The sequence below is a fragment of the Sinohyriopsis cumingii genome, unplaced genomic scaffold (assembly GCF_028554795.1).
Source record: "Sinohyriopsis cumingii isolate HCF-2022 unplaced genomic scaffold, ASM2855479v2 utg000663l, whole genome shotgun sequence".
Taxonomy (NCBI): Eukaryota; Metazoa; Mollusca; class Bivalvia; order Unionida; family Unionidae; genus Sinohyriopsis; species Sinohyriopsis cumingii.
In genome coordinates, this window is record NW_028315922.1 from 551108 (window position 1) to 695286 (window position 144179).

At 37.5% G+C, this 144179-nt stretch overlaps 3 protein-coding genes across 4 annotated transcripts; 2 read left to right on the forward strand and 1 right to left on the reverse strand.

Annotated features, from left to right (window-relative positions):
* The first annotated feature begins 8445 nt into the window (after nucleotides 1–8445).
* On the forward strand, nucleotides 8446–71319 carry LOC149773326 (1-acyl-sn-glycerol-3-phosphate acyltransferase delta-like). Of its 2 annotated transcripts, none has more exons than XM_089946446.1 (9): nucleotides 8446–8587; nucleotides 14106–14296; nucleotides 20534–20703; nucleotides 30919–31086; nucleotides 33764–33917; nucleotides 44290–44395; nucleotides 48557–48632; nucleotides 62901–63099; nucleotides 64831–71319. In XM_089946446.1, exons 2-9 carry the CDS (start codon nucleotides 14113–14115, stop codon nucleotides 64923–64925), a joined length of 1152 nt encoding a protein of 383 aa, XP_089802572.1. In that variant the 5' UTR covers nucleotides 8446–8587; nucleotides 14106–14112; the 3' UTR covers nucleotides 64926–71319. The 2 variants fall into 2 exon arrangements, with proteins under 2 accessions (XP_089802572.1, XP_089802573.1); XM_089946447.1 differs by having other exon boundaries at nucleotides 14106–14199.
* Nucleotides 71320–76939: 5620 nt separating this feature from the next.
* Nucleotides 76940–78345, forward strand: LOC149773327 (uncharacterized). The gene has a single exon (XM_089946439.1). It carries the CDS (start codon nucleotides 77163–77165, stop codon nucleotides 77985–77987), a length of 825 nt encoding a protein of 274 aa, XP_089802565.1. The 5' UTR covers nucleotides 76940–77162; the 3' UTR covers nucleotides 77988–78345.
* A 25377-nt stretch (nucleotides 78346–103722) lies between these two features.
* LOC149773328 (uncharacterized) lies at nucleotides 103723–122505 on the reverse strand. Its single transcript, XM_089946433.1, has 11 exons — nucleotides 122360–122505; nucleotides 119913–120085; nucleotides 119382–119568; nucleotides 118101–118238; nucleotides 116420–116663; nucleotides 114842–114987; nucleotides 111116–111475; nucleotides 109511–109609; nucleotides 108485–108502; nucleotides 105354–105466; nucleotides 103723–104066 (listed from the first exon to the last, which is right to left on the reverse strand). The coding sequence occupies exons 1-7, from the start codon at nucleotides 122433–122435 to the stop codon at nucleotides 111123–111125; spliced, it is 1317 nt and encodes a 438-aa protein (XP_089802559.1). The 5' UTR covers nucleotides 122436–122505; the 3' UTR covers nucleotides 103723–104066; nucleotides 105354–105466; nucleotides 108485–108502; nucleotides 109511–109609; nucleotides 111116–111122.
* Nucleotides 122506–144179: the final 21674 nt, after the last annotated feature.

Consider the following 144179-nt stretch of genomic DNA (forward strand, 5'->3'; position numbering starts at 1 on the left):
CCCACCCACCCCGCCCCCATTACCAAGCACAGAAAACACGGCATCTACTCAAATAACATCCAATAATACCCTATCTCCGAAACCATCAAAGAGTAAAAACAAATCTCAAGGAAATAGGCAGTAAAGGGGGTCAGATGACCCCAATAAACTCTAAAATAGGTTTAGAAACAGTGAGAGCATGGGTGCAGAAGAAACAGTTCTATGTGCTCAAGGTGGCTCCAAACCTACCACCAAACTAGACCATGATATATTACTTCACCGTCTCCAGCATGTATTTGGCATTCATGATACAACCTTACTGTGGTTCAAGTCCTACTTGGTCAACAGGACACAAATTTTATCTGCAAATGGAATACACTCCAGCCCAGTTGATCTATGTTGTGGTGTTCGACAGGGGTCTGTTCTTGGACCTGTTCTCTTCATTCTGTATACTCAGCCGCTCTCAAGTGTCATAGATCATCATCCAGTGTCTCACCAATTGTACGCTGGTGACACCCAAATATACATTATTCCCACTATGAAAACAAAATCATATGGGCAGCGTTCTTTTGCATACCAGGGCCCAGCAACGTGGAATGAATTGCCCACTGAACTTAGACACAAAGACACAGTGATCACATTCAAGAAGGCTCTCAAAGCTCACTTATTTCGACTGCAAGAACAAACTTAAAGACCTAATAATGTTTCCTACCTTAAATATTCTCAGCATGTTTTTAATGTTTTCTAATTTCATGGTGTTTGTTTTCTGTAATAATATCATTATATGTTGTTTTTTTTATCTTATAGGTATTGTCTAATGTTAAAAAGCGCTTAGAGCTTCTAAAGATTAGGCGCTATACAAAGTCATTATTATTATTATTATTATTATTATATCACCCCGGTACTTCATCCAGAGAACTAACCACACCGAAATTTTCTAACCTCTCTCCACAATCTTCACTTTAAACATATAATGAAGAACACAGTCATACAATGGAATTGTCGAGGACTTAAAATCAACTACAATGATATTCTTCTGCTTTTAAAAGAACATGATCCTGCAGTGATATGCCTTCAGGAAACATTCTTGAAAGATACGGATAACATCACATTTACAAACTGCTCTCCGTTTAACACCTACTTTCAAAATGTTAATAGGGCCTCAGAAGGTGTTTATGTTGTTGTGAACAATAGGGACCCTCATAGCATCATCCCTCTAAGCACAAATTTGCAAGCCATAATTGAGTCACTTTATATCGAGTGATTACCTTTTGTTCTATTTACATACCACCAAACACCAACCTACAACCGTATGAATTGGACAACCTTGTTCAACAACTGCCTGTGTCATCTGTTCTACTTGGAGATTTTAATGCGACAGGGACAAAAAGGTAGAAGATTTCATTTCTACACACGACTTGTGTCTATATAACACCAAATTACCGACATATTTACACCCAGGAACGGGTACATACACGTGTATCGATTTGACAATTTGTTCTCCTTCGCTACTTTTGGATTATAATTGGAAGGTCGCTGATGACTTTCACAGCAGTGATAACTTTTGATTCTCTTTTAAATACACCAACCTTATAATCGGAGAAGCGATTCCACAATTGAATTTAAAGAAGACCGACTGGGCCAAGTTTGAAACACTTTGTAAGCTAGGTTTAACTGGGATGCCGTTTATAAGAGACAATAACCTTTATAGGCATTTTACGTCTGTCCTAATCGAGATTGCAGAAGAATCCATTCCCAAGTCCTCACCAAACTGCAAAAGAACCCAAAAATCGTGTTTCAACAAAGAATATAAAAAGCCACTAGATAATACCGAGAAGCAGTGAACAATTCAGTAATCGTCTACCTCTCAAAATTTAACTAAGTACCACATTATTCGGGCCAAAGCTCCCAGCACGATTAAAGAACGTAAAAGAGCATACACGATCCGCAAAATAAATGGATAACGAAAACACAATCATCTCCGACATCTGAAACTCAACGACAAGAATTTTAATTCGAAACATTACATAATTAGTATGCTTGCTGATAGTTTCCCTAAATATTCCTCATCGTTTAATTATTCAGAAGCCTTCCGTAGATGAGTGGCCACATTATCCCCCTTTTTGATAGGACTCTCGGTCTACCTGTCTTTCATAAATTACAAAATTGTTTTTGATGATATATTTTCTCTGTAATTAATTATACATTAACGTATTAGCTGTTAACTATTCAATAAAGTTATTTATTGAGTTACCTGGACCCTAATTTTAAATTCAAAGGCTCATATATATCTCTCCCCTTTCATAGCATACACTAATTTGAATTTTCATAATAATATCTGACTAGTTTCACAAGCACTGCACGTCAGATTCTCTCTCACTCGCCTCTCTCTCTCTCTCTCTCTCTCTCTCTCTCTCTCTCTTATGTAAACATTTGCAATATTACAAACACTCGACATTTCAGTTAGATGTCATAATACCGACTTGGATATGGTGTCTTGTTTCCACATAGGCATCAGTTCAGGCAGACTTGCCATAAAGCAATCCAGACGGAAACAATTCCACGTCGCCCACGTTACAATATGATTAATCAAAATTGTTGGGTGCAGTTTTGGATTTAAAATATCCAAGGAAACATTTCGCTGCTAACTTGCATAACGAATGTCGTAACTACATGGCTTTACTTCTTTGTAAAGTCTTATTGCAGCTATTTCGACATATATGTTTGTACCATGTAACCTCAGTACAATGCGAAAATAGTACAAGTAATAAACATTTATACTATTCACATATCCTGCCATTTGTTTATACCCCCTACGGATTTTGATAGAAAAATTGCACAAAACGTAGTTATTTAATTTATTGATTTATAATTTCTAACTAAATTGTCGCCCATGGATCATAACACTATCGAATTATTTGCATTTAAAAGCTGGGAGCGACTGCAAGATCCTTCAAGATGACTTGATTAAACTAGCAGATTTGGACAAAATAAGGGGTATAGCCTTCCATCCATGGAAATGTAGCATCTTTAGAGTATACAGGAAGAAGTATCCAATCATCTCCAGCTATACGCTCAAGGGCATTCAATTCCATTCAGTCACGTAGAATCAAGCGAACAGTGCACGTCGTGATGGAACTCAACACCGCAACATAGAGCGTGGCGCCAAGATGGCTGCCCGCTATCGCATTTATTCCTGCACCAACCCTAAGGGCCATTAAGGCCCTTGGGAAAAAAACAAGTACCAACTGGAGTTTGAGAGCTGGAGCAAAAAGAATCACACTACTTTTAACCAGGGATAACAACACGGAGGGAGAGGACCTGAATATCGAGAAACCTGGAGACTATGGTTTAGTTCGGAATAATAGTAGCAGGAGACGTATGGAGAGGAGGAAAGCTGCACAAATAAGGAAAGGCAAACCACTCTAGTACGACCGCTAATAATTCTAGCAGTATTCCAAGAAACCCAGATCAGATACAGACTCCCCAAATGTTGATTAGAACAACAATAGCAACATCTACCCAGATCAGTAGTCAGCAGGGGAAGAAAAAACTGAAGGATGCAGTAACGCAGATGATCATCAACACAAAGGAAGCTATTAAAATGGCTGAGAAACCGCCACAGATTGTAGACGAAAAGCGCCCAGAAGAGCTTATGGTAAGTGCGGAAGGAGGGAAGGAAGAGGATAGAGACGTAGTTATGGTTGAGCAATGCGCTACGATTTGAGGTTGTCAAGAAACTCTAACTGACACCAAAAAGGCCAAGAACTTCATCAGTCCCATTAAGTATATGGCCTGGAGATCACTTCGACCAAAGAAGAAGCCCAACACTCAACAATGGTTATTTGCTCAACGTACACTATCGCACTATCCAAAAGTCTATGAGGAACACCCATTTACTACCCTTGTGAAGTATGCCAGGGCGATGTCAATCACTTGTGGGTACGAGGCATTTCCCATAGAAATATACGAAGAAACACATACTGCGGAAGATACCTGGGATTACGATAACCGCAGGGATATCTTCAGGCTGCTGACATAAAAAGCCCTTCTCAGGGCCACCAAATTGCCTCTTATTTTAAGGGAACCATTTTGGCTTGGTATCCATATTTGATAAAACCATGACACTGACCTGATCCTTTCATCCACCGCTTCAAAATTAAAATCTTTTTTACCTAATAGTGACTCAACTTTTTATATGTCGCTTTGACATATTAGTATTAGTAATTGTAGGGGGTTATATATGTACACTATGTACTAGCATTATTAGATTGATAGGAAATAGGACAATTTTCAAGACTTATTTTATTTGATCTAATTGCACAGGTGGCTAACACACTATTGGCATTTTTACAGTCGACTAGTATAACTGGACAAAACTTGATCACCTACGGGCTGACGTTTGAGGGCTCTGTGGCATTTGCGCTTGCTCCAGGGTTCCTTGCCTCTCCCGGACCTCCTGTATCTTGACGGATATGTGGAACCATTTCCACCCGCCACATCTAGGTGTCCCGATGTGACGTCATCGTAGCGACCAATCGTAATGGGCCTCACATACTGCTTTGGTCGACACCTGAAACAGTCGATAGCTGACTGAATGCCAACCCTTATACTATGAGCGTGTGATGGGTCCATTCTCACTCATGAAAGCCCTTCATTCAGATCGTTGTGGACTTAAAATCAAAGTCCTTCAACCTGATGGCTCAATTAAATAGTGTTCTTTGAACACATAAGTGCCTAGGGGATGAGACACTCATTCCTTCCGCCATGAGTACTTAAACAGCCAGCCGTTCTGGCAGAAAACCGTCGTACATGCCCCAGCTGGGTGAAAACGACGAAAATTCAAATAGTCAAGTCATACTCTCAAGGGGCACATGCTTAATACATAGTACGTCACAACACACCTAGGGGTGGAAATATCCAAGGATATGTCGTGGAAACATCGCATTGATAAAATGGATAAGAAAGGGAACAGTATCCTAGGATTTCTCCAACGCAAACTTCGAATGAGCAAATAAAGAGCGCATCATAATTTTTTCTCGTGAGACCAGGCCTCGAATACTGCTCTACCATCTGGAACTCCCATACACAAGCTGGAGATGGTACAACAAAGGCTGCTAGATATACTATGAATCAGCAGCGTCATCCCGATGTTGGACCACCTGCAACTGGAATCACCAGAATCCAGAAGGATCAAGGCTCAGTTGAGTACGCTACACTACTGAATGATTCTAGTTTACGATATATTTATATTTAGTGTCTCGCTAAGTCTATGTCCTTTATATAATACGATTTTGTACAATATGTTAATAAAACCCATATACAATTTTTTTGCAATGGTTATTAGCAATTTATGAAACACGTTAACAAATGCAGGCTCCAACAAAGGAGAATAGTTACCATTTGAATATTTTTGTATCTTAATGACTCTGTAAGATAAAAGAGCAAACGTTTCGCTTTAAATACAACAGCACAAATTATTTCAGATTCAGTGCATACACGCAATAATATCTTGCTATTGAATCTGTGTGTTGAGTTGTATCTGCTTTTTTTGTGCGATATAATTCTTAACAAGAATGATTTTAAGTCAGATGTGCTTCAAACATTCAGTATCAGTTATTGCAATCAATGATAACGAGTTGTCATTTGCAATATCCCATTATTAACTGTACGTATTTGTTTATGGGGGTTGTAAGACTAATGTAAACTAAAAGAGACTTTGCTGTATTATTTTCCTATAAGTTATTAATAAATTCCTTCTGATATCATCAGAGATATTGCTGAGTCAAAATCAGGATATATTCTCTGTAATTAAATTGATAAAGTGATCTTCTTGTTTTCAATTGTTGAGGTAGATTTCTTGTTCATAGTCCTATGGGGGCAAATAAATTATATGCTTGTAAAGATACATATTTCTATTGTAAACGGTTTGACCAGTAAAACAGATGTGTTACGAGTCTGTCTAAAATAGACCAAAATGATTTGGCTTGACAAATTATTTGATGACTATTGTCAGACCCACATTACACTTAAATAGATTTGGAATTAGTATCCTGAAAGTAAGATTTAAATCAGAACTTTACACGATAAATTACGTTTAATGATGTATTTCGTTTAAGACATGTAATTAGTTATCAGGTTAAAAGCTAAAGTATCTTTGGTAATATGTTCACAAGGCTTGTGTTGTCCTTTATTTATATTGCTTTTAAAGTCATAGAACGAAATGCACGGTACATATTGTTTATATTATTAGCTTTAATAACAATTTTACTTTCTGGACAAAGGAATATGATACAGAAAAGACACCAATTGTTATCATATATATATATATATATATATATATATATATATATATATATATATATATATATATATATATATATATATATATGATTAGAAGAGTTAGTCTAATCTATGTTGTTGGTGGCAAAAACAGGTTTCTGGATGCTTATAATAAATGCATTTTTCCAGTCGTTGTGACTGTATAAACTGACTTATTCAACTTCTGCTGTTCAAAATAAATGTTCATGTTCAAACAACAAGTTGTTGCATTTCATATAGTTAATACTCTTTTGTCTTATTAAACATTCCAAGAGTTTACAAACAAGGGATGTTAGACATCTAGGGCGATGATTCTCTAACTTCCTCAAATTTTCCTCTCTTGTAGATTGATGTTACTTTTTGGTTGCTTTATTCAATTCCATTGAATGATATTCCTATATTTCCTTTAAAATAAAATACCCAAATTATAGAATAATGTCATTTAAAATTAAGAAACCTAAACTATAGATAACTGTTCTTTTTTAATTAAAGTACAAAAACTGTAGAAAATTGTTATTTTAATTAAAATAACAAACCATATAATAATGTTATTTTAATTAAAACACTAAAGCTATCGAATAATGTTACTTTAAATTAAATTTAATAATCTTATTTTAAATGAAAATATCAAAACAATAGACTAATGCTATTTTAAATAAAAATTGTTTAGTTGTTTGTCAGGCTTAAATCCAGGATTCTGAAAATGGGTTTATGTAGACATTTTCAGGCTTTGAAACTAATATTTGTCCGTTAGTCAGAGACTAGTAGATTTCACTATTGACTAAAATTGCTATTAGTCTAATGGGACTAAGGAACATTTTTATTTTAAATTTAAATTCCAGAAAAAAGAGTGGGGACGGGCTGCTGCATTCTGAATCTGCAAGGATAGTGATTGTTTTTCTACTGATTATAGTTACATGTTATTTAAACTACATACATCTAATCATACTTTGATTGCTAAACTGTATATACCTCTAAACGTGATTTGACAAACTTATTAAAACTTAGAAAAAAACTTGCTCAAATTGGTTTAGTGACAAATAAAATAAAATACAAAATATAGACATTATTTTATTGATGGAATTTCAGTCCTATAACGGTCTTGAGTTTGAAACACTCATTAATGAAATTAGTCACTTCACTCTTTGGTGTGGAATTGAAAGCACAACGTTTCAAACACATATAAGTCCAGAAAATGCCGCGGATCATATCCTTTTCTCTGCACAGAAACTGATATCCAGGGTTCATCTATACTGATAAATATCGGTTTGATCATTTAAAGTTACTGAATGTTTTAATATCATTGTGTTTGCATAGGTTTACTATGGGAACTGAATTAGTACCGTGAGTCCTGTAAACAGACACTCGGTACTTATTGAACATGAATAACATAGTTGTAACTAAGACAAAGTACAACACAGCTGGGAATAACTGATTTGTTTTTGTGTTTTTTTTCTTCTTATTTTGTTTGTTTGTTTTTTGGGCGTGGTTTTTGTCTGTTTTTTTATTTTATTGCCAACACATTTTTTTTGTATCTTCGCCGTCTGGATTTTTTCCACCGATATCTGCTATTGAATGGTGCATGCGTAGCCTCATGTGATGATCATCATGGTATAACGGTAATAATTGAACAACCTCAGGTGGGAGGAGCTTAAGGTGTAGTGAACATTGTATTCAGAAATAAACAACAATACTAGCTGTAATTGGTGCATTATGTAAGAGTTGTACTTTCTGTTAGGCGTAAAAAAGGTTGTGCCTCTTGGCAACATGTGAGGTTATGTTAATTCATATCTAGATCATATTTTGTATTTTTAAAGATTTTTTTTACAATGTGGTACACGTATGAAACTGTGTCTGTTGTGACTCGATAAATCTTACACCTGTATAGTTCCGGCAGAGTTATCTCTCTTAAATGCAATGACGTACCTGGTTTTGTCCTTGTCAAATTGATAATCTAGCATTGTTCTCTATGACAGTGTGTGACATGCATGCTGAGGTAGGATAGAAAGTATATTTATTTCACAAAACATTAGCATTGAGGTATATGGAAAAACAATTGGTACCGTGATACGTTTAAAGAAGACAGGGTACCAGGCTCTTAAATTGATTTATAGGAGAGAACCAGACTGTACGAGAACCGGAAACGTTCTACAAACCGGTGTCATGGCACATAAAAAGCTGATAAAACTGCATGTAGACAGGAACTGAATCGTTGAGGTGGACTTTGAGCTGTGTTATTCGTAAATAAGGAAATTAGGATTATCCTTGATCAGAGCAGATTGGTTTGGTAAAGAGTTTAAATAATTTTCAATACATCATGCATCAAAGATGTGTTCTACGTGTGTGCGATCATAGATGAAGTTAACACTTGTTACTTAAGTTAAAATTGAAGAATAACCACAGGGGTTCGTTACAAAGAAAATTAGGAGTATGCGTTAGTTCTACAACGTACGACACATCCCCTATATTTTTGTTTTGGGCGTGATAGCTAAAACAAAAACAACGTGCAATGTCTTACATTGTAGGACAAGAATATCCGCAGTGAATCAGTGGGGGGTGGGGGTGGGATGGGTCTAACTTCTGCGTTAGCGTATTTATAGATAGAACACCATTCATAAAAAAATAATATTTGTATCGTGTAAATCTATGAAACCGCTAAGAAGAATGTCACAAATATAGTCCATGCAGCGAAATCAGCCCACTACACTACTAAGATCATAGAAAGTTCCAGCTGCAAAGAGCTCTTTGAGATTACTAACAAGTTAATGTCAAGGAACAAATCTACACCACTTCCAACTACCTTCTCTCCAGTCGACCTTCTGGACATGTTTGCAAATTTCTTCTGTGACAAAGTACAAACCATTAGAGATAAGCTTGACACCACAATTTCAGTTGACTTGTCGTCACCATACAATTGGGATACAGAATTTGAGTGGCAACCATTAGCAGCATATGAACCTGTCTCTATGGATTTCGTACATACAATCCTGATGAAGAGTGCACCAAAGTCATGTGAACTTGATCCAATTCCAACATCACTACTGCTTGAGTGCTTAGATCCCATCATTTTTCAAAACTGCCATTGTAAAGCCTCTGCTGAAGAAACCAACACTAGACCATAATGATTTAAAGAACTACCACCCAGTTTCTAATCTTGCATTCATATCAAAAATCTTAGAAAAGGTTGTTCTATCCCAACTTGAATCTCATCTAAATTCAGTCTTTTTAGCAATGTACAATCTGCATATCGCCCTTGCCACAGTGCTGATATTACTCTTCTAAAAGTAGTTAAAGACATTCTGTCTGCGTTGGATAGCAGAAAGTTTACAGTCCTCGCCCTCCTTGATTTGTCTGCAGCATTTGACACAATAGACCATAATATATTAATTCACCCTGTCCAGCATGTATTTGGCATTCATGATACAGCCTTACTGTGGTTCAAGTCCTACTTGGTCAACAGGACACAAATTGTATCTGCAAATGGAATACACTCCAGCCCAGTTAATCTATGTTGTGGTGTTCCACAGGGGTCTGTTCTTGGACCTGTTCTCTTCATTCTGTATACTCAGCCGCTCTCAAGTGTCATAGGTCATCATCCAGTGTCTCACCAGTTGTACGCTGATGACACCCAAATATACAAATCTAGCCACCCAACTGAAGTTGATGCTTCCATCCAAGGTGTAGAGAGGTGCATTTCTGATGTGAAATCATGGATGACTTGTAACAAGCTGCAGATGAATGATGATAAAACTGAGGCCATTCTGATCACAACACAAAGACTTTCTCATTCACATCCTTTACCTCAGACAATAAATATCAGCAACACCAACATTAAATTCACACAATCAATATGAAACCTAGGTGTTACTCTGGACATTTCTCTCGCATTTCACCAACATGTCATGAACATATGCAAGGCTGCATATCTTGAGCTGAGACGCATCAGCTCAGTTTGCAAATATCTTTCAGTTGATGCCACTAAAACACTTGTGTATTCATTAGTACTTTCAAGACTGCACTATTATAACTCAATTCTGTCTGGTTCATCTCAATATCTGCTTCAGAAACTTCATAAAGTTCAAAACACAGCTGCTCGGATCATACTTAGAGTACCACGATCAGAGCACACCTCCCAGCTGCTCTGTACCTACACTGGCTATCCATTCGATCCTGAATCAAAGACAAAATTTGTTCTCTGTGCTATGTTTCACTGTCGGACTCTAGTCCAACATACCAATCTGACCTCACCCATGTGTACACACCAGCAAGATACTTACGCTCCTCTTCTGACAATCATATACTCATTATTCCCACTATGAAAACAAAGTCATATGGACAGCATTCTTTTGCATACCAGGGCCCAGGAACATGGAATGAATTGCCAACTGAACTTAGACACAAAGACAGTAATCCTATTCAAGAGTGCTCTCAAAAATCACTTATTTTGACTGCAAGAACAAACTTAAAGACCTAATGATGTTTCCTACCTTGAATATTCTCAGCATGTTATTTTAATGTTTTTCTAATTTCATGGTGTTTGTTTTTTTAATCATATCATATGTTTTTTTATCTTATAGATGTTGTCTAATGTTGTAAAGCACTTAGAGCTTCTGAAGATTAGGTGCTTTACAAAGTCCTCATTATTATTATTATTATTATATTATTATTATTATTCTCATCCAACACCGCTCCGGTGGCCTAGTGGTTTGAGCGTCCACCTCGGATGCTGGAGGTCTTGGGTTCGATCCCTGGCCGAGTCATGCTGAAGACTTACAAAAATGGTACTAACAGCTGCCTCGCTTGGTGCTCAGCATTAAGAGGTTAGTGTTAGGACTAGTTGGCCTGGTGTCAGAATAATGTGACCGGGTGGGATATCATGCTACATGTCTGCGTCATGATGCCCCAGTGCTAGACATCACTATAAACTGCCACATTGCAGTGATATGACTGAAATGTTTTTAAAGTTACATTAAAAATCCAAATGACACACACACACACATGCACATTCTCATCGATGTTCATATTTAAGTATTTGTATCAAATTTAATAATTTGAAATTCATCAAACTGAAGTAAAACAAGGAATCTTTAGCGTTAGTTGTGAATAAATTGAGCTCAATAATAAATGTGCAGTTAAAGGTACATACAATGATTGTTAAAATCACAGAAAACAGTAGTTTTTGTTTATGCTAATGAATAATTTACTGATCTTAACATTATGGACCCTAACTAGCTGACAATGACAGAGTTAACATTGACCATTTACTAGAGACAGAAAACAAAAAGTATGGGCTGACAATATTAGTATGTAACTTTGACCATTAACTAGTCACAGGATAGAAAAACATATGGGCAGTGCAGAACAAGATGTTTGCCTAGGAAGTGTTCTTTTTATATGCAAAATGCACCAAATACTGCACTGCTTAACTAGTATTGAAGCACATGTTGTTATAAGGGTTCTCTTTGTTCATTGCTTGGGTAGAACATATCATATGATAGGGTAATCTGGCCAAGACTGACCTAAAACTAGGACAAACCAAACAGCGGAATTAACTGAATTGGATAATAAATAAATAAAATGGATGAGAAGTTAAAGACTCCTACTCTTTTAAAAATGATATTAGAAATAATGCCTCAATTACATAATGGAAAACTTCTTATATTACTGATTATATTAATCAGCAATTCTGATTTGGACCACAGGGGCATATATTTGTTACAGTTAATATTTTTTGTTATATACTTATTCATATAGGATAGTCATTAAAATAAAACTTACCTTCATATCCTTAAATTAAATGTTATTGTGGTAAATACCAAAACTATTTTGAATGTTGTTTATCAGGATGATTTCGGTGACAGTCCCATTCAAAAGATTGAATGTTCAGCTTGACCTAGATTGACAATGTAGAGTAGGATGTTTACCCTGCTATGTGCGATTGGGATTAGCAGCTTGTTGCCTCAGTACTCTATAGTTCTGTTCATAATGAGTCACCAAGACTAACTGAAAGTCACACTTCTAAGAATAGCTCATATGGTAGGCAGCTTATATTTACGCTGTTGAACCATTGTGTCTGATTACAGTATTTGTATTGTACTTAAATTAATGTTAACATAAACCATATTTTAACATTTATCACAGTTGCTCTTGTATTTTCCTAAATGTAAATTCAGTCCTGTTATTTCAGTTTTACGATGTTTTAAGCATACTTTCCAAAAGATAAGATATAAAAACAGTTTTTGTTTCCAGTTAATACTGTTTAGAATAAAACAAAATAAAAGGAAACTGAAAATAATCCATTTCAGCAATATGTAGCATGTGTGTTGCATACCATATTGTCTATGTACTGTTTTAATCCAAGAAGTGAATGCATGCTTTGTAGTTGTTATGGGGTTTTATCGCCATTTTTCAGTGCACAATAGGCTATGCATGGGGACCAGTATTAATGGTGGAGGAAGAAACACCGACCCACGAGAAGCTACTGGCAAGCTTTCTCACATACCCACAGTGGCAGAATCCTAGACTGGAACCCATGCAGGCAGAGGTGAGATGGCAATGATCCGTAACGGAGAGTGTTTTAGACCGGCATGCTTTGTAATTCCAATGAATAAACAATTCCACATACATAACTTAAAATAAGAAGTATGTATGTAGTCCTTTTGATACAGATTGTCACCTTATCTATCACACAACATAATGAACTTTATGTGGATCATTTCAAATTGAAAATTCTGTCAAATTTGTTAAGAAAGTCACATGCACAGTGCTCAAAGAAATGTTTGTTTTAGACACATTCACAGGGCTGGTGACTTAAATAAACTCACATGCTCTGTCTGAAATTCCACAAGCCCGGCCTCCAATTTCCACATGCCCAAAATTTCTCCTTTTAATTATTGTCGCACAATGTTGCAATACCTACATTTAAAATATAAATTCAATAGGGTTCAAAGGGGTTTGAAGGTAACACAAGTGCAGTTAGTGTTTATTGCTACATTGGCATGCTTATAAAAGTAAAACTCCATCAACCAAGAGTTATGAAATTTATTTTTGTTGGGCTTTGCTGATAGTTAATTGTTTCCTGCATTAATTACATCTGAACACTATTCCAGCAACTGAAATAATCACACTTTGCATTCTATATATGCAGTAAAATATGACATCAAAAAGAAACATTGCCACTGTTCATAAACTTGTCAAAAATATAATACACATGGCTTCAAGGCAATAATATGTAATAACTTTTGTTCTTATTCACTCATCTAGCATTTTTGATTTACCTATAATGTGTTTTTCCACATGTTGATCCTACCCATGTAGATTAGCACAATGGGCTTATAAATAAATGACTTAGACTGTTGAAACAACAACGCCAGAGATATTATAATGCATTCCATCTGTCTCTCTTCCTTTGTGTCCATTTTTGCATCCATATATTCATTGCCCTAACTTGTTGTAAACAACTGAATTTGAAATTCACTCAGCTTAATTGATCATGCAAGTTACACAGCACCAGATGTTTCTTCAGACTGTATTGACCATGGAGGACTACTAACAGATAATAATAAAAAGTGAAAAAAACTAACTTTTTGGTCAGTAATTAAATAGCATTGCTTATTTGTTTATTGCATTGCCTGAAACTTAAATTACAGTGATATTTTAAATATATAGTTTATTACAGGGAATATTTTAGAATACAGTTTGTTGATTCGAGAGAGTTCTAACTATATTTGTGTTACATTGTCAGAAATTTATCACCAGTCATACCTGCAAATTCCAGACTAGTCATATGTGTATTTTTATTTCAGGTAAACTATGGCAGGGAGCTTCATGCAACAGATAAAAGGGTTTGCCTTGATGCCCTTTCTCCTGTCCTATGTTTTCTTGACCAGTGGCCTTATAGTAAATTTCCTTCTCTTGTGTAACCTGATTATCAAGCTGTTTAATGTTGACCTATATAGGAAGATTAATTACTATCTGGTATCAAACATATGGTATCGTAAGTAGTACCTCATATTTTTGAGGCTTGTTTTAAATTTCTTTAGTTTTTTAAGTTTCTTTATTGGTCTCATATTCTGTGCTTGCCTATATCTGTGTGCCTGCCTACCTACCTACTACCCACCTGCCTACCAATACATCTATTAGTATTATCACTATATTGATTTACCAGGGGTGAAACAGTTCATTGATATATCAATGCATCGATACTTTACCTGTAACAATATACATGTCAATACAAGATATTGAGAATCAATACAAAACAATACTTGCCATATGAAAGTTTTTTAGTCCTCAGTGGTCATGAATAATTGTTATTAATTTGTCTTGTTATTGTTTAAATTTAGAACTCGTCTGAAACAGCATTTGCAGTCATGGGCCTTCAGTTTTATTAGTAAAAATTAAACAGACTATCAAGAATACTTGCTGTCTACAAATTAACACAAGAGTGACATGGTTTGTAATCCTCCACCATTTCCATGCTAATTACTTTGACCCAGCAGCATGTTCAGCATATAGGATACATTTCAGACATGTTCCACATGAATAATGAAATATTTTACTCATCAGTTAATAACCTCTTTTATGTGAGGTTTCTGCATTGAATTGCATCTTTTGTCAGTTTGAACGCTACACTACTTGTGTGTCACATGGCAAAATATTTACATTGAACTCTCATTGGTGGTTATTGCTTGATCCAGTCCAGGTTAAACAATAACCACCAATCAGAAATCAATGTAGCTTATTCCCTGCATGACAAAGAGGAAATATTAGCAAAGCAACACAGAAACTTCATGCAAAAGTCATAAATTGACATGTGAAGTACTTAAACAGAGATGCTGTTATGGCATGCGATTGCATGAATCACGTAAAATTTGAACAAATTCACACACTTTGAGAACATTGATCTGCTAGAACTCCTGCAAATTAGTTGAAAGTCCGGCATCGGTAAACTATACAATTTTATTTAACCGTTCTTGACGCAACATATTTGGTGGGGGGTAAGCAACTATTTACACATCTGGGTTCTTCAGGTATGATATGAATGGTTGTTAAATAAATTTGATAGGCACATTGTGCAAACTGTTAGAAATCATGTTTGTTATATGCTTGTCAACTTCTGAGTGTGAATGAGGATTTAGTTCAAGGAGCTTAATCATACTTAGTTAAAGAATTCATGAAACCAAGAGACTTTACAAAATCTACAGGACATTTAAGGAAATTGGCCATAGTTTGATGACTTCAACTGAAACACATGTGTTTATCATATTTACCATATATAATATGTTGGGACACAATAAATTAATGTTAAAAGTAATTTTTTGTGCACTGTATGTTCTGGGACACATTGATTTTTTTGAGTCGTAAGTTGTGGAACACCTTTTAAATCATTCGAAAATTACATGTCGGAAAATGCACTCCAACTGAAATTTTATTTAAAAAAATATAAAACTGTGTACTTGAGATAAAACTCTTTAATCCACTGCAGCAGCATCTCATCAACGCAACCCTTCTCCTGCACATGTACGAGCCATTCTTTCGGTACATGAATATTTTTTTAGCTTTCTCATACCGTGAAAAATTGTTAGAGGCAACACATCACCTGAAGCGGAAACTGCAAGGACAACAGTCTTTTTAATTCTTCAAATCTGCACTAGTCTTGCTAATTCTCACACTTTTGACCCCCATCTTATCGTCAGTCCATCCAGGAATGCGATCAAAGTACACTAGAGTTTTATCCATGTTAATGATCATTTTGTCAGCGAAATGATCTGCTTTTCTTAAGGTCTTCACAAATTCATCATGTGATTTTATTTTCTCCAAATCTTCTGGGTGATGCTGGGTCATCGATGTTCGCGCACGAAGCACTATATTGTGACACTTAAAAAACTGTTTCATTGTTTCACTTTATTTTCAAACTTTTTGTGAATAATGGTGAAAAATAACCAAAGTTAGCTTCCATATCTCTACCATCTTTGTATATTCAAAAATAAAAAGTAAGAAATTTGCACACTTAAAAGAATCCATAGTCGGCTTCCGAGGTCAGCATACTTTGCACTAAAATAACCTTTGTATTGATATCCTTTTTAAAAAAATTCTGACTTCTGAAAACAAATTCAGCTTCCGAGGTCGGTTTGCTTTGTAATAAAAATAAGCTTTGTCTTTGATGTCCTGTCGGTAAGTTCAGAGAAGAAGTTTAGTGCTGGCTGCCAGTTGTGTTTATTTACCACCAGGGCTTCTATGTGCTTGGCATCTGTAGTAATAATTAATACAATGGAGCATTGATGTCAGTGGGTAAATAGTAATGATACTTTTGTAACCCGTGCTGGCGAAAAGATTGTCACTTGCACTCGAGTGAATGTGTTTTCAAATAATGATTTTTATTTGCAGGATACTGTCATACAGTAGACCTGGAAATAGTTCAGTCTTGTCTATTTTGGTTGTACTCCATGTCAGAGATGGCACATCTTTGATTGCAAAGTAATAGCTATACTTGGCATGGGTATAGGTTAGAGATGCAATGCTGCCTAACTACTGGAAGAGTACATACACTGATTCTTCTTTGGTTCGAATATAGACATCATTTCACTTGCATCAAAACAACACATAATTTTAAATGTTAAGGATTTAAAGATATGGATATATGCATTTTTTGGAATATTTTGATTGAAAATATGTATGATGGAGGCTGTAAAAGTATGGTGCAAAATGTATGCTTTCAAATATTGTCCCGGATCACTGCCATCCCACCTCTGTCTGCGTGGGTTTCGAGTCTCAGGCTTGGCTATCGTGGGTGCGTGAGAAAGCCTGCCAGTAGCTTCTTGTGGGTTGGTGGTTCTTCCTCTACCAGTTATACTGGCTGCCATGTATAGCCTATCTTGTGCTGAAAATTGGTGTTAAACCCTACAACAACAGCAATAACAAACATTATCATTTACTGTTTCATTACTTTTTTGGACTAAAGCTTCATCTAAAAGAGACATTTAAAAATAGCATGGAACCAGTTTAGCCAAATGGTTTGAAAAAAAGGTTTGAAATTCTAAGAGAAACTTAGAAAAGCAAACTATACTTATTTCAGTTATATTTTTCGAGCAGTTTCCGAATCTCCTGGACTATGGAAATTCGATAGGTGGCACCCTGATTATTCTTGGAGATTTCAACTTTCACTTTGACGGTTCCGGAAACTCAAATACATCAAAACTCATAGATTCCATTAATGTTTTCAACCTCAAACAGTCAGTTAACCAACCCACCCATAAACATAGTCACATTTTAGACTGGATTCTTCATAGACCTGATGATAACATTCTACGGACCTCCCTGGTATCCCATGACTTTGCATCAGATCACCTCTGCATTATATGCCATCTTGATGTATCGGTCGCTAACCCTTCACCTTTATCTACTATTAAGAGAAACCTCCAAATGATAAATAGAACCAAACTAATGTACGACATCCAAGCTAACCTAACAACTTGCTTACCTCCTACTGCAGAACAACTCGATAACGGTCTGTGTTCATTACTTGACAAACATGCCCCAGCTACCAAGTGCAGAGTATCAATTCAGAAGTGTTCTCCATGGTATAGCAGTGTTAGGGACCAGCTTCACACTGCTGAAAGAGACCGCCGTAAAGCTGAGAGGCTCTGGCTTTTCACCAGACTCAATATTCATAAGCAAATCTATGAAGTTGCTAAGAAGAACGTCACAAATATAGTCCATGCAGCAAAATCAGCCCACTACACTACTAAGATCATGGAAAGTTCCAGCTTCAAAGAGCTCTTCGAGATTACTAACAAGCTAATGTCAAGGAACAAATCAACACCACTTCCAACTACCTTCTCTCCAATCGACCTTCTGGACATGTTTGCAGATTTCTTCCATGACAAAGTACAAACCATTAGAGATAAACTTGACATCACAATTTCAATTGACTCGTCGTCACCATACAGTTGGGATACAGAATTTGAGCGGCAACCATTAGCAGCATTTGAACCTGTCTCTATGGATTTCATACGTACAGTCGTGATGAAGAGTACACCAAAGTCATGTGAACTTGATCCAATTCCAACATCACTGCTGCTTGAGTGCTTAGATCCAGTATTGCCTTCACTAACTGATGTTATTAATACCTCTCTCTCATCTGGGGAATTCCCATCATTTTTCAAAACTGCCATTGTAAAGCCTCTGCTGAAGAAACCACCACTAGACCATAATGATTTAAAGAACTACTGCCCAGTTTCTAATCTCCCATTCATATAAAAAATCTTAGAAAAGGTTGTTCTATCCCAGCTTGTATCTCATCTAAATTCAAACAGTCTTTTTAGCAATGTACAATCTGCATATCGTCCTTGCCACAGTACTGAAACTACTCTTCTAAAAGTAGTTAATGACATTCTCTCTGCGTTGGATAGCGGAAAGATTACAGTCCTCACTGTCCTTGATTTTTCTGCAGTGTTTGACACAATAGACCATGATATATTCACCGTCTCCAGCATGTATTTAGCATTCATGATACAGCCTTACTGTGGTTCAAGTCCTACTTGGTCAACAGGACACAAATTGTATCTGCAAATGGAATACACTCCAGCCCAGTTGATCTATGTTGTGGTGTTCCACAGGGGTCTGTTCTTGGACCTGTTCTCTTCATTCTGTATACTCAGTCGCTGTCAAGTGTCATAGATCATCATCCAGTGTCTCACCAATTGTACACTGATGACACCCAAATATACAAATCTAGCCACCCAACTGAAGTTGATGCTACCATCCAAGGTGTAGAGAGGTGCATTTCTGATGTGAAATCATGGATGATATGTAACAAGCTGCAGATGAATGATGATAAAACTGAGGCCATTCTGATCACAACGCAAAGACTATCTCATTCACATCCTTTACCTCAAACAATAAATATCAGCAACACTAACATTAAATTCACCCAATCAGTATGAAACCTAGGTGTTACTCTGGACAGTACTCTCACATTGCACCAACATGTCACGAATATATGCAAGGCTGCATATCTTGAGCTGAGACGCATCAGCTCAGTTTGCAAATATCTTTCAGTTGATGCCACTAAAACACTAATACTTTCAAGACTGGACTATTGTAACTCAATTCTGTCTGGTTCATCTCAGTATCTACTCCAGAAACTTCAAAAAGTTCAAAACACAGCTGCTCGGATCATACTTAGAGTACCACAATCAGAGCACACCTCCCTGTTGCTCTATACCCTACACTGGCTATCCATTCGATCCAGAATCAAACACAAAATTTGTTCTCTGTGCTACGTTTCACTGTTGGACTCTAGTCCAACATACCTATCTGATCTCACCCATGTGTACACACCAGCAAGATACTTACGCTCCTCTTCTGACAATCGTATACTCATTATTCCCACTATGAAAACAAAGTCATAAGGACAGCGTTCTTTTGCATACCAGGGCCCAGCAACATGGAATGAATTGCCCACTAAACTTAGACACAAAGACACAGTGATCACATTCAAGAGGGCTCTCAAAACGCACTTATTTCAACTGCAAGAACAAACTTAAAGACCTAATAATGTTTCCTACCTGAAATATTCTCAGCATGTTTTTTATTTTTTAATGTTTTTCTAATTTCATGGTGTTTGTTTTTGTAATAATATTATTATGTTTTTTATCTTATAGGTGTTGTCTAATGTTGTAAAGCGCTTAGAGCTTCTAAAGATTAGGCGCCTTACAAAGTCTTCATTAATATTATTATTATTATTATTATATTGGGGCATTTATTTGGATCATGAAGTGTCATAATATAGGTATGATCATGGGATATCTATATCCATTTCATGTTTATTACTTGCCTATTGCAGTTATACATATTCCCATATATGAGATTTCACTCAGCACATTGTACTGATACATGATAAAATTAATGGAATTATATGTGCATTGTATAAACTTGATTTTAATATTAAATGATTTTGAGGTCTACTCATTTTCAGGTCCTTTATTTTTATATATATATAATCTCTTCCCCAAAAATGATAACTATGTTTTTTAAAAAAAATTTTTGATACTTTAAGAATTTTTTTGTAATGTATCAAAGATGGTTTTATGTGCATGCAAGCCATATATATACAAGTTTGTGTATAAATGGGGCATGTAATAAATCATCCATACATATATGTTGACTTTTACATGCAGTAGTTTGATGTATCTAGATTATATTGCACATAATATTTGTTTTCTTACTTCAGAGTTTACATTCGTTGCCCAATGGTGGTCTGGGTCCGACTGTATTTTATATATGGACCCCAATGACAGGCATCACGTTGGGCGAGAGCATTCCATGTACATATGCAACCACATCTATGAGATTGACTGGCTCATGGCATGGATACTAGCACAAAGATATGATGTAGCTGGGGTATGGAACAAAGGTGTTTTCATTCAGTGATTCTAAATCCAGGTCCCATTTTCAGTGTACTTATAAGTTGAGTCTTAACAACAAAATCAACAGATCCAGATCAGCTGACACATAATATAATGGCAGATCTCAGTATATGCAGTTTGTTAGGAGTAATCAGTAGAAAAAATACATAAACCCTGATCTGATGGCATATTATACAACAGTAGATCAGGATCTGTATTGTTTGCAGTTGGACTCAACTTATAAATAAGCATATGCAGTACATTCAAAATTTTCTTCATCAGATTGAGACTTGTAAAGATCTTTGCTATAGGTTGGTTCCGCTGGCCATTCAGTATGCATCCAGAACACGTGCGTTTGTTCCTCAGCCAAATCATATCAGAGACAAACAAAAATGGTTGTAAGAACTGCCTCACTTGGCGCTCATCATTAAGAGGTTAGTGTTAAGACTGGTAGGCCTGGTGTCAGGATAATGTGAATGGATGGGACATCATCCTTCATGTCTGCAGCATAATGCCCCAGTGCTAGAGATCACTATAAACTGCACACTGTAGACATCATATCAATACGATTGAATTTTTATAAAAGTTAGATTAAAAATTCAAATCAAACACACACACACACATGCATCCAGAATTTTATTTGATAGATGTGGAAATTAGAAGAAAACCTTATCACAAATGTAGAAGGTTGTATAGTTTTATTCTTGTCCATCCATCACACATTGGTTATGTTTTCTACTTAGGGGCCGTCCATTTAGTATGTATGCATGGAGGGGGAGGGGAATAACCCAAATGCTTACGCTTGCGTGGGAGGGGGTCTACTGATAATGTACATACACATAAGAAATGGGGTGGGGGTGAAACCTCGATACTAATTTGTCTAATACGTAACCATTTCGACTGGGTTCAGTTGGTGTTTGAATTTTAGCGGACACCAGACAAACTGTTTAATGTTATGCAGCTTATTTCTTTGATGCAGCTAGAAGTCAGCATCAGTGGACTATCGATTTTATTTAACATGTTAATCTTATTATAATCATTTATGGTTTCTGTGTGGATTAAATATAGGCCATTCTATAGGGGGTTTCATGGTTGAAACGGAGTTACTGATCGAAGTGCCTAAAATTACCTCCCTTAGCTCCAATGCGCATGCCCATAAAAGAATTTCAGTTCCAGATAGTTCACCGTTCTACACATGGTTAGCGAAACATAAAGTCAACAAAGGAAGGTATCTTAGCTGTCCTACATATCATTATGGTTAAACCAATGAATCAATTATATATGTCAAACATCTATTGTTCATACTAGGAAAATAATTATAGACATTAAATCAATTAATTAGATTCATTGTCCATACTTACATTATATCAGATAATTAAATATTTACTTTCCATACTTAAATGATATCAAATAATCAAATTAAATGCACTGTCCATACCTGATAATATAGATTCATTATCCATAATTTCAGATACATTTGTAGGAACATTTCACTCTGCTCTCCGATTTTAAACATTTATTGCACATTTTTAGTTATATAACTTTAACGAAAACAATCTCAACAATTTGCATTTTTCATATGTTGATATATCCTTCTTTCTCAGTTACTTTCGCAAGAATAATAGTTCGTTTATAACATGAGTTAAGAAAGTTATAACACAAGTTCGATAAGAAAATTATAACACGAATTTGATACTCAGCTGATTTGTAATGCTGAATATTTTAATCTAGAAAAGTCTTTTTTTTTAAAAATGGAACACAGTATTTTAATGTATTTAGAGGAACTTAACAAAGCAATAATTACATTAACTATCATAACGATAAATGAGTGTAATTAATGCAGACGGAATATTTATTCATATTTTGGTGTAAATATCGTACAATATTCAGATTAAATAACATGCCCAATGGCGTTTTTTTTATAAAAAAATTTTTGACTTTTGAAACATCAAATATCGGACGGTACATGCAGTAACTTTCAGTATGATTTTTTCTTTGCTTATGCTGGCGCGTAATAACTCTCAAATTTGCTGGGGTCTTTAGACAACATTTCTGATTGCTACCAGCAAATGTATCCAGAACAGCCTTTTTAAAATTAGTTTAATTCTGTTTCACTTTCCTTGCATCAAATATGTAAGTTTTAAAGATCCAATTATTTCACAGATTCCGTCATATTACTTTGGTTCGCCTTTAAAATCAATATTGATCCACGTGACCGGATGTAAAATTGCAAACAGTATGATTTAAAAAAGAGACTGCTTGTAAGAACATACTCTACAAGTCAATAATAAATGGATACCCACAAATATTCATATTTTTTGTCTTTCTCTATCGGTCACTCTTTCTAACTTAGCATCATTTTATACTCGTTTCTAACCAGAAGTATGTTTATGTAATATATGTATGCGAACACACATTCATTCAAGGATATACATACCCATGCACCAGATGAGACAGACATACATACAGACAGACAGGCAGATAGGTGAGAGCCACAAATGTCATATACATACATAGTGTGTCTGACATCGATATTTCTTCTTCAAATACGTTCCCTGATCACATTAACATTAGGGATATAAGCCTGCTACCTCTCGAATCCAGCCCTACTAAAAGACGAAAATTCGTCTTTTCGATCTATCTCATATAGACCAAAGGGCAATAACTCTTGCCCCTTACGTCCCCTTGCCACCGCCAGGTGTCACTAGTTTTTAAGTTTCGCTTGTACGGATAACACGTACATTATACCTCCAAACAATCCAAGCCATCTTAATCGTTAAATTGGACCATCCGAAGTTAAATTTGGATTCTTCTACAGGTTGTATACATTATTTTAACAATTTTTTTAAAAATTGAGTGACTTTGTCACCCTTACGGATTTCGTCTACTGAAGACCATGTTACACACGCTATCACTGAACTCGTGTTATCAATTAAGAGTTAACGTGACACTGACTAATTTCGCTTACTCCGTTAGTAACGGTTGTGGTATTAGCGAATTAATAACATGCTGAATTGCTAATTTGTGCTTTGTTTTCTTTTCTTGTGTCGTTTCAGTAGAAATGTCAACCAAATGCATGAAATGCAAAAAGTTCAAAGCAAAAGAAGACAACCATGACTCTTGTATGTACCAAGTGTACATCTATACCATGCAGCGTGTGTAATACTTGGACAGAGCAAACGTGGGCTGATGTAGTCCAGAAGGCAGCAAAAGGGAGGGATAGACAGAATAAGTCAAAGAAAGATAGCATTGATGTCCTCAGTATACATCCGAAGACAGCCTCCATTGCGAGCCTTGTGGGGGACGTTGGGGTCACCCCTCCACCTAAAGTTCGTCATTTGCAACCGTCAGCCACAGTAACATTAGCGGCAATGGAAGGAAATAATGTTGACAGGGTACAACAGTCCACCTTGGAACAGATGCGCCGTTTGGTCCAGGAAACGACGACGCAGCTTTTGACATCAGGCCAGATATTACCCTTATTTCCCTCGCACGCTTCCACAGCTTTTTCTGACGTTTTGGGAATGTTCCCCCAATTTTAGGCTGCCCAGTGGGCGTAATTCCCCCCGCATGTCCAAGCATGGCCTTCCAGCCTGTAAGTCAGGACGCATGGGGTTTTTACCGGATCCATCGGATCCATTTCATTATACAACCTCTACGTCACCGTCCGTCCAGCTGTCCCAGCATGGGGACTCTATTGCTAAAACGGTCCGACCAAATATGACTTACGGGGATTTTAGTGATAAATCCGTCCGTCAAGCTGTACCGCCAGCAACATACCAATACTATGGCGGAGATTTTAGTGAGAAATTTGTCCGTCCAGCCAGGCCATTGGAGCAGCCGGTACCGGTGATAGCAGGACCATCGCCAACATTCAGGCCGACCACAAGCCAGACAAACCAGCCGACAGGGCCGTCCGTCCATATGTTCACAGCTTGTCCACAAGGGAGAGTTAGTGACAGTGTTAAGGATGACGGAATCGCGTCATCTATGCCACCTGGTATGCTCTATCCAGAAATGCAAGCTATTCCAGAACACGACTCGGCACACAGTGGGGGTGACGAAACTCCTGCAAATCAGCCATACACAGATCCAACCATGGAACGGACTGAGTTTGGCTTCAAGGCAGCAGTGGAAGAAATTTATAGGGTGTTGGGAACTTCAGAATGCCCTCCACCTCCTACCGCCACCCAAGACTACAAAGTTAAGGCGTCTGTAGATCTTGACGGGGAGGAAGAGACGCCGTCCATCCGGCTCCTTCCCCAGTTGGCAAAAATTAAGGAGATCAGTGATCGTCTATCAGGATGAATAGGTGATCCGGGGAGTACTAAGGCATTCTTTTCAGAAAGCCAAGTACCAGCGACGTTCTCGGGTCGCTGGTACAAAACTCATTCACACGCCTTCAGTACGGATCTTCTGGCCCTGGACAAAAATATGGCAGCAGTTCACATGTCCACTCCACTGTGTTACAAAGTGGACAAAAATGTGTTCCATACCACATCAAAGCTAGTCCGGAACGTAGTCGCTACGTCTTCAATGTTAGACTTGGCTTCATTAGCCATTTTTCCGACTCGCAGAAAAATCCGACAATGACCACACTTGGGAAGCGACGGCCCAGATCGCTAGAGTTATTAACAGGGCAGCTCACCATTCCATGCTAATGCGTTGACTGCTTCTGCCAACTTAGACCTGATACGACGTGACACATGTCTGCAGTACACGTCGCTCAAGCCCCATCATACTCTGGCTTTACGGATGACTCCTTTTGGGTCGCCTTTACTCTTTGGAGGAAAAATTGAAGAAATTCAGAAGCAGGCAGCTCAGGAACTGCCCCTCCAACTCGCCGCCCAACCCTCGCAGGCGTTTAGAAAAAAATCAGCCCTGGCCACAGCAGAGGGATGATTGGCGGACCAGGGACAAGGGATCCTTACAACCAAATGTGCAGTATAGATCCCAACCCAATGCCAGGAGACAACAGTCTGATCAAGCTAGGAGGAAACCATACAGAGGTGGTAAGAAACAAAGTTTCTCCATCTTCAAACCTCCTAACTCTAAAAATTGACATACCCTTTCCACCACCCGCAGACAGCCTAAATGTGGGCGGCCGCCTCCTGCTATTTCAGGACCACTGGACCACCTTTTTTCCTCAGAATGATTGGGTGATCCAGGTCATTTCGGAGGGACTTCGGATTTCATTTATCCAACCCCCTCCCCTGTCCTCTTCTCCCGTCTTCACTGATGTACCGTCTGATCGGGAGAAGGATACCTTTCTACAACAGGAGATACGGTCGTCATAGAAAAACAGGTGGTGGAGATTGTGAGAAAAAAAACTGCAATCGCCGGGGTTTTATTCCAGGCTGTTTCTTATCCAGAAGGCAAAAGGCAAGTTGAGGCCGATCATTGACCTGAGTCTCCTCAACCAATACATGTTACCACCGAAATTCAAGATGGAAACGGTGAGATCAATCCGTCTTTCCATCCGGCGGGACGAGTATGCCGTCAGTCTAGATATGACTGACGCATATTTTCACGTCCCTATCCACCCCGCGTCACGGAAATTTCTCCGATTCGCTTACCGTGACGCGGTTTATCAGTCTTACCCTTTGGACTCAACATCAGCCCTTGGGCTTTTCCAAGGTTATGGATTGCGTCGTCACCCTGTTCCGCTCGACTTCATCTACAGGGATGGCAGTGTACTTGGACGACATCCTCCAGAAACACATGGTAAGTTCTATTCTGCTCAAAGGCGGAAACGATCTTTTAGCACTTTTAGATCATCTAGGCTTTCTCGTGAACTGGAAAAAGTCCGATCTCCGTCCATCCCAGCGTTTTGTCCATCTGGGTATGGAGTTTCTCACCGATCTGAATCTGGTACGGCATCCTCGTGCTCGCGTAATCCAGATCATCAAACTCATCAAGTCCATTTCCAACAGGATGTGGATTTCAGTGAGAGAATTCTTGCAACTCCTCGGATTATTCAATGTGGCGGCGGACTTGATCCCGCTTGGCCATCTTTTTATGAGTCTCTTACAAATGACGTTACTGGCACAATGGCGCCCCTTTTCAAGTCACCTCAATCAAACAATAATGATCACGCTCGAGATACGATCGTTCCTGCATCAGTGGCACAACCCCGGTTGGCTGTCCACGGGGATTCCTCTGGAGATGCCCCAAGTGGAGATAACTGTATGTACCGACGCCAGTACCTACGGATGGGGTGCCCACCTGTTGCCAGAATTCTCTACAGTCAGCGGCACGTGGGAGCCAGGGAGAGGCCTCTCCACATCAGCCTTTTAGAAATGAGGACTGTCATCAATGCCTTTCATTTCTGGAAGGATCAACTCTCAGGAAAAACTGTCCTCATTATGTCAGACAACTCTGTAGTGGTGACTTACCTCCTCAAACAAGGGGGCACCAAATCACCAGACCTGTGCATTCTGATCTGGCAGTTTCTATGTTGGTGCGACAACCTCCACATCAACGTACAAATCAGACACATTCCTGGCAGACTCAATGTCTTGGCCAACACTCTATCCAGGAAAGGTCAAGTCATTCACACGGAATGGTCACTCCATCAATCAGTCTTTCTTTGGATTTGCACACTTTGGGGGCGTCCGATGATCGATCTTTTTGTGACAAGGTGGAATCGCAAGTTGCCCACCTTCGTCTCTCCAGTTCCAGACCCAGAGGCTTGGGCCGTGGACGCTCTGTCAATCAGCTGGGAGGGGTTGTGGGCATTCGCCTACCCTCCCACGGTTTTGGTACCGAAAATAATCCAGAGGTTAAGGGGTCAGAACTGTTGGATGATTCTGATTGCCCCTCTCAAATCTTCTCAAACAACCGTGGTCACAGGTGTTCCACCCCAGCCCGGAACGTCTCCTTCATCACGCTTGGCTCTTGTCCGGGCAGTCTTGCGAGACAAACAATTTAAACCCTTGATTGTGGAGAGAATCTCAAGAGCAAGAAGGCCCACCACTCTGAAGGCTTACGAGGGAAAGTGGCGTGTTTTCAGGGACTGGTGCCATATCAATAACATCGTCCCTTTGAGGGTCTCAATCCCTCAACTGGCCGACTTTTTTCTCTGGCTTTTCGAGGAGAAACAGTTGGCCCCAATTACTATCAAAGGCTACCGCTCCATGATATCAGACACATTCCACCATCATGGTAGATGTGTTGTTGGGCATAACAAAGATCTATCAGATCTTTTAGACAATTTTGATTTCAATCGACCAAAATCCCTCACCCTGTTTCCAAAATAGAATCTGTCCTGGGTTTTAACATGGCTCAATTCAGACAAATTTGAACCTTTAGCCCACACTTCGTTAAAGCTACTATCATACAAAACATGTTTCTTGATAGCCTTAGCTTCAGCATGCAGGGTGAGCGAGTTACATGCCCTTTCCAGTGACCCGAACTTTCTTCAGTTCAGATCAGATGGTTTGGTGGTCCTCCTGATGCAACCAGGCTTTGTAGCCAAAAATAGGTTACCATCCATTGGCAATCAAAGAATCGTCATTCGCTTGCTCTCTTCCATAGATAAGTCAAGAGCAGCAGCCATGCAAGATCCTGTTCGTGCACTCAAGCACTATTTAAAATGCACAGAGGCGTGTCGGGACACACGTAAGCACCTCTTTCTTCCAGTCAAAGCTGGTAAACGGGATATCACCCCTCAAGCCCTTGCTTCATGGCTGAAGTGGGTTATACGCTCAGCGTACTCTGAGGTCTCACAAGATCAGAGTCGCCTCATGAAGATTACGGCTCATGAGATTAGAGCAATATCGGCGAGCCTGGCATTCAAACGCAATGTTTCGATCCGAGATATAATAGAAGCTGTTGGCTGGCATGCAGAGTCAACCTTCTCCAGTTTTTGTCTCTGAGATTTGGCTTTGCAGAGGCAAACCTTGAATCTGGTAGGTCCGGTGTCGGCAGCCCAGATGACCACCAGACCCATTTAAAACAATCAGCACAGCCTATCAGCTTCGCTGGATTCGCCAGTGAAATTTCATAGGTAAGAAGATTTCAATAACTATCTTCTTAACCCTATATAGGGGTTACATATCACGTGACCCTAGGCTGTGTTGCTGATGAAATTAGGAGAACGGGTTATCGTTCAACTGGGGAATCCAGCCATCATTCCCTAGAAGGTACCCGGGGTGGAGGTAGGATGCTCAGCATTCCCTCTTCCTATTACTTATTCTCCTAACGTTAATGTGATCAGGGAACGTATTTGAAGGAGAAAGCAAATTTTTAGTAAATTATGTTTCTCCGAGAATACTTACCCGATCACATTACTTAAAAACCCTGCCAACCACCCCGCTATGTGAGCATCCTTGTATAATATATATCGCTCAGCTTAAAAAACTAGTGACACCTGGCGGTGGCAAGGGGAGGTAAGGGGCAGGAGTTATTGCCCTTTGGTCTATATGAGATAGACCGAAAAGACGAATTTTTGTCTTTTAGTAGGGCTGGATTCGAGAGGTAGCAGGCTTATATCCCTAACGTTAATGTGATCGGGTAAGTATTCTCGGAGAAACACAATTTACTAAAAATTTGCTTTCTCCAAATTGTATACTCTAAAATTTCCAACCGTTCAAGGAAATGAAATTAAAATAATCATCAAGGAGATTCATACGTTTGCCTATCTGTTCAAGCATGGTTGACATTTGTGCATTTTGAAAAAACTCGAGTTATTTCATGAAAAATATAATGAACAGTAATAGAAAATCAGTAATAAAAGAACCTTAAGAAGTTATAATTTTTTTCTCATTGTTGTTCAACCTCCATTAACTGCTATGATTGAAGCTGTACAAAATAAACATATTTTCATTATTCTTCAAGTAAGATAAATTGCAAGAACATTTTACGCAGTGATACACTTTCACACAATCAAATAATACAAACTAAAGCATAAGGTAGTAATGGAAAGATAATGAAGTTCTGAAATGGGCAGATAATATTTATTTGAAAGCTGAGAGCAGTGCAAGTTAGGGAGAAAAAAAAAGGATGTAAACATAATTGATCAAATATTGATAGAATTTCTTTTTATGATAGTGAGATATCGATCCTGCTTGCATAATGTGAGCGGTCTGTCACATTGTCTTGATCTACATCTGCCATATTAACTGATTGAACTATCCGGAAGTGAGTTGCACCGATATGCGCTCTGGTGTTTTCAAGGGGAGATACTAACCGTGAAACCCTCAATAGAATTGGGGGGGGGGGATCAAGCATACATATGCAGGGGGTGTGTAAAAAAGTATACATGTGTACAGAGAGTGGGAGGGGTCAAGCTTTGCTAGATTTTTGCATGCATCCTAAATGGATGGCCCCTTATTTCATTTTTTCAGGGATTGTTGGGTCTCAAACCATAAAACTTGGCATGTAGATGCATCTTGGAGATCACAATGCCATATTATAATAGAACTGACCTAAATTTCAAATTTCAGTGACTGCATCAAAATTATGAATTTCTGTCAGTTTCTCATGCTTTATCTGTCATGTAGGCATGTCGCTTTTTGTCTGGATACATCTTGGTTAGTGCAACCCTGCCTTACAGAAATCAGGTCATTGTGACTGGTTAATTATTGTGCAAAGGTCAGTTTCTTGAGAATTATTAACTCTATGAAACTTTTGGTTGTTTTGCTTTGTAGCCGTTCCGGTCAGAGAGTGATATCCTCTTGTCTTTATCCACTGTCTGTCTGCCATCTGTCCATTAGCACAAGTTTGTTATCACTACTGCAGAGCTTTTGAGAAGTCACAAAACTTTAGATATCCATTTATCGCCTGATCAGCTTGTTAGTAATAGAAGTGATTGCCTCTCAGATTACAGTTGGCTGACGTATCAGTCATCTCCAAAACATTATTGCTACTCCTCCTTGTTTAGTTATATTGACATGAAGGTTGAACTGAAAAACTTTTATTGGTCCTAAATGAAAACGATGTTCTTGTAAAGCCTAGTGTGGCTGGGGACCATCTTGAAATTGAGTGGAGGGTTGTATCCATATGGGGTTTTCAGTAAAGGACAGTATGAGATTCAGTTGGTCCTAAATGAAAGTTATGCAGATCTGAATCCAATATGGCAGCAATAGTGGCCATGTTGAAAATCTTATTGCCACTCCTGAATGGACGATTGTTTAGTATAGAATTGCAGGGTGAGAATTGATTTGGACATTTGTTATCATGGTATATCATTTTGTCATTTTTCTTTCAGAATACTAAGGTATATGCAAAGAGTGTCCTGAAATTTGTCCCCATCTTAGGCTGGGCTTGGTATTTCTCAGAGACCATCTTCCTCAAGAGAAACTGGGAACAAGACAAAGAAATAATTAGTAAAAGCATAAATGATGTTAGCACTTATCCTGATGGATTCTGGGTAACGGTAAGATCAGTTTTGAATCCAAGGAAACTTGTCCATAGAGCACATTCATCTGATTACAAAAATGTGTCCTCTGTGGACAGGTGTCCTTTATATAAAGGTTATATCTGAATACAATTAAAATAATGGGTTCATATATGATTTTCTTTTTAAGAGCATGTGTAATTTGATTGGAGATTCCACTGCTTTTACCTTGCTTAACTACTGTAATTTTTAAATCTTTCATATTCTTATGAAACTGGCAAGATAACTAATTTTATGTAGATTATATTTATGAGGAACATTGTTATACTATACAGTCCTATTGACTTTTAGCAATTCACAGTAAAATTATGCTGCACTTACTCTGAATTTACGAAATTAAATTAGATCATGCTAAAATATGATGACTTACATTATGCAATGAAATGCAGACCTGCTAACCTTTACAATTTTGTTTCCATAACTATTATGAAAATACCCTTAAAATATGGACTTGCAACATAAAAGCAAAACTATGGAAAAATTGTTGTTGCCAAAAAATCAGGATAATTGGTTTGTCTGTGTTTGTTTTGAATCCAGGTTTCATATTAGAATTAGTGAAATTAGTTAGGAAACCAGACTAACTTTACAGCAGCACACGAGATGCTTTAAACTGCACCTATTTGTTTATGCGAAGCATCTGCATGAAGAAACTGTCTTGAAGTGTTAATAATCAACACAGAAGAATAAAACGTATAATTCAGGTTCTTTTGAATAAAAAGTGGAAAAGACACAATTACATTTATTGGACTTCACCTGCCAACTTTAGTGTCTCCTGGTGGGAGATATGATTGTGATCTTCATATGAAATGGAAAAAGAATTTCCAAGAACTATGTCAAGTTGAGATGCAACAACAAGCCATTGAGCTGCATAGGGTTTGGAACTAAAGTTTGTGCAACTGTACTAGTGGTAAATAAAGTCTGCACATACTTTACAAACCTTTCAGTTGAACATAATGTTTATCTTCACTGCATGTTTCAAATATTGAACTTTTAATTACATTTTCCATCTTTACAAATTACAGCAGTTTACGATATTTTGTTATACCTTACTGAAAACTGGTCAGTCTTACAGAAAAAATCAACTGCCTTACTGAGACAGACTTATCAGGGTTGGCAGTCTGTGAAATGATCTTAAAGTTTTAATAAAATGTTTTTCCAGTTAAATAAGTCATGACAAAAAGTTCTCATTGAATACCATCAAAGTTAAGAATTAACTTAGTTACTCAATGTACAGTCTATCCCCCAGGTGTGTAAAATTGAGGGTAAAAAAAAAACCTTGTTGTCAGAACTGGGGGTCAAATAAAAAATGGGGGGGTCAAAAATGTAGTGACAAATTTTCATCTCACCCATACTTTTTCAGCTTGAAATAAGATATTGCAACTTGCACAACATACACTCTCTCTCAATCCCTCTCTAATAATACAAATAAACCAACATGCACACTTAACAAACAAATGCATTTCCATTCAAAGAAATTTTTTTAGTTATTTTTCTTTTAGTTTAAAGTCATACTTTTAACAGTCTCCTTATATTTTTTATAGCAATATTATAGACCATTACATTACATATTGGCCAATACAAAAAGCCAAATAAATCTTTTTAGCCAAATGGCAGTTTATTTACTGCCCGTCGTAAAATGTCTACTATTATCGGTTTCATTGTACTTCATCCAAGAACATATTTATTCAAAAATCAAAAAGGCTAATGATTAATCTTCTTTCCAGTAAGTTACACTTGAACTTTAAGATCTTTCTTTTATTGTAGCAACTTATAAACCAACGAAATCTGCAATGACCCCCACACTTTGTTATCCAAATAATGCATTTGTCTCTGCAAGCTTACTGATTTCTTTGTTGTGAAAGAACGTCTTGTTTGATAATGCATTCTCCATATCTTGTGGTGAACAAGGGCAGATTTTTTAAAATTCTTAAACCCTGTCACGAAAGGATTATTCTCTTTTGCAGTCTTCACAATCACGCGATCAGAAGTCACACTGGTAATCCTAATGGATGTGCCGTATTCCAGTCAAGGGAATTATTTTCTCCATTTTTCATTAGAGTTAGATCCACAGTTACTCTTTTGTGTTCTGCTTCTTTCACTTTCTTCGCTAGTGATTCTTAGTCCACACCGTTTTAATCTGGTGATCACTTTCTAGTGCAACAACCATTGACGTTAAACATCTGGTCGACTTCTTGATGAGCTCGATGGAAATCGCATGAGAGCTCGTGAGATATGGGGAAGCTACTCTGTCATAATATTGCCTATGCTAGTCTGGTTCCCTGTTTCTTATGCTCCCTGTATTGCACTCCACTTTACAAATAGTGGAGTGCAACATAGTGAGCATGTGAAGCAGGGAACCAGACTATGCCATCCCTCATCCAAAGCATTGGATATTAAATAAATCATGATCGCATTATGTGAATCCTTTGTGTAAAAAAATATGAACGGCAACAAAATGTGTGCGTCAGTTTTCTCCAGCATGTGTCCCTGACTCAAAAGTGTGCGTAAAGGAAAACACTGAATATAACAGTTCTGAATGTCATTTGAAAACACTTTATATCACAGAATATTAGTTGATGCCTGGGGCTGAACCATACGAGTTGAGGGAGGCATGCTCAGAACTGATAATCAATAGACTTTAATTCTATTCTTTCAGTTGCTTTTATTCCCTGAGGGAACAAGAAGAACGCCAGAGAAGCACAAAAGGAGTCAAGAGATTGCTAGAGAGAAGGGTTATCCAATACTGAAACATCACCTTTTACCTCGCACCAAAGGATTTGCACTCTCTGTACAACATATGAAAGGCAAAAGTAGGTTAAATAATGCTTATGTTTCTAAATGTTTCATCTTAATCAGGGGAAAAAGTTTCCTCACAATTTTAATTAGGTTTTTCTTTGTGGAATACCCATTCATTTTTTTTTCTGTGACCATCCTACTTCACACTGCACTTGCTCTAGCTCATTTTACTTAAAATTAGCATTATGTTTCAGAATGGTACATTGCTTCTGTTGTTTTTATGGCATAATTATACCCCCATCATTATAATCATGGCAGTTGCTTTATTTTGCGAACTTAGGGTTTCTGTCTGTGATGTAGATCATCTCAAAGTTTAAATATTATTCTTCAGTTTCAGAGATGCCAGTCATTCCAGAATTTGCAGAATTGTTACAAATATTTATGGAATATTCTACCTTCTGAATGCCAGAAAATAAGAATGTATGACAAAATTGTGGACACGGGTTGGAAAAAAGTACTTCATTACCAGCGTGATTGACTTGTACATAGAATTTAGTTCCATTTTAGAAAAAGAAAAACAAGTATGTATTGAACAAGAAACCAGTTGATTAGGCAATTATGATTTTTTACCCTTCTTGAAGTTGAATTCCACTTTTCTTCTGGCCTGAATTCAATTTTCCTTAGTCTGAAGTTTATCAGTTTTTGTTTGTTTTGTTGTCTTCTATCAAAGAAAAGTTTTGGTGATCATTCCCTAGCATGATTTGAAGGGGTGGCAGTACTGATCCATGGGTCCATGTGGCCCAAGGATCCTAGCTGAAAGTTAATATTAAACTCTGACACCATCAAAACTACTCCTGGTGGCCCTTTTTATCATAATAATTTTTCACAAATTTGTTTCTTCATTCCAACATGTAAATTACTGGACAAAATAACAAACACCCATGTTTAAAATACAGTTGGAGAATTGTAAATTTTCGATGTCACATCTATCTAATAGTGTTAGTCTTTAAGATCTCACAAGACTGTTCACACACTAATTCAGTCACTAATTCTGTATATTTAAGATCTCACAAGACAGTGTTCACACACTAATTCAGTCACTAATTCTGTATACTTTTCTATATGTAGCTTCTTTTGGAAATGTTTTTCCAACCCTTCCAGCCATGATTGGAGTAACACAAATCTTTTTGGTGAAGATGACAAAATGCTAGTCATCTGGTGTTCAGTTTTCTCATGAAATAACCACATACATGCCTACCATTACACTCTTGGCATAATCATTACACATTTTTTCACTAAATTACGCCTTATGCGTTTTTGGTATATCACCCTTAACATCCCATTAATCCCACTAACCGTATTCTAGAAAAGACGGCTTCTATGTAACTACGACATAAGAGTACGCTTGTCCAAAGACTTAAGTGCACTTTCCATACAGTATTATGTTCTATTTGTAGCAGTTGTCCTATTCCAAGAAACATGCTAGTTAATACTTTTAACTTCTGACCTCGGTTTCTATTTATAGCAGCTGTATGGCTTAGGAGAGAACAGACTGGTTTTCTGACTTACTCTTTGCGTGCAGATTCTTTGTTCTAATTTATTTCTGGTACAGAACCAGTCTGTAGGTATTTGGCGCTAAAATTCAAGTCAGATTTATTCAAGTTGATATGTGTGTCAGAGCAAAAAATATTTTCAAATAAGTTGAAAAATTGATTCAGAGATAAATACATGAATTACACCATACAGCATTCCATTCTAGAGCAGCTTCACGCCCTTTGCAGGCTGCATGGAAAGTATTTTAATATTGGACATGGTGGTAAAACAAAGAAACTTGATTTATCTCGTTTTACTAACTTGAATTCTAAGGTAATTTCTTTTTCACAGCAGAACTAAATTGTGGATACAAATTTTATAAATGCAGAAGCATTATCTACTGAGTTCTTAATAGAACACGGACTACCCCTTGCAACAGAAGACTAAATTGGTCCTTTGTTCAAATGGATGTTTCCTGATTCCAGAATTGTAGAAAATATGCATGTGCAAGAACAAAATCTAATAAATATTTGAGGCTGCAAATAACGTAAGAAAGCAACAAAGGAGCATGCATTACTATTGTGCAATGCAAACACTGATGACTACTTGGGAAATTCTGGTGCCAGATTCCCAGCCAGCAGATATTTTTGTTATGGAACTCTTTAGGACATGTATTAAAATCTTTTTTCATACAGTGTAATCTATCCACACTTCCATCTATCCCTATTGTGTATGTTCCACACATTCTAGGTTATACAGTTTACCATATATACTCATAGTCAAGATGGCCGCTATCGCTTAACCGGCTTGAAGCAGCTGTTCCGTTTTTTAGTGCCGTTTTCATGATATTTGTGCTTGTTGCCTGTTTTCATCTTCGTTATTGTGTTCATTATGTATTGGCTGTTAAATTCATTTGTGTTTCTTCATCTCCTTGTTTTGGAAATGAGAACAATTAGACTTTTTCTCAGCTGTCTTGCTCCACTGTTTTTGAACAAACCGCCATCGTGTGATACTCGCCAGTCAACCCGTTTATGCTACGATGGACCCTCATTAATTGCCTTAAATGATCACTCCTTGGCTCTCCACTCTACATTGTGCTGTAGATTAAATGAACTGGGACTACATTCATCATTACCTAAATGTAAACAGAAACGAAAAAAGAAACGTTAAAGCTGGCCGGTGTAGAACAGGAAGAAGAATCCCAGTTACCTCCCTTATTTCGGCTCAACAATTTAAAAAAATTTTGACCATTAATTTAGATAACCTAATTCAAATCCCTATTAATTCATCAACCTTTATGTCAACTGTCCAAGAAATACCTCTACGCATTGCATTATTCAATGCACAGTCAGTAAGACCACCGGAAAAGTGCACAGAAATAGTTAATTTTATCAATGACCAAAATGTTGACATATTTTTCCTGACAGAAACATGGCTAAAAACATCAGGCGATGAACCCAAGTGTGCAGATCTAACACCCACTGGTTACTCCATCAAGTCATTCCCCCGTAATTCTTGCAGAGGTGGAATTGCTGTCATCTCAAAGAACTCCATGATAAAGCGTCTTAACTACACCACAACATTCAATTTCGACCACACATTGTTTGAACTAGTCCAAACCACACTCACACTGGAGCAAAGGTCAGTCCATTTTTTCTGCCTATACCGCCCTCCTCCTAGTAGAAAAAACAAGCTGGCTGACTCTCTCTTTTTGGAGCAGTTTCCGAATCTCCTGGACTATGGAAATTCGATAGGTGGCAACCTGATTATTCTTGGAGATTTCAACTTTCGCTTTGACTGCCCTGGAAACTCAAATACATCAAAAGATTCCATTAATGTTTTTAACCTCAAACTGTCAGTTAACCAACCCACCCATAACCATGGTCACATTTTAGACTGGATTCTTCATAGACCTGATGATAACATTCTACGGACCTCCCTGGTATCCCATGACTTTGCATCAGATCACCTCTGCATTATATGCCATCTTGATGTATCAGTCGCTAACCCTCCACCTTTATCTGCTACTAAGAGAAACCTTCGAATGATAAATAGAACCAAACTAATGCACGACATCCAAGCTAACCATACAACTTGCTTACCTCCTACTGCAGAACAACTCGATAACGGTCTGTGTTCATTATTTGACAAACATGCCCCAGCTGCCAAGTGCAGAGTATCAATTCAGAAGTGTTCTCCATGGTATAGCAGTGTTAGGGACCAGCTTCACACTGCTAAGATCATGGAAAGTTCCAGCTTCAAAGAGCTGTTCGAGATTACTAACAAGTTAATGTCAAGGAACAAATCAACACCACTTCCAACTACCTTCTCTCCAGTCGTCCTTCCGGACATGTTTGCAGATTTCTTCCATGACAAAGTACAAACCATTAGAGATAAGCTTGACACCACAATTTCAATTGACTCGTCATCACCATACAGTTGGGATACAGAATTTGAGTGGCAATCATTAGCAGCATTTGAACCTCTCTCTATCGATTTTGTATGTACAATCATGATGAAGAGTGCACCAAAGTCATGTGAACTTGATCCAATTCCAACATCACTGCTGCTTGAGTGCTTAGATCTAGTATTGCCTTCACTAACTGATGTTATTAGTACCTCTCTCTCATCCAGGGAACTCGCATTATTTTTCAAAACTGCCATTGTAAAGCATCTGCTGAAGAAACCAACACTAGACCATAATGATTTAAAGAACTACCGCCCAGTTTCTAATCTCCCATTCATATAAAAAAATCTTAGAAAAGGTTGTTCTCTCCCAGCTTGTATCTCATCTAAATTCAAAGAGTCTTTTTAGCAATGTACAATCTGCATATTGCCCTTGCAACAGTACTGAAACTACTCTTCTAAAAGTAGTTAATGACATTCTCTCTGCGTTGGATAGCAGAAAGATTACAGTCCTCACCGTCCTTGATTTGTCTGCAGCATTTGACACAATATACCATGATATATTACTTCACCGTCTCCAGCATGTATTTGGCATTCATGATACAGCTTTACTGTGGTTCAAGTCCTACTTGGTCAACAGGGCACAAATTGTATCTGTAAATGGAATACACTCCAGCCCAGTTGATCTATGTTGTGGTGTTCCACAGGGGTCTGTTCTTGGACCTGTTCTCTTCATTCTGTATACTCAGCCGCTCTCAAGTGTCTTAGATCATCATCCAGTGTCTCACCAATTGTATGCTGATGACACCCAAATATACAAATCTAGCCACCCAACCGAAGTTGATGCTACCATCCAAGGTGTAGAGAGGTGCATTTCTGATGTGAAATCATGGATGACATGTAACAAGCTGCAGATGAATGATGATAAAACTGAGGCCATTGTGATCACAACACAAAGACTTTCTCATTCACATCCTTTACCTCAAACAATAAATATTAGCAACACCAACATTAAATTCACCCAATCAGTATGAAACCTAGGTGTTACTCTAGACAGTACTCTCACATTGCACCAACATGTCATGAACATATGCAAGGCTGCATATCTTGAGCTGAGACGCATCAAATCAATTCACAAATATCTTTCAGTTGATGCCACTAAAACACTTGTGTGTTTATTAGTACTTTCAAGACTGGACTATTGTAACTCAATTCTGTCTGGTTCATCTCAGTATCTACTCCAGAAACATCAAAAAGTTCAAAACACAGCTGCTTGGATCATACTTAGAGTACCACGATCAGAGCACACCTGCCCACTGCTCTGTACCCTTCACTGGCTATCCATTCGATCCAGAATCAAACATAAAATTTGTTCTCTGTGCTACGTTTCACTGTCGGACTCTAGTCCAACATACCTATCTGATCTCACCCATGTGTACACACCAGCAAGATACTTACGCTCCTCTTCTGACAATCGTATACTCATTATTCCCACTATGAAAACAAAGTCATATGGACAGCGTTCTTTTGCATACCAGGGCCCAGCAACGTGAAATGAATTGCCCACTGAACTTAGACACAAAGACACAGTGATCACATTCAAGAGGGCTCTCAAAACTCACTTGTTTCGACTGCAAGAACAAACTTAAAGACCTAATAATGTTTCCTACCTGAAATATTCTCAGCATGTTTTTTATTTTTTAATGTTTTTCTAAGTTCATGGTGTTTGTTTTTGTAATAATATTATTATATGTTTTTTATCTTATAGGTGTTGTCTGATGTTGTAAAGCGCTTAGAGCTTCTAAAGATTAGGCGTTATACAAAGTCCTCATTATTATTATTATTATTCTTATTTTTAAGTCAAGTCCAACTGCAAACAACATAGACCCTGATTTGCCATTGCATAACGTGCTGACAGATCAGGGTCTGTCTTCTTTGTTTTTCTCATTTTCAAACAACACTACTAAAGAAACTTGTAAGCCAAGTTTGTTTTGCACATTTTATCCATGATTCCATTTATAAGCAGAGAATGTCAAATGCATTGAAAGTGTTCTCAGTCAAGGAAAATTTGGGGGGCCCCAAGTGACCGAGTGGTTTAAAGCGCTTCGGATCACTGCCATCTCACCTCTGTCTGCGTGGGTTTGAGTCTTGGATTCAGCCAATGTGGGTACGTGAGAAAGCTTGCAAGTAGCTTCTCGTGGGTCATTGGTTCTTTCTGGGGTTTTCCCCGAGTTCTTCCTCCACCATTAATACTGGCCGCCATGTATAGCCTATCATGTGCTGAAAATGGCGTTGAACCCTACAACAACAACAACAACATTGACAATTTTAATAATGGGTTTAAGATGAGTCACTTATTGGATTACCAAGAGCAATAAACATAGCACTCTTTTCATTTAATCAGTACTTGCAGTTTGGACTGACAGGTGTCCTGATTAAGTGAATCAGAGTTATTGAAATGTTAAGAAGGGGTCTAGGAGAATTAAATTTAATGCTTAATGACAGTGATCTTTCATTCACATAAAATTGGTATTGAAAATACTTGGTGGGAAATATTGCATTTTATTCTCGGCAAATCTCTGTACATTAAGATTTACATACAGTTGTAATCCATCTAATTGAATAATCTACATAATGATAGATAAAGGAAAACATTTTGCTTCTAATTAAAGGTAAGAAAGTTTCCCCATTCAATTTAAATCCTGAAAGTACATTTCACTTTTTCCATGCATTTTTAATTCAAAGCAAGAAAAAAAAATCATGTGCTAAAACTGTTGCTTGAAACACAAGTACAAATTAAATACTATTTATATATAATTTTATTTATATCCACTAATTAAAACCCAGTACTAATGCTCACCTAACTATAACCACTAAATATCGTATTTTCGCGTATATTAGACGCACCCATATATAAGACACGGGTTTTAACAATTTGTGTAAAAAATATTTTAAATAAGACTCCCACAAATATAAGATGCACTCTGCCTCGCCATTTGCCGAACTGAGCAAACCCTATATTGACTGCAGATGACATAGTGTTGATTTTTTAATAACTTATAAGTTACTTACGGTATTGATCTGTATCTAATATTATTTTGTTAAGTACTATTACATTATTGTTCCAATAAAGTTTAATAAAATCTTTTTAATAATTCTGTATGTTGTTTTGTTCAAATATGTACCAGTCAACATCCGTTTTCAAACCACGTGCATCAAAGTGGCTACCGGTACTTTCTTTTGTCATAAACACAAATATCTCCAATGTTTTGATCACTCATCTGATGTAAGCTTCATTGACCGTTTTGGCTGGAGTTCAAAGAATTGTTTGAGGCAGGGCCGCAATGGTTATCGTTTGATCTTATCTTCCTCTAGGCTGCTAGGCCTAGGCTTCAGCGGCTGGGGTTAGTATATACCGGTATATAGGGTATACATGGGATCAATCTCTTGTTATAAATAAATGAGTGATCAATCTCTTGAGCATTTATAAAATTTATAAAATTTTCACGATGACGAAACGAAAATCATATACGGCCAATTTTATATTAGACGTCATCAAGTTTGCCAAGGAGCAAGGCAACAGAGCTGCTGGAAGAAAATTTAGTTGCAGTGAGAAGAATGTACATGATTGGAAGTTAGAGGAAGAGGAGCTTAAGAAGATGAATCCAAGGAAACGAGCTTGTAGAGGTAGAAAGGCAAGATGGCCAAACTTGGAAGAAAATCTTGCCAACTGGGTATGTTTGCAATGTGACAGTAACCATGCAGTTTCAACGATATCGATCAAACTCAAGGCTCAAATTATTGCTACAGAAATGAAGATCATGGACTTTCATGGTAGTACGAACTGGGTGTACAAGTTCATGAAACGGAACAACCTTGCAGTCCGTGCACATACAACTGTTGGACAGAAGCTTCCAGACGATTGGGAGAATAAATTGGATGTTTTCAACACCTTTGTTCTTAAGGAAATAACTGAACTGAAGTTGGCAGATGATGACATCATCAACATGGATGAGATTCCAATGTCATTCAATATTCCAGCAAGCAGATAAGTGGCAGAGAAAGGAGTAAAGACACTAGCGGTTGATACCACGGGACACGAACGAACGAACTTAACTGTTGTGTTGGCCTGCGCAGCTGCAGGAGGAAAACTGAAACCCATGGTTATCTTTAAAAAGATAACCATGCCCAGAGAAACTTTGCCAGCTGGAGTTGTTGTCTGCAATAAAAAAGGCTGGATGAATACAGAGGTGATGCAGACCTGGACGGTAAGTGCTTCAGAACAAGAAGAGGAGGATTTTTCAAGAAGCAATCTCTTCTGATTTTCGATGCGATGGCTGCCCATAAGGAGACAACTTATGTAGAAACACATCAACAATGCTGGAGCCCACATAGCCATTATACCAAGTGGTCTGACTTGTAAGTTCCAGCCCTTGGATGTTGCCATCAATCATCCACTTAAGACATTTGTTCGTGAGGAATGGAGTCGTTGGATGACTAGCAGTAAGCACACCTTCACGCCAGCTGGTCGACAACATCATGCAACGTACGTAGAGGAGTGTAATTGGGTTCTCCGGGCATGGGAGAAAGTGAAAACAACAACAATCATCAGTGGCTTCAGAAAGTATGGGATAATTCCAGAACCGGCTGCTGATATCAGTTTTTCGGACAACGACTCGGCTGCATCCGATACCACTGACGCCAATGAGGATCAGTTAGCAGCGGCTATGGAGGTATATGGCGACGAGAGTAAATTCGATGAAAGTTTCAATGGATTTGAAGCAGAAGCTGATGACGATGAAGATGAATAGATTGATTTTAAATCAAGACAAACAGTATTTTTAGTTAATGTTTAATTATAAAAATTGTTGACTGAGTTTTCATTTGTGTAAAAAATTAATTAGATAAGACGCCCACGAATATAAGACGCACTTAGGTTGCGGGGTAAGTAAAATTTTATATAAGACGCGTCTTATATATGCAAAAATACGGTGTGTCAAACTTGTCTCATGCCACCTAAATCCTGAAACTGCAGAATGACAAAGGTCCATCTTTCTCATTGTGGGGGATCTAACTTGAATTTGGTCATCAGAACATACTGATGGTACAACTTAATGGTCTGGTTTATGTAAAAGCTTTTATAGATTTGCTTCGTTAATGGACAGTGGTTTATGTAAAATCTCTTATAGATGTGCTTTGTTAATGGATAGTGGCTTTTATAAAAGTTCTAATATATGTGCTTCATTAAGCAGTTGCCTCAAATTTGTTGGCTGCATCAACTCCATTTGATATTGAGCACTCTGACAAAAGCTTGGTATAAGGGATTTGATTTTGAGAGGTTTTTTATTTGTGCTCATACTGGCATTAAACTAATATTTTTAACCATTCAATCAATTAATAGACTTTTATTGTTGTTATATGTGTTTTATCATTATCCCGACTCAGTTGAATCTCAGCTGTGTAGTATACCACCTTCACCCCACCCAAATCCTATTATTTAACATGCCAATATGATTTGTTTCTATATATGATGTCATAAGAGAGTTTAACTTATTGTATCATACTTGGTTGTTCAGTGTCATTGTCATTAATGTCAGAAATAATAAAAACTGATGAGAACAACTTGTTGGTTTAGCCCTGCTTACTTTATATTTACATTTGGCTTCTAATGTTGTGCAGCTGTGGGAGATAGCAGGTTTAAACCCCGGTCAAGTCATAACAAAGACTTAATAAATTTTGGTGCCAACAGCTGCCTCGCTACTTGCTTAGCATTAAGAGGTTAGTGTTAGGACTGTTTGGTCTGGTGTCAGGATAATGTGACTGGGTGGGACATGATGCTACATATCTGCAGCAGGATGCCCCAGTGCTAGACATTACTATAAACTGCCACACTGCAGACGTAGTTATATAACTGAAATGTATTTTAAAGCTACATTAAAAATCCATATCACACACCCACACACACATATGGCATGTATGTATGTGTATACATATTTAATTCTTTACTGTTAAAAGTGTAGATTAATGTGCTGACATGACATCATTAGAACATGAAAGAGCTTTAGACACTGATCTGACATGTAGATGATAAAACTATGGATCGATATTCTTTAAGAATTTTTGCTCAAGCTTGAAGTCCCAAAACTTCAACACTCGTACATATTTCATGGTTCATTTATAAGTCCAAGATGTTTATGTTTTCTGGTCCTTTATTTTCAAAACTTTTGAGAAGGAAAATTGAGTTTAAGCTGAAAACCACAAAATCAGATATGATACAGGGAACAAACTCTCACATTTAGCACATTAGTCGAAGACCTGATCATGAAAAGATCATGAAGGTTTAATGAGTCTTACTGCATTCCATTCAAGCTTACAAATCATGAAGGTTTTGGGATTTTGAACTTGAACTGTTGATGTCTACTGGTGTAATATGTGGTAGCTCGTTTGGGTCTATGTTTTATACAGATCCACATTAAATATTGCTTAATGAGGTAATTTGTTTTTTAGTTCCAGCTGTGTATGATTGCACTGTAGCCTTTCCACCTAATGAACCAGAACCAACACTGATGGATATTATAAAAGGACGGAAGATTCTTGGACATTTGAGAGTTAAGTAAGTCTGCAGTGAGATGCTATAAGTATTGAGACAGTTGGAGCAAAGTGCAAGAATGCATCACACTGGGTAACTTGGTCTGATCCAGTGGCTTGTGTTTTTAACTGGCACTTGTTCAGTCTAAAGGCCAGAACAAAGTAATCCAGTCTATAATTGCTTGCATGCTTATTGTCATGCAACTCCTTTTCCACAGTTCAAAATAGAGACTTTAAATGTTTCGATATGATTGGGGTTATCCTCAACTATGTCAGTGATATAAGATACAAGCCATTGTTTTTCACTACTTTTTTGAAAAAGAAATATTTTATGTTAAAACAAATAACACGGAATTATAACTCAATTTGCAAAAATTTATTGAGGTTAAAATATTGTAATAATTTACATTATATGTTAAAATTCACCACATTCTATGCTGCTACTACTTCCCATTCTCTAAGAAACTACTTCATAATTAATATTCATTTTTTGGTCCTAAAAACATGCCAGCACCAAATATGGTATATTTATGATATTGTTTTTGGTTCAACTTTGGAAGAATATAAAGAATTGACTTGATTAATTAGTAGATATTTTATATTTATACATACAAATCCCATGAGCACTGAGTATTTGCATTGTATAATTGCATCAGTTGAGGCCAGCTCTTAACTGCACAGACCCAAATCTGCCATGTACTAGAAGATCTCTGTTTATGCAGTTGATTAAGGGTAAAAAGTAAAACAAACACATTGACCTTGATTTGCAAGGGCATTATGCAACTGTAGATTAGGGTCTATATGGTATTAATAGAGTACCAGTTTGGAATTGTTGGTCAGGGTCTGTACAATATTAATCGAGTACTAATTATGCAACAGGAGTTAGGAGTCTGTTTGGTATTATTTGAGTACTTATTATATAGTACATCAGGGTCTATACAGTATTAATGGGGTACCAATTTGCAATGGTAGATCAGAGTTTGTATGGTAGGGAGTATCAGTTGGTATGGATTAAATGTATATGACAGTTGGTATTAGTGGAGTACCACTTAGGTGAAGTAGATCATGGTTTATATGATATTAACTCATTAACCTTGGAGGTTTCTGTTTTTTTCACCTGAAATTCTGTTTCTGAATACATCCGAATCCATTGACTTCCAAGTGATTTCCCATTAACCTAATGCCTAGTTGTGTTAGAAACATCGTTTTTCATTGGCTGTTTTGCTTGTTCTTGATCAGAAGAGTAAAAAGTGGTGTTTTTTTTCTTCATGCTTAACATACCCATCGTTTTCATATCAATTCCGCTCTTTATTCCAAATGCCCATCTTATCCTACTTTTTGCAGAGGCTCATCTGTCTGTGTGCAGGTCAGACTGGTCTGCCTTAGATCTGAGGCCAAAAAGTCTAAAACCTGGACACAAAATAGGATTTCGACCATGGGTGAATTTTGGGTTGAAAAAAAAATTGTCACAAAAATATAGGTTTTTTCCTCTATATTTTGTAGTACAACTAGAACTTCCAGACTATTTAGTATCATTGTAGAGCTACATCTGTCTACCTTTCTATACTACCACCCACTTTAGTGTATCATACATGACCTTTACGCTACAGAGTTCGGCAGAAGGCTACTACCTCCAGCCACATAAACGCAGTGCCAGGGGTTCATGAGTTTTAATGGAGTACCACTTATGTGAAGTAGATCTTGGTTATATGGTATTAATGGAATACCATCTGTGTGAAGTAGATCATGGTTTATATGGTATTAATGGAATACCACTTATGTGAAGTAGATCATGGTTATATGATGATCATGGTTTATATGGTATTAATGGAATACCACTTATGTGAAGTAGCTCATGGTTATATGGTATTAATGGAGTACCATCTATGTGAAGTAGATCATGGTATTATGGAGTACCACTTATGTGAAGTAGATCATGGTTTATATGGTATTAATGGAGTACCACTTATGTGAAGTAGATCATGGTTTATATGGTATTAATGGAGTACCACTTATGTGAAGTAGATCATGGTTTATATGGTATTAATGGAGTACCACTTATGTGAAGTAGATCATGGTTTATATGGTATTAATGGAGTACCATCTGTGTGAAGTAGATCATGGTATTAATGGAATACCACTTATGTGAAGTAGATCATGGTTTATTTGGTATTAATGGAGTACCACTTATGTGAAGTAGATCATGGTTATATGGTATTAATGGAGTACCATCTGTGTGAAGTAGATCATGGTTTATATGGTATTAATGGAGTACCATCTGTGTGAAGTAGATCATGGTATTATGGAGTACCACTTATGTGAAGTAGATCATGTTTTATATGGTATTAATGGAGTACCATCTGTGTGTAGTAGATCATGGTATTATGGAGTACCACTTATGTGAAGTCGATCATGGTTTATATGGTATTAATGGAGCACCACTTATTTGAAGTAGATCATGGTTTATATGGTATTAATGGAGTACCACGTATGTGAAGTAGAACATGGTTTATATGGTATTAATGGAGTGCCATCTGTGTGAAGTGGATCACAGTATCAATGGAATACCACTTATGTGAAGTAGATCATGGTTATATGGTATTAATGGAGTACCATCTGTGTGAAGTAGATCATGGTTTATATGGTATTAATGGAGTACCACTTATGTGACAGTACATCAGGGTCTTTGTGGTATTTTTAGAGTACCAATTATGTGACAGTACATCAGGGTCTATGTGGTATTTTTGGAGTACCAATTATGCAACAATAGATCAGGGTCTATGTGGTATTTTTGGAGTACCAATTATGCAACAGTAGATCAGGGTCTATGTGGTATTTTGGGAGTATCATATATGTGACAGTAGATCAGGGTCTATGTGGTATTTTTGGAGTACCAATTATGCAACAGTAGATCAGGGTCTAAGTGGTATTTTTGGAGTGCCAATTATGAAACAGTAGATCAGGGTCTATGTGGTATTTTTGGAGTACCAGATATGTGACAGTAGATCAGGATCTGTATGATATTAATGGAGTACAAATTATGCACAGTAGATCAGGGTCTATATGATATTAATCAAGTACCACTTTGTATGGATATAATGTGTACCACAGTAATTCAGGTTCTATGTTAGGGGTCTCAAACTCAAACCACCCTTTGGGTGCTTAATGTTATTTTCGATGCCCCAAGGGCTGCAAGACCTTTGTTATCTCTCATGACACTTTGTGATGCCAATCATTTTGCTGGCATATGTCGCCTGCGGGCTGTGTGTTCAAGACCCCTGTTCTGTATAGTATTAATGGAGTACCAGTTTGTATGGATTTTATGTATAATGACAGTACATGTAGATCGGGGTTTGTATGGTGCTAGTGGAAAACCATTTATGTGACATTATATCAGGGTCTATGTGGTATGAATGGAGTACCATTTTATATGGATTGCATGTGTGCGACAGTAGATCATGGTCTATATGGTATTAATGGAGTACCAGTCATGCAATAGTAAATCAGGATCTAGATGACTTGTATTGTTGGATGACCAATTACACATCAGTATATCAGGGTATTACAGTAAATCATAGTATGGTATTAGTGGAGTACCACTTTGTATTGAATTCTTGGTTGCTACAAAACCATACCCAGTAAGTCATAAATATGATTTGTCTTGGAGTAGACCATGATCTGTGAGTGCATTTAGGTGATGGTAGATCAGGGACTGTGTGGTATTAATGGAATACCAATTATGTGACAGTAGCTTGGGATCTATAAGGTATTAATGGAGTTCCACTTTGTATGGATGTCATGTATATGATGGCAGATCAGGATCTGTATGGTATTAATGGAGTACCAATTATGTGACAGTAAATCAGGGTGTATATATGGTCTTAATGGAGTACTAGTTTATGTGAATTTGATTGTTGCTACCAACCATACTCAATAAAAAAGCCATATACAAAACTTGTCTTAGAGACATCCATTAATTTAAGTACAGTATGTTTGAAAAAATTAATGATTCAAAATATGTATATAAGAAAGAACTAAGAGTTACTATTTCCTAGTCTGTTTTCTTTGGAATTTAGAGTAGTTGAGGTTCTTTGAATAAAGAAAAATGAAGACAACTAATGGACAACTAATGCAGACAAGATCACAAGAGACATTTCAGTGAGGCTACAATATATTTTTATTACAGGAGATATGAAACTGATACATTACCTGATGGTGAGGATGAATTAGGTGATTGGTTGAGACAGGTATACAAAGAAAAGGTAAGACTTTCAACATCTAAAAACTGACACACATTGGTCCCTCATTGTAAATTCCCTTACTATAATGCTGCCCCTCGTTTATCTTGGATATTGTCCCGTTCAATCAATGAATTCTTGTTTTGCTAATGCTGCTGCATTAACTTTAGTTCTGGGCTCATAAAAACCAATTATGATGTGACTGATGTTAATTAAATACTCTTTGGTTTTTCACTACCTGGACACAGCCATATTGAAATATTCTTTGGTGTAAGCATTGATCACTTATAATATGGATCTCTTTTTTATGGCTCCTGAACAGCATTATAAAATAATGTAATTCATAGGAAAGATGCTTCATTCCTCAAGCACTTGACTGAATATGTGGGGTTGGGGGCATATGAGAATGTTCTAGAGATTTTCAGAGTAAAGTTTGGTTGATCATGAAGTTGCAGTTCATTTTTGTGTCAATCATTTTACTGGAGATTTCATGGAAACGTGTGGACAATGATGTGGAATTGAGATACAGTTCTGTTGTTGTAACAAAACAATTAGTAGGTAATTTACTATTCCTGGAATTGTTGTTTAAAAGAATGTACTTAGAAGTAACATCATTATAATTGAAACAAGTCAGTAAACAAATCACTGTCATCAAAGGCCAGAACTTTCATAAATATATCTATTTGTTGATATAATGTAATACTCTAGTAGAAAATCACCTTTCTGAAAGTGACTCCATTTTGTTGCCACTCATAGCAGACTTTATACTTTAAAATCTTTTTGGTATGCTTACTCAGCTTGATGATTATTGTATAGTGGGTTTAGACTACATTCGTCAGATGTCATAAAAGAGGAGTTTTCAGTCAGTATGCCTGCCATGATGGCTGTGGTCACTTATCAGGAGCCATAGTAGAACATCAGATTCATGATCCGAATGTCATGGGTTCAGTGCCCACCTGAGTCAGCTATTTAGTGTGTCCTTGGTAAGAGCACTTAGCTTGCTTTCCTCAAATTATAGCTGATAATGTGTTACAAGTACTGTTAAAACCAATACAAAATGAAAGATGTAGCTGATAATGTGTTACAAGTACTATTAAAACCAATACAAAATGAAAGATGTAGCTGATAATGTGTTACAAGTACTATTAAAACCAATACAAAATGAAAGATGTAGCCAATAATGTGTTACAACTACTATTAAAACCAATACAAAATGAAAGATGTAGCTGATAATGTGTCACAAGCACTATTAAAACCAATACAAAATGAAAGATGTAGCTGATAATGTGTCACAAGCACTATTAAAACCAATACAAAATGAAAGATGTAGCTGATAATGTGTTACAAGTACTATTAAAACCAATACAAAATGAAAGATGTAGCCAATAATGTGTTACAGCTACTATTAAAACCAATACAAAATGAAAGATGTAGCTGATAATGTGTCACAAGCACTATTAAAACCAATACAAAATGAAAGATATAGCTGATAATGTGTCACAAGCACTATTAAAACCAATACAAAATGAAAGATGTAGCTGATGTGTTACAAGTACTATTAAAACCAATACAAAATGAAAGATGTAGCCGATAATGTGTTACAAGTACTATTAAAACCAATACAAAATGAAAGATGTAGCTGATAATGTGTCACAAGCACTATTAAAACCAATACAAAATGAAAGATATAGCCAATAATGTGTTACAACTACTATTAAAACCAGTACAGAATGAAAGATATAGCTGATAATGTGTTACATGCACTATTAAAACCAATAGAAAATGAAAGATATAGCTGATAATGTGTTACAGGTACTACTAAAACCAAGATTTAAATAACACACAATACCTAGGTTCAATATAAACTCTATTGTAAGTAAAAATAATCTTTGGCATAATGGGGGCAAATCCTGTCACAGCACACTGCACCAGCTGAGCTCTGAATTGTTTCTATAGAAATACCTCAGGAAGAGAGACTTGGGGGAGTTTGTAGGGTTGTGCAGAGTGTCCAACACCTGTATGTGAAGCCACAAGGGACTGATACAAGGTATATAGGGACACTGATAACCAAAACTTGATAAGTGTGATCCTGAGGATTGCTATGATGACAAACATCAGCCGATACTCCATACATGCACCATAGGAAGCAGGTATGAAGTATATGGGCATAATAGTTGGGGGTCAGAAGCAAAGTTGTGAATGCATGAAACTTGGCAATGGCCCAAATGATGTGAAGGGAGCTTTGTGACTATGGAATAGTGCGACTGTAACGAAGGCCCCCAATGTAAGGAAATGTAAGGATAAAGAAGGATGAGAATGATTGATAATGCAATAACGTGGAAAATGCATGAACTAGATTTCAAACTGCATGATAATCCAGATGTGCCTAAAGGTATCAATATTAGATATAAGTATTTGATAACCAGTTAGGAAATCACATGTCCACTAATAGAAGATACAGCTGAAATGACAATGTAGCAAAGGATGTGAAAATGAATGACTGGCATGAACAAGTGTTCCAATTTGTATGATGGTACCTCTAAGTAAAGAAATGGAATAGTGCATTGATCGACACAAGTGTGCACCAACGTGTGAGGCACACACTATGATATATGCCTCAACACAAGCATACTATATTCTGTCAGAGTGCACCTGAATATATCTACAAGATACATTAAAGGACCATCGACCCAAGGCTGGATCAGATGGTGCGGAATTCCAGCCTTAGCAACACTGGTATATGCCAAAATATGGCAGGTATGTACATTATAGTGATGTAAATCATAACCTAACCTGAGCAAAACACCCTCAATAGTAGTGATAAGGATAGTAATTCTACTTAAGGCACGAGCATTGTCCATGAGAAACAGTGGATCACAAAGGCAAGCTGCAGCTAATATCTGAATACAATGGAATTTCCTTTTCACATGGAAAGGACAAACAAGGACATCATAGGTCATATCATTAATATGATGTCCACACCTTGACAGAAAATGTCATTCTTAGATGCTCTACAGTGCAGAATGAATAGGTGTTTATCCATCTGAAATATCATGTCCAGCATACACTGATTGTTTGTTGCAGAAATAATGGGCTCCACAAATAGCAAATTATCCACACCGCAATAAAGCAAAAGAAACCAGTGCACAATTAGTTTGTAGTAACATTTCAGTGGACTCCATATCAAATTAGAGGCCCCAAAGAGATTGCCACTTTGAATGTAACAATCCTTTTGGAAGGAATGGTGTCCAAAGCACATGACACTAAATGTATGTACACAAATGTTCCTGAGCAGAAAGAAGATGGTTAGGAAGAAATCTGATGTAGTGTGTATAACATGACAAAGACTATTGTCCAAAAGTTGAAATAAAATGGTCCTCCATACCAACTCCAGCTGAGATGTGGCTGCACCATGACCTCCAGCCAAAGCACTTTGCTGCTGCAGACTGAAATACTGCTCCAGACAGGACATGGGACACAACCACGAGTTCTGAAGCATTGATTTGTTGACACCAGCATGAAAAGGGGTCCTTTTTTTTTTTTTTTGTTAAATCACATCTCGAATCCTCAGGCAGTTGCATGTGGAATTTGTCTGCAGTGCTTGAACTATAGATTCACTATATTGCAAGAATCCAAGAAATGCCAGTAGACACATGCACTGCAGCAACAAGTCCACAGCCAGTGAACTCCCTCTCACAACATAGGTGACAATTACACCACCCTCCTGTATGTAATAGGGAATCTGGACTTACTATGATATTTTGTTCATTTTTATCCCATGAAGTATACTCTGTAACCTCTCTGACTCCTGAAATAGTTACTATGACCAGATACAGATACAGAATCTAATTCCTGCAAGGTACAGCTTAATTGTGGAGTACTGCAGGCTGGTGTGACAGCCTATGCCAAAATAAATAAAAACATCTGAGAGTTCCTGTAAAGAGTATGAATGAGCAACAACACCTGACATTGCCAAAAATTTAAACAAACTATTGAAGCCAGTTCTGTACACTGACCTAGTTAACAGATGCAAAAAAACACAAATTCCTGTGCATGTCGTGTCAAAATAGCATGAATTCTGAAGTCAGGGGACACACATTAACCAGAAACATTTGTTATCCATGTCACAGAATGTCAGTGGGAAACTGAAGTGTTGTAAGATAGTCACATCTTCAATGAATCCATAACTGTACAAGTGCTCTTCATTGAACTGATATGAAGTGCAGTGTGATATGATATTGACGGCTCTGTCGGTCAGTGCACGTATGAGACTGCCGAACTGTGCACACAATATCCAGAAACATTTGTATTCCATGTCACAGAATGCCAGTGGGAGATTGAAGTGTTGTAAGATAGTCACGTCTTCAATGAACCCATATGAAGTGCTCTTCAGTGAATCCATATGAAGTGCACTGCCATATGATATGGATGGCTGTATTGGTCTGTGCACCCATGAGACACGAGACTGCCAAAATGTGCACACAATATCCAGAAATGCTTGTATTCCATGTCACAGAACACCAGTAGAAGAATGTATTGTAAGAAGGTCACGTCTTCAGTGAACTTATATGAAGTGAAGTGCTCTCCAAGTAACCCATATGAAGTGAAGTGCTCTCCAGGTAACCCATATGAAGTGAAGTGCTCTCCAAGTAACCCATATGAAGTGAAGTGCTCTCCAAGTAACCCATATGAAGTGAAGTGCTCTCCAAGTAACCCATATGAAGTGAAGTGCTCTCCAAGTAACCCATATGAAGTGCAGTGCCTGTATTATGTGGATGGCTGTATTGATTTGTGCACTAATGAAACCTGAAAGCAGAAAAAATTGGAAAGCAGAACCAGGCAGTAGAAAGTTAAATAGTAATGTGTAGAAAAAACCGAAGTCAGCACTGCATTACAAACTAGAAATTCTATCACTCAGGCAGATATATGTCTAAAGACATCAGACTGATACCTACCTAAAACCCAAATAGGACTGTCTGATAGACCCTGCTTAGCACCCTCCATTGCTGCCCAATCCTAACATTATGAGTCTTGAATAATTGAGGATTAAAACCACACAGCAAGAGCAATGTGGGCAAGGACTGGTTGAACTCATGCATAGTTATGGGCAACCCTTTGACAGGTAAGGAAGAGTGGGTCCAAATGACAACCCAGCATTTGTAAATATTGAAGCAGCTCATGGCCAAGGATCTGGTCTTGTAAAGTGGTGTTTATGACACTTATGGCAATAAAGGGTACCCTTGGAGTGTTTTAACGCTTAAACTCGACAACAATACCATTGTCACTGATCTGAACCTGAGAGAACTGAAGTTAAGTTTGGGTTCCTGCAACCAGGTTGTCTTACTGTCATTCCTCAACTCACAGGAATGCATGAAATGCAAGTTGAAAAATGGAATTAAATAGAGCTGCACAGAAGGCATTGTGAGTGAATCATGGCAGGACAATTTTTTATTATTTTTTTAATTTTTTAGAATACTTTGTCATACATTGTCAGTTGGTAGTCTGGCATCTGTGTGCAGTAAAAGCTTATGAAGCAATTGCATTACTTTGGAATAAGAATAGAATTTGTTGGATTAGGGATATTGTTCAGTTTGTGCACCTAGCCAATAGCCAAGACATAGGTAGATAGTGCATAGTGTTTTGCAAAAGATATAAATGAAAAGTACCAAATTTTTAAAAAAGGGAATGTGCTGTGGAATTTTAATGTTAAGTCGATGCAGTGTATTCTAACTGCACTGTAAGAATCCATCGAACATGGAATGGGCACTTCATAGTAAAATGAAACAATATTACTCCCTGTCTTTTAATGTTGGTAGTTCTGGGTCCTGTTCTGGGATTTCTTCTGCATAAGCTGGGTTGGAAAACTGGGTACTTTTTCAAATCCAGGCATTTTCAATGCATAGTTACAACCGCTGAGGCAAAAACAGCCTCCATTATTCTAGGTGATCTTGCATTATGGCAGAAAGTAGGTCACCAAGCAAGTGATGTCATCCTGGAAGAATCTGTGAACCTTCTTGAATTTGTTAGTGACTATTTGGACACACTATCTTCGTGAATGGCAAGGACTCCGCCGCATATCCATTAATTGTTTTAACAAAATTGGCTGCAGTTAGCTCAAATGCCAAGCAGGTCTGAGATTATGTTGCAACCGTCACAGAAGGGATGGAAGCTGTCTTCCTCTAGCACTGCATTGTTGTCAAAGACGGGTCCATCCAGCAGCAATGATTTTGCATGCCCAAAGAATAGTGTGTTGGATGGATCTGTGCTTCCCTCATGCCAATATTGTTAGAGTCCATTAAGGAGTGATTACTTTCGGCTAACATAACTGCTGTATTTTGCAGCGCCACCACCACATACCCGTCAAACCATGAGGCTCTCCCGGAATCCATGAAGATTGTGAAGCTGTTGTACCTCACGGTGATATGGCAGTCATTGTGGAAGATTGTCTCAATGTGGCGACAGATGATTGTAATTCGGCTAACTGTTGCTTGACAGCTGCCATGTCTGACATGTAGATCACGTGGTGTATCAGCTGCTTGCAGGTGACGTGACAATGCCATTTCAAGACATGAAACACCCGTCTGGTCATGTGATGATGCTCTTGAACACAAGGAAGAATCACCTCTCTGTGTACATTATCTCTGTACAGTTGAAGAAGATGCTTCTTTCCAATTGAAACTAAGACCTTGATATTCTTCTCAGCTAACTGTTTAACCAATTTTCGATGCAGTCCAATTTTCTGGAATGTCCGCCCAAGTTGAATTTGTCACAGTGATGGCGCCTTAGTTAAGTTCTATATTGTGAACACTGGTCAAATAATTAACAGTTCGTCTTGATATACGAGAAGCCATTGTGAAATGAATAAACATATGATTCCCAAAAGACGGAAAGTAACATGTGGTATCAGCAAACAGAAGAAGGACTGTTTCTTTCTGCAAATAATGTTAAAAATTAAATGCAGCATCTGCACTGAATGGAATGCATCTCTACATGTGTATCAGTTATATGAATGATGCCTAACTGACAATGTTTGATCACATGCTTCAACTCAGTCATCTGATTGGTTCAACATGACAACATATCTAAATTTAGTTACTAGCTTATTAACATGTATTGGCTGCAATGACATCATGTCTGGGCAGAGAACCATAGTAGACAAAGAGGGGTCCAGCAAGGAGGTAGAAAAGGATGCACTGTATATTACTTAAACTACATTTAACAAATTATAACAAAATGAAAGATGTAGCTGATAATGTGTTACAAGTACTTTTAAAACCAAGACAGAATGAAAGATGTAGCTGATAATGTGTCACAAGTAATATTAAAACCAATACAAAATGAAAGATGTGCTGATGTGTCACAAGTACTATTAAAACCAATACAAAATGAAAGATGTAGCTGATAATGTATCACAAGTACTATTAAAACCAATACAAAATAAAAGATGTAGCTGATAATGTGTCACAAGTACTATTAAAACCAATACAGAATGAAAGATGTAGCTGATAATATGTTACAAGTACTATTAAAACCAAGACAAAATGAAAGATATAGCTGATAATGTATCACAAGTACTATTAAAACCAATACAAAATGAAAGAGGTAGCTGATAATTTATCACAAGTACTATTAAAACCAATACAAAATGAAAGATGTAGCTGATGTGTCACAAGTACTATTAAAACCAATACAGAATGAAAGATGTAGCTGATAATGTGTCACAAGTACTATTAAAACCAATACAAAATGAAAGATGTAGCTGATAATGTCTAACACTACAAGTACTATTAAAACCAATACAGAATGAAAGATGTAGCTGATAATGTGTCACAAATACTATTAAAACAATACAAAATGAAAGATGTAGCTGATGTGTCACAAGTACTATTAAAACCAATACAAAATGAAAGATGTAGCTGATAATGTGTCACAAGTACTATTAAAACCAATACAAAATGAAAGATATAGCTGATAATGTATCACAAGTACTATTAAAACCAATACAGAATGAAAGATGTAGCTGATAATGTGTCACAAATACTATTAAAACCAATACAAAATGAAAGATGTAGCTGATGTGTCACAAGTACTATTAAAACCAATAGAAAATGAAAGATATAGCTGATAATATCTAACACTACAAGTACTATTAAAACCAATACAAAATGAAAGATGTAGCTGATGTGTCACAAGTACTATTAAAACCAGTACAAAATGAAAGATGTAGCTGATAATGTATTACAAGTACTATTAAAACCAATACAAAATGAAAGATGTAGCTGATAATGTGTCACAAGTACTATTAAAACCAAGACAAAATGTAAGATGTAGCTGATAATGTATTACAAGTACTATTAAAACCAATACAAAATGAAAGATGTAGCTGATGTGTCACAAGTACTATTAAAACCAATACAAAATGAAAGATGTAGCTGATGTGTCACAAGTACTATTAAAACCAATACAAAATGAAAGATATAGCTGATGTGTCACAAGTGCTATTAAAACCAATACAAAATGAAAGATGTAGCTGATGTGTCACAAGTACTATTAAAACCAATACAAAATGAAAGATGTAGCTGATAATGTGTCACAAGTACTATTAAAACCAATACAAAATGAAAGATATAGCTGATAATGTATCACAAGTACTATTAAAACCAATACAAAATGAAAGATGTAGCTGATAATGTCTAACACTACAGGTACTATTAAAACCAATACAGAATGAAAGATGTAGCTGATAATGTGTCACAAATACTATTAAAACCAATACAAAATGAAAGATGTAGCTGATGTGTCACAAGTACTATTAAAACCAATAGAAAATGAAAGATATAGCTGATAATGTCTAACACTACAAGTACTATTAAAACCAATACAAAATGAAAGATGTAGCTGATGTGTCACAAGTACTATTAAAACCAGTACAAAATGAAAGATGTAGCTGATAATGTATTACAAGTACTATTAAAACCAATACAAAATGAAAGATGTAGCTGATAATGTGTCACAAGTACTATTAAAACCAAGACAAAATGAAAGATATAGCTGATAATGTATTACAAGTACTATTAAAACCAATACAAAATGAAAGATGTAGCTGATGTGTCACAAGTACTATTAAAACCAATACAAAATGAAAGATGTAGCTGATAATGTGTCACAAGTACTATTAAAACCAAGACAAAATGAAAGATGTAGCTGATAATGTATTACAAGTACTATTAAAACCAATACAAAATGAAAGATGTAGCTGATAATGTCTAACACTACAAGTACTATTAAAACCAATACAAAATGAAAGATGTAGCTGATGTGTCACAAGTACTATTAAAACCAATACAAAATGAAAGATATAGCTGATAATGTGTCACAAGTACTATTAAAACCAAGACAAAATGAAAGATGTAGCTGATAATGTATTACAAGTACTATTAAAACCAATACAAAATGAAAGATATAGCTGATGTGTCACAAGTACTATTAAAACCAGTACAAAATGAAAGATGTAGCTGATAATGTATTACAAGTACTATTAAAACCAATACAAAATGAAAGATATAGCTGATAATGTGTCACAAGTACTATTAAAACCAATACAAAATGAAAGATGTAGCTGATGTGTCACAAGTACTATTAAAACCAGTACAAAATGAAAGATGTAGCTGATGTGTCACAAGTACTATTAAAACCAATACAAAATGAAAGATGTAGCTGATGTGTCACAAGTACTATTAAAACCAATACAAAATGAAAGATATAGCTGATAATGTATTACAAGTACTATTAAAACCAATACAAAATGAAAGATATAGCTGATAATGTGTCACAAGTACTATTAAAACCAATACAAAATGAAAGATGTAGCTGATGTGTCACCAGTACTATTAAAACCAGTACAAAATGAAAGATGTAGCTGATAATGTATTACAAGTACTATTAAAACCAATACAAAATGAAACATATAGCTGATAATGTGTCACAAGTACTATTAAAACCAATACAAAATGAAAGATGTAGCTGATGTGTCACAAGTACTATTAAAACCAATACAAAATGAAAGATGTAGCTGATAATGTATTACAAGTACTATTAAAACCAATACAAAATGAAAGATATAGCTGATAATGTGTCACAAGTACTATTAAAACCAAGACAAAATGAAAGATGTAGCTGATAATGTCTAACACTACAAGTACTATTAAAACCAATACAAAATGAAAGATGTAGCTGATGTGTCACAAGTACTATTAAAACCAATACAAAATGAAAGATGTAGCTGATGTGTCATAAGTACTATTAAAACCAATACAAAATGAAAGATGTAGCTGATAATGTGTCACAAGTACTATTAAAACCAATACAAAATGAAAGATGTAGCTGATAATGTCTAACACTACAAGTACTATTAAAACCAATACAAAATGAAAGATGTAGCTGATGTGTCACAAGTACTATTAAAACCAATACAAAATGAAAGATGTAGCTGATAATGTATTACAAGTACTATTAAAACCAATACAAAATGAAAGATGTAGCTGATAATGTATTACAAGTACTATTAAAACCAATACAAAATGAAAGATGTAGCTGTACTATTAAAACCAATACAAAATGAAAGATGTAGCTGATGTGTCACAAGTACTATTAAAACCAATACAAAATGAAAGATGTAGCTGATAATGTGTCACAAGTACTATTAAAACCAATACAAAATGAAAGATATAGCTGATAATGTCTAACACTACAAGTACTATTAAAACCAATACAAAATGAAAGATGTAGCTGATAATGTGTCACAAGTACTATTAAAACCAATACAAAATGAAAGATATAGCTGATAATGTATCACAAGTACTATTAAAACCAATACAAAATGAAAGATGTAGCTGATAATGTCTAACACTACAGGTACTATTAAAACCAATACAGAATGAAAGATGTAGCTGATAATGTGTCACAAATACTATTAAAACCAATACAAAATGAAAGATGTAGCTGATGTGTCACAAGTACTATTAAAACCAATAGAAAATGAAAGATATAGCTGATAATGTCTAACACTACAAGTACTATTAAAACCAATACAAAATGAAAGATGTAGCTGATGTGTCACAAGTACTATTGAAACCAATACAAAATGAAAGATGTAGCTGATAATGTATTACAAGTACTATTAAAACCAATACAAAATGAAAGATGTAGCTGATGTGTCACAAGTACTATTAAAACCAATACAAAATGAAAGATGTAGCTGATAATGTGTCACAAGTACTATTAAAACCAATACAAAATGAAAGATATAGCTGATAATGTATCACAAGTACTATTAAAACCAATACAAAATGAAAGATGTAGCTGATAATGTCTAACACTACAGGTACTATTAAAACCAATACAGAATGAAAGATGTAGCTGATAATGTGTCACAAATACTATTAAAACCAATACAAAATGAAAGATGTAGCTGATGTGTCACAAGTACTATTAAAACCAATAGAAAATGAAAGATATAGCTGATAATGTCTAACACTACAAGTACTATTAAAACCAATACAAAATGAAAGATGTAGCTGATGTGTCACAAGTACTATTGAAACCAATACAAAATGAAAGATGTAGCTGATAATGTATTACAAGTACTATTAAAACCAATACAAAATGAAAGATGTAGCTGATGTGTCACAAGTACTATTAAAACCAATACAAAATGAAAGATGTAGCTGATAATGTGTCACAAATACTATTAAAACCAATACAAAATGAAAGATATAGCTGATAATGTATTACAAGTACTATTAAAACTAATACAAACTGAAAGAAACTGCCTGTTAGCAATTTTATTTTGGCTCAGTAACTTGATTTGTCCATTATCTTCAGTTCTTAAACTATGTGGATGACATGCACTTGGAGTAAAGAAGGACCCAATAAAATTCAGGGTAAAAAATATCAAAGGTCAAGGTCGTTGTGTCCGAAAGAAGAAAAATGGTTTCCACATGATAGGATTAGTTTTACATCACATACCAGGACCAGACTTTGCGGACAGCTTGCGTTTGATATAACAAAGAAGACTATTCATTTTGGTATCAAAAAGTCAAGGTCACTGTTACTGAAAGACAAAAAAAATGGTTTCTGAACAATAATATTATTTCTGCATTACAGATGTGGATAGAACCTTGTGAATAGCTTGCCTTTGGAGTAAAGAAAAAGTCTATCACTTTGGAGGTTAAAGGTTATGGTCTTTATGACTGAAGGAAGAAAATTGGTTTATGCACAAAAATTAAATTTGTTGGCCATATACCTTGAAGTTCTTGATGTTGATAACTTGCACATTGTGAAATTTTCATTTTTGTTGGATTTATGATCATTTTGAACACATTACCTGCTATCCTGCTATATGATGCTGAGAGAAATAGAAGCTAAGTACCTTTCCCAAGGCCACATAGAGACACCTATCCCAAGCTGACCTGGGTGCATATTGAACCCTTGATCTTTGGATGAGTCCATTGCTCAACTATTTGAGCAACATTGCATCAGGTCTCAGCTGGCTGAGTGGTATAATGCACTCAGCATTACAGATCACTGATGTCTCACCTCTGTACATGAGGGCTTGTGTCTCAGGTTCAGCTGACATGGGTTTGTGAGAAAGCTTTCTGGTAGCTTCTCATGGGTTGGTGGTTCTTCCCTTGGGTCTCATGGGTTCTTCCTCCACCAGATATACAGGCCGCTATGTATATCCTATCATGTACTGAAAAATGGCATTAAACCCATAACAACAGCAACAATACTGCATCAGAAAGAAGACTATTTGTTTTGGGGTCACAATCTCAAAAGTGAAAGCCACTCTGACAGAGAGAAGAAAAAATTTTTTATTTATTTTTTGGCATAATGACTTGAGTTTTGGGTGATCTACCTTGACCAAAGATTGTGGAGAGCTGTTTTTATGGTATGGAGGTGGCTTCTTGATTTTGTGGTCATTGGTCAAAGTGATTGTTTCTCAGAGAAAATGTGTTTTGTATGATATTTTTGGTCCTTAGTAAGTTCATTGATCAGACTTTGTTAACAGTTTGCACTTAAAGTTACAAAGAATCCTCAAAGATAAAAGATGGTGCAAGGAACCATAAGTATTCAGATCATGCAGGGAATATACAAATTTACACACTTGGAGATCAGTGATATCTGATAACTCCTTCAAACTCATCAACATAAATATGCACTCTGCACAGTATAAAATATTGAACTGTTAAGCTAACTTAAACAACTAATAATCTAAAAAGAAACATAACAATGGATACCTCTGTCCATTCCAAAGTATGCAGAATGTTAGTTAAAATAAACAGTTGCATGTGAAAAGAAACATAACAATGGATACCTCTGTCCATTCGAAAGTATGCAGAATGTTAGTTAAAACAAACAGTTACATGTGAAAAGAAACATAACAATGGATACCTCTGTCCATTCCAAAGTATGCAGAATGTTAGTTAAAACAAACAGTTACATGTGAAAAGAACACGGTTGCTTTTGATCAGAGATATTCATGAGACATTACCCATAAACTGTGGAAAATTCTACAAGACAACCATAAAGAACAATTTGCCAATTTACTGAAGCTGGCAAATAAGCTGTGCATGTCTTTTCTAATGAAAGGAGGATTTCAGCACAGATACACAGATAAGAAACCAATTATGTGCAAAAACTGTTTCCAGATAAATGCTTTTACATCTAGAGGGGATATCTTAAGAGGATTTTGATTTCATTATAGTCCTATCCTAACAATGCAGAACAGGATTAGAGAGACAGACAGATACATAAGAGTTTTTGTAAATAATGAACTATTGTGATTTCTTTTCTGCCCCTTTTTTTTCTTCTATTTCATCCAATGTTATAGATGACATGGGGAGGTTTTCCCCCATTTAAAGAAAACCTAGCATCATCTTTGAACCTTTAGATTCTTAGGTTTGAGGGTCAGATGGCTCACTCAGATAAAGAGTAAAAAGAAAATAGTGGTTTCTGCACATTAAGTTAGTCACGTAAGTGCCTGCAAAGAGTACTACTAAACATGGGGAGGATGTATAATATGCATTCAAAACACTCATTTTGGACTGTATGATGATATGCAATTAGAAACATTAGCAGATACGTTCATATCAGATTATTGTATAATGATTACTTTAAGCAGTTTATATTATTCATAGATGTGTTGTACTTAGTGATAGTCATTAAGCTATAAAAAAAAGGAATTAAGGAGATGGAGCTATAATAAAAATTATCTACTTAACTTTTTTTCAGGATGATGCTTTAGATCATTTTTATAGAACAGGCCAATTTGACCTGCCAGCTGTCCGAGTGCCAAAGAACGCCAAAGACTTGGTGTCTTTTATATTTTGGTCATTACTTACCTGCATTCCACTTTTTTATTACTTGACTGTGTTATTCTTGGCTGGAACAGTATATCAGCAGATTCTTTTTATAGCAGTTGTAGTTATTGGTAAGTATGCATCAAATGACTTCTTTTTGTGCCTCCACCATATTCTATGGAGGAGTCATATACTGTTGCCATTGTCAATCCATGCCATCCATTCCTCTCTGGTTCAAGTCCCATTCATCATTTATTTTGTTTCCATTCCATTACTATAAAATTACTGCATTGATTGAAGCCAAATTAAATAAAAATTTACAGTAAGGAGAGTTTGTTCAGTTTGATTTAGAATTTTGCCATTTAAATGTCTCATGTTGTTTGTTGCATACATGTTACACAAAAAACCGATGATCTGAATATATATTGTGTTCATGAGAAATTGTGTATGTCAGAATTATGATTAAAAACAATCTATCAATAAGGAACCAGATCTTCATCCTATTACTTATTCTCCAAATGTACTGTGACTGAGAAATGTATTTGAAGAAGAAAGCAAATTTTTAAATAAATTACGTTTCTCTGAGAATACTTACCCAGTTACTTTACTTAAAGACCCTCCCAACCACCCTGCCATGCGAGCATCCTTGTTAGAATCTCGCTTAGCTAAAAACTAGTGGCACCAGGTGGTGCCAAGGAGTGACAGTGGGCAAGACTTATTGCCTGTAATCTATTGATATAGACAGAAGAAGATGATTTTCATCTTTTAGTAGGGCTGGACTCACGAGGTTGTGGGTAATATTCCTAATGTAATGTGATTGTGGAATGTTTCTTGGAGAACAGAGCCCCGAGTGGTCTAAAGCACTCTCCGTTATGGATCACTGCCATCTTACCTCTGTATGCGTGTGTTCGAGTCTTGGATTCAGCTAACGTTAGTATGTGAGAAAGCTTGCCAGTAGCTTCTCATGGGTCAGTGGTTCTTTCCAGTGGTTTCCTGGGTTCTTCCTCCACCATTAATACTTGCCACCATGTATAGCCTATTGTTTGCTGAAAAATGGTGTTAAACCCTACAACAACAACAAAATATTCTTGGAGAAACATAATTTACTTAAAAATTTGCTTTTTCAAAGTGTTTGACTTTCACTCAGTAAGATCCCGCTATTAGAGGTGGACAGTCATTATAGCTTTTGAACAGATTTTGTATCCTTGGATCAGTTCTTTTAAGATATGTTACATTTGTTACCTGTCTGCCATTAAATGTCTTAACTAAAATAGGGGTGAAAACAATAAATCATACTTTGAAAAGAAAAAAAATAAGTGCCATGCAGGCTTATTTTTTTGGCTAGACATTAATAATAAATTTTCTATAAGTTTCTATGTATTTGCAATTTTTTTAGAGGTATCTGTTTTTATGGATTTCATGGATACTGCTTACTTTGAATTTAAAGACCCAACAATAAATGTCATTTCTGTGCAGACTGCAGGACCTCTTCTGCTATCAGTGAATATATGTATTAATGACAGTCATTTTACATCAATGGATGAAAATTTGTACCCACAATAACAAATGAATTGACAAAATTGCATTCAAAACATGTTTTTCTCCTAATGTGAGCTGAGTAACTTGAAGTTGGTAAATTGAATCTTGATGTACTTGATTAGAGCATTCATTTAAAGGTTATGTGCAGAATCATATTTGATTCATTAGAACATTGCACATTTCCCTCAGTAGTAAAAGTACCTTTATGATGAAGTTAAATTTAAATGTATGTTTTAATAACTATACGCTTGTTTTTTGGCATTCTTTATTTGTGGCATTTTCTTTGTTCACCATGATTTTGACTTTCTTTGCATTTTTTTCAGCCACTTTCATTGTGCGTTGGATGATAGGATTTGCTGAGATCAAGAAATCATCATCTGAATATGGGCAGGTTCAGTGTCAAAAGAAAAAAGAGTAAGAGATGTGCAGCAAATTAGTCATTATCCCAGTGGGTTTTTAAATAAATGTTTAATTAGTAGGAACATGATCAAGTCATCACATTGGTAAAATGTTTTTCATTACTGTTATTGAATACATTGCATTTTGTTGATTACTGTTAATGTATACATTGCACTTTGTTGATTATTGTTAATGTATACATTGCACTTTGTTGATTACTGTTAATGTATACATTGCCTTAGCAATGATATTTTTGTTACCAGTGTTTTTTTATGTTAATGTGCTGAGAAACTTCCACGTGTGAATTTTGGTATTTCTTTAAATTGCCATAGTTTTTGGCTGTACCAGCCTTTGACCAGTTCCACTTGCCAAAGACCAGAAGAGCATATCAAGTGGTTCTGTGTCCAGTATCCATAATCATTTATTTGTGATTGATACTCCTTAAGTTCTCAGAAGAAAGTCTTGAACTTAGCAAGCAGATACATTCTGAGGTCAGTTTGGACCTAAATATAAATGGTGCCTCAGGACATACAGTATAGCAACCATAGTGACCATTCTAAACATATTGTTATAACTCCTATTGACCTTGGATTTAGACCAAAAGATTTTTTTATCACAACAGAGCTGGTAATACTTGAAGATGGCGCTGATCTGATAGCCAGCTTGCTGCAATGGCAGCCATCATGAAAATCTTGTTATTGCTACTACTCCTGAATGGTATAAACTTCAGTATCACTAATTTTCATGGGGTACCAATCATTTGTGGATGAAATAAACAGTGAATATAAAGACCCAACAAAACGTTGGTCACATATGATGAAAATGTGCTCCCACCCCTCATTTTCTTACTTTGTTTCATTCCTTTAGATCCTATAATATTTCATCATCTTTTCTGTAATCTGGCAATATAAATTATCTTTTATTCATGTTTATTTTAACTGAATGAAAAAAAAGATTCATAAAATATTTTATATTGTTTCAGGTCATATTTGTCTATATGTAATTTTAACTCACTGCCATAAATCCATATTTAACACAAGAAAAGAGAGAAAGAAATCAGAAAAAAATAAGGCATTCAGACACTAGTACTACTGAAATGAAAGATACTAGTATATGCAAATTTGATTTAATACCTTATTTAATCAGTTCTTCATTCAAGGAAAACTATCATCAAAAATTTAAATCCATGTGAAAACTTATCTCATTTATACTATGAATAATGAACAAATGACTGTAAAATACTATTGCTTAAACACAAGTACTATGAGTTACTATATATATATATATATATATATATATATATATATATATATATATATATATATATATATATACTAATGACTGAAAAGTATTCAAGCTCACACATCTGAATTTTGAACAAAACCACTGAATCAGCATCATGTTAATCAGTTAATCATGTCTACTGGTACATACAAATCTTTGTCAGGTAAAAGTTCTGAAACGTTTCAAACAAACAAGTCCAGCATTCTTGGTGACTTTGATAATATTAAATCCAGTCTTTTACACTTTTTAATGTGAACTGCAGTTGTCCATTCAGCTTGAACCGGCTTTATGAATAGTTTTATGTTGGGTGGTTGAAGTTCATTCATACATGACACAGGCACAAGCAAAGAAGTGTTTGCACTGTTATTGTCATTTAAAAATTTTAGTTAACACTTTCACAGATCTCAACACATTAAATGGGCACACTGCTTGTTAACTGCATTGACAATGGGTTGCTGGTCATGTGCTAGGTTCACATGTGAAATGATGACATTTGCCAAACCAGATGGGATCTAAGTTGAACTTTACCACTCTTAAACCACTGTTAATCATTTGATCATCAGTCATCAGAAAATATTTGATGGTGCAGTTCTATGGACAGTGGTTTAAGGAAGAATTCATACACAATTATAGTTTTCTAACCAATTAGTAAGGTATTGTTGGCAGTGTTGATTTCCTTTGATTTTGAGTATAAGTGATTGATCATGCTTGATCTTTGATTAGTGCTCAATATAGGTGGTAGTATTGTTTTCAATATTGAGTTGACCATGCCATTTGTTGTTGGCATGGTTTTGCATTCTTTATTTAGAGTATTTGTAGAGGCTGAGCCACAGAATTAAATACACCCACAAATGGACAAACTTCAACAGGTACAACCACAAATTTAAGTACCATGAAAATGTCGTTTTCTTACAAAACAATGAAAATTGAAACCCTTGAAAATAAATAATACAGTCACTTCAGTACTTGTTTTTATTAAAAACTTTTTATAACATGTAGGGTTTGAAAATCTTATCCCTACTTCACATGGTCTTATTTGCATGTTTTATTTGATTAAAGAATTTTTTTATGACAGAAGGTTCTAAGGCAAGTAGAGTACTGATTGGATATCAAATATGGCTATATTGTTGACGATCTCAACAGTTGTGTTACAGATTCTGCACAGATGTTCATATTAATGTGAGGTTCTAACTAAAAGGCTTATAAGATGCTGGCAATCTTGAAAATCTGTTTATTACAACATGTTCTGAACAGATGGCTGCATGGACATTGGGGTTTTTGCTGTAAGCCTTCTAATGCTGTGTAGCTGTCTGAACAGATGGCTGCATGGACATTGGTGTTTTTGCTGTAAGCCTTCTAATGCTGTGTAGCTGTCTGAACAGATGGCTGCATGGACATTGGTGTTTTTGCTGTAAGCCTTCTAATGCTGTGTAGCTGTCTGAACAGATGGCTGCATGGACATTGGGGTTTTTGCTGTAAGCCTTCTAATGCTGTGTAGCTGTCTGAACAGATGGCTGCATGGACATTGGGGATTTTGCTGTAAGCCTTCTAATGCTGTGTAGCTGTCTGAACAGATGGCAGCATGGATATTGGGGTTTTTGCTGTAAGCCTTCTAATGCTGTATAGCTGTCTGAACAGATGGCTGCATGGACATTGGGGTTTTTGCTGTAAGCCTTCTAATGCTGTGTAGCTGTCTGAACAGATGGCTGCATGGACATTTGGATTTTCACTGTAAGCCTTCTAATGCTGTATAGCTGTCTGAACAGATGGCTGCATGGACATTTGGATTTTCACTGTAAGCCTTCTAATGCTGTGTAGCTGTCTGAACAGATGGCTGCATGAACATTGGGGTTTTTGCTGTAAGCCTTCTAATGCTGTATAGCTGTCTGAACAGATGGCTGCATGGACATTGGTGTTTTTGCTGTAAGCCTTCTAATGCTGTGTAGCTGTCTGAACAGATGGCTGCATGGACATTGGGGATTTTGCTGTAAGCCTTCTAATGCTGTGTAGCTGTCTGAATAGATGGCTTCATGGACATTGGGGATTTTGCTGTAAGCCTTCTCATGCTGTATAGCTGTCTGAACAGATGGCTGCATGGACATTGGTGTTTTTGCTGTAAGCCTTCTAATGCTGTGTAGCTGTCTGAACAGATGGCTGCATGGACATTGGGGATTTCACTGTAAGCCTTCTAATGCTGTGTAGCTGTCTGAACAGATGGCTGCATGGACATTTGGATTTTCACTGTAAGCCTTCTAATGCTGTGTAACTGTCTGAACAGATGGCTGCATGAACATTGGGTTTTTTGCTGTAAACCTTCTAATACTGTGTAGCTGTCTGAACAGATGGCTGCATGGACATTGGGGATTTTGCTATAAGCCTTCTAATGTTGTGTAGCTGTCTGAACAGATGGCTGCATGGACATTGCGGATTTCACTTTAAGCCTTCTAATGCTGTGTAGCTGTCTGAACAGATGGCTGCATGGACATTGGTGTTTTTGCTGTAAGCTTTCTAATGCTGCGCAGCTGTCTGAACAGATGGCTGCATGGACATTGGGGATTTCACTGTAAGCTTTCTAATGTTGTGTAGCTGTCTGAACAGATGGCTGCATGGACATTTGGATTTTCACTGTAAGCCTTCTAATGCTGTGTAGCTATCTGAACAGATGGCTGCATGGACATTTGGATTTTCACTGTAAGCCTTCTAATGCTGTGTAGCTGTCTGAACAGATGGCTGCATGGACATTGGGGATTTCATTGTAAGCCTTCTAATGCTGTGTAGCTGTCTGAACAGATGGCTGCATGGACACTGGTGTTTTTGCTGTAAGCCTTCTAATGCTGTATAGCTGTCTGAACAGATGACTGCATGGACATTGGTGTTTTTGCTGTAAGCCTTCTAATGCCATGTAGCTGGTCCTGAATGAAAGTGGTGCATATATGATCCAATATGGCCACCAAAGAAGTTATCTTGAAATTTATTTATGATTAATCCTCCAGAATGGATTGTCATCTGGTTTTCACAAAAAAACTTATTACAGATGTAGTTTTCCTTCATGAAAATAATGCTAACCAAATTTCAAAATGGCTGCCCTGGTTGCCATTTTAGGATTGCATTAAACTGTATCAGTCAAGGTCCATGAGTACTGCATTTCACCATGTGGAATGAAAATTCATCCACTGCAATACGCTAAATGCAGACACCAACATGTGTATATGTATATGCCTGTAAGAGGATAGAGAAATGGTGTCATTAAATATTTGCATGACAGACATTTCATCAAGTTATTTTTCACTTATTTTCACACACCACCCATCCTCCTGCAGTGAGGTAAAATCAATAAAACTATACATTTTTAACCCCATCACAAATGAATATCAGATGAAATGGAGTAAACGGCAGTAATATTGACTTGCCAGGCAAGACCCAGATATGTAAAATGTCAAGAGAAAAGTGGACCATGGAGAATTAAAACATGTGCCCTTCACAGGAGAATTGCCCATGCTGTGTCTTTGAACCTCAGCTCAAACCAAACCTGCGAAAAGTTTTCCTTTATAAAAGCCTATGTTCCACAAAGTCTTCTCATAGGTGGAATACATTCAGAAAAGCTTGATAATATTGATGGAGATACTGGGGGATAACTTATCCATTCTTGAAGGATTTCAAAGTTATGCCATAGTCAAACATGCCAAACTGTGTAATGTTGCCATAAAGGTTTGTAACAGCTCTTGGAAATGTCTTTTAAACTTAAAGACTTTATATTTTGGGAATAACCATTTTGGCATATAGATCATTTAAAGTGGCTATGATATGAAGAAATGCATTTATTCCAACCTTTATTTTGCATTCACTCCAAAATAGATTTTGACTGTCATACATTTATTTTCTATTATTGCACAGGTTTAAATCAGTGGCCATGTTTGTTCCAAATGTATTCTGAAACCAAGCCAGTAATGAGATTTTAGATCCTGTTAATTATTTTTGACAATTTTACAAAAATATATGCCTTTGATCACCCAAAAGTGCCTCAAACTTCCAAGTGATTGACAAATTTGGTCATATTTTGACACCTTGAAACTTGATTATTAATACTTCTGATACGTATTATTTAGTTCAAAGTCTTTACTTTACAGTGAGTTTTTATATGTCTGCCTTAAGATTGAGTGTATTATGTTTTGATGTCTGTCCTTCTGTCTGTTGCCAAATTTATTTCCACACAATAACCAGCAGTCAACTATCTACAGTTACTGATGTCCATCAATGGCTTGTGTGAGGGTTAAGGAAGAACCCTCATCAAAATCATCATGAACAGTTCGAAGGTCAAGATAGCTGTGAAAGAACAAATGTAGTTTCTGGACAATAACATTAGGTCTACCTGGCCCAGACATTGTTGATGGCTTGTATTTGGTGTAAGGAAGAAGCCTATGGATTTGGGGTTAAAACATCAAAGGTTAAAAATCAGTGTGACTTGGAAGATAAAAACTGCTTCTGCAAAGAAATTTCAGTTATTGCCCATGTACTGTCACCAAATTTCATGGGTATCTCACACATTGGATAAGAAAAAGCTTATTGATTTGGGAATAAAAAAGTCAGAGGTCAAGATCTTTGTAAATGAAAGAAGAAAAAGAGTTTTTGCCTTAAATCTATAATTCTGGGCCACAAATCTTAACCATGTTGTGGAAATAGTTAATTGATTTGGCACAGAAAATGTCAAGAGGTCAATTCAGCATAAAGAAAAATTGTTTTTTTTTCTAGAGTAAATTAATTCTGGTGTCTACAGGTCAGAGTTGAAGATCTTTTCTTGTCTAATAAAGCATTATTGGATTCTCACATTAAGTTTAGTTCTCCTTGTCTTTTTTAATATTTGAGTCACCTAATTATTTTTGTAAAATAGTATTACAAACTATTGAATTTTTTCTCAAACAGGCTTTGGCAAGGTCATATATGACAATATTCAGTACATACTTTTGTATTGTGTCCACATGCACACCTGAGAAAAAAAATAATGCTGAAAACAGTTAATTAATCCTTTAGCTGTGATAACAATGGAGGTCTAAAACTTGCATTTTAGATTATTTTCTATGCATGGTGCCAACAGTCTATGACACTTTTTACATTAAATTAATGTTCAACCATCTTGTCTTTGCTTTTTATTTCATGCCTAGCTCAATATATTCTGATCTCTTTTCCATGTGTCATAGGCCATACTTGTTTTCCATGTGTCGTAGGCCATACTTGTTTTCCATGTGTCATAGGCCATACTTGTTGTTTAGTTACAGACGTAACAGATAAGGCATATCTATCTACTTGAAGAAGACAGCCCAGTAAATAAACACAAATTTCAAATCATCTATACTACATGTATATTTCCTACCCATTTACATTAAGGTAGCAGTGAACAGTATTGGGTAAGGTCCATGTGCCAACATGTACCATGTTGAATGAAATTTCACCAACTGCAATACATAGTAGGAATATTTTATGCTTATAAGATGACAAAGAAACTATCAAAATAAAATATTTGCATGACAAACATAATAGGTTATTTCACTTGTTTATTTTTACACCAACCCTTTCTCCAGAAAAATGTTGAAAATCAGGGAAGCCCATTATGGTTGAATACCAAATGAAACATGAAAATGGCACTAATAAAGTAGTAGAAAAGAAGACCATGGAATTTTTTATGCAGAATGGTTACTTTGAGAATTACCAGTTATATACCCAAACAAGGTTAGTTATAACTGGAAATCCAGCTTAACAAATTTGACTTTGAACTGAGTCTCAAACTCAACTGGCAAAAAGGTTTCCAGCACAGAACTATTGTTCCACAAGGACTTTCATAGGCAGATATACCTTCACAAAACCTTAGATATCAGTGATGAAGATGGGAAAACTGTTTTGTACTACCAGTTGATTATTGGTACTCTCCTGAACCAGTCAAGTTATCAAGATGGGCTTTTCATGGAAAACAGTATAAAGCAGGTTCTGAATGAAAATTATAATGATCACATGACACAAAAATTCTTGTTATCACTACTGTCCTTTGAAAAAAGATGGAATTAAAATTGAGTGTTCAGACACTTAAACACCTCTTGCAATGTGTAATCAGTCCTGAATCATGGTGTAGATCTAAACATCAGTATATTGAGAACAACTAAAAATAGAACTACTAGATCAAGTCCAAGGTCACTGCTTATATTTTTTTCTTTCATTTAGCTTATGAGCACATTGGTTTGTCCATATACTAACAAATTTTGACTGGGTTTTGTATTTCTTTATTTTTCAAAGGAGCAAGTTGGTAGTCTGTGATTGATTTCAAAGTCAAAGACCTTGACATGATGAGTGAAAGCCCATTTTGTAGATATAACTGAAGAATATACTAAATACTGCCAGTTAAAATGTTTTTTTATATAAAATATAGTAATTATGGAATATACCAGTCTAGCCATGATATCTCTAACATACACGCTGCTGTCTGGCATTCTATCGCACCGAAGGTTATTGTTTCCAATATTGAAGCAAAACGCATACCGAATTCGAGCAATTGACAAAAATAAAATACAGCAATGCTTACCATTTGAAAAGATGCAGTTGTCACCAGAATATTCTGTTCAAAATAATATTAATTTTGGACACCAGGGATACCACCACCCCTGTTTTCCTGACTCGCAATATGTCGACCTATTCTGCGCATAGCTTTGAAAAGATGTAATGTTTATCCATCAGGCTACAGAAATTAAATATATTACTGTGGACTGTTTCTGTCAGCAGTTCAGTCGAGTAATTGGTCAGGTTTATAGCTAGTTTTACAAAATTCAGCATAAAAATGCCAATAAATGGCAAGAGATATTAAGCAAACTAAACCAATCATGTAAAAAAGTTAGTAAAGTTCAAAATTTTATGAAAAATAAGCTATTTCGTGGAAGAGAAACAACAATGAATAGGATGTAATGTGTTTACGTCTTGTTGATGGGGAAAAATTACTTAACTCATTCGGCCCCGATCCCGTCTGTAGGCGTGATCCAGTTTCTGCAGTCATTGGCCGATCCCGCCTGTAGTCGTGAATTGTTTACTGCATTCAGTGGCCCATCCCTTCTCCAGGCGTGATGAATGTGTGTTAGATACGTCTCAGATTGGTTAGAAATGGTTTATTCCAAGAACTAAACAACTATTAAACCAATCAGAAATGATTTTACTTTCATTTGTGGAAATTTGAATTGTTCAGAAGCAAAAGGCTAAAGTTTGAGAGTGGTTTAACTACATGTGTTCTGTTCATGAAAAATCGTAAATGATGGCGGACGGAAGGGTGATTTTTGATGAGAGCAGAAATGTGGAGTTTCTCGGGTTTGATCTTGAAATTATTGAGCAAGCTGAGGAAAGATATGTTCAGCAGTTGAATATTTTTTGAGATTTAGATTTGGATGTAGAATATTCTGAGATTGAATCGTCCAAAGATGATAATGCTGACAGCGATGATGACGGAGTTCTTGCGGATAAACGTTGCACATAAGTTCGTAAATACTGTATAAATAAGTTGTGAAAGACTTCGACAGATAGGGTAAAAATTACATCATGTGTCGACAAATTCATTTGAAATAAATGGTGAAAATTTCGTGGATTTTGTTTGGAAATAAGAAGAGAAATTAAGGTAAGAGTGAATGCATGTGCACGATGTTTTCAAACAGGTAAAAACTATGAGGCACAAGCAGCCAGACACGGCTTTGTGCTTCTGAGGCATATCAGCAGAGATACTGAAAACAGTGCTGGGGCCGAATGAGTTAAGAATTTAGAAACTATACACCAGGGAATTTGTTGAGAATTTATGTTCTAGCAGTAAGTAGACATGTTGGGTAGCAGACGATTTTGTACGTGTGGGACAACTTGCTAAATTGGAAACTTGGATTAAAATAGTTTTGTTTTAAGGTACACATTTCCATCATTTATATTATGTATTTATTTTGTATGATTCTAAAAGATACATAGTAAATCAAATTTTCTGGGTTACAGGTTCAAGAAGGTCATGGAGTGGGTCTTCACGTTGCCAGTTAGAAATCACATTTTTATGTGCATTTCGAGTCTAAATGTGGGATATTTTTGTACACTTTATGAATATCACTTTTCTTAATTAATGTACGATTGTTCTTTCTGGATACAAAATGGATTTTTGACCCAAAATAGCACGTGATCAAATGTTTACAGAAATGATGTATCATTGCGCAGAATTACCTGATGCGCTGAATAGGCCAACATGGCGGTAAAATAGTACCTTTATTACCAAATTTGGAGCTTCTTAAGTATATCTGAGAATTTTGTATTATTGGCAATTAAAACAAAGGGATGTAAGAATTATCAGGAATTCCTACAAATTTCTTTCAGCCAGTAGAGTGAGACCCTTTGAGGAACTTTTCATATATTTGATAATGTCAGAATTACGTATACAAATCTGATTTATGTTCAGTGGTTATCATGGTTAAGTACAATTTATTTTTTAAATATCAGATTGTCTGATGTTGGTACATCAGCTCAAGTTTGTGTTTGCTACTCAACGTCATTGAGGGTTGCCATGAAACTTGACCTACTCATTCATCCCAAGGTTTTGTTGATCCTAAATGAAACTGGTACCACTCAGACATCCAGTAGGGCTGCCACACTGTTCATCCTGTCACTACGCCTGAATGGAAGGCCATACTGACATGGCGTTTTCACCACAAGATTTTTTAAGATGCTTATAGTACCACTGTAACATTAAGCATAAGTGCCATGGTGATGTATTTGAAAACCAATCATCTCTGAATAAATGGTCATAATGACATGGAGTTTTTAGACATTTTATGATGTCAGCAATTCTGAAAATCTTTTTAATACTACTTCCCCTGACAGAATGCTGATTTTGACAAGATTTTCCCTATAAAAAATTTTTATAATGTGTCATGACTTCTAAATGAATATAATACTTAATCAGGGTTCAAATTTCATAAGTGTTGTGGCCATTGTTTAAATCTTGTTATTGCTACTTCTCCAAAATTGTTAGTCATAGCAACATGGGGTTTTGATGAAAATCTTTCTATGATATGTCAATTCTAAATGAAAATGATGTCAGTTAGTCTTACAGTATGGCCACCATGGTAGCTAGATTGAAAATCTTGTTATAGCTACTTTTCCAGAACAGGTACTACTTCTGACATGGGGTTTTCACTTTAAAACTTCATATTCCATATAGTTAAAAAAAATGGGCACTGATCCATGGTTGCCATCTTGAAAATATCATTAGTCCAGTTGATGGGATTGCCATATCACCGTGGCTTTTTCATTAAAACACTTCACATGGTATCTTTTGGTCCTCATTTAAAATTATCACAATGTGACCAATATTGTAAAAGCCACTTCCAAACAAATAACCATGCCAACTTTTTAAGAAAAATGCCTTTTACTGGAAGTACATACCCAGTTATTCAAAATGATGCTGAATATTAAAAAAAAGACTGCCTTGACAGCCATATGAAAATTATTATATGGCTACTTCTCCTGAATAGGTAGTCATATCGACATAGGGTTATCAATGAAATATTATTATAGCAGTATGCATCTTGTTCTGAAAGACAATGGTGCTCATCTGACCTTCAGTCTGACCTTCAATATTGTACCATACTTGAAATCTCTACAATCTTAGCACTATTTCTGTATGAATTGACAGGTTTTTCACTAAAACACATCTTGCAATATTTAACTGGTTTTGAACCAGAATAACTGACCACTGACAAATATGTACATTTGTGAAGGAGTTTTGAAAATTTACCTAATTAACCTTGGGGTCAAATTAAAGGCCATTTCTTGCATACACAAGGGAGTTTTCGACCAGATTTAATTCACTTGCATTCCAATGAACAAGATGATAGTCAGGCCTCTGTCAGTGATTTGTATATCAAACATCTTTGGCTTGAATGTTTAGCTGTACTAGCTTGTGAGCAGGGTATCACAAACAAGCTTGAATAGATTCTTTTTCCTTTTTTGTATAAAACCCAGTTTGTGGATATATCTGATAAAGGGCTTGAGTGATTTCACTTAAATAACTTTTTTTTGAAAAATATTAATTGTGAATTTAGCTGAACTGAACTATCATGTGATTATATCTTTACATTGATTTTTCTAGCTATAGTTTCAAGGTCAAGGTCGTGACAAAGAAATTGCGTATTGCACTTTAGGTTTCTTGTGACTTTGTTAGCTGAGAGATATAAGTGGTTATTCTTGCCACCAAACTCAGGGGAACCATGGATACAGCTTTAGTTCATAAATGAATGTAAAACTTAGAAAACCCTCCATCCAAATTGCTTATGTCCACAGAAAACTGTAAGTAACTAAGGCATATAAAGAAACAAATGGAAACTTTGCCTAGATATTAATGTTGTAAGAGATGTGATGAACCTAGATATTGTTGACATAAGAGACATGGTGAACCTAGATATTATTGACATAAGAGACATGGTGAACCTAGATATTGTTGATGTAAGAGACATGTTGAACCAAGAGATTATTGATGTAAGAGACATGGTGAGGCTAGATATTATTGATGTGTAAGACATGGTGAACCTAGATATTGTTGATGTAAGAGACATGGTGAACCTAGATATTATTATTGAAGTGAGAGACATGGTGAACCTAGATATTATTGACATAAGAGACATGGTGAACCTAGATATTGTTGATGTAAGAGACATGGTGAACCTAGATCTTATTGACATAAGAGACATGGTGAACCTAGATATTGTTGATGTAAGAGAAATGGTGAACCTAGATATTATTGATGTAAGAGACATGGTGAACCTAGATATTATTGAAGTGAGAGACATGGCGAACCTAGATATTGTTGATGTAAGAGACATGACAAACCTAGATGTTGTTGATGTAAGAGACATGGTGAACCTAAATATTACTGGCATAAGAGATATGGTGAACCTAGTATTTTATCCACGTAATAGACATGGTGAACCTAGACATTGTTGATGTAAGACACATGGCAAACCTAGATATTGTTGATGTAAGAGACATGGTGAGCCTAGATATTACTGACATAAGAGACATGGTGAACCTAGATATTCTTGACATAAGAGACATGGTGAACCTAGATATTGTTGATGTATTAGACATGGCAAACCTAGATATTGTTGATGTAAGAGACATGGCAAACCTAGATACTGTTGATGTAAGAGACATGGTGAGCCTAGATATTACTGACATAAGAGACATGGTGAACCTAGATATTCTTGACATAAGAGACATGGTGAACCTAGATATTGTTGATGTAAGAGACATAGTGAACCTAGATCTTGTTGATGTATTAGACATGGTGAACCTAGATATTGTTGTTGTAAGAGACATGGTGAACCTAGATATTGTTGATGTAAGAGGCATGGTGAACCTAGATATTATTGACATAAGAGACATGGTGAACCTAGATATTGTTGATGTAAGAGACATGGTGAACCTAGATATTATTGATGTAAGAGACATGGTTAACCTAGATATTATTGTTGTAAGAGACATGGTGAACCTAGATATTGTTGATGTAAGAGACATGGTGAACCTAGATATTATTGTTGTAAGAGACATGGTGAACCTAGATATTGACATAAGAGACATGGTTAACCTAGATATTATTGTTGTAAGAGACATGATGAACCTAGATATTATTGATGTAAGAGATATGGCAAACCTAGATATTGTTGATGTAAGAGACATGGTGATTATATTTTCCACTTGTGATAATCATATTAGATTAAGAAATAAATTTTCATGCTTTGCATAAAATATACATTAGCTCTATATTTCTTTTTACACATGTAACTGTGATGCACAAATTTGATGCATGGGAATGAGATATAAGTACTAATTTGTTAGTATTATTGTTAGACACTGATGCATATTTCTTTGACACTAATACATATTTCTTCAGACATCTGATGCTGCTTTATCCACATCATCATATTATTGATGTCAAAGTCTTTTTATTTATCTCTTTTCTAATCCATGTTGTCAAGCACCTTAAGTTTCATTTTCCACTTATCTCACAAAACAAATAGTCCATTGTAATGTATTCTACCGCAGGTTTGATATGTTAGTATGTCCAAATCATATCCCTTTGATCATCCCTGCATCTATAGGATCAAGTTCAAAATTTATCTTTGTTTTTTTTGGGGGTGGGTAGGTGGGGGTGTTTTTTTTAAATAAGCGCAAGGCAATGTACATACTGTGGATTTAATATTTTCATGGGATACCAGTATTAGTGGATTTCATGGTTGATAGAAAACCATGAATTAGAAACATTAGAGAAATGTCCGCTCTCTCATTTGTTGTTAATTTAACTCATTACGGATGTATGATTCTATGTTCTTTTGTTTTAATTGGACATGTAATATGCCGTTTTATTTATGTATTTTTGATCTAGCCTTTTGATACGCTAACTGTTTTAGTTTTTTCTAATTCTTTTCTGTCGTCTTTAGAATATATGTCGTCACTGGAACATTGTAGCATGTCTTTGGAAATGACCTAGATAAGTTAGATAATTTGTTTCCTAATTGATAACAGAAAAACCTGCCTTGTCCAAGTTTGTAGCCTCTCAGTGACACCCTTGCGTTTTATCTCAGTAATATAAATTGTTGTGTTTTGTCTCACAATATTGTTTAAAGACTCAAGGTTATATATATATATATATATATATATATATATATATATATATATATATATATATATATATATGCAATAAACTGACAACGAACAGTTCAAAACTAGTATCTAACTAGCATGAGCGCTTTCAACTCTTAATGAGCGTTTTTCAAAGGCAAATACAAAACATAGACAAGACAGACAAATAAAACGCAAAAACCATTGTGTTTGCAAAACTTTACATGGCAGTTTCTACAGGAACTAAACCTTAAAATTTGTTATGTATCAACTAGTTTATTTCAGGCTAGTTACATACTAGTTTTGCACTGCTCGTTGTCAGTTTATTGTGTTTATCTTAATCATTCTCTGACACACGTGATCCCTTGCTGGATCCAGTGGACTTGAAAGGACTGTTACTCGCCATATGATTTGTATTATTTATATATATATATATATATATATATATATATATATATATAGAGAGAGAGAGAGAGAGAGAGAGAGAGACAGACAGAGAGTATATTTGTACTGTTATTGCAGATCTTATATTATTATTATTATTTATCGTAAATTGAATGCTGCCATTCAAATTGTATGTATTTCCATGTTTTGAAAGCAAACTTTTAATAAGACAAGATACAACATTGGTAGTTTTCTCCATTTAATACTATTGAGTGCAAATCCTGAATTTGATAAATGCATTCCATATAAACGAAAATGATGAATAGAAGAGATGCATGCAAATTCAGAGTGCATTTCTGAAACCGTAAAAAGAAAATGAACTGATAACTGAAATGCAGACTCGAATGGAATGAAAACGGAATGCAAATGAAATGCAAATGAATGCAGGTGAAATGCAAATGAAATGCAAACACAGTGCAGACATTGTAAAATTGGAAGTTTCAAAGAATGTGAAATACATACACACGCGCGTGCAAACACGTGTCCCCCAAGCCAACCACGGAACTGCCGTGGCTTCCAGTAAATATAGAATCGATTGAAATATTGAGCTTGAAGTCCTGGTGGGATTGTGATTAAAGCATGGGACTACTGACCAGAAGGGTGCTGAGTTGATTCTAACCATCGGAACCGTCCAGATCAGCTACCACTGTATATCTGTGGATAAAACACTTTACGTTTCTTGCGACGGCATGATATACCTTTCATAGTGTTGCCTTTCTAGAAAATATCAAACCAAAGTTAAATAAACCTGGGGCTAAACTTTTGCAGCCAGCAGATTGTTTCCACATATATTTCTTGTTTCAGTAGCCAATTTTTAAGTGTAAATGTAACGTTCGCCAATTTAGAGTTGAATCTGACAGATCAGAAGCATAATTTGACCCAAAGGGAACACGGGAATGCTCTACTCTGTCCTTTACATATACGTTTCTTCTTAAATACGTTACCCGATCATAATACATTAGCAGGACATCCTATACTTCGAACGTTGTGCACAAAGGTCAACAGCCAGCAAAGGTGGGATCAGATGAAGGTGGTCTTCGCTTGGATAATGAGACTGGTGTCAATCCAGTCAATTTGAGAGTTTCTTCTTTTAATTGAGCTACGAAGCATACTCTTTCTCAAGGCCTTTCAAATGCCAAATCCGCTTGTGTCTTTACATCAATAGAGCGATTCTTTAGAGTTCTCACGCTAGGGAAGCACACTCCATCTTATTTCTGTTTCTCACTATCTTCATTGTAGAATAATATTTCGCACTTCTTTTGTCAACTTTGTCATACAATAAGCATATCGAAGCCATTTAAATTGACTTCCTTAGGATCCATTGTACATTTACCTACCCCAAGTAGGTTCTAGGAAGTGAATAGGCCTGATGTGCCTTTCTGAGTGTCGTAAAATACAAATAATGGAGGCAGGAGCTACATTAGCAAGTGGTTCGAATCCTGGATTGGTGATCGAATCCTACCATCAGATCATCCAATGTTTGCCTGATACAACCCTGAACAAGGCACTTTGCACCAATTTCCGCAGCACTAAATAACCTACCTGTGTTGACGTTCTGTTAAATGCCAAGCCATATCAGTTCAGCGCCTCAGTATTCGACTTTGCCGAAGAATGCTGTCGAGTAGTTGTATAATTATTACAAGTTGTAAGGTCATGTCCTGACAACAATCTGCAATAAGATATTGCAGACAGGAGAATGGCCCACCACATGGACTCAATCATTGGTCATTGTGCTCCCCAAGAAAGGAAACCTACAGCTATGCCAAAACTACAGAACCTTCAGTCTGATCAGTCACCCAAGCAAAGTCATGCAGAAGATATTTCTCAACAGATTAAAGCCTCAAGCAGAGAAAATTATTGCTGAACAGCAGATAGGCTTCCGAGCAGGAAGGAGCACCAAAGAACAAATCTTCAATCTCGGACTCTTTTGCGAGAAATACCTTAAGCATCAGTAAATCTATGCCACGTCTTTCATGATTTCAAAAAGGCCTTTGATAGAGTATGGCATGCGGCCCTATGGGCAACTATGAGGAAGTACAACATCAGCTCAGACCTGGTACAGGTTGTTGAGCACCTCTATGACAAAGCCACCAGTGCTGTCCTCATCAATGGTAGCAGAGGAGATTGGTTTCGAACAACAGTTGGAGTCAGACAGGGATGTATACTGTCACCTACACTCTTCAACATATTCCTGGAAAAGATCATGGAAGATGCCTTGCATGACCACAAGGGCACTGTCAGAATCGGAGGAAGAACAATCACCAACCTTCGCTTCGCAGGTAATGTTGATGGTTTAGCAGGAGAGGAAAAAGAACTGGCTGACTTGGTTGAGCGCATCGACACAACCTCCACATCATATGGTATGGAGATTAGCGCCGAACAAAACCAAACTGATGACAAACAACACAAACGGCATCAGTGCAGAAATTAAGGTCAGTATGCAGAAGCTGGAAAGAGTAACAAGCTTCAAGTACTTGGGATCAGTTATCACAGATGAGGGCTCCAAACCAGAACTACTTTGCAAGATTGCCCAGACAACAGCAGCAATAACAAGGTTGAGATCAAGTTGGAAAGATACCACCATTGCTTTTGGTTCCAAAATCAGGCTGATGCGCTCGATTGTCATATCCATCTTTCTGTATGCTTGTGAAACTTGGACGCTCACATCAGATCTACAAAGAAGGATTCAAACCTTCGAAATGAGATGCTACCGCAAGATCTTGGGTATCTCATACATTGACCATGTAACCAATGAAGAAGTCCACAACAGGATCCAACCAGCCATCAGATCCTATGAAGACCTCTTGACCATTGTAAAAAAAGAAGTTAAAACTGAAGTGGTGCGGTCATGTCTCAAGATCCTCTGGACTGGCAAAACAATCTTGCAAGGCACAGTGCGAGGGTGCAGAATAAGAGGCAGACAGAAAAAGAGGTGGGAAGACAACATTAATGATTGGACAGGCATGTGATTTGGAGATTCCAAAAGTGCAGCAGAGAACAGTGAAAGATGGAGAGAATTGGTTGCAAAGTCACCTGTGGTGCCCCAACGACCTCTTGGGTTTAGGGTTTGATGATGATGATGAAGGTCATGTATGAATTTTCTACAAGCAGTTTGTGTTACCATTATCATCCTCTTCAAAGTAAGTTCAAACGACGCTTGACCGATACAGTGTCGCAAGTAAATTTTAACTTTCATTGGTACGGTCGTATTCCAGTCTTTCCGGTACTATCTTGTCGGCAATACATGTCTCAACAGTATGGCCTACCTGACCATACCGGCTAATTTATCTTACTATCGACTGTTGCTACCCTGTACCGGACGCCTGGAAGTATTGCGGACCGGCATTGCACAGGTCCATCATTGGTTCCTGCTCCGTCACGAACCGGTCCCAACTATGGCGATATCCCATGTTCTGATCCTTCGTACAAATTTCGGACTATCGATGAACGAATGAAAACAACTACGTACTAACAAAGCCAGACTCTCAGCCTTGTTCACCGTCCCACTTAACCTGCTTCGCTAGCTCAGTCGTCAGATATATGTAAAGAGACATCTTTATCACTCCTCGCTGTCAAAAGCGCCATCTTCCTTATGTGATTCCTTGCTCCTCATTCAACAACTGGTTCGTAATATCACAGATATTGGATCTATGTTAAACTTAGTTTCGATGTGTTTCTTTGTTTCATTTTGTTTTGTTTTTAAAATTTACTTTTTTTCAGCAGTCAGGACTCAGTAATGACTCTCTTGCCGAGAAGCCTGCTGGTCATTCCTGGGAGTCAGTATCAGACGTGCGACCTGTGCTTAACAGTGCATCTAAACGCACACGTGCCAATTCCATAGCGGCCTCCGTTAACATAGTCTTGCGGAAATTAGCTCCTTTCTCTTGGCCACAGATTCCATAAGATAACCGTTCATTGCAGATGTTGTAATTCAATCAAATACATAATTTTCTCACCAGGAGTTTAATCTTAGTCCAAACTGCTGTTACTATTCATAGATAACGGCATTAACAAATGAACACAAATTTGCATGGAGTAAGTGTAAAATGTTTTTGTTTTATAGGATGTCCTATGCTGATGAGTAAGGAGTGGCGATCTCTGCTTTGGCGATTTATCGATTTATTCAGGCACCATTTTTCAGAATGGAACGACAGATACTAGTTATCACTGCTATGTCCCAGGATATTCTTCCACCCCAAAATTATCCAATTTGTATGTAACAATACCATCAATTCGAGACTCTTTCTGAAAATCGAAGTTATTCGATTTGCATCTACAAGGGAGGACAATGTTCCGAATGACGCCCTGGCTTCCCAAAAAGGGCTCTATTGTGCAAGATAAATATTACTCTTTTACTTGTAGCAGCAGAGAGGGCGAACAGACCATAGAATTCCGACAAAACAAATAAAACAAACAAATAAATCATCTCGTAGAAAGGTCCAGATTTTACAAATGAACTTTCCTTGAGATGTTTATTTTTGCAATGACCGATTGTACTAATAAAACCTCAGTTTGAAATAGTATCTGAAAAAATAAAGTACTCTACGTGTTTATTTATTTCTTGTTTATTTTTTTGACGACCAACGTTGGTAGGTACCCTCTCTGCTGCTATTAATTTACCACCATACCAAGTTTGATGAATATTTTTCAACGCGTTCTCGCTGTCGTTTTTCCTCATCTGAATCATCTTCATCTGAATCTTCGGAATTTGTTCTATGTTTCAAGTAATATTCAAGTTCTGATGGTGGTTTTTCTATTTTGGGATTTATGTTCTTTCTGTGTTTATAATAGTTCATCAAACTTCTGTATTGATCTCCACCGCAATTTTTGCAAATCTGATATAATCCTCTAACGCCGTTGTTACATCCAACACATCTTCGTGGACCAGCATGAGGATTTTTCTTTATAAGATAATTATGTTTCTTGCAATATTCTCCACGGCACCTTTTGTTGCATTTATCTGTTGTTCCTTGACGTAACCACGCACAGTTGTTCATTATATTAATGATATCTATTTAATTCAATTTAATTTTATCATCACCCCTGTTACCCAAATATTTTATCAATACCCACACGATATCTTGTTCTTGGATCATGTAAATTTATTGTTATAAATCCATGCGGGGTAGCTTGCGCTCGTGAGAAGAAATTTTTGAATTTAATTATATCCATGTCACCACCACACCAAGTTTGATGAATATTTCGCAACGTGTGTGTGTCTACGCCATTAAACACAACTAAAATGTTGCAGTTGTCTCTGATCACCTTCGGAATTTGTGTATATCGTTGAGTAACATAGATCACGTCTGTATTTTTGTGCCTACCTCGGGAAAATATTCTGGCTGGATTTGATTGTTTATCTAGCATCACATCGTCGTATACAACTAAATTATTAATAAATCCGTCTATGGAATCTACGGATGGTGCTTCATCAATATCGGTTATAAACTCTATAACATCATTATCTTCATCCAGTAATCGCGCGTTTTCATTGAAATCTTTAAGTACATCATAACATCGTTGATCATCAACGGATGGTGCTACTAAATACAACTTATCCCATTTCAACCATCTCATTATCAGATTAAGTAATAATTGCGTCTTACCCGATCCAGATGGTCCTATGATAATCATTCTGATGGAATTCGGTAGCGCAGGATGATGCTTAACTGGCTCTCGCTGCCGAGTTGCTGAGAAATCAATTATATCCATATATATTATAACATGAATTTATATTGTTTACGCTGTAAAGTTAAAACTCCAACTATTGATTTAGCTACAGTTACAACAAAAAACAAAAAAATAGCGTACGGTAGAAAATGTTCTGTATGCTGTAGAAAGAAATTTTCATTTTTACCTAATAAGCGCGGTGGTGATATTGCTAATTTGATGTCAAAGTTTCCAGGTGCTCCATGGGCTAAATACAGCGGAGAAAAGCATCTACCAGGATATAATTATTGCGGTCCTGGTACTCGACTCGATATCAGGCTCGATAATCAAGATCAACCAAAACCAGGCGAGGAACCAATAAACGCTATTGATCGAGCTTGTCATGCTCATGATGTAGCTTATAAAAGTCAAAATCTACAAGATAGGCATATTGCAGATGTAAAATTAATTCATTCATTAAATTCTATAAAAAATAAAAATATTAGAGAATCATTAGCTAATTGGTTAGTAAGATCCTCGATGAAAGGTAAATTAGCGATTGGGGCTGGTAATTAATAATGGAATCAATTTATTATTCACCGAGAGGATACTGGAGAGGCAAAGCAGCAATTGGTAAACTCGCTGATGCAGCATCGGTTAAACATTCTACTGCTAAAACGTGGTTATCTAAACAAGCAATATGGCAAATTTATCTACCACGTCCTAAACAAATTCAGTACGCGTATTTCGATGTTAGTGTTCCTAATGAAGTTCATCAAGCTGATATTCTGTTTTTACCGCATGATACTGTGCGTGGAAAAACGTACAAGTACGCGCTAACCGTAGTTGATGTTGCAAGTAGATATAAAGAAGCAGAGCCGCTATCGGCGAAAACATCATCTGAAGTAGCCGATGCGTTTGAACGAATTTATCAACGAGGACTCGGACCACAAGGTGGTCTACGATGGCCGCAGCTACTACAGGTTGATCCTGGCAAGGAATTTCTTGGTCCAGTATCATCGCTGATGAAACAACATAATACCAAAATACGACGAGGTCATACTGCAATTCACCGTGATCAAGCAGTTGTTGAGCGATTTAATCGAACACTTGCTGAGCGGTTATTTGGATATCAATACGCGAGGGAATTTATTCAGGATAAAAGATCTCGCGAATGGGTGGCAAGATTACCAATCGCGATAGCTGCATTAAATAATGAGATCACACGAAAAACCAACATGAAACCCATTAGCGCGGTCACAAAAAAAAATATACCAACACAACGGAAAGATGCTGGAAAACAAAAAATATTAGGTGATGTCACAGTCAGATATTTATATGAGCCTGGTGAACTTGAAGGTGGTAAAGCGAGAGCGACTGATCCTATTTGGAGTGTTACCACACACAAAATATCTACCGTGACAAGATCCACTGGAAGAAATGCAGGCGTTTCCAGACCTGCAATCTACAGATTAGATTCGGCCGCTCCTCAACGTGGATTTACACGTGAACAACTACAAATAATTCGCGCGGATACACAACTACCGCCGCGATCACTTCGGTGATTTCGATCACTTAACTAGCGCCTCTACGTCGATTACACTCAAGACAGGTTAACATGGTATTTTCTCGTGTATGACCGCGACTATTATCTTTTCTATCTACGGTAAATTGTCTTGAATCATTACTCGAATACCGCCATAACATTATACAATTACAACATGCGCAATGATTGTTCTGCTGCTGTTTTAACTCAATAATAAATTCAACATCAAGATCAAAGTCACGTTTATTTTTTTTGTCAGATTGTTTGTATCCGATTAATTTTTTTCTTATTATATCATCATCGATGATGTTAAATTTATCAACGATTTCAGGAATTATAATTCTACGTAATTGAGATATATTTCTGACCCTCGATACCGCCAAATAAACTAAATTTGACCACTCGATGCGATCGTCTACAATCCAGACTCGTGTATCAGAAATAGTTAATCCCTGAGACGAGTGGATCGTCATAGCGTATCCCAACACCCATGGAGATTTGTCAGCGCGTAATGCATCTTCGACTACACTGATATCAACGGCGACAATATCATTTAATACGAGATTCTGTTTCCTTGACTCTGTCAAGGGTCCTGGAATATCGACATTAATATTCTGTTTTCGTGTATCTGATGGTCTATAACACAACGGAACGGGTAGTTCTGAATATTGTTCTTTATGTAGTTGAAATAACTGTTGTTGTAAAGCGTCTCTGATTATTTTTCTACTTGCTACGATCAAATCGTTGGGTCTCCATGAGTTCAAAAAATCACTCATTGATGTCTCTGAGATCACTCCACGTATTATTTCACACTGAATTTTGTTTGATTGTAATCTGATTAATTTTTTAAACTCCTTCAAATTTGCATCAAGAGCTCTATGATCATCATCTATTTCTTCGTAATAATCAACGAAATTTTTTAACCAATCATGTGGAGATGGTCCAACAAAAGGCGGCGGTTGACCATGATCGCCACACATTATTATGGCGGTATTTTTTGTCAACAACCAATCAAGAAACGTTTTTAATGTATCTAATGACACCGTGCATATCTCATCCCAAATAATTATTTTAGGTATATATTTTTCTCCCATTCGCTCAGGAGTCCATGTATCTCCGCGCCATCGGAAGAAACTATGATACGTACACGATTGTACTTGCCGCTGTTTCATCTCCCGTGCAAGTCTATGTGTGGGTGTCAGCACGATTATATCTGAATTTCTAAAAACATTAATCGTTCGAGTTGTTTTGCCGCATCCACCAGGTCCATTGAGATATACTGTCTTATATCTGGTTATTGGATCACTCAACGATGGCGCCTTTGACGTTTCTGATATTTTATTACCCTCACGATAAACATCTCTCATTGGAACATCTGCTGATTCTGTGTAATTGTGTAATAGTTCCTTTTTTATTCTCCACGAACCCCATCGTTCATCATTACTTGTAAATTTCATAACAGGTTCTAAATATTTACTTGAAATATAAAACGAGTCCGTTGCGACTCTGACTGCGGTCTCAGGAAATCTATTAATCATCGATAATAAATTTATAGAAACATAAGCCAACATGGAAGATCTTAGATGAGTATATTGCGGGGATACGTCATTTATGTAACTAACGATCGTACCTAATTTTGTTCCGTCGGATAAATAAACACTCTCTCGATTTACAAACGTATTTTTCGCCGTTGTATCAGCGATTATAAAATCGTACTCGGCATCATCTAGAATTAATCGTGCGTGATGTCTTTTATAATCATATGCACCACCTTGAGTAAATTTACCTATAATTTTTCTACCGAGATCTTTTGCGGTTTTGAGTCTATTAGGAATATCATCTTCGGAAATATCAGGATATTTTTCCTTAAACTCGCTAATAACTTCAGAATCTGTCATGGGCAACCAAACTTTGGTCTGTGCATGATATGATATAATTGCCTCACTGACCACCAACGATGTCAGTATCGCACAATCTAGCATATATCGTAACAAAACTATAGGTGCCCAACGTTTTTCACAAAAATGTCTGCCAAACGAAACATAACAAATCTTGTGAAGATTTTCGTTAAACTCGAACGATTCAATACAGGCGAATCCAGTCAGATCAAAATCAGGTAATGGTCCATTAATTGCCACTCGCGTCATCTCGTTTGTAGGGTGACCAAATCTTTCAAAGTACACAGAACAATCTCCGTATCCCAGAAAACTTCCTGGATAACATGCAACCATATCAACCGAAATAACATCATTGTAATTGTATTTGGTATTCCATAATCCGCCATGTCCATATTCGACGCAACTTGCGCGTACGTCCTCGAGTAAATCAAATCGTGTTGGTTTCCATGAATTTCGTTCTCTGGCGAAATGAGCCGCAACAGATGGAACGGTAAAACAATTAGTTAGTAATTTGTCAGTATTTTCCGCGTGCTTGCACTGTAAAAACGTCGCAAGATTTTTCATCTCGTCATGGAGGGATTCTGTGCGATATATTTCACCGTTCGGTTTGACAAACTGATCAAATTCACCCTCCTCATTACTTTTAAATAACCATACCGATACAGGATCGGTTTTACTTATTACGTTGATAAAATCAAACATACTATCTGCCACAGAATTATCTGCCCCAGAATTATCTGCCCCAGAATTATCTGCCACAGAATTATCTGTGGGGTAAAATCTAACAGTTCGATCACGTGGAAATATTGTTACCGCGTTAGTCCATGCGTGTGCGTTATGATCGATAATATTTATTGGAGCTCCCTTCGATTTATATTTCGACTGGTACAGTACTTCTCCCGTTATTGTCGCCACAGTTATTGGAAATTTTAATATTTTTCCTAACTCAGCAACATCTTTTATTGTAGCACCGGTGTCCTTAACTGAATCAGCCCACGAGTTTATTTTTTCACGCCTTAAATCAGTTAATCCATTTCCACGCATCGCGTTTGTAAAGTGTTCTATTACTCGTTCGGCTACACAATTTAACCTTGAAAATTTCATCGGCGCTAGTTTATCAACGTTGGGTTTTTTATTTATCTCATAGATTCCATAAATAACCGCCGTTACAGGATATGCTCGCTCATAATACGGTTTATCAATACCTGTCAGTAGACCCGGTCTGGAATTTTTACTTAATATGATAGTTTTATTATTACCAAGGACAGGATCATATTTGTCACGGATAATCCAACTACCTGTTTCTGTTAATACAATAAATTTTACTCTGAAGAAATATTTTTGATTGCCCTCGTATTCAGCGATGTAGTTAATGATAGTTGCCGCTCGCTTGTCATTCATTGTAGCGTCCTTGACAGTGTTGCGTATAATCTTGAACGTTGACCATGTATGAGATGCACCATCCGTGTAAAATTCTTTCTTGGCGTCGTGAATTTTCGAGATCAAACTTTTATTTTTCGGATCAACCAGATCTCGCACTGGCAAGTCAGAAGATAATCTGTCAAGGTTGAATTTATACTTAACAGGCCTAGTTTGGGATAATCTCTCAAACTCGTTCATATAATTAAAACAAATATTTAAATAAAGAAAATTATATATATATATACAATGTCCCAATGCAGATGGTTGATGATCGGCTCAGTAAATCGATGCAACAAATCCTGTAGAAAGGAATTTTGTTGGATGCACTCACAAAACATACGACGAGGAAGTCTAGGACCAATACCATGTCTACGGTGTGGTATTGGAGTGCGAGGAAAGACAGAATTATGTGGGAAGTGCGGCGGGAAACGGTTCAGAGAGCTTAAAAGATATTATGACAAAAAAAATAATAGCGGTGAAAACGCTATAAAATCCGTGAGGGATTATATATCAAGATTTCAGACAAACAATGATTTAAACATATAATATTATTATAATGGAGCAAAATATATTTGTCCCACATCCTGTCATAACAAACTATGAATCAAATATTAATGGTATCATCAGACACTGCAAGTTGAAGAGACCAGTTGGCGTTGTTTCTAATACTGGCTATCTAAGGTTCACATGCGAGGGGGGGAAGAAACATTATTTGTGTCATAGATTTACGTATGAATGTTTCTTCGGAGTGATCAATGATGGTCTTGTTATTGATCATATTGACGGGGACACTCAAAACAATAATTTATCCAACCTTCGTGTTGTCACATACAGCGAGAATAATACACGTGGAAATACAGGAAGATATAAGACAATCGGAAAGAGGGCGGTAATTTCTACAAACATAGAAACCGGTAAAGAAATTATGTTTCAGTCTATGAACGCGGCTGCGACATATTTTGATATTAACTCGCGTGTGGTAAAATACGTCGCAGATAATATAACCAGATCTACTTTCTCGAAAAAATATAAACAGAAAATTATCTTTAAGTATCAATAACTATCATCACCACATTATTAACTATCATCACCACATTATTAACTATCATCACCACATTATTAACTATCATCACCACATTATTAACTATCATCACCACATTGAATTAATTTTTTAATTTATGTCACAGTAGGTCCTCCATACACTACTGAATTTTTGATTACATAAGGGAGATTACTTTGTAATATATAGTTTTCTTCGTAGATGGTTGGTTTTTTATGATCGTAATTAGTCAGTTTAACTAATTACATCGTAACTAATTACATCGTAACTAATTACTCGTAGAAGTATTATTTATGTTTTTTAAATATTTTCCCATCATACAACACATGATAATGTTATTGATCCGTAGGAAGCTGTGTGTGAAACAGAAACCGTTGCTCATTGTAATTGACCTGCAGTTGTGTGTTCACTGAACTTACATTCTGGAAAGTTCTTTGACTGGTGCATTAATGCCACTGTTATTATTGATTTTCAGTCTGCTTAGGAAACCCGCTACAAATACAGAAACTATTATTCAGAAACTGTTATAAATACAGAAACTATTATTCAGAAACTGTTATTATTCAGAAACTGTTATAAATACAGAAACTGTTATTATTCAGAAACCGCTACAAATACAGAAACTGTTAAATACAGAAACCGCTGTTTAGTGTAAATATTGGTTCCTTAGCTATATATTAACTTCCGAAACATATGTTCGTAACAATGTTTGATAGCTCGATCAGTATGGTATTGGACTGTGGCGCTCGCGGTCCAGGATCAAACCCCCATGGCTGACAATTTGTCGGTGGTGCGCATAATTGCGATTTTTATAATAGTGGGGGGAACCGCAAGAACCCACCCCGCTCAGCAAAATTCACCCACAATATTGACTTGTGGTTGATACATATTTTCGTATCACCCACTGGATTAATTATTGTGGGTGTGATTTTGCTGAGCGTATATGTTTGTACTGTCCTTAGTTAAGTTATATGTTTGTGCCGTCCATGCATAATCTGAGCTCGCTAATACACTCGATAGGGGCTCTTCATTCATTGTATATAACCATTTCATTGTATATATCCATTTCATTGTATATATCCATTTCCTTAGTTAAGTTATATGTTTGTGCCGTCCATGCATAATCTGAGCTCGCTAATACACTCGATAGGGGCTCTTCATTCATTGTATATAACCATTTCATTGTATATATCCATTTCCTTAGTTAAGTTATATGTTTGTGCCGTCCATGCATAATCTGAGCTCGCTAATACACTCGATAGGGGCTCTTCATTCATAATCTGAGCTCGCTAATACACTCGATAGGAGCTCTTCATTCATTGTATATGTTGTGCTGTCCCTGAAACATCCCGACGAACTCGCTAATACACTCGATAGGTGTTCTAGGGATATTTTTTTTATTTTAAAGATTTATATATTATATAATGAACCATGAAAATATCAATGATGTAATTGTCGCTATTAAAAAATTGAAAAAAGATGGAATTAATATATCTGATGAACTTAATCCTGAAAAAATAGTTTCTGACTTTGAGATTTTACAAGAACGTAAAACCATGGGGACACACACACTATCATCTGAATACAGGCTCATGAAATGGATTCAATCGGCAATGTTTCAGTCGCTAGCTACCGTAAAAGATGATCATGTGAAGGAGTTCGTTCCTCTTTCTACCGCCGTAGAAAGAATTAAGTTGTTATTATCCCACGAGTATGAGGCAAAGAAAACGATTAGTACTCGCATAAGACTATTAAGAAAAATTATGTCAGAGAGTAACTTCATTACTGGTGAAACGATCCAAAGTAACCTCGTTACTGGTGAAACGATCCAAGGTAACTTCGTTACTGGTGAAACGATCCAAGGTAACTTCGTTACTGGTGAAACGATCCAAAGTAGTAATTTTGAAGATGACTGAGATCTTTGATCAGAAATATTATTTCTGAATTTGATGGGTTAGTAATTTGCTTTTTTTTACTGAAATTTAACAAATTTGTACAAATTTCTTAATTTTGACTACCATTTACCCCATCAAAAGCATAAAATTGTACAAATTTCTTAATTTGAGTACCATTTACCCCATCAAAAACATAAAATTGTACAAATTTCTTAATTTTGACTACCATTTACCCCATCAAAAACATAAAATTGTACAAATTTCTTAATTTTACAAATTATTTATTTCTGAATTAATTTATTTATTTACTGAATTTATTTTTTTTTTACTAAAATCAAGAAAAATGCACGAACTACTTGATTCTGACGGGGTAGTTGGTAGTCAAAATCAAAGAAAAATGCACGAACTACTTGATTTCTGACGGGGTAGTTGGTAGTCAAAATCAGGAAAATTGAGCAATTTCGTTGTATTTTAGTAAAAAAAAAAAAATCTCACTAAAAATAATATTATTAATAAATAAAATTAATTTATAATAAATAAAATTTGTTAGGAACAATTTGACAAGGTTAGAATTTCTTATTTCTGACGGGGTAGTTGGTAGTCAAAATCAAGTAGTTCGTGCATTTTTATGTTTCTGACGGGGTAGTTGGTAGTAAAAATCAAGTAGTTCGTGCATTTTTATGTTTCTGAGGGGGTAGTTGGTAGTCAAAATCAAGTAATTTGTACAATTTCAGTAAAAATCAGGAAAATTAATAAATATTATTTTTTTGTGATAGAAATTTTAATTTTACTTTCATCGACTAGCTTTTTTAGTTGCCTAGGCCGATTAATTTGTACCAAACACAAATTTGTGCCAGTAATAATAAAATATTTTTTTAAGTTGATCGAATTTGATTCTGAAGATCTACGACAGAAATCCTTACGACGGAAGTCCTTACGACGGAAGTCCTTAGACAGAAATCCTTAAGACAAAAGTCTTACGACGGAAGTCTTTACGACAAAAGTCTTACGACTTTACATACAGATTTATTACAAGCTCTTCTTCACGTATGTCAATCAAGCGATTAAGGTGGTCTGTGAGCTTAAAATTGATTCGCGTTAACATATTATTGTGACACCGCAAATACACGGGATTAGTTGGTTCTTGCACGATTAAATTTCCAGGGGGAACTTGTGGTGTGAACGTGTATAGGATGTATCCTTGTTGAGCCTGATTTGATCTTCCGAGATCTATTTGATAGCTGCCATCGATTACGTCACAAACCAGATTGACCGCGACCGTCGGTGTTATATTAACGATCCGCGGGGATACGTGTCTTCCGCCGCCGTGTGGATCATTATCATATCTGAGAACAGTTGGATATGGTGCTAGTTTTCTCCATGCATGGAGTATTTTAGGAAAAAACTCATCAATGACATCACTGACAGATTTTCTTAACTCGGTTACACTATACCCGGGGAATTTATAATTCGGTACATCGGCTTCTGTTAATTTATATTTTTCTAACCATTTATATGCATCAAATTTTTTAAATGATCCTAAACTAACCATCGCTTGAACTATTCGGTTATTAAAATATTCCATATCTGATATAAGCTGATTTAATATTTCCACACGCGTGATGATTTTTTCACGCGATGACGCTGATATGTCAAACATATGTTCGTTAAAATATTGATTCAGTTGATCTAGTTGTTTTTTACATTCTTGATTGATTTCCTGAAAATATTTAATAATATCACTCCGATCAAAACCCAAAACATGTCCTGTTTCCCCCTCCCGACTTAGAAAAGTCCATGCCTCCATATCTTCGTGAAAGAGAAAATGGCTAAATATTAATTTATTTTTAAAAATACGTAGTTTTTCCCCGTATGATGGATTAATTTCATGATATGATTGTCTATCCGTGACATAATCAGACTTTTTCGGTTCTGGTGGTCCTTTATGCACCGGGGGAATTTCAGGCCATCCTAGCACTGATCTGATTGAAGATTTATAAATATCAACGGCATAATCAGGCGAGTTTATTTCAATCGTCGAGGACAACGTCGGCTCATGAACGTTTATTGATATTTTTGATTCTTTTCCTGTTATTGATTTTATTCTACGCGCAAATTCCTCACTGATCTCTTCAATCTGGTAACTGCCGGTTGGTATTCCAACAACAACCCAGTCAGGTGTTCCATCGGGTTTGTTCTTGTTAGTAAATACAAGCGAATTATTTGCTGGTGTATCATGAAATGATTTTGATCTGATATTTGGCCAGCTGTAATATACTCGTAATTGTGCTAGTGCTATTTCTTTTACTGGAATTGCAGTAGGAAAATTAACACTAAATTCAGGATTAATTGAACTTACCGAGATCATCGTTATCTTTGGCGGAGTTGTGTTGGTCACGATCTGCTGGAGTAATTCTGTCATTATTGATACTTGTATCTTTAATACCTTCATCGTATATTTTGGTCATCATTGAAAATTCGAAATCAGATATAATTCCATCACTGAGACTCGCTGATAACAACGAGGATAATTTCGAGTATGCTACCGTCGCTGTATGTAATTTTATTTTGTAATCGGATAACTTTTCGTTCGTACAAGTACATATTTTTTTTGTGATGATACCAAGCACACCTGCAATAGTTGTTGCTGCTGATATACAGATAGTTACAGCTACTGGTGCCATCGTTGTCAACGCTGATAATATTACACCGGTTCCAGCAACAACAGCGGATACTGAATAAACAATCACATCAACGATAACCAATCGTCGTCGATATTTTTTTACTTTTACTGTATATTGTTCAACTTGATCTTTTAGCGCCGCCTGCCATTCACGCGCTTGATTGTATCTGTATTGTGCACCGTCCATATATATTTTTATGCAGTAACCAATTGATGTGCTTCAGCTACAAATTCCAAACACCACCAGTAAGATGTTGCGGTTAATGTCCTATCAGCTGCTTCCAGAATAAATATTTCCTCGGCTCCGATATTTAATACAACAGATACAACCCCGGAAAACCTGTCGGTGGAATGACGCCATGGAAACGTTGTAAATATTTCAAATTTTGCAGCACTAAACACAGATAGCCTGTACACGCCAGTGCTTGTTGCGGTATATTTGATGGTATTATTTTGTTTTGACCATGTTGCAAATCCCGATGATACCGTGCATACGATGTTTGTGATATGCCCGGGAGTTATTTCAGCTGAAATTTTAATCAGATTGGTTTTATTGATAATCTCAGGAATTCCCGCTACGATGTCTAGTTGTGTTCGTTTGATCGTGTCTAGGTTACTTTTGATATCAACGAGTTTCATGTCAATGACGGAAGGAGTTCCAAAGAACTTATTTATGGCATCATCGGTTTTCTGAAATTTCTTCGAAGCCTTGTAAAACCGGTTACGTGAACGTCATACTCGGCCCGCAGCGTGGATAGTTTTCCATCCACGTCGTCGACGTATAGTTTGTTTGCGACGTCGTTGTCAGATTTTGGAGCTGTTACAGCTACTATTTTGTTCCCGTTCATGCTAAGTTCACCTGTCATCGTGTCACCGGTGTTTCTCACGCGATTAGCAACACTTTTTGCAATTTCATCTCTGATGGTTTTAAGTGACATACTTGAATCTCTGATTCTACCACCGTCAGTAAACACGGGAATATTATCCGTAACTGCACCAAGTACTCGCCGGACTATATCATTCCATTTGATATTGCTGGTTTTTAGTTTACCATATCGATCTTGAAAAATAACAACTTCATCTGGATCAACTCCAGCCAGGTTCATAATATCAGCGAGGTCATCTTTAGTCGCATACTTCGACAGATCAACGTCGGATTTTATTTTCTTACTAGTAGAAGATCTTCCGTAGATGTCAACCATTATAATAAGATCCGTTGTTTAAAATGCTTTACGCGCAACATATCGGTTGCTTGTATAATCGTGCACGACTTTATGTGGCGGCCTGGATGATTTTGATATAGCGTCGAGTACATTAATTACTTCACGGCCGCATATTGGCGGATCTGTCATTGTTTGTGTGGGTAGCGTTGAATACCAAACTTTGTAACCAGAGGTTGTTGCGTGGAGTGGTGCGACATACTTGATAAATTCAACAGGTGGAGCTAACCCGTACGAATCAAAATAAACAATTCCACGCGGATCCACCGCGTATGATACCCAATGAGTACCGGGTCCGGAACGTTTGTCAAGATTAATAATACCTGTTTCTAGTTTGTTTGGTTGTTTCGGTAATTGATCTCGCATAAAAACACCTCTAAAGGCAGATATTTTTAATTTTTTAGCGGCATCAAGTAAATCAAAATTTGATGATGGAACGTCTAACGAAATGACCCTGGAAGCCTTAGGCCTCTCCCCCAACGAGATCCCGGTAATCTTAGACCGCGTCCCTTTTTTTTGTTATATCGTCCACCAGTAACTTTTTCGAAAATTTTTTTACCCGCCGCTCCAGCAACACCTAACGCGGCCGCTTTTGCTACGGCTGGAGCAGCTGCAGCTAGTAATGCCGGAATGGCCGCGAGAAATGGGAATATACCACCCGTTTTAACCATGTCTTTGATGGCGCTCGGGGAGAGATGGAATTGAACTCCAGTTTTTGATTCTAGGGCTTTATTGAAATGTTTAATCTGATTATTTGTCAACGATAATTTGTTTGGACCACCACCAATCTGATCTCGTTTTAGTGATATTTTAGTTCCGCATTTGTTGGCGGTTTTTGATTGAAGCTTTTTTACCTGACCAGGAGTCAGAGTAACATTAACATGACCATACGACATTTTTATATAAAATATATTTTTCTAAATAACACGATTAAAGATTTTCCACCGGTGCATCAACGACCCTCATTCGACCACTGCCACCTTCAAGTAACATGGCCTTGTCGCTAAGTATGACCGCGATCGCTCTGTAAGGACCATAAACAACTGGTGGACCAGCCGCGATTTCTGGCAGGGCATTAACACGAGCTCGAAAGTGTATATCAACGACAGATTGTTTGGATAAATCAAGATGTTCTAGTGAAAAATAATAAATCGGATATAGACCTGTAAAATCTAGTTGTGATATTTGCAACCCGGTATCTATATTTTGATCACGTCCCATGAATGACATTAAACGATGATATGCGCGCGCTACATGATTTTGTGCATAATTTAACAATATATCCTCGGATGGTTCTTGATGTCCATTTATCCGTAAGGAAACTTCATTAACTCCAAGGTTGTCAAATATCATATGTGAACGTTCTTGATTATTCGTCCGAGCATTATCTTGTAGTGCAATAAAAATATGTCGTGGTGCAGAAACACCCTGTTGTGATGCTATATGCCATGTAAATAAACCATTAATATTGCTTTGAGCAGCATCTTTGGTTACTGTTAACCATGATAGCAATGATTTACCACCTTGATCCATAAAAGATAGTAATTTTTGTTCCTCAGTAATAGATGGAGTCATTACTGGCATCCACAATGAAAGTTTTGATATATTTACTTTACCCTCGGCAACACCATCACCTCGCCAGATTGCATCATTATCATCACCTTTTCTTACGAGCACAATTGTGTGTTTAGCTCCAAAGATGACTTTTCTAACATTTCTGCAAAATCCAAAGATGTGAGATAATGGAATTGCACACGAAAAATTTCTATCATCTCCCGACAGCGCTGCTCGGCGCGTTGCAAATCCCAGGTTGAAAGTCGCACTAACACTTTTTATAATATCAAAAGCAGCAGCTGGTCTGTCTTCGTGTTCAAAATCAGCTGGTTGTGGATTAGATGCAGTATCTCGAGGTGTCTGTAACTTAATATACTGAACATGATCAGCGTTGTTGGTAATATCCTTAGCAAACATCATTGTTGGACCAGCTGATCTTGTAAAGTCGTCAGAATATCTCGCCAGACCAATTATTGTTGTAGCAACGTCGACATCATTCTGAATTGATTCAATATTTTTTCCATCAATCATGTATGTGGCGCCACTAAATAATGCCATGATCCCGTTGTTGACAAAACCAACACGCAAATTAGCAGCATATGCCGTATTAGCTACAACATTCGTTACAAGTCTACCTTCTACTTCAATAAACGCTTCAGCGGGCAAGAAATATCTACTTGTATCATGAACCTGTAATTCGATTCTCCCCCGCTGATTTGGTAGTCTTGCGTCATAAGAATAAAATTGATAATCACGTACTGACTCGTACTTAAGGACAGGTGCCTCCATATCAAATGCTGGGTCTGATTCGCGCCTGAACATTTTTATTATAGTTACCATTTTTCCAAATGATGATCATCGTCGACGAAGACCACTTCCTGCTATTAAATTTGCTGTTATATTTTTTTCTGCTTCTTCAGATATCGCCGCTAGTTTTTGATTTGCAGCCTGATTTATTATTTTACTTACGTCTGCGGGCATCACCTCAGTACTTGCCAGTTTCACCGGTGGTTGTTGTTTTCGTCGCAATAATCGTGCTAGTCTTTCCTTGATCGCCGAGAACGCCTTACCAGCAACATTGACAATTGCACCAGGAGCTTTATCACGAACAATATCAATAGCCTTCATCGATAATTGTTTTGCAACAGGTGCTACTTTTGGAGCTATCCTCGTGAATAATCCCCGAATGACATCACCAAGTCCATCTCCGTAAATAACACTATAGATTGGTAATCGTGAGTTTACCGCTCTAACCTGTGTGGGTTTACGATGATTATCATGCACAATCATCTTATTTTATTTACCATTTATCTAACAACTAGTCATCAACGAGCTCATCAATAAGTTCTCGGTAAACGCCAATATCCATGATACCACCTTGAAATAGTCGCCGACAAATATCAGCTGCTTCATTGGTTATTTCTGGTGAATTATTTCCAGCTCGTTTTCCTCCTATGAGAACTTCTAACCGTGATACGTCATTGATGATATTATCAGGACATAAACCAGATCCTGTTTTAGGTTCATCTTGAGGTGGTGGTTGCATTACCGGAGTAGGTACTTCAGTGGTGTCCGGGGGTGAACCTTCTCGAAATCCATGTGGTGAACCTGTCGGTGTAAATGTCATTTTCGGTGCAGGAATTTTCTTCGAGGAGGGTGATTTAAGTGACTCTTTAGCCTTTTTAATTTCCGACATCAACCTTTGCTGTGGCGAAGAAGATTGTTGTTGGTCTATTTGTTGCAGAGGTGGAGGAAGCTGATACTGGGAGGACTCTCCTTGTTCTAGTTGTTCCCGTCTCTCTCTATAAAGTCTTTTTACTTCTTCTTTAAGTCTTTCGTATTCTAGACCTCTAGCTTGTTTTTTGTTGTAATATACGCGATATATCCATTTAATGAAATTATCATCATTTGTTTTTTCATAACGGGGTTTTAAAATACTAGATTTATTAGATATACTATTTAATATTGCTTCAGGTAATCTCTCTCTTTCAGTTTTTCTAATTTTCTCAACAACTCCTTCGTTAAATTTTGCAATTAATTCTACGTTTTCTCCTGCTGGTTTGGATTTAGATGCAAGTTTTTTTCTCACATCGGCGACTTCGGTACGAAGTTCTTCAATACCTTCAAGTATTTCCTCATCAACAGGTGGAGGTTGAGCTGCAGCTATGTCAGTTGGAAGGTCTCGTAAAATCTTCTTTGTTTGTTTGGTTCTTCTTGCTATTTTTTCAGCCTGTACCACAGTTTGTTTTGATACCGGAAGAAGATCTTCTTTGATGACAGTTGTAACTTGTTCAGTAGCTGCAGTGACGGGTTTAAATAGTTTTTTAGTGTCTTCTTCAAACTCAACTTTTGATTCTTGCTGCGCTTGCAGATTTTTTCTAAATGAGTCTCTGACAGGAAGAAATTTTTTAATTGTTTCTAATCGTTCTCGTGCTGTTCTTGCAGTATGAGATTCTGGATGTACCATTTTATTATAACATAATAATTTAATTAATATCAGCAGAAGAGGAGCAGCAGAGAGGGTACCTACCAACGTTGGTCGTCAAAAAAATAAACAAGAAATAAATAAACACGTAGAGTACTTTATTTTTTCAGATACTATTTCGAACTGAGGTTTTATTAGTACAATCGGTCATTGCAAAAATAAACATCTCAAGGAAAGTTCATTTGTAAAATCTGGACCTTTCTACGAGATGATTTATTTGTTTGTTTTATTTGTTTTGTCGGAATTCTATGGTCTGTTCACCCTCTCTGCTGCTCTTGTAGATTGATATCTACCCTGTGCAAGACTCTGGTAATAGGCCCCATGGAACATTTACCGACAGAATGTGCATTCTTCAACATTTGTAGAAGCAGAACTAAGAATATATTTCTCTCTATCTAAAAACGTATCAAGTCATACTTTCCACAATCATTCAGTCACAAATTCTATTGTAAGCATAAAAGATATCATTTTAGAGAGAGAGAGAGAGAGAGAGAGAGGGCGAGAGAGATAATTAATCATAATTATATTGCTTTCAGATGCTTAATTATAATCTTCAGTTAGATTATGTTACAAAGATCTCATATTGTACTATTACATATACGGTTAACTATTTTATGGGGAAAGATACCCTCTTTGTCGCTCACATTATCTTCGCTAAATGATTTAAAGAAAACATAGGACGGAAGATACAACCTCAGACATGTTTGTTTATTAACATCACTTACATTTTTAACCGTTTAGTGAGACAATGGGAGCCTACAATCCATACAGGTGCATTCAACAGGCATTCCTAACTTCCGCATTCTGTCCAAGCAAGAAACGTACACTTGGGCTAACTTGAAAATCACGCGTATACTCAATTAAAGAGTTAAATTTGGCCTTAATGTATTTATTGTCCCTGTTGGGGTTTACATGAAAATATTGCTCAACTTACACACACACACACACACACATTACTTTAACTCTGTTATATTTCCAGCCAGCAAAATGATAATTGTATCGCGCATATATAGATGAAATCACTTACATGGAGAAAAAAATGTGTGTAAAATTTTACATCAGCAGACGTGTTTCAGATGTGGTTATCTCGAATTAAAACAAGCGCGAATTTTAGCCAGAAAGTCGTCGACAAGTTTTTTCCATTGTTACCATTCTTTCAAACATCATTGATCGGATACTAAAAGAATGATAATATTACTAATATCATATTTGAAGACTGAAAACATTAAGAAAAATCATAACCCAGTGATTGAAAAAATTCATGCATACATATTAATTAATGAAAACAGCATACTATATACAACACAGAGCGTTCAAGAAACCGATAAACTCTGCAAAAACAAAAATAAATTCATATATATATATATATATATATATATATATATATATATATATATATATATATATATATATATATATATATATTTGTGTGTGTTAACTGTTTGAAAATACATCATTTATAATAAGTAAATATAAGTAAATATGCTTATAAACGTGTTCTGAAATATAATAGTAATAAGTTTCAAGTTTTTATGCAAAAAGTGATGTATAACGATTGAAGATTATATGCTTCTCAGATGTTTACTAATATATAGATGCATAGACGTATACATACAACTTTTCACAAATAAAGTAACTTTATCACGATAGGAGTAACTAGGTTATAAGTTTATTTTCCATATTTGGCACTATTTAAGGAGAATAGCAGTATAGAAATTCTATCAAAATAATACGATTATATTCTCCTCCTCCTCTTTCACCCCTCTCTCTCTCCGTTGCTCTAGTGAAATGTTCCGACAAATAGATACAGCAAATGCATGCTTACTTGCTAATTCTAAGACTTTTATAATGCATAAATTACATACGTTTTTGTGATTCACTGATGCTGAACACTTCGTTTTTGTAAACGGTGAATAAAAGGCACGCTATCCTTGCCACCGGAATATACCGGGTGCAATACAAAATAACATAACACAAAGAAATTAAAGTGATACCAAGTAAATACACTTAAAGAACCAAAGCTGATACATTCTTATTAAGCACGTGCGTAGCTTTCCGACGATCGTATCAGAAGAAATAAAGCAAGCTTTTCTTTCAAGCAACGCTGTCATCGTGTACCTGATTAACTTCTCTTTCATTTGGATTGTCAACACTGCCTATTTCAAGAATGGTTCCTCCAGCCTGGGCGCGACTGAAAAAGGTGGCTACCCTTTTCCATCTGCTTGAAGCTGGATTTTCATACGGTTCATACATAGACCCTTGGGGAGCAAACTGGCCCTCAAACTCTCCGGTGTGAAAGATAAGAGGCGCTTCACCGGCCCTCTGCGACAATGACATAGCCGATGGATGTCGATGTAAGGAAGGGGCAGCTCTGAAAGTGCCGTCCATTAGAATTTGCCCACTAAGAAGACCGCCTCCCATACTGATGGGTTCGTCATAGTAACGGCCATCCGATCTCCTCTGGATCGGAGGTACACGGAAACTACCGGACATCGAAGGTTGGACAGGAGGGCCACTGCAGCTACCGGTCATTGAGTTGGGATGGGCAGGAGTCCCTCTAAATGAACGGGCCATTGAGGTGGGTTGTACGTATGCATCTCTAGAAATGCCTTCTGCAGGAATGGGTATATATGTTGACCGGAATCTTGCCGTTACATTAACAGGAATGTTTTGAAAATTTTGATATTGAGATACTGGATAATTGTAAATGCTACCACCGAGAGGTAACTGAGGATCATACATGCTGTGGCCAGGAATATAATAATTTTCTTGTCCACTCTCAGGGTAGTACGGTCGCATGACTGGAGGACGAAAAGCATTTGCCACATGACTCGAAACTCTGAATGGCCTCATCACTGACCCGTTTGGAGCATATCCATTGTAACCCATTTTATTAATCTGTTGCTCCTCTTCAAGCAAACGCCGCCGAGACTCACGGCTCTGACGCTTATTCTTTTTCCTCCTCCGCTTATGTTCCATCCGCGCTGCCTTTTCGTCCTCGAAAAGAGCAGCATCTTCCGCATTTTTCGCCGTGCCAAAAATTGCAGGAAGTTGAGACCTTTTCTCATGTAGGGACGAGGAGATTCTTTTCTGTAGAGGGGGTTTCTGTCCACTGTCGTTCAGTGAATGCATTTCGCTTGCATACTTTCGCAGCTGCGGCTTTGCCTTATCTTTATTTCCTTCCGCTTCCTCTTCTTTTGGGGAGGGAAATGAGCGTGTTGTTTCCCGTGGTATGTGTGATTTTCTTTGTTCGTCTTTGAATGTTGTTGCGATTGGAGCACTTTTTTGCTCGGGAACAGGGGTATCAAAGATACTTTCTACTGATTTAGGATGTACTACTGTAGATTTCTGTGAAAAAAGGATTGAAGAATATCAGATACAGTGGTACAAAAATGAATGTTTCTAATATTTCATTTTGGTGAAAAGCATGAGCTTGTTTACAGTTGTCTAGTGTGTTGTGCTGAGGTGTGATGTAATATTTTAATTATGTGACGTTTACTGAGGTTAAATGTAGTGTGGTGTGGCAGGGCAAATAATTATAACGTGTTGCATCGTATCGTGGTTTAGTGTGATTAACTGTGGTAACTAGTATAGTCAGATGTGTTTCAGTCAATCTCATTTACATTTTGTTAAGTTTTGTGTTTGCAGTGCTGTGTAGTTTGACGTCATTTAGTTTTGAGTATTGAAGTTTAGTTTAGCACTCCACACAATCTATAGAAACATTTCCACTCCTCGTTTACACTTACAGATTGATATGTCTCGCTGAATATTTGTGTTTACCTGTTCCGGTTAAAGACCGTTCCGGTGACCTAGTGGTTAGAGCGTCCGCCTCAAATGCGGGAGGTCGTGGGTTCGATCCCCGGTCGAGTCATACCAAAGACTTACAAAAATGGTACTAATAGCTGACTCGCTTGGCGCTCAGCATTAAGAGGTTAATGTTAGGACTGGTCGGCCTGGTGTCAGGATAATGTGACTGGGTGGGACATCATGCTACATGTCTGCGGCATGATGCCCCAGTGCGAGACATCACAATAAACTGCCACATTGCAGACATCGTAGCGATATCACTGAATTATTGTTAAAGCTACGTTAAAAATCGAAATCACATCACATCACATGTGCCGGTTAAATGAAAAAGAAAAAGAATCCTTGGCACGTTTTGGAAATGTAGTTTTCTATTATTAAGATGTGCGATTGCTATTTGTGTGTAAAACTGTAAACTCCTGAAGTGGTGTAGAACTGAATGAAATACATGAAACCACTGTGAGAATTTGAACAAGTATGCAGATGCATATGTTGTTGGCGGAAGATGAAAACGTATGTACGCATATATACAGTGCCACCGGACGCCAGGCGATGAGAAGGGGCGCAGTCTTAAGCTTTGTTAAGTAGCTGAAAATGTCTTGGTATTTCACCTTCTCCTTCGTGTAACAGAGGCATTTCTTCACAAAAATTGTACTTAGGATGAGGTGGGGTAACGTACTGTCTCAAAATTGCATACAATATGTTCGTTGACGTGAAATCTTTTTTATGTAGCAAAGTATGTATGTATGTATGTATGTATGTATGTATGTATGTATGTATGTATGTATGTATGTATGTACGTATGTATGTATGTATGTATGCATGATCTACCTGTCCACCACAGCATCTGTGAGAAATCTTCTCCCTACAGAAATAAAGGATGCACACTACTATGGCTATGATTAGTACCACACCAAGAGGTACCAATATGGCTATCAGGGTAGCTGTCAAAAATAAAAGATTTGTGATCAATAAATTTTTGTCGTCATTGATAGAAGGTAAAATATTAAAGGAGAGAGTTACAGTGTGTGTGTGTGTGTGTGTGTGTGTGTGTGTGTGTGTGTGTGTAAGGGGGGGGGAGGCGGCGAATCACACATAAAATCATTTTAGTTAAGTTTAACTAGTTGAACAATGAGTTCTCCAAACCGACACGATGGTATCCTACAAACTATAAAACATGCCACACAGATTTGTATTTTTCTTCAGCGCAATTACAAATCCATAATAATGCATTTTTACACAATATATTCAGGCCAATAGAGTAATGGTACAAACTTTTGTAGAGATAATTTCACAGTACAGTCTGTCGTGGTGAGCGTGACATGTAAACATCATTTTGACGTATGGGCTATACTCGCAATAAATTGCTCACTGCGAGGGATATGATCTGCTCTGTTTGGTGCATGAATTGAATTTTAATAGAGTCCCTTCTTTAACGGCCGACATATATGTAAATGTACGATTAACTAAAGGGAATGGCAGTGTTGAGACAAGCCAGAGCAAAATATTTTGGGAAATCTTGGGCCGTTTGAAACAGGTGTCATAAAATGATATTTTCCAGAATAGTTATTACTAAAGGCGGACTAGAGAGAATTATTCTGATTTTGATGGAAGTGTTAAGATTTTGGCTGTTAGAGAAAGTAATCCTGATTGGCTAAGCTAAACGAGGGGGTGTGTTTCCCAGGCGAAACTCAAAGTTTTAAAGTAATCTCCCTCGTGATGTTATTCAGAATTTTTTTGCCGAAAGAGGAAGCTGGCTCCGAGATGAGTAAAAGGTACATTTCTCGTTAGATAAATTGTCCATGGGACAGGGGGTCTTGGAATTGGAGAGACCTGAAATCAGAGAAGAAAGAGAGGGAATTCTCTGATGATAATTGTGCGAGGGCTCTGGAAGGCGCAAAGGTATTGTCTCAAAATTGCATACAATATGTTCGTTGATGTAATTATGTAAATACTTGTTGAATTTATTTGTTTTAAAATCATACTTCGAATTTTTCTTTAATTAAAAAAATAATTATTGTATTGTAAGAATGTCATATAATATCTCACTGGTATGTATGAGTTCGGATTTAGTGGTTTTGTCTGTAATATGAAACATGTACAAATTTCACGCATTGCTTCTGATACAAATTGTGAGAAGTAAATTATCTGTCATAAATGAGTTGCATAATGTATACTAAGAATTTATTTTTCTGTGTCTTGAAATAGATGTCAATGTATCGATAATTAGCAAAGTAACTAGGACAAGGAGTGGAGTCCATTTGTGTAATTAAGTTGTGAATTCTTTTCAACCGAGAATCGATGGTTTTAGCGTTAGGAGCGTGTGTCGACACTTCAGCATATAATTTATAGTCGCAGCGGTGTGTAATGGTTATCAGAGAAGTCTAATTATGTCATGATTTTGATAAATGCAAGTTGCCGCTAACAAGACATTAAGTTATGGTAGTAGGGAGTGTGTATTAAGTTCTGCTAAGTTCTGTTGAGCTATGATAGACGACATCTGACATAAAAGAGTGGGAATATTTTTGAACCCAGGACACGTATTAGGCTGGATATATTTTCATTTGAAGGAAACATAGCTTCATTACTTGTTCTGCACAGTGGAAAGAGCACAGTCTATAACCAAAACGACTGCTAACCCGAAGAGGCAAGACGAAAATGGAGATAGCAGGAATAGAAATATGGAATGCCGACCTACCGCCAACACTGATTTGGGAAGACTTGAAGCAACCAGGTGATGCTTATATACCGGCAATTTGAGTTCGATCAGTCACTCGATTACGATTATATAATGAAATTGAGTATATCGGTATAAGAGAACGGCTAAATGAATTTCGCATAACTTTTGTAAATCTATGTGAATCATTCAAATGTCCTATTCAGTTTCATTTTGTTTATGTAATTGATTAAATTGTTATATTTTACATAGGGGGACTCGTGTTGTTCTGTTTTATATCTCTGCTCAGATCTTTATTACTCCATCTATTAATTTCATCTTTTATTGTTAACTCAGTCTCGGCAATAACACCGTGGTCGATCATCTCCTAGATAACGATAACCTAATATTATAAGAGGTGGGGAGATCATTCTCATCATCGCACCTCGTGACAACTTTCTTGATTGGATTTTAAAGACAAATCTGTTTGTACCGTTATTTTTTTATTATTTGGAATGGTTGACTCTGTTTAAAAGCATTGATAATGTCATATTTGTTTTCAACGGCCATCAAATGGACAAAGCGCAAATGGTCACTTCAGCGAATTCACTGCCATTTAAAAAAAAAAAAAAATTAACAGAGTGTGGGAGGATGACATATTAGACCAGTGATAGCTAAGCAGATGTGACAGTTTGAGAAGGCTAGACGGTACTTACGGCTACTAGAAAATACTATTTGTCTAGTAGATTAGTCAAGCTATTTTGTAAAGTAAACTAACTAAATCAGCAGCACTTCGTCTTAAGGTCTCTTTAAACGAGATATATTTTCCATCGGGATATATGACCACTGTCTGTTACTGCAATTATCACTTAGTGACTTTCAATACCCTCCTATGGACCCCAATAGAGGAAGCCGAATGCTAACACCCTCCCTGGGATGGTTTTCAATTTGCAGCTAATGAATCACATTTGGTGATCTAGTACCCATTAATTTGGTGAAAGAAAGAGTTGCCGATAAGCCGACAGTCACGCCGATGTAAATACAATATTTCGATCGCTAAATAGTAGAGATAACAAAAAAAAAAAAAAAAAAAAAAAACGAAGATCCGGCTCGGTTTTACAAATCTTGGTTCTATTCTATAATTATGTGAACTCGTTGCTTGTGATTTTTTATTATACGTACCAGTGTGTAACTAGATTGATTCTCGTAAAAAAAGTAAACACTCTAAACATGGCGGATACATACATATGCCATTCATATATGCCTCTCATTAAGCATATGAAAAAGGTCTGCTGCTTATACTTACTATTATCATTCTGACCGTCTGAAAAAATAGAGAATATTTTATTTTAAATATCTTAATATTTTAAATATACTTCTTTTTCCTGCAATAGTTTAAATTGGTAAATCGGTAAGAATTAAATTGCAAACATGTAAGTATACGATAGGTGATTTTAATTAAAAGGTTTCGTACCAATATGAACTGTAGTAACTGAACTGGAGTGAGTGAGTGGGCTGTGTCGGGAACTGAAATACGTTATATATGCATGTGTATATGTGCGAGCATTCGCGCGTGGGTGTTCGAGAGAAATCGAGAGTGATGACAGATAGGCAATTATGCTGTGTTCTCACACGTGTGTACACATTCGTCCCAGCAACAATTTCTTCAAATATTAAATAGATCATCACAGTTATTCTCTCTCCAGAAAAAAAGTAACTAATCTTTGAAACACGTGTGGTATAGTGATCTCCATAATCAAGTTTGATTTGTACAGTACCTTGCAGTTTGCGAAATTGGGACAAACCTGGTATATGTTTCAGCCTACATCATCTTAGTAGTAGTTATTCTTGAAGAACATATCCATAATGATAATGAAGATAATGAAGATGATGTACAGCGATGATTACCACACATACGTAGGTGGGTCTCAGAAGAACTGAAGAAAACTATGATGGTGACGAACAAAGGCAATATTAGTAACAAAGGCGACAGCAAAGATAACAATAAAGAAGGCGATGAAAAATATAAACGACGAACATGATAATGATGATATCAAACAATGGCGACGAAAATCATTATTAATACGATGAAGAAAAATGATGGTGTTTGTGGTGATTTTGATGACGATGAAGATGACATATCAAATTTACACTTCGTTGTTACTGCTTTGTTTAGAAGCTGCTGTTGTAGATGGAGACAACAATGATTATTACGACAATTTATATGATGATGACGAAGGTGGTGATGGCGAAAGATGATGATGATGACGATAATCATCATCATCATGGTTTATGATAATGATGATAACAAAAATACAGTCTTAATTGTTACCTCTTTGTTTAGAAGCTGTTGCTGGTGTAGTTGACAGACAGGTAGAGCTCGGATAATGCTCCTTCCCGCAGGAAACTGTTAACAATTGTTTTTTAAAACCTGAAAGAAAAAAACCCAAAAAATATTTATGTATTAGCTATAGTTCGATATATTTGTATTAAAATAAAACTGACACGAGGCTTAGATATAGTGGAGGATTGATTATTGAATCACATACAAGAACGTGCTTTTTGATACCGATGGGCTCTTGCCTAAAAATAATTTAAAAAACACGCACAAAAACTGAAAAAGCAAATTTTTTCTGCAGAAATATTTGTGTCTGAAACTGACAAGAGAACATACTTAATCGTTATGATATTGTATTATATTCTACAATTAAGTAAATTAATTAAATTATCTAGGATCATTGAAGGAACGTTTCTCATCAACGTTTGAGTTGTGACCTCTCTCTCTTTCTCTCAGATGTGACTTGTGATCGATCCTGAGTTAAGCATAGCGCGTTATAAAGCTGATTAACAATATTGTTGTCATGTACAAAGTTTTATAATAGTCTCTTCCTATTTTTTAGAGCTATGAGTGTTCACAAGCAACTAAATATAGAGTGGAGCCAACTACATGTAATAAAAAAGTTCTTATGAGAAAACTACGCGCCGATATGACCATCCTTTCAAGAGGAGTCCGAATAAAAAATTCCAATTGGCCGCTATAACAGCCATTTGAGGCGTTAGATGAGCACCATTTTATTTAGAATCCACTACATAATATCGGAAGTGTAGCACTGGCAATAACGAGATTTTAAAGATGACCATCGCAACCACCATGTTGGAGGCAAATTCTCTATTTTATGTGGACCAAATTTAAGTAAACATGTCATGACGTCTAAACAAGATAATAACCAATAACACGATTTTTAAGATGTTCTCCGTGCCAATGTTGGAGGTCCAACCGCACCATTTCATTAACTAGCAACTACATATCACAGGACCTGTTTTCGTGAAAACCCCATTTCAATACGACACTATGTATACGAGGAGTCATAATCTAAAAGATGTTCATGATAAAACGGATATTATACGGCCATGTTGAAGGTTAGATCGGTAAAGTTTTCACTGGGAACCAAAAACATATTATAAGTAGCATTTTTAGTGGAAAACGCCAATAACAAAGCTGGCAAGATATTTACCATTTCCAATGAGTATCAACTACATATCGCAAAATATATTTCAGTGAAAACCTCAAGCCGAACAGACTTCAGCAGAAGCATCAATCACTTTATATTTTAAAGAAATCAACGTTGCCTCCAAAATTTGTATTTCAAATCAATAACATATCCTAAGTAATCTTTAAAAGAAAACTTCAAGTCGATGCGGCTATCCATTTGGGAGGAGTAAAGCAAATCTATTTTCAAGATGACCGCAAGGCGGACAGCTTGAAGGTCCAATCGGCACCATTTCATTTAGAGTCGACTATATATCGTACTAAGTGTTCATGGAAACCCCATGCCCAAACGGCCATCTATATCAAGATGGAACGATATTTTCGATATAACAGACATATGAGACAAAATTTTGCTGAAGAGAACATGATTTGTAAAGATGTACTCACTCGAGAATTATATCCAGAACTTTCCACCCCCACCTGGGAGTTTATTGGAAAACGTCATGAGAAGAAATGATGTATTTGAATAAAGTAATTCTTTCACTTCAGATTCTGTGTTTGCGTCGCAGTCAATCAATCTTTGATTGCCATTTTCTTCCGTGAATGTGATTTCCTGTTGACAAGCTCCTTTGGACTTCAGAGATAGATACACGAGAACTACACGTATCCTCGTACCACACTCTGCCTGAATCGTACAGGTCTTATTAATGCCAGATTTATTCGTCTCTGACGGAAAGTCATCATTCGATACGTAAACCGGATCTCTGTTTGTGGAGTTGTCCTGTCCAACTTGTATGATATTCCCAGCTGTCAATAATGAAAACGTTGCACCTACAGCTGCATATATATATATATATATATATATATATATATATATATATATATATATATATATATATATATATATATATATATATATATAATCATAGAGTTATATATAAATAATAATAGAATTTAGAGGATATTTAATTCGTACTCTACCGAGTTTCAAATCCGGTCCGTGGGTAAACGGCATGTACATCACCTTGCCTGCACGCACCAATCCCTATACCAACTCGACTATTCACACATCGCCCAAAAATAAAATGATGCAAAAGAGTCATTCGTGCGTAGCAGACACAACCATATCTCATCCTAATAATTAATTCTCATCTAAGTATACAGTCATTCCAGATGCCTAAGATAAAAATCAAGGTATATATCATGAATTATCGAGAATTACAAATACTCCAAACTACACGGAAATTTATATCCCTGGATTCTATGGAAGAATGCTTGAAAATCCTCACATAACGTTTACAAATACGAATTAAAAATTCTCTAACCTCTATGATAATATCAACTGATGTAATTTATTTGATAACCTGTAATAAACGTAACATACAGTAAGACCGAGAAACACTGCAAAAAGTGTCTTCGAGAATGAATACTCACCGCTTTCACATAAAACATTGTTTGGATCATCAGTTCTCCTCTAACATTTTATTAATCACTCTTTACGTTATTTTTCTTTCATGTCAATCGACTTTGTACACGTATAGATGAACAAACTAATTCAAGTGTTACGACTCCATTGTCTTAAAATAAGTAATAGAAAAGTACAAAGACCAACAACTTTTGTAAAATTCAACAAATAATTTATTTGATTAGAGTGCACAATGAAAATTCAAAAGACACTTACAGTATTTTGAATTAAATCCCAACACACAACCTTGTTTGACTCCATTGCTGACTGGGAATGGCTCAGATGACTCGCCGTCTTCCACGACAAGAGCGAGCATGCCATCATGAAACTGCCAAACAAATCACGATGAATTTCTTTGGGCAACCAAATTATGCCAAATTCTTACAAAAGCCCCCATAACTGACTGTCATAGTCTTTTGTCAGGCCGAAGAATGTTGTGTACAGGTTGGAGTTATGTTCCTGGAATTGACGAGCTACAAACGCAAATGTATGCGGTCCCTCGTCCTTCCTGAAACCGCACCGAGTCTCAGGCAGGAGGTCTTGATCGATGTGATGCACAAAGCAATTCAGCAGAATTCTGGCGAGAATTTTTCCGGTTATTAACAGAAAGAAAGTGCCCCAATGGCTTTGCAAGATTGTCTGTTTCCGTTCCTCTTCTACGTGTGTACGATAGATGCATCCTTGTACTCATGGGGTACAGTTACCTGAGTCCACTTGACTGTAAGAGTGTAGTCAGTTTCTGTGTCATGTGGAAACCTCCGACTTAGCAGACATTTGCTAGTATACCATCTGCTTCAGGTACTTGCAACGTGACAGCAGGTCAATTGCTTTTATAGTTTCAGTCTGTGTTTGAGGATCAGTCAGTGATATGTTGATTTCCACCTGGGGCTGTCAATCAGTTGCCTCCTCACTGCAGATGACTGTTGATTGAGGATGTTGTTGAAGTGTTCTGCCAATATTTGATGTGTCTTTTCTTTGTCAGTGAGCAGTGTGGCGCTGTCAGCTCTAAGTATTGGAGATGGCCCGTATATTGACCTGAAAGCATCATATAAGTTCTTCATGTCATTCCTGTCTGTGTAGGAATGAACATCATCTGCCTTATGCTCAGTCATGCGTCTTGCATTGGACAGTCTTGATGTTGTTGAAAGCTGCCTCCTTAGATGATGAAGTACTGTCTTGTAAACAGGCCTTCTGTAGCCGATGTTTTCATTCAGAAGTCTTTGTGTAACAGCGTCATTCTCAAATATCAATCTTGATTCTTTTACTTGTGGTGAGACGGAAGCTTTTGGATGCATTTGAGTACAAAACGTCTTGAAGGATGCCCGTTTATCCTCGACATTCTCGGAGTTCATATCGATTGTATCTAGTTGCACAGTTCTTTGAAAAATGCCTGTTTCACATTTTACTATTTCAATTAGGGGGAATCAATCAATTCAGACACTGTTATGCCCTGTGGTAGTCCGCTAGGCTAAATCTAGATATTGCGCTTGGAGACTACGAGCCTGTGATCAGTCAAGACTTCTGCACTTTTAGTAGCCTTCGTCACTCAGACATCATGCCTGTCTCTTCTCCTGACGATGTCATAGTCTTTGAGATGCCAGTGTCTGGAGCGTGGTTGAATCCAAGATGTCTGGTACTGCTTTGACATGCGAAAGGCTTTTTGTTTGGTGATTAGGAGGTCGTATTTGGCGCATTCAATAAAAGGAGTCCATTACTGTTCCATTTTCCAATGCCACCTTTGTCTGCGACACATGGCCATGTCTGATGATCTGTGCCAACTCTATCATTGAAGTCACTAAGGATAATTAGATTGCCTGCCTTCCGTAACTTCGCTGGTGAAGACCTTGTGATAAGGTCGAAAGCTAAGGAGTCATAACCTATTATGCTACAGAAAGGTATATATTCTTAGTTTCAAGAGTCTCCAGGTCTTCAAAAATTTGTCCTTGATCTCATCAGGGTTAGTCATGGTGTGTTCATAGGCGCTGATTATAGTTGCAAGTCTTATTGCGGACAGTTGGGTATCATTTGCACCAGTCTGTCAATCACATCCTCAGGGATATTTGCGAACTTGCTGACCAGCTATAATTTGATGGCAATCCCCAAACCAGCTTCACGTAGCTCTTCTTTGCCTCAGCCAATCCATAAGATGTGTACATCTAGAACAGTCACTGCCATAAGATAGTCACCATTATAAAACACGTTTCCTAGGTCCAACATAATACAGTCGGTATAATATTAACCACCACATATCAGCAGTCTCTATATTACACCACTTTTACCAAGTCCCAAAAGTGGCTGTCTTAAACAAGTTCTTCATGTTTTTCCTGTCTGTGTAGGAGTGAACATCATCTGCCTTATGCTCAGTCATGAGTCTTGGAACGAACACTCTGAGTCTGCATTGGACAGTCTTGATGCTGTAGCACTGACTTACGGCTTCTATAAATTTTCATTATAAATTATATTATAAATACAAGCATGAGACACTGCTGATTTCTTTGTGTCATTTACCCGATATATATTAACTTTGTTTACCCGATTTTAAGAAATGTGTTTAAAATATGTTTGATCCAACTTGAGATTTTGACATGTGACTCACATAAAGTCCAGGTAAATAGCATGTTTTGACCTGTCGTAAAAATGGCTCTACCCCATATGTAAACATGATAACAAAAACATTCAAGAAAGCACTAAGGCTGCTCATTACATACTGTTGATACAGTGGTAGTTCATTATCATGTAATTAGAATTGGCAAGGTACGGTCCTCCCTCAGAACAATTTGTCGGTTGCGTATCAGTTTGCGGTATGTTGTTATCACATCTGGAGCGCCCGTTACAACTGAGGAAGAAGTTGAGCCTACACAATTAAAAAGAGAAAATATGTTTTGTTTGAACTTATTTTTCTAGAAATTGAATAGTGATAACTCAATGCCAGTTAATAATGGTTAAATATTGATCTCTGGTAAACTGGATTTTTCGTATCCTATCCACAAAAATGTGTATATATATATATATATATATATATATATATATATATATATATATATATATATATATATATAAGTTTCCGAACGGAGTCCTCAAGAAGAAATCGCGGAATAAATCGTAAACAATGTAAGTTTTATGAAAAGTTCATTTACTCCTTGAATAATCATTATACCTGCACTGAAATTCAAAACTTCAAAATGTTCATGGCTGCAGATATTTACGTACTATTTATGAGTAATACGGTTTCCTGACCTTGTTTATAACGTCTGTTTCGGAGCTGTTTATCACAGCGCCACTCGCGGCAACCATAGTGATGATAAAAGACATGCATGTTGACACGAAATGGCAACAATGGCGAATATAACAATGAATAATCTTAATATGAATCAACATTTTAAAAATTTCAGAATGGGTACGATATGGGTACGTTATTCGTATTAGGCAGTAGTTGTTAATGCATAATGTGCATACTTATGGGATTTAGATGAACTAAAATAATTTTCTTTACTTGCAGCAAAGCGAGAAACGACTGTAAACTTAACTTTGAAAATTGTGTCAACAGCATCAGTGATACTAGCGAAATAAAATGGCCGCTCCGAAACACATGACATTCTAAAACTGCTACCACGACGCGACGTGTAATAGTCAAGTGCTATAAACGCCAAAATGATTTGTTTTAGAAAGTAAATTTATCCATATTTAATCTGGAACAACTCCATCACCAGCAGCAGCAGTAGTTAAATTGATACATAGTATTTGTGTCTATGGTTGTAGCATTAGGAGTAGCCGCAGTAGTAGTATTTGTTGTTGTTGTTGTTGTTATTGTTGTTGTTAATGTTACTGTTGTCTTGACGGTCATCGAATTAGAGTAGAAGTACCTGCTGTCATTATTATAATTAGTACTTCTGAGGCTGATCTTACGACTACTGACAGTAGTTGTAACGGTGAAATAATGGATAGCATAGACAGTGTATACTGTGATATGTTGGTCCAAGGTAGTGGTTTTTAAGGCGTTCAAAATTTACCTTATTTTTCAAATACTGCATGTAACACTAGAATGACAAATGAACGGATAATATTGTTCCGTTTACCAGTGTGTATTCCAGTCTCTTGGCAAGGCATCTGACACCAATTGCCTCGGTACTATATAAGCTATTATGTGCCTATGTGCCGGTAGACACACACAACCAATCACGTATCTATCTACAAAGAGCCAAGTATAAACTTTACGATTGTACCCTTAGGAACTCACTCGTCCACAGTGCCACATATAATGCAAAGCAAAAAGCTTACGAACTCACCTGGACGCTCCCAAATACTGTGTAATGCAATCACTTTCATTCTTCGTGCAGCACTGTTGTTTCACAGTCTCGTTGTAAACTCCGATATCCAAATTAGCTGGACAATTAGAAGCCGCAGCTTTCGAACCCAAGAACATGTCATCAACAGCTATGACTTCAGAACTGCCACAAGATGGCTTCAGATAACTGTCTTGAAGTTTCCCGGGACAAGTCGTGGTACTGTTAGACACTTGGTCTATTATACCTGAATAGACCACGGCAAAAAAATAAAATTGAATCAAGTATACATAGTTCTGACATATCTTCATCTACTTGACAAAAGCAATTTCCTTTAATTTCACTATAATCCAAATTATGGGTTATCATCCAATCTGAAATATATGCAAGAAACTCTTTACCATATAACTTGAAAGGGACTTAACTCTGGACTGTGTGTCTTGTGTCATAACATGTTTATTAGTATTTGTGACTTACGTTCTGTGCTCAGTCTAAAATGACTATTTTTTTTCCCCCCAAAAGATTCTGGGAAACGTATTATTGGATATTATAATAATTCTGTGCTCAGCCTAAAATGACCATTTCCTTTTCAAAGACTCTGGGCGACTTTTTAATGCACATCCATTTAGATAAAGAAAAATCAAGCGGCTGCATACTTTCTTTGTAGAGTGAGAAATATCGAAAATGGTGAAATACGTATATCAATTTGGAAACATACAAATAAATAAATAGGACATTCGCTAGTTACATACACAGGACAGTCGCTAATTATAGCATGGCATTCTTTAGTTTTATTCATAGGGCAACATGTATTTATAATTTCCCAAGACACAATTGTCTCTCCAAGACAAAATAGCAGTTGTAATAATTAACTAAGCTTTTAGTATCCTCGAAACAGCCTGAATTGGAAATCATATGCTACTTTTTATTTCCAGTTAATTCCAGCGAAACAAATGAATTCAGTCTTCCTCTATAATGTGATATCTTTCATTAAAGTTGCAAGTGTCTCAAAATATTTTTTTTAAATAAATAACTTTTCATATTTTGTATATCTACGTACCTGAACGCTTGATGCATTTATACAATATCGGGCATTTTCATATCAGACTCCATGATGTGTATAACCTTTCTCCAGCAGTAGGACGGACGATCAAGAATTTTAGATTTCTATTGCTGGCCGTTTCAGTGATATTACTCACTAAATAATTTCGATGCAAACCCATATACCTTGATTTATGTAAAATTGAAATAAATTCGTGCCTCTATATATTTGTGAAAAATCCCAACTTCAACCCAACTTTGATAATATTTCTGCCTATTTTCCCCACTTGTTTTACTTCATCCTTCTTATGGATTTTCCAACAAACTTCGCCCTCCACAAAAAAAAAAAACAGAATTATATATATTCTTCTCTCTCTCTCACAGAGAGACACACGCACATACACGAATATACACATACACGAACACACACATGCACACATACACAAACAAACACGATAATTAATATACCCCAACCCCAATTTTGCACTATTCCTGCCTATTTTCATCACTTCTTTTATGTCTTCCATCATACGTTGATTTTCATCCGAATTACACCAGACAAAACTACTCTCTCTCTCTTTCATATAAGCTTACTATTCTCTCTCTCTCTCTCTCTCTCTCTCTCTCTCTCATATAAGCTTACTATTAGTTTGTGGTGCCGGGTTTGTCGGTAGTGTCGGAACTGTATACAAATTAATGCATTTTCCAGGACTTGGATTTCGTGCACTGTCTCTACTATGTGATCCGCACCCCAGAGTAATCTGAGAATCGTTTTGGACGCCTGTAATTAAGTTTGATATATAAAATACTGGGGTTCCATCATACGGACGACATGATTAAGAGATAATCATGAGGGAGACACGATTAATATGCTCATGACATTTAAACTTGGAATCTTATGACTAGTGCGTACATATTCTTGCCTGTGTTTATCATTAAAAGAACAACTACACTTTTTCTTACTTATGATATAATTCATTAAGTTGACTTCTTATAAGTCTTACTACTATCGTACATGTCTCCGTTGTTTATCAAATCTTGGAGTTTTGTCACAATAAAATATTTATCCATTTATTCTCTTCTTGGACTTATTCATTTTGAATAATTCTTTCCATCATTTAATCTACCAGTGTGCGACTCCACTCACTAAGTACTGTCTCTATCCTTGTCTTACTATTACTGATGGCATTCTTCAAATGACTTTAAAGAGAATAATTTTTAAAATATTGGAAACCGTTGAGATTTTATACAATGGACAAATGGTGACACATTATCTTAAACATAGCTGGATTAGTAAACGAATGCATTCATATGGTAATCTTTAACTGAAAGAAAGAAAGATATATATATATATATATATATATATATATATATATATATATATATATATATATATATATATATATATATATAGAGAGAGAGAGAGAGAGAGAGAGAGAGAGAGAGAGAGAGAGAGAGAGAGAGAGAGAGAGAATGAGGGTTGAGGGTGACTTGCCGTTGTGGATAATATTTGATAAGTAAGTGTACGACACATAACAAACAATGCACACACACACACACACACACACATATATATATATATATATATATATATATATATATATATATATATATATATATATATATATATATATATATATATATATATACACAAAATGTATTCAATTTGCATTGACTCGTTCACTTTCCTCGCCCTGGTCGATATATCGCATCTTTTATTACACAACTGGAACAATAATTTCAAAGGATATTAATATTTCATATTTCATCTTTAATAATCGAATATAAATGGATGAAGTTCAGAACTTATAAAATAAACGTCATTGTCTGCGTATGTTTTAATTCTGATAAATTTAAAATAAGATAATTATGTCGATAAAATAATGCATTACCTTATAAAAGTGAAATACATGTAAAGACTGACCTTTGAACTTGAACCAAAATCTCCAGTCCTGATTCGATGCTACACTGCTAATCACGTTTATCTTGATGAAGTGGGAGGAGCTTGTGTAAAGGTCACTTATATTGTAATTATTATTAGAGTCGCAAGAGATTTCTATTTTGTTTGTACCTTCCTCAATACTCATTTGCTGTCCGCATACTCCTGACACCTGTAGCCATAACAATGCAAAATCACAAGTGACGTATGCATAACGTATACAGTCAGCCATCGATTATTGTAATAATAATAATAATAATAATAAAAATAATAATAATAATAATTCACCATAATGAAAGATAAATTGCTATATATAAATTAATAAATATTATCATCATTATATTCTATAAAAATGTTTCATTAAAATGATAAGCACCAATTCTGAACTTTCTGCCAGTATATATTACATGTATTACTTTAAACAACGTAGCACGGACTTGATTTTAGATAACAAATAACTATTTCTGTGTGACAAATTAACATTCTAAGTTAATGGAAGAAAGTGGATATTGATACCTCAATAAACTTTAGGAAAATTGCGGTCACCACGATACGAGTCTGACAGGAAGCTTCCACGGAGCATGTTATTGTACCGCCAGGCGAAAAAGAATTCCCATCTGGATAGTTAGGATTCCAAATGTGAACTTCATCATCTGTTATTCTTGTGTTGTTTGTCATATCAACTGCACCTGATGGAAATTTAAATGGTATGTTCATACTTAGACAGACATCAAGAAGGTTTTAATAATTGTAAGAATTGCCACCAAAATACTTTAAAAGAATATATAATAACAGTGTTTCTTCCTTTTTACCTGCAGCACTGAGAAGAAAACACAACTTAACCGGCACTGAACAACCCCCGTCGACGCAGTCATTAATATAGAAGCGCACTATATACTGTATCAAAATATCACCGTTACTTACTAAAAAAATAGTTGTGAGTACACTAAATCAACGAAAACTTCCCTAGGTTTAAAAATTGGAACTGAAAGTTAATCCGAGTGGACACTGAACTATAATTAAGTTTTTCTTTCTTCATTACGATTTCCAGCAACTTGATTGGCCAGGCCCTTTCGAAGTTGTTTGGTTTATACTTGTATGAACCGAAAATGAATATAATAATTTAGCCTCGCCCACTGGCATTGCCTTTTCCGACATTCGTATAATAGTTAAGTAAATGTGAAATAACTGCAAGCTACCCTGACGTAACGTTATTGTTGTTGTTGTTGTTGTTCTAGGGTTTAACGCCATTTTTCAGCACAAGATAGGCTATACATGGCGGGCAGTATAACTGGTGGAGGAAGAACCCTGGAAAACCCAGGGAAGAACCACCTACCCACGAGAAGCTACTGGCAGGCTTTCCCACGTACCCACGCTAGCCGAGCCTTGGGCTCGAACCCACGCAGACAGAGCTGAGATGGCAGTGATCCGGAACGGTGAGCTCTTTAGACCACTCAGCCACTCGGGGTCCCCTGACGTAACGTTGGTTTACGTCAACAACGACGCAGTGTGATTATGTCATGTGGAATGTGTACAATATATAATGCTTTGAATAAATAAATTCGATTTTTAAAAAATTCGACTTTATAACACTCTTTCTAAACAAAGCTGAAAGTTGGATCGATCCATAATGCAGTTAATCCGCAGAGAGAGAGAGAGAGAGAGAGAGAGAGAGTCGCCAGCCCTGGCATTCCAAAACGCTCGTTTAAACCATATTTTAACATTGTAGCATATAATAAGCCAAGCTCAGTCGATTATTCAAGGGGGTGGGGTGAATAGTTAATTTCGCCTCGCGATTTGACAATCTCTCAACATAGGCTTATGGTCGCATTTTCATGTTTTGAATGAAATCTAGTCCAGAAAGAAAAACGGAAAGAAATAATATTCTCTTTAATTGATATTCCAATTTAAACAAATAACTTTTTGCAGATTTAACTATCTAGAACCTTAGGATATTTGTCCATGGAAACGAAGCTGCTCTTCACTGTAGTAGAAACGTTGGGGTGGGGTGGGGGAATCAGCTGAAATTAAATGATGCTCACGTGTTATAATGTAAAGGTTTACATTTGCACCCTTGTGCTCACTATCCAAGTCATATTCGGTTCCGAAATACATTGTTTTCATTTTGCTAGAGTTTAGTAAAAAGTTATGAAAATTGAACTGTCAGTTAACCACAGATTTGATTTTAACTGACATCCATGCAACTGTTCCTTTTAGTGTTATCTTTTGTTGTTGTTGTTGTTGGGTTTAACGCCATTTTTCAGCACACGATAGGCTATTAATGGTGGAGGAAGAACCCGGGAAATCCCCAGAAAGAACCGCCGACCCTCGAGAAGCTACTGGCAAGCTTTCTCACATAACCACACTGGCCGATTCCGAGACTGTGTTATCTTTTGACACAGAGTCCAACAAACGGATATCGGATGCATAGTAAATCGAACTAGTGACTATGGCTCTATCACGTCACAAACCAACCTGAACATACATTGAAATTAATTATATTTCGGTATGAATAGAGTGTGAAGCCAGTCATTTCGACCTTTGTGATAACAAGGTTTTATCAATTAATATTTTTACCGCATAAATGGTAGTAACATTTACTGTTGATTTTGTACGGCTGTAAAATGTTTAATATGTTCAGATATTTAGCACCTGAAAGTGTAAGTTTTACGGTGAATATACATAGAATATACATACATTTGGCAATAGTTTACTTTGTTAGCGGTCCATTATAATACACGTTAAGTGATAGGTGAGTGACAGATGCCAGACTCGGTGAATTGATTAAGTCAGTGGCATATCGATAGGAGGGGAATTGGCGCAGTCGGACCATCTCCTCCCACTAAACTGGTTCATTTTTCAATGACAGAGAATTTTGGTCATTTTTAAGGAAAACAAACGGTAACGTTGTAGTCAATTTGTCAATGCATTTCCAGCTACACCCCACTAGTTCTATTACTTACTAGAGATACATTCATATTCCATCCTCATGTAATTGGTTTTACTTAGATATTCGCCAGTTTTGCAGGGAGTATCCATCCATGCAATCGGTATACCGATGCAACTCCGTCGACCATTGCATGAAAAATAGTGTGCCAGGCCATCACCAAGATATCTGAAAAGAAAGCAAAACAAGCTACATATGTTTTCACTACTATTATTACTACTACTATTACAACTGCTACTACTAGTAGTAGTTTCGATCTGGTTATCTAGCATACAGGCAGTTTTGTGATACTTCTTCAACACTGTCTTTCGCTGTCACGTGATCAAACTTTCGGATATTCTGTTTGATGCTAGTGAAGCAAGGACATACGAGAAGATGTTATTTTAGAAGAAAAAAATGATCAATATTGATCCACATATCTTAAAAAACCCCGTCATATTAAATTCTAGAAAAGGTGTAAGATAACTGATAGTCTTCATCAATTTTTAGATAGCTCCATAACTACTATTTTGAACTCAGCAATGTCAAAAGAATGATGATGAACTATTTCAAAAGAAAATCATCCTACTAAATAGTTAGTATGAGTGAGCAAGTTATGTTTGTACTCTTGGCGGTTCCAGGGTCCCCAAGCGGCCCACTCGTCTAAAGAGCTCTCTGTTACAAATCACTTCCATCTCACCTCTGTCTGTGTGGGTTCGAGTCTTTGGCTTGGCCAATGTGGGTACGTGAGAAAGCTTGCCATTAGCCTCTCGTGGGTTGGTGTTTCTTTCTTCCCGGGGTTTTCCCGGGTTCTTCCTCTATCAGTTATATCAGTATAGCCTATCATGTGATGAAAAATGACATAAAATCGCAGAACAACAACACTGCTGAGATCTATGGCGTTTTTAATTACTTATACAAGAGTAATCCGATGCAAAGTTCATAATGATGCATACTGTCATATTTATCAAGACTTTGTCACTTCATAATTTAAATTATCAGGCACCTAGACAGTTTCGTATATTCCGGATCCACCGAGTTTATGGCTTTGCATCGTAATAAGAATACAGCTTTTTCTGTACCTGATGTTGGGCAAAATGGAAGAAACAGTAATTAGTAACGACGACGAATCTAGTCAGATACACATCGCCTTCCCTCTAGACTGGCGTCCGGGAAGAGGATTGGGTGAGGGGTCATCCTACCATAACAACATTTCACCAAATCTTTATTTATTTCTTGTGAATATTTAGCGTTTGTTTAATCAGGATGGGTATTTTATATCCATTAGTATTCAATGGCAGGAGATGGTAATTAGGTAATATATTCAATCCACTTGCTGACAAACTTTTTTAAGGCATGATGGAAACATTCTCGAATTATTTTTAATATGTGATGAAACTGTTTTGTGTTGTAATTTTTGGGGCTTCTTTTAAAATATGTAGTCGGACACAGCAAGCAATTCCAAGATTAGAATAATAATAATAATAATAATAATAATAATGAGGACTTTGTATAGCGCCTAATCTTTAGAAGCTCTAAGCGCTTTTTAACATTAGACAACACCTATAAGATAAAATACATATATAATGATATGATTACAAAAACAGACATCATTAAATTAGAAAACATAAAAAACATGCTGAAGATATTTAAGGTAGGAAACATTATTAGGCTTTAAGTTTGTTCTTGCAGTCGAAATAAGTGAGTTTTGAGAGCACTCTTGAATGGGATCACTGTGTCTTTGTGTCTAAGTTCAGTGGGCAATTCATTCCACGTTGCTGGGCCCTGGTATGCAAATGAACGCTGTCCATGTGGCTTTGTTTTCATAGTGGGAATAATGAGTATACGACTGTCAGAAGAGGAGCGTAAGTATCTTTCTGGTGTGTACACATGGGTGAGGTCGGATAGGTATGTTGGACTGGAGTCCATCATTGAAACGTAGCATAGAGAACAAATTTTGTGTTTGATTCTGAATCGAATGGATAGCCAGTGTAGGGTACAGAACGGCGGGCAGGTGTGCTCTGATCATGGTACTCTAAATTTGATCCGAGCAGCTGTGTTTTGAACTTTTTGAAGTTTCTGGAGTAGATATTGAGATGAACCAGACAGAACTGAGTTACAATAGTCCAGTCTTGAAAGTACTAATGAACACATAAGTGTTTTAGTAGCATCAACTGAAAGATATTTGTGAATGGAGCTGATGCGTCTCAGCTCAAGATATGCAGCCTTGCATATGTTCATGACATGTTGGTGCAATTTGAGAGTACTGTCCAGAGTAACACCTAGGTTTCGTACTGATTGAGTGAATTTAATGTTGGTGTTGCTGATATTTATTGTTTGAGATAAATGATGTGAATGAGAAAGTCTTTGTGTTGTGATCAGAATGGTCTCAGTTTTATCATTATTCATCTGCAGCTTGTTACATGTCATCCATGATTTCACATCAGAAATGCACCTCTCTACACCTTGGATGGTAGCATCAACTTCAGTTGGATGGCTAGATTTGTATATTTGGGTGTCAGCAGCGTACAATTGGTGAGACACTGGATGATGATCTATGACACCTGAGAGCGGCTGAGTGTATAAAATGAATAGAAGAGGTCCAAGAACAGACCCCTATGGAACACCACAACATAGACCAATTGGGCTGGAGTGTATTCCATTTGCAGACACAACTTGCGTCCTGTTGACCGAGTAGGACTTGAACCACAGTAAGGCTGTATCATGAATGCCAAATACATGCTGGAGACGGTGAAGTAATATATCATGAGTTCATCGTTGAAGAAGTATATACAGCACGGGGTATTCATTCTAGACAGTAATACACACCACTATAACTGATAGCTGCTATCAGAATTTTCCATTATTTATATTACTTTAAGATATACGCGAGTTATATCGTGGGTGTGTGTGTGTGTGTGCGTGCGTGTGTGTACGAGAGAGAGAGAGGAATTAAAAGAGGCACGCTATACTCGTCTACTTCTATGAACTCATTTATGTTTGATTCAGTGTATTTCTTTGTACACACCATTTTATTTCTCAGTTTCCATTTACTTTGAATATATGCATATATATTTTGCATATAAATAACTAAAGTATTTCAGCTTCATATATTTATACAATATATTATGCTTGGTGTTTTACACACACACACACACACACACACACACACACACTGACAAATGTCAGTTTCAAGCAATTTACCACATAATGTATTTTTGACAATTTGTTATGTGGACATGCTTGCTTCTATCTACTCACTCGAGTAGATGTACAATAAATATGTCGGTACAGGTGATATACGTACACCTTCATGTACCCTTTCCCATAATGAGGGGAACAGACTATAGGATATTTGCGGGTTTTGTGGTAATCGCTTAGCAGGACATATAAAAAGAATAGAAAACAAAGAAAGAAAAAAATTTAATAAAAGTATTTGCGATCTTCAGTCAAGGTGAAAATAAAATCCATAAATTGATTAGAAACTTGGGGTGTATGTATACAGCTTAACGAGAACATACAGTTATTTCGAGAATAGGGATTATACATATAAAAATTGACGTGTCTTATATATATATATATATATATATATATATATATATATATATATATATATATATATATATATATATATATATATATATATATATATATATATATGTGTGTGTGTGTGTGTGTGTGTGTGTGTGTCACGTGTTTGAGTGGGCTGCTTAAGAAAGGGAAGATAGCACATAAAGTGAATATGACGCTATGGTCTTGCTACGTGCGAGTAGTAAATGGGGCCACCCTACGTACAATGGGAATTAGCATTACAGGGACCCCTGGGCCACTCTACGTACAAGGGAAATTTAACATGACGAAAAATCGTGGGCCACTCTACGTACAAGGGGAATTGAACATGGTGAAAAATCGTGGGTCACTCTACGTACAAGGGGGAATTTAACATGGGGGAATAGAGTTTGGGTTTGTCTAGGGACAAGGGGAATTGAATATGGGACTTTTTTTAAAAATTTTTTTTTTAAAAATTTAAATTTAAATTTAAATTTAAATTTAAATTTAAAAAAAGGGGTAGGCAATGGAAAGGCTATCTCTTTTCGAGAAATATGGCTGGCCCTGAAAAGGGCCTTTGGGTTTATGTTAATGTATCCATTAACATAAAGGGCACCGCATTGGTCTTCTTCTTCTTGTTCTTAGGCTGCGTCTCACTGTTGGTCCGTAAATCAGCACTCTTTTCAGGCATCCTTGTCTTTCAACGTAGATCCTACGTATCCACAGACTGGTGTTTGTCCTGTGGACAACGGTCCACTTGGATCGGACATACATGGGTATGTCCGTCCTAAACATCATGGAAGACACAAGGGTGGATGACTCAACTGTGGTCCACATCTTGAAGCGACGAGAACAGGTGAATCAATGTAGTGAACTGCGCTTATTTATAGGCAGAGGTAGGATTGAAACGGATTGAGTTCATTCACCAATCCGAACACGCGTTACAAAATTCAGTCAGCTCGCATCCAATCCGAAGAGAACAGTTTGTGATGTCACGTGGTCTATATAGATTCGCTAGCGCTTGTGTGCAGTCAATCTATGCGACAGTGATTCAACATGACGGAAACTCAGAAAACGATCCATTGGGGTGCACCAGCAGGGGAGACTGCCCAAGGGAACCCGGACTTACTTTCAGAAGAGGTACATTGGGATTTTGTGGATTTTCTTACCTCGTAAGAATTTGTTCCGGAACCTTCGTTACCTTCTTCATTACCGCAAGTGGAGAATTTTAGACAGAGACAGAAAGAAGAATTGGAGAAATTTATACAACGACAAAAGGAAGCGGAACAAGCTTTTCTCCTACAGCAGCAGCAGCAGCAAGAAGAAGAGGTAAGAAAAAAACAACAGCAACAACAGCAAGAAGAAGTAGCAGCAAAGAAACAAGAGGGTGAAAATCAAACGGTCACGGTACTGATGTATCAGACTTCTTTATCACGACCGAAGAGAATACGACCTTCCCGAGCTAAACACGTCAACCCTGTGACTAAGCCTGCCGTACCACCCTTAGTGATTTCAACTCAATCATCATCATCAACATTACGCAGTTCAGAAGTAGGCCTTGGCCGTGGCAAAGGCTTAAGGCAGTTAAAGTTGATTGGTTAAACTCACCCCTACACCAAAAAAGGCCCTTTTTAGGGCCACCCACATTTCTCGAAAAGAAATACAATTTCAATTTGCCAATAACTAAAAAAAAAAAAACCCACTCATTTTACCCTTATAGTACGTGTCTGTGTATGAGTGCGTGAGTGTAGCTTCTTATTTTAAAATCAAAACTCAAAGACACTTACCTTGTATCATTAATGTATTCTTTTCTCCATTTTTTACAATCCAATTCACAATTCACAACACAACACTTTAATTAAAAGTTCATTGACTTCTTCTTTCTCCTTATTTAGTCTTTCTGTTTTTTGAATTTCTTCACCGTCTTTTCCTCATTTTCTTCCCTTCTTCTTTTCTTCTCCTGTTTCTTTGCCTCTTGTAAATAGAATTGTCTTCTTTCTTCCTCTTCTTCCTCTGAAGAATCCCTCTCTTCTTCCGAAGAATCCCTCTCTTCTTCTGAAGAATCCTTCTTTTCTTCTGACTCCTCTTGATTCTTTTTTGGGCAATCTGGAGACCAATGTCCTTTTTCTTTACAATAATAACAGGTATCTTGACTTTTGTCTTTTTTAGCCCCTGTTTTTTTTCTTTTTTGACGGTCTGGACACTCTGAAGACCAATGCCCTTTCTTCTTACAGATATAGCAAGTATCTTGACTTTTATCTCGAAAGGAAGGAGAGTAGTCCGTGGGCTGGTCTGAAGAGAATTTTCTAATGACCCCTCGCAAAGCTCTGACGAAACGTTCGATTTGGTTAGTCTCTTCCATCGTTGTGCTCGGCTTGAGAGTGAAATGAATAGTGAAAAGGACAAGACACACACCCTTTTATATACGCTGGTCTGCCATGACTATAAATTAGTCTATGGTGTTTAAACTTGAGTCATTTGACGTTTTGCACTCAAGATGAAACGATCCTATTCATTCGAGAAGAAAGAAGAAGAAGAAAGTAAGAGGCAGAAACGTGATCTATCGCCTCGTACCAGGGCTGAAATCTTGGCACAAATTCATGCCAGTGATTTTGAAGAGGACATGAGTGAACCAGAATCCGAACCCTCTAAACCAAGTTCACCACCCTTAGTCAACCCTGAAAAGTACTATTCCATTCGAGAGACGGAAAAGCGCTCCTCTAGAAAATTTAGAACCACGGCTTACACCTACACGGTGAAGTTTAAAGATTTCAAGTCCGACGTACCCTTAGAGAAAGCAGAAGGGTTTATCACCGAGATGTAGGATTCTTTGCTCACCGCACTCAAGCGACAATGTCAACCCAAAGAAGACGATCGCTTGACACTATCCATAGATCACGACGGTTTGAAATCCCCTGTTTGGATCGAGTTTAGCAGACCCGCAGAACTAACCCCTTCCAAAGTCATGGACAAGATTCAACACGTACAACAATCTAATGACCAGTTTGACATCACCGATGGTAAAGCCACACTGAAAATGGCCCACGTCTCTCCTCCTCAAGGGACTGGACGCAAAAAGATGTTATTGGTGGACGACCTTCGCAACACCAAAACAAGTCTCGTCCGAATTAACAACCCTCAAGACCAGATATGTTTAGCTCGAGCCATCGTGGTGGGACGAACCTATGCCAACAAGAACGACACGACAGAATGGAAAAGAGCCTGGAACACTATTCAACGTTCCCATCGAGCCAAACAACGAAATGAAGCAGAACTCCTGTTGCAACAAGCTGGTCTGTCCAAAGACACACCCTGTGGCATTCCTGAGATGCAAAAATTGCAAGATGCCCTAGCTCCACGCTACACCTTGAAAGTGCACCCTCAAGAAATGCGCGGACCTCTGTTGTTTCGAGGCCAAGACTTTAAGGACGGAAAATACATTCATGTTTATTAACACGATGACCATTTCGATACCATTACCACTATCATCGGATTCCTGGGATACAGATATTACTGTGAGAAATGTGATTATGGTTATAACAATCGAGAGCAACACAAGCATTGTGGATGGAAATGCCCAGGATGTTTGGCCTCTCAACCCTGTCTGAGCGAAGAACCAGTGCCTTGTTCGACTTGTCTGCGTACGTTTGTCAGCCCTACCTGTTACCAACAACATTTGAAAACACAAGGTTCACAGAAGAAATGTGCTTGTCAACTCCTGAGATTGTGCCCTACCTGTGGACAAGGCCTACGTACTAATAGTACCAAGGCACACGTATGTCGAGGAAAGAAAAAATGTCACATTTGTCACCACATCGTGGACTTGGAACACGAATGTTACGTGCAAAAATACCAACCCCCACCAGAGAAAGAGGACGGTCACAAGAAGAAAGGCAATTTCATCTTTTTCGATTTCGAATGCATGCAAGAAACCGGCATTCACATTCCTAATTTCTGCGTGGCTCATCGAGCGTGCGAGAAGTGCATTCAAGAACCTATCTTCAGTCATTGCCCTCACTGCAGCAAGATTCCTGGAGGGCGTGAAAAAATCTTTCGAGGACCGAACACGTTAGCCGATTTTGCCCAATGGGTCTTAGACCCTATCGACAAGACGTGGAGCCAAGAGGACATCGAACGTTACGGAGATTGTCATCGTCATGCCACAGTGATGGCTCACAATTTCTCCGGATACGATGGACAGTTTCTTCTCAGATACTATACGGAACAAGGCACCGAGCGTCCTAAAGTGACTTTGAACGGAGCCAAAATCATTTTCATGCAAGTGGGACAAGTGCAGTTTAAAGATTCGATGAGTTACTTGGCCATGCCTTTGAGCCGAATGCCTAAAACGTTTGGAATGACAGAAATGGCTAAAGGGTACTTTCCACACTTTTTCAATACGGAAGCCAATCAACACGCCGTTCTACCCCATTTACCTGAGGCTCACTATTACGACCCCGACAACATGCGTACCGAACAACGAGAAGATTTCTACGCTTGGTACCAGGCTCACGCCTCGGACCCTTTCGACTTTCAGGAAGAAATGCTAAAGTATTGTCGTTCCTACGTGGACATTTTACGACGTTGCTGTGGAAAATTTCGAGAACTGTTCATGGAACACGGAGGGGTCGATCCTTTGAAAGAAGCTTGCACCATTGCCAAAGCGTGTTCCTTAGTGTATCGACAACGATTCATGCCTGAAAACACCGTGGCTGTCATCAGTCCTCAAACGACCCACTTTGTCAAACGTCAATACTCGGTCAAAGCCCTACGTTGGTTACATTACTTGTGCGACAAGGAAGACAAATGGATTCAGCATGCCCGCAACGGAGGGGGTGAAAAGACCATCGGAACGTATTCGGTCGATGGCTGGGACTTAGAAAACCCCAAGATCGTGTACGAGTTTAACGGTTGCTTATTTCACGGATGTCCCGTCTGTTACCCTGACCGTGACACTAAAAATCAGTTTTTACAACGGACCATGGAAGACTTGTACCAGGACACTTGTCAGCGACGCCTAAAGTTAGAACAGCAAGGATACCAAGTGGTGGAAATGTGGGAACACGAGTACGATCACCGTATGAAAACCGATCCCGAGTTTAAACGCCTCGTGGAAAGTTACCAGTTCATGGACCCACTGAAACCGAGGGATAGTTTGTACGGAGGAAGGACCAATGCCACCTCTTTGCTGTACCAAGCCGACGAAGAGAAAGGAGAAGAAATCAAATACTTGGACGTGTGTTCGCTGTATCCCTACGTGTGCAAATATTGTCGCTTTCCTGTAGGACACCCACAATTGCTGACGGAACACATCGACCTTAAAAACATTCGACAATACGAAGGCTTGATCAAGTGCAAAGTTTTGCCTCCCACGAACCTATACCATCCCGTCTTACCTCACCATTGTCAAGGCAAACTGATGTTTTCCTTGTGCCGTACTTGTGCCGAAACGTGCAACCAAGACCAACCTTGCCATCACACCCAGGAAGAACGTGCCTTGACGGGAACCTGGGTCAGCGTAGAATTGTTCAAAGCTCTGGACATGGGATACCAACTGTTAGAAGTGTACGAAATTTGCCACTTTCCTAAGACACAACAATACCACAAGGGTGACCCCACGCAGAAAGGCATTTTCGCCGACTACGTGGATGCCTTTTTGAAACTGAAGCAAGAAGCCAGCGGCTATCCGTCCTGGTGTCACACTCCCGAAGACCAAATACAATTCAAAGAGAAACACTATGAACAAGAAGGCATCTCTTTAGACCACATAGAGAAAAACGAAGGCAGGCGATCGTTTGCCAAAGTGATGTTAAATTGCTTGTGGGATAAAATGGCACAACGACCGTGTTTACCCAAGACGGAATATTTGACAGAACCTTCCCGCTACTTCCAGATGATTCACGACAAAACCAAATACATGAAACACGTGGACGTCGTTCGAGAAGATTTGATCTTGGTCAATTACGAAGAAGATCTGGACTTTGTACAAGACGACCCTTTTGGAAATGTCATCATTGCGGCTTACGTGACAGCTCATGCTCGCTTAAAATTGTACGAAGCTTTAGAACTGTTAGAAGAACGCGTCCTGTACTTTGACACGGACAGTTGCATTTACATCCATCACCCGATTCAACATCACCCTGACATCGAAGGAGACCGTTTAGGAGCCTGGACAGACGAGCATCCCGACGACAAGATTCTAAGTTTCGTCAGTGGCGGCCCCAAAAATTACGGCTACGAACACCGGGACAAACAAGGAGAAGTGCACACGACGTGCAAAGTGAAAGGACTGACTCTGAATCATCGTACCAGTCGAGTGGTCAACTTTGGGGTATTGAAAGAAGCCTTGCAATCGGGAGAGGATGGAAACTTTAAAGTGACCACCTATCAACCGAACAAGATTGTACGTTTACCCACTCACCACATCGTCAGTCGACCCTTGGAAAAAGTCTATCAAATTGTATACCAGAAGCGAGTGCGACTTCCCAATCACTTTACGTTGCCGTACGGTCACGTCGGTATTGGTCTGTATATAAAAAGGAACCCTAGGCAAGATCGATAGTTCATTGTTCATTGAAGTAACTTACCATGTCGTTGACGAAGAAGAAACCAGATTGGTTTGGCTTGGACCCAAGAGGTGGCCCAGTATGCACGAGAGTTATTCAAGGAAAAAAGTTACTTTTCAACCCGTGTTAGTGACGGTGCCAGAAGAACCCGTCCCCCAGGACGGGACTGTCGTGGACAGGCCTGAAAGACCCTTTCGGGAGGACACTTGTGTGACCTTACCCCCTACTATAGAACTGGTTAGAACTTTACCCAAAACATGTGGTTGTTGTACAGACACTTGTTTTTATTCCACGTTCATGGTTATCATGTGCCTTTTATTCTTGTACTTAAGCCTTTGGCTTTTATGTATTTTTGTCTTTCGTATTCATGTTTGAAAAAAAACATTCAATAAACGTGTTCTGAAAAAAGTATATAAACTCTTGTCTTGTCTGTTTTCGTGTCACAAGTGACATTCCTAACACTATGGCTACCTCTGCTGTCTCTGCTCCCTCTTCGTCTACTGTCAAAGTCATCGACGAACACTTAGATCGTGCCAGTTGGGAGGCTTTGTATCTTCGCCATCCCTTTAACATGCTCATTGCTGGACCTGGCGGTTCAGGCAAAACCGAATTCGTCAAACGTTTGATCGAACATAAACATCATTTGATCGATCGGCCACCTCAACGGATCGTGTGGTGTTACAAAGAGTGGCAATCGGCGTACAACCTCTTGCGAGAAAGTCAAGGCGATTCCATCGTGTTTGTGGAAGGCATTCCTAAAGAAGACGATGGCATCGTCTCTGACTCCCGTCAAACCCATTTGGTCATTTTCGACGACATGTTAGGAGAAGACGAAGAAGAAATTAAACTGTGGTTCACGCGCAAAGGGCATCACCGTAATGCCAGTGTCGTTTACATCACCCAAAATTTGTTTCAACAAAGTAAAGCCCATCGCACCATCAGTCTCAATGCGCATTACGTGGTCTTGTTTAAAAGCCCTCGAGATAAATCGCAAGTGCAAGTCTTAGCCAAACAGTTAGGAACGCCTTGGCTGACTCAGGCGTACGACGATGCCACTCAAACGCCACACGCCTATTTACTCGTCGATTTGAAACCTACGACTCCCGAGGATTTGCGATTTCGTACCCACTTGTTTCACCACTGGTGCCAAGACGGAGGGCCTGTCCTGTACACGTCTCCGTCCTCGACTTCATTTCACTCCCCATAAAAAAATCTATAAAAACCTCAGACCCTTTTTCGTCTGTCTCACTCAGTGCGAACATGACGTCCCTTCAGTCGCATCTTCCCGTCAAATTGATTCGTGCCTTGTATGGCATCAGTCGAGAAAAAAATCCACAAACACGAGCTCGTGTCTTAGAAGCTAGTCTCAAAGAAGTCTTACGATGGTTCACGGTGACGGCACGTCAATTACTCCAAGGAATCATTCAGATTCCTCACCAAACCAAACGCTTTTTCGATCGAAACAAAGTCGCTTTGGTCCAACTGGCCGATCCCCGCATCGACACTCAAACCAAAAAACAAATCATTTTGAAACCTGGAGGGAGCGGTACTCTAGGAGGGGTCATCATTCGCTCTCTCTTAAGATGGGATCCTAATGACCCCAAAGTTATCCCCAAGACAAAAGTCCAACGAAGCCCCAAGAAGAAAAAGACCAGGTCCCCAAGGAGAACTTCTCCAGTGGCAGGACCCTCCTCTTACCAGACACCACCACCCCGGAAAAAGAAAGGAAGCCCCCAGAAAAAGAAACAGAGAAAAAGTCCCCAGAAAAAGAAAAGTCCACAGAAGAAAACTAGTCGCAAGAGAGGCACTTCGGCCAGGACGCAACCTTACACTCGCAAACCACGATCTGCCACGGCAGTGACTGCGTCTCCGGCAGTTTGTCCACTTCTCCGTTGATGACACCAGGAACTGAAGAGTACCTGGAGACGTTGATCACACCAAGAACTTCTCCGTTGATGACCCCCAAAAGAACTTCCCCAGTGGCAGGACCCTCCAATTTAGTGGCAGTGGCTGCTGCTCACAAAGTACCTTCTCCCAAAATCAAAGTCCATGAAAGATCGGGCATGTTACAAAGTTTACTGGATTTGTTCAAGCAAGAACTGGCTCGATTTAGTCCATTGCGTACCCCTGCACGACGTGTCATGCCTGTCCTCAAACTGATACGACGTCAAGACAATCAGTGGCGACGCGTTCCAGTATAAAAAAGGCCTGTGACCAAGTAGGGTATCAGTGTTTTTTCTGGTGCTCCTGAAGACTCAAAGATGTCACCCTCCAGAAAACCCCAAGGAAAGAAAAGGAAAGGACTGCCAAAACGTTTAGCCAAACATGGGGACATGTTATGTGTCCTGTCCAAAGCTTCTCCAAACCTACGAAAAAAACTCATTCAAACGGCCTCCAAAGAGGTCATCGATACCGTGTGCGAATGTTGTTTGAACGTTTTGAAAGGCACGATCCCTTTGTCCAAACACCAGAAACAATGCTTGGGCAAACATCGTCACGTTCTTCGCCAAATGGTTCAAAAGAAAATTCCCATTCGTCAAAAAAAGATGTTGGTCCAACGTGGAGGCATTTTGCCTCTCTTGTTAGGCCCGATATTGAAAGGAGTCTTGGGAACCATGTTGGGAGGACTGGTGGGAGCAAGATAAAAAGGCCCTCGGAAGTCCCAAGATCTCAGAATCGACCGCTGACAACCCCATGGAAGGACGAAAACTAGCTTTAGTGCCTTACAAACGATGGATGGAATACCATCGGTGGCAAGAACAACGCACCCCGCATTTACCTCCCAATCCCAATTTGAGCGAGATGTCCCAGTTACAACACGAATTGCAGTCCTTGATGGGTCGCCAAGATTTCTCCGAAACAGAAAAATCGCAAAAGTACGGTCAACTCTTGCAACGACTGCAACTCTTTCACCAGAAAGCTTTAGACGAAACAGCTCTACCCACTCTGAAAGATTTTAAGACCTTGATGAAAAGTTCAGCACCATCACCAGTACCAGTACCAGTACCAGTACCACCACTACCCGTGACCAAGACAGAAAAAGGAGAAGAAGAAGAAGGGTTTCAAACTCCACCAGAAAAAGTACGCAAGTTAACAACACCACCTACCTCCAGAATTGGATGGATTAAAAAGATGATGGCCACCCCTTCTTCATCACAAGAGAAAAAGAAAGTGAAGACAGAAGTGAAACAAGAACCGATATCCCCCACTCAGACATCCTCCTCTTCGACACCTATTGCCGGCCGCACACGCAAAGCATTGCAATCCAAGAAAGTACCCCAAGAGAAAAAGAGTAACATCCTCCAAGAGTGGGTGTCTTATTAACACACCAACCAACACAAAAAAAATGGAAAAAGTCTTAGCCAGCATTTACTACGATCCCTCCCATCCTGCAGGTTACGCAGGAGTTCAAAAATTGTATCGTGCTGCCAAAACGCGACTGAAAAGTCTCCGTTTACCTCAAGTGCAACGATGGTTACAAGAACAAGCTACCTACACTTTACACAAACCCATTCGACGCAAGTTTGCCAGAAGTCGCACCCGAGTGGAAGGGATCGATCATCAATGGCGAGCCGATTTAGCCGATGTCTCTCATTTGGCCAGTTACAATCGTGGCTACAAATATTTGTTTTGTGTCATCGACGTCTTTTCCAAATTTGCCTGGGTCGTGCCCTTGACTTCCAAATCGAGCAGCGAGTTAGTGCGAGCCCTGCAACGGGTGTTGAAACAAAGCGGTCGTCACCCTCTTCGATGGCAAACGGACAAAGGCACCGAATTTCTGAACCAAGCTTTCCAAAAAGAATTAAAGAAACGTGACATTCATTTTTTTACCACCGAGAATCCCGAAACCAAAGCCAGCATCGTGGAACGTTTTCAACGCACTTTGAAAGAACGCATGTGGAAATATTTTACGCATCACCACACTCTGAAGTACATCGACATCTTACCACACCTGGTGCAAGCGTACAACCAATCTTACCATCGAAGCATCGGACGTGCCCCGCAAGACGTGACTCCCGACAACGAAGTGTTGGTGTTTGAGCGCCAGTTCGGTACGTCCCCGACGAGGGCTGTCCCCAAGAAAAGTGGAGAGTTGGTCGTAGGAGATTGGGTGCGCATTGGCAAAACCAAACGCACTTTCGACAAAGGTTACTTACCTAACTGGACGACCGAATTGTTTCGCGTCACTGGACGAGTGCATGGCCGTCATCCTGCCGTCTATAAATTGGAAGACATGAACGGAGAAGTGCTCAAAGGAACGTTTTATTTGCCCGAGTTACAACGTGTCACCAAAAAAGAAGACGACGTGTACGACATCGAAAGCATTCTCGAACGCAGAACCCGTAAAGTGGGCAAACGACGTGTCAAAGAAGTCAAAGTACGTTGGAAAGGATATCCACCCAGTTTTGATTCTTGGATCGACGCTTCGCAAGTCATCGACTATAAAAAGAAGTGACCATCATGCCCTTTCACACAGCAGACGCAGCTACGTCGACCACTCCTTCTTCACCTAGTTCTTCTGTGCAAGATTTACAAAAACAACCCTTGTGGGTGTGGTGTGGAGAACGTGTGCCTAAAACGCAAATCGTCTTTTTCTGCCAAATCTTCGTGGTGTATTGTGTCATCGGGGCAGCCATTGCCAATTTGAGTTTGCAACAAGGAGACAAACAATTGTGGACCATTTTATTGAGCAGCTGCATCGGTTACCTGCTTCCTAATCCCTCCCTGAAATTCTCCTCGAACGGGAACCCCGGGAACCTTGTGTCCAGTGCCAGTGCCAGTCACCACTTCAACCACAATCAGAACCCCATTTTAGACGGAGACACGCCTCTGACGTCCAGTAACCCCTCAGACAGCCACAGAACTCTGGAATTATGAGTCACCAAAACCAATTTTACTTAACCTTACCCAGTGACAGTTCCATGGAGGTGTTTCCCCACAACACGTTGTGCTGTTACACGGCCAAATTACCTCAGGCCATCCCCTTAGATCACGAAGCCCATTGGGAAGTGGCTTTAGTAGAAATCATTCACCCGACCCAAGTCCTCAATGTCCTTCCCAATCAAAATTTTTTTGATGTGGAAGTTCATGACGAGCAAATGCAACAGTGGATGGATAGCAATGTCAAATATGACAAGAAAACCCGTACACAAAAGTACATCACCTATCACTTGTTCATTCCCCCAGGCTATTATTTTAGTGGTCAACATTTGGTCAGCACCATAGCCTCCAGGTTTAATGTCGTGTTTCTGAAAGCTTTGGAGCATGTCAACAAAAGTGTCACCATGGAGTACCACAAAGCAGCTCGTCGCTTCTTGATGAAATTTGAACGGAGTAAAATCATGTCCATTTTATTTTGTCCTGAATTGTTTGACATGTTGGGCGGAGACATGGACATGAGAAAGACCATGCTCAAGAAAAACGAATTACCCATCGTTTACGACAACGAGTCTTTTAGCAAGTTATTTCGTGCCCCGGTAGAACTGAACCAAGGACTGAATTTGATGTTCGTGTATACCGATGTGGTGGAGCACAACGTGGTGGGACACACCTCCGTACCGTTACTGCGTGTCATTCCTTTCAAAGTAGATTCTGTCACGAACGCTGACGAGGAAGGTGGAAACACTTACCACGTCCACCGCGAATTTGTCCATCCTCACTATTTGCCGGTCAGCAAGTTGTATTTGGACACGGTCAACATTGCTATAAAAGGAGATTTGGGACAAAATATTCCATTCACCAAAGGAAAAGTCACGGTGAAACTCCATTTTCGAAAACGGTTCTCTCACGACTCGTAAGTAAGTCATGTATCCAGTGTACCGAGGGGTTGCTCGACAGCGAGGACACGGTTTAGGAGATATGTTAAAATCGGCCTTTCGTTCGGTGGCCCCGGTGTTGAAACCGATGGTGACACGCGGATTGCACGCCTTGAAAGATGCGGCAATGACGCAAGGCAAAGAATTTCTCCAAAATGTCATCATCGACAAACAAAACCCTAAAGAAGCCTTCATGAGGGCAGGCAAAAATGTCTTGCTGAAAACGGGCAAAGACATTTTAGGCCGACAAGACACACCTATAAATGCCCTGCACGCTACCGAGTCAGGCATTCAGCAAGGACAAGGCAGAAAGAGACGACGCAGAAAACACCCTTTCACCAGACTTCAAGCGAGAAAGGCCAAGAAAAGAAGAACCGTTCGAGATTTAGACGTTTTCGATTATTGAGAAAGAACAAAAAAATGATGCACCGAGAGTCTTGCGCTTGTTCCAAGACGGAACTGGATCTGTTTGCCATGCCCCCCACCATGATGACCATGCAAGAATCCCAATGGGTGGAATTTCATCCCGTCTCCTCACTGGCCGATTCCGCTCCCATCGAGTTTGAAATCAAAGGACAGCCCGAAGATTACATCGATCTGAATAGCAGTTACTTGTACCTGAAAGTCAAAATTCTAGATAAGACTGGAGGTGCTATAGACGATGAAGCAGTAGCTCCCGTCAACAATTTCATGCATTCCTTGTTCAGTGGAGTGGACTTGTACTTGAATAACAAACTGGTCAGTAGCAGCATGGATACTTACCCTTATAGTGCCTACCTGGAAAATCTCTTGACGTACGGAATAGATGCCAAGAACACTCATCTCAATGCCTGTGTGCTATGGGAAGCTGACGAACCTACCAAGTTTGAAAATTTGGAAACTGATGAAAAGAAAGAGAACAATGACGGATTTGTAGAACGAAGAAAGAGAATCACGGGAGTCGACACAAGTTTAGAACTGATGGATCGTTTGCATTTGGACATGTGGTTGCAAGAAAAGTATTTGCTGAACGGGGTGGATATCCGTCTGAGACTGAATCGTAGCAGTGCCGCTTTCCATTTGATGGCTGATAGTGACGGTTACAAAACCAAAATCCTAGAAGCCAGACTCTACGTACGCCGTGTGGAAGTGTTACCTAAAGTGGGAAACGACATCAATCAGACGTTGAGCAGAACGACTGCCAAGTATCCCATACGACGGGTGGAAGTGAAAACCTTCACCATTCCCAAGTGACAGCGATCCATGATCGAAGATCATCTGTTCAAGGACAGTTACCCAAACGTTTGATCGTTGGTATCGTCGAGAATACAGCCTTCAACGGAGCTGCCGAAAAAAATCCTTTCTACTTTCAACACTTTGGCGTGTCCAAAATCGAAGTCAGTCGCGATGGCAAAACCTTGTGTACCCGACCTTTCGAACCTGACTTTGCCAAGAAGAATTACTTGAGATCGTACTTGTCCCTGTACGAAGCCACCGGCCAGTTAGGAACCAACACCAGTCACGGTATTACGTACGAGGATTATGCAGGAGGCTACGCTTTGTGGGCTTTTGATTTCACTCCAGACCAAGGCAGCGACGAGGGACATTTCCACCCTATAAAATCCGGCCAGATTCGTGTGGAAATTCAGTTTAAAGACCGAGACCCTGATGAAACAGTGAACGTCATCCTGTATGCAGAATTCGATAATACCATAGAAATCAACAGTTTGAGAGAAGTCATCCTAGATTACTAGAAACCATGGAAGACTGTTGTCCCTCTTTACCTAGTGGAGAAACTTTGGACATGAAATGTGAGGAGACCGTGGAAAAAGAAGAAGTGATCATGATGAAGTCGAGATGGCCAGAACAAGAAGCCCATTTAGTCTCCTGTTTTGCCAAACACTTGGTCGAAAAAATGACGGAACTGATCAAGAAAAATTGCTATGGATGTCAAAACGATCATCCCAGTCAAATTCAACATGATAAATGCCTGATGTTAAGTCAAGAAGAAAAATTGAACGAATATCTGGACGAAGCTTGGAGTCTCATCTCGGACAAAGACGTGTTGCACCAGTGGTATAAAGACTTGCGTGAACATTCTTGTCCACCATTAACCACTCAAGAGATCCATCGTATCGAAGCTCTCCTGAATCAGAGTGAGGAAACATAACGAATAACCGTTTATTCGTCAGACATTTTCAAGCAAAAAGTCAGGATCGAATTGACGACTTATTATTACCTGTGAAGAAGAAGAAAACACACACACAAATCAATGGATACCTGGGAACTTTATTACCTTTTGAACCACAGTTCGTATACGGCTTCTTGGAATCCTGTCGTCTGTGCTAAAGATGAACTCCCTCATCGCAAACCTAAAGACCATCAAGCTTACGTGATCAACACGGACGAAAGTCATCTCCCAGGAACCCACTGGGTAGCCGTCTACTTTCCTCAAGAAGGATGTGTGGAATATTTCGATTCGTACGGATTACCCCCTTTGGAAGACGATATCATCGACTTTATGAGAAGAAATGCTCAGACCACCCGATTCAATAACGTGAAATTACAAGGCACAGATTCCTTGGTGTGTGGACAGTACTGTGTGTATTTTCTGCATCATCGCAGCCTGGGCTATTCCTTAGAACATTTAGTGACTCATTTTGATCCTCGTTCTTCTACTAGAAACGATGTGAAAGTAGATCGATGGTTTTGTGACCATTATGCTTATCTTTTGTCTCAAGCTAGGAAACGTAGTGTCCATCAATGGCCTAATGATTTCCAAAAGTGGAAATCACAATTTCATTCACAACGTTGTCAGCCCTGTTTAAAGTAGATTGTCAATTGAGAAAAAAAATGTTAGTGATTTGAAAAAATTGTTTGATGTTATATTGTTGGATTATTGTTAAAAATGTTAGAGTTGTTGTTTAGTGTTAAGTGATTTTTGAATAAAAAATGTTGTGTTTTGAAACAAATGCCTTTGTCTTTTGTTTAGCTATAAGAATGTTGGATTGATGTTCTTTCATTTCTTACTATCCCTCTCATGACACTCACTGAACGTTGCGGCTCGAAAACCGTGTGGGGGATGTTTTCCTTCACGTCCGCGCTTTGACTTTAAGAACCGGGGTTGTTTCCAGTCTAACCATCCATTGTCGACTCATCCTCCTACGAAGATGTGCTCCAAACTAGCTAAGCTCAACGAAGCCTACGTGAATTTGCATAGGGTCAGACATAGTTTGATACCGAAGCCAGAAGAAATAGAGAATGTGAGAATGTTAAAAGTCACTGAAGACCTGATAGAAGAGCTCTTCAGAGAAGAAATGAACAGGGAGAAAGAAGAATGGACAGAGAAGTACAGACTTCAGAGACAGCAGCAACAGCAGCAACAACAGCAACAACAACAACAGCAGCAGCAACCTGAAGCTGACAGAGGCTTTGTCGATTGTCGTATCGACACCAAAGAGTTCTTCTTCTCTTTCCGAAGAAGCAGACCTATCGCCAGAAAGTCTATCCTCAGAGGACATCGCATTCTTAGAAACTAAAAAAAAGAATGCCATAGCAAACAAAAAAAAAAAACAGCCCTTTTCAGGGCTACCCAATACTCTAGAAAAGAAATAACTATTAATTTGCCAATGTGTGTAGGTAGAGTAGTGTGAATATAAACACTAACTCTTTTTTTAAAAAATGTGAGGGTATGTGTTTGTGTGTTTGTGTTTGTAAGTACTAAAGTAAGTTGGTGTGAATAGTAGATTAAAATAATGTTTTTTTGGTGTTTGAGGTGTATATTTGGGGTTAGATTGGATTGCTTTGCGTATGTGGATAGTCTATTGAAGTGATTTATAAAAAAATTTAAAATAGTGATGGGTAGCATAAAAAGTGAGTGAGTGTTTCTTTCAGGTCCGCGCGTTGTTGTTTTTGGTCATGATGTAGGTAAGATCAATTTTATGTTTTTAGGGGGATGTTTTCCTTCACGTCCGCGCTTTCACTATAAATTGAAACTCGTTCGGCAGTCCAACTACCCTTGTTGATTGATCAACACCAAAAATGAACACGAGACTGGAGAAACTGTTGGAACTTCATGTGCATCTGGAATATGCCAGGCGCATATTAAATAAACTGGCCGCGGAAGCCATTGTGGAGGAGGGAAGAATAAGAGAGGAGGAGGAAAGAAGAAACAAAGAAGAGGAGGAGAGAAGATATAAAGAAGAAGAAGAAGAAAGAAGATACAAAAAGGAGGAGAGAAGAAACAAAGAAGAGGAGGAGGAGGAAAAGGAGAGAAGAAAAAATTTCAGAATCCCAGAAACCGAAAATTGGGATTCTGAAGCCACATATCCTGCCTCTGCTCTCTCCCCCAAAAAGGTAAAAAGTAACTGGGGGACAAGATGTGTATGCGGCGCCAGGCCTGGAAAGTGCCACCATTAACCAGGTGTCCATGAAGTTCCAAAAAAACAGCCCTTTTCAGGGCTACCCAATACTCTAGAAAAGAAATAACTATCGATTTGCCAATGTGTGAATGTAGAGTAGTGTGAATATAAACACTAACTCTTTATTAATAGTGAGAGTGTATGTGTTTGTGTTTGTGTTTGTAACTGTTAACGTAGGTTGGTGTAAATAGTAGATTATGGGTTTCTTTATTGTTTATTTTGTGTGTTTGTGTTTGTGTTTGTAACTGCTCATGTAAGTTTGTGTAAATAGTAGATTATGGGTTTGTTTATTGTTTATTAGCGTATGTGAAGAGTATAGTTTTGGTTTTATTATATGAAATGAGAAAGTAGGGGATGTTTTCCTTCACGTCCGCGCGTTGTTTGGTCATGATGTAGGTAAGATCAATTTTATGTTTTTATGGGGATGTTTTCCTTCACGTCCGCGCTTTTCGTATAGGAACCCACAGTATTCGTCGTCAAACCATTCTACGGAAAAGGATACAAGATGGAAGTGTCGGCGTTGTTTAATGACTTAAGAAATGTTTACTTTTGGATGATGGATGGAGAGTATACTATTGAAAGGATAGAAAGAGAATGGAGGTTGAGAAAAAGTCTTGACTATGTCAATGAACTACAATTAGCGAGGAAGATGATAGAGGAGATGATAGAGGAAGAAGTTAAGAGATTGAGAGGATTGATTCAACCAGAGTATGTAAGAGTAGGGACTATAAAAGAGTCTATGGACAAGGTAAAAGCAGTGAGATGCTATTTAGAAGAGCTAGAGAAATGGTCAGAGTGGAAGTTCGTGAAAAGGGGCATTGAACAACTAAAGAAAGCGGAAGAAAAGATGAAAAAGATAATAGAGGAAGAAGTGCAGAAAATTAAGGACAGGTGGGCAAAAGATAGAAAAGAACAAGAGAATAGAAAGAAAAAAGAAGAATATGAGAGACTGAACAATAACTGGATAAAAATCCAACAGAAGTTCCGAGCCATGGGGCACCCGGACTGGATACCGGAAAATGAAAAGAAGAATAAAAAAGGAATTTGGGGAAAGATTAGGGGCTGGATGAGTAAATGGAGGAAATAGAAGAAAGCCAAAGGCCCTTTTCAGGGCCACGCATATTTCTCGAAAAGAGATAGCCTTTCCATTGCCTACCCCTTTTTTAAATTTAAATTTAAATTTAAATTTAAAAAATTTTTTTAAAAAAAATCCCATATTCAATTCCCCTTGTCCCTAGACAAACCCAAACTCTATTCCCCCATGTTAAATTCCCCCTTGTACATAGAGTGACCCACGATTTTTCACCATGTTCAATTCCCCTTGTACGTAAAGTGGCCCACGATTTTTCGCCATGTTAAATTTCCCTTGTACGTAGAGTGGCCCAGGGGTCCCTGTAATGCTAATTCCCATTGTACGTAGGGTGGCCCCATTTACTACTCGTGCGGATATTAAACCAGTTCTAGCAACCAGACGACGAGCGCAATGAAAACGGCAAGTTAATACTCCTATATTAAAGTAGAAAAGG

Bases quoted from the DNA above. Each gene is read 5' to 3' on its own strand.
- LOC149773326 (XM_089946446.1), top strand. From the start codon at position 14,113: ATGGCAGGGAGCTTCATGCAACAGATAAAAGGGTTTGCCTTGATGCCC. The intron at 48,633-62,900 runs GTAAGACTTTCA...ACTTTTTTTCAG, and splicing joins GACAGGTATACAAAGAAAAG to GATGATGCTTTAGATCATTT. The intron at 63,100-64,830 runs GTAAGTATGCAT...CATTTTTTTCAG, and splicing joins TATAGCAGTTGTAGTTATTG to CCACTTTCATTGTGCGTTGG.
- LOC149773327 (XM_089946439.1), top strand. From the start codon at position 77,163: ATGGTGAACCTAGACATTGTTGATGTAAGACACATGGCAAACCTAGAT.
- LOC149773328 (XM_089946433.1), bottom strand. From the start codon at position 122,435: ATGGATACTCCCTGCAAAACTGGCGAATATCTAAGTAAAACCAATTAC. The intron at 120,086-122,359 runs GTAAGTAATAGA...AATTTCCATCAG, and splicing joins GGAATATGAATGTATCTCTA to GTGCAGTTGATATGACAAAC. The intron at 118,239-119,381 runs GTCAGTCTTTAC...ACTTAATTACAG, and splicing joins ATTTTGGTTCAAGTTCAAAG to GCGTCCAAAACGATTCTCAG.